At 37.8% G+C, this 144,179-nt stretch overlaps 1 protein-coding gene across 1 annotated transcript; it reads left to right on the top strand.

Annotated features, from left to right (window-relative positions):
* Positions 1-33,307: 33,307 nt before the first annotated feature.
* Positions 33,308-102,786, top strand: ARMC3 (armadillo repeat containing 3; the record flags this gene model as incomplete). The annotated part of the gene is made up of 18 exons (XM_083376778.1): positions 33,308-33,355; positions 38,766-38,883; positions 40,489-40,614; positions 43,087-43,155; positions 44,320-44,495; positions 46,045-46,239; positions 58,696-58,879; positions 67,820-67,972; positions 68,082-68,187; positions 84,056-84,305; positions 87,275-87,411; positions 89,063-89,231; positions 90,305-90,405; positions 92,229-92,333; positions 94,504-94,581; positions 97,799-97,996; positions 100,961-101,123; positions 102,381-102,786. 18 exons carry the CDS (start codon positions 33,308-33,310, stop codon positions 102,588-102,590), a joined length of 2,586 nt encoding a protein of 861 aa, XP_083232904.1. The 3' UTR covers positions 102,591-102,786.
* Positions 102,787-144,179: the final 41,393 nt, after the last annotated feature.

Here is a 144,179-nt window from a genome sequence, read left to right as displayed (position 1 = left end):
AAGATCACTTGATGATACTGGATCAGTGGCTGATTGGTTCACAACCAAGCTCAAAGATGGTTTGTTTTGTTTTGGCTTAATATGTTTTGTGACCATATAGGAATGTTACTGTAGGTCTGAAATCACTTGTATGTTAAATAGTATGTTAGTAATGGAATAATTAGGGACACGGTGGCTCAGTGGGTTAGGACGCTGAGCTTGTCGATCAGAAGGTCGGCAGTTTGGCGGGTCGAATCCCGAGTGCCGCGTAGCAGTACTCATCCCAGCTTCTACCAACCTAGCAGTTTGAAAGCACGTAAAAATGCAAGTAGAAAAATAGGGAGCACTACGGTGGGAAGGTAACAGCGTTCCGTGCGCCTCTGGCGTCTAGTCATGCCAGCCACATGACCATGGAGACGTCCTCGGACAAGCGCTGGCTCTTCGGCTTTGAAAAGGAGATGAGCACCGGCTCCTAGAGTTGGAAACGACTAGCACGCATGTGCGGGGGAACCTTTACCTTTAATGGAATAATTATTATTCTGATTAAGTTGTAGAAATTTCTTTCTGTCATTATCAAATGTGCCACAAATAGGGTACTATTTTCAACTTTTTATTTATCATATCATATCATTCTGAATTAGGCCTTTGGCTCACTTCAAGTGAAGCAGTGATCGCCTCATCTTTTGATTACTCTGTTGCATACTTAGTAAAAGAAAAAAGAAAAGGTATTGGCCAATGATATCCTGTATTTAGTCACTCTGGGTCTAAAATCTAGAAGATAGAGAAAACAAAAATATTTCCCTTTGTTTGTGTGAAAGCTTGACAGAAAACTACTCTTGTTGAATCTACTATTAAATTATATTATTTAATTATAATTATATGGTTCCTTGTATAGTCAGCCAGATGTTCGGGCTGGATTTGGCATATTTGTCTACCTATTGAGTCCCTTCAAAGGACCTGGGATAGGCAGAAGTGGATGTTGGATGGTGTTACAGATATTATTGAAGGATGTAGTGAATAAAACCACCTTTTCCAATTGACTGATGGTGAATTTGTCAAGGCCGATGGTGTTTATGTAGTGCTCTGATTGTTTGGGGGTTGTACAAAGTGCGTATTACTATTAGTACTACCTTTGCTTTCTTTCGCCAGGTTGTTCTATTTCTGTTTGCAGATCTTTGTATTTTGTAATCTTCTCCATTTCTTTTTTTTCTATTCTGCTGTCTCCAGATATTGCCACATCCACTATCCGGTCTTCTTTTGTCTTTCTTACCAACAATTGTTAAGTCTGGGGTGTTATTTGGAAGTTATCTGTCTGAATTCTAAAGTCCCAGAGCAATTTAGTTTCTTCTCTATGACTTTCTCTATTTTAAAGTCCCACCAGTTCTTGCTTGTAAGAACATTTCTTGCAGATACACCATTGTTGCTACTTTGTCATCTATTGCTTACAGTCAGTTGGTGGAATCTTCTTGCAGCAGTTAATCAAGTACTCCACTGTTTCTTTAGCTTCTTTACATAGGTGGCACTTGTTGTCTGTTTGACAAGATGAAAACAATAAGGCATGTAGCTGCCAAGTTTACAATTCTGGCTTTGAACGCATTCGTTCTTAATGCTTGATCTTCTGCAGTCAGAATTAGCCCCTTCATCTCTTTCTTCAACTTTCCTACTCTTAGTCATTGCCAGGTCTTGTTATTATCTGCTTTCCCTGCTATGTTTATAATGTACTGGCTATACAATGCTTTGTCTCCAGTCTGTTTTTCATTTGATCTTTTTGTAGGCCAGTTTGGTCTCTTCATTAGTCAGTAAACCTTCTTAATATACTAGCTTCAGCACATCTTCACTGTCTTTCAGATATTTTTCCAATGCCCTTTTTTCATCTTCCACCATCTGATGTATTTGCAACATTCCATGCCCACCTATTTTCCTCGATAGTTAGAGTCTGTCAATGTTGCTGGGATGATGAAGAGCATGGTACTTCGTCATTATTTTTCTGGTCTTCCTATCCACAGCTTTTAGTTCTGCTTGAATCCAGTCCACTATTCCAGCTGTGTATCTAATGACTGGAATTGCCCAGGTATTGATTGCCTTCATGGTATTTCCTCCATTGAGTTTGGACTTTTAAGATCTTCTTCATTCTTTTATATATTCACTTCTAACCCTTTTCTTGACTTCAGTGTACTTGATGTGGTCAACTTGAAAGATGCACAGGTATTTATAGTGAACATTTTCACTCAATGTTATTTTCATAGAGCATCTTGATTTCTTCAATTTTCACTATATTTCCCTGTTTGATGGTGAGCATGGCACATTTGTCCAATCCAAACTTCATTGTAATATCTTCGCTATATATACAGACATTGTTGAGCAGCAATTCTATTTCAGAGAGTGTTTTTTCATACAGCTTCAGATCATCCATATAAAGGAGATGGGATAGTCTGGTAGATGTTTTTGATGTTTGATAGCCATGGCCTGAGTTATCTTTGTAACACCTTATTTTTTTCACAGGCTGCAAGGAAGGGGTAGAAAGCTGTTACCCAGTGGCGTAGCGTGGGTTGTCAGCACCCGGGGCAAGGCAAGTAATTTGCACCCCCCCCCCTCCACAGTGGGCGGCGACCCGGCGGCTCGGATCGGATTCGCACAGCCAGCACTGCAGTGAGAGAGAGTAAGTGAGCCAGGCAGGGGCAGAGAGCTGCGAGTGCGAGCGCGCCCCCCAGATGTTGCGCCCGGTGCGGCCGGCCCCCCCTGCACCCCCCACGCTATGCCACTGCTGTTACCAAATGTCTGAAAATCTTGCTCAAAATTGTCCTTGAGCCACAGCTTACAAAGGTTTTTCATTTTTCTCTGTATGATCTTGCCGCTGATCCATTTTGATGCTTTGCATTTAGTTTTTGCATGCTTCTTTCCTCTGGATTCTTTAGACTCCAAAATGAAAAGTCATTTCTTCCTTTATGAACCTCTTCCATGAGATCAGAAGCTCAGCTCTCAGCCATCAGAAGTGCAGTGGGTGAGACAGAAACTTTTATTTTGAGTACCAACTCTGTTTCCATAATTTCTTGATTCTAAGGAAGTAGTAATCTCTTATTTCAAATGGAACATGTTTCTTTTAATTATGTGCTTTCAATACTATGCTCTTTTCTTGGTGTCTTCTAATTTGGGTGGGGGGGCTGTTTTGATTAATATGTTGCCAACTGGCAAGTGCCTTTGGAATAGCTTAAAACAGGGGAAAAACAGAACAAAATATTTCTTTACTGGAAGAGCAGGGAATAAGTAGTGGAAATGAATATACTGAAATAGGTTCTGCTCTCTGTGAATCATATATAAGACATTTTCTCTGTCATGAGCAAATGCCAAAGACAAATTTATCAACAGCATTTAGATATATTTATATTTTAGCAACTACTCTGGAATGAAATGAGATACTTTTATTCATTTATTCAATATATTTCTTTTGGCTTATTTTTTATTTTATTTTATTTTTATTTATTTTATTATATGTGTGTGTGTGTTTTTGTGTGCATATATATATGCAAAAAGGAAATACAGTGATGAACAACAGGTGTACAATTACATTAGAATAGAATAGATTAGAATAGAATAGAATAGAATAGAATAGAATAGAATAGAATAGAATAGAATAGAATAGAATAGAATAGAATAGAATAGAATAGAATAGGAAGGGACCTTGGAGGTCTTCTAGTCCAGCCCCCTGCTCAAGCAGGAGGACCTATACCATTTCAGGCAAGTCATTGTTTAGTCTCTTCTTTAAAATCTCCAGTGAGATCTTTGGAGGCAAGATGTTCCACTGGTTAATTGTCTTCACTGTTAGGAAGTTTCTCCTTAATTCTCTTTGGTCAGTTTCCAATATTGTTTCTTGTCCTTCCCTCTGGTGCTTCGGAAAATAATTTGACCCCCTTTTCTTTGTGGCAGCCTTTCAAATACTGGAATACCGCTAACATGTTTTCCCTCTTCCTTTTTTTCTTTAGACTAGCCAAACCCAAGTCCCACAGCTGTTCTTCATATGTTTTAGTCTCCAGGCCTTTGGTCATCTTAGTTGCTTTTCTTTGAATTTTTTCCAAACTCTCAACATCTTTTTTGTGATATGGTGACCAAACATGGTTGCAGTATTCCAGGTGTGGTCTTACTAGGGTTTTATAAAGTGGTACTAATGCTGCGTGTGATCTTGATTCTATGCCTCTGTTTATAAAACCCAGGATTGTATTAGCTTTTTTGTTTGCTGCTACACACTGCTGGCTCATAGTCAAGTGATCGTCCACTAGGACTCCAAGGTCCCTCCCACAGTTACTGTTTTGAGCCAGGTCTCGCCCAATCTGTATTTGTACCTTTGATTTTTCCTGCCTAAATGTAAAACTTTGCTTTTCTCCACATTGAAACTCATTTTGTTGGATAGAGCCCATTGTTCAAGTATGTCAAGATCTTTTTGGATCCTGAGTTTGTCTTCTGGGGTGTTGGCTTCCTGTTAGTTTGCTATCATCTGGAAATTTGATGAGTTCTCTTCAATTCGCTCATCTAAGTCCTCTATGAAGATATTGAAGAGTACTGGGCCTGATGGAACCTTGTGGTACCCCGCTTCTTACTTCTCTCCATGTGGATGTGATGCTGTTGAGGACTACTTGTTGAATACAGTTTGCCAGCCAGCTATAGATCTATCTGGTGGTGGTCATGTTGTCTATTTCACCTTTTTCTAGCTTACCAAGGAGTAGGTTGTAATCTGAAATCTAAGTATACTATGTCTGTAGCATTTTTCTGGTCTACTAGTTTAGTCACTTTATTGAAGAATGAAATAAGATTGGTTTGGCATAATCTATTTTTAACAAACCCGTGCTGGCTACTAGATATAAATTTGTATGCTTCTAGTTGTTTGCAGATGTTTTTTGATTATCTTTTCTAGGATCTTCCCATGTTCATAGAGATTTGGACTTTTTCTCCTTGCTTTTTCTGGCAATTGTTCATTCTTTAGATCAAAAACTATTACTTGATACTTTCCACACAAAGGTGTCCTCAATATTATATAGTTTAATATTGCCCTGTTTATCCCTTTGTAGTCTGGTACATTGGCACCATGTCAAGAAATAAGTGAGATGATGTATTTTATTTGCCAATCAATATTTGCTGAACTCCTGTTGTTTTAAAATAATGGCCCACCGGTTTAGAACTGTGTGGCCCATTTATAACAACTTCATTGATTGATTATGAATCATCAAGTCATTACTGACTAGCAATATAGATAGATTTTGTCCATGTTGTTTGTCCCAAACTGTTCTATCAGCTCTCTTCCAAGAGTACCCCATCAACACTGTATTAAGAATAGATGCATGGAGATATATTTTTTAAAGTGTCCAGTTACCATGCAATTTTCTGCTTTGTTGAGTAGACCATTAACATCAGAAACTGAGAGTACCATATTATAGCGGGAAAAACAGTTTCTATTAACAGGTTAGCACTCTGGTGATCCCTGTAATCAGTTACATGTACCATAAGTAAATTTAAAACACAGAAAAGGCATTAACTTGTTCACAAACCTCTCTCCAGATTCCTAGTTGATTTTTTACCTTTTGATCTAAATAGGATACAAAAGCAGGTTCAGTTATATCCATTTATAGGTGGTCCTCAAGATATGATTGTAATGGAACCTGCCCATTATGCGTGTATGTTGTAACAGTTGGAAAATGGGTCACATGACTGACCCAATTATGACAGTTTTTGCAATGGTCATTAAATGGTTTTAAGTGCAAACACCACAATAGTTAAGGGAACACCACAGTGGTATGTGAACCCATTTATGATGTGGTTTTGCTTGAAACCGGAAATAAATGCTGGTTTTCAGCCAAATCATTATTAAATGTGGTCACATGACTATGGGATACTGCAAACAATTGTAAATGTGTCCATGTTATCAAATGTCTTAAATGTGGGCATGTGACTATTGGGAAGGCATTGCTGGAATCTTGGATCCAAGTTGTAGATAGATTGTAATTTCAAATAGTTGCTAAGCTACCAGTCATATATCATGGACTGCCTCTATAAGATTATTCACATTTGAATACAAATAGCTTGCCAGGTTCCTTATTGGATTCAAGTTGTACATTCTTTTTTCAGGTAGGTTGTAACTTCAAACAGTTGCTAGGCGACCAGTCATAAATCAAAGACTATCTGTATTAGATTACATTTGAGTACAAATAGCTTGCCTGGTTCCTTATCCTGGGAGTTTTATAAACATGATCAACCAAATGTACTGATTTTTTTTTAGATTTCATACAAATCCAGGTGGAGGAAGTTAGGTGACTTTTATATGTTGCTCATTTTCTCTTCCTACTGTGATGTATCAATATTGCAAATAAATACCTCTTAGTTTTTATCTTCCTAAAAACTTCAAATCAGGAAGTCAGGGACAATTTCTCTTTCAAATCCTTCTTCCATCAGAATCTGCACATATGCCTTGAAACACAAAATTAATCTCCAGTGGATAATATATATATATATAGGTTAATTTTATTTGAGGTTCAATGTGATTGCTCTTTCTTTGTCCTTATTTTTTCCCCTCCCTTTTCCAACTCTCACCCTGAGAGTCTGTACAGTATGGTTCAACTATTTAATATGGCTGAAGTGCTGAACAGGAGGAGCAAAGATACCACATTCCAGTCCATCTTCATCCATCAAGTCAGTGGATGATTTTGGACCAGTCACTTTCTTTCAGCCCTATCTACCTTGTTCTGGTGGGGAACAATAAGAAGACAAGCAGCAGTTTGAATGCTGCTTTGAGTTGGTGAATAAAAGTGAGAAATATTGTATAGTGGAATTGTATATGTGCATATTTAAAATCCAAATTCAGCTTTTTCTTCAGTCTTCTGGAAGTAGTTTGAAAAAAAATTGTACTGTACTTGCTTTGGATAGAACACCAGTATGGCTCTACGTGTGTTCCTGGCCTGGATTATGCTGTTAGCTGCACTTATTCAAATGAGCCCAAATACAGTTCCCTTCAGACCTTCTGCTTGAATACATGAACGTTGGAGAAAGACATAAGAGATTGTTTCTGTGTATGCTTTCATTCTCTCCCTGGTCAAGTTTTCCAATTGTTTTGGCAGCTCAAGTTGCATTGTTACAGAAAAATTCTTCATACAGTTTTCCCATATGCAGGACTACAATGTCACTTTTAGGATTTTTACACATTTTGTGTATTTGGAACAGCATCCCCAGTACTACTTTCTTCAAATACGACGGGTGGAAGTAATGGTCATAGTAGTCTAATACATCTACAATATGTCAGATTGAGAAACATTCTTGCTCAATGGATCTTCCTCCCTCCCTCCCTCTCCTCCTTAGAATGGAATAGAAGCTGGAAGGGACCTTGGAGGTCTTCTAGTCCAGCCCCCTGCTCAAGCAGAACCTATACCATTTCAGACAATTGACCGTTTAGTCTCTTCTTAAGAACCTCCAGTGATGGACCGCCCATGATTCCCGAAGGCAAGCTATTCCACTGGTTAATTGTCCTCACTGTTAGGAAGCTTCTCCTTAATTCCAGGTTGCTTCTCTCTTTGGTCAGTTTCCAATATTTTTTCTCATCCTGCCCTCTGGAGCTTTCGAGAATAATTTGACCCCCTCTTCTTTGTGGCAGCCCCGCTGGAATACTGCTATCATGTCATTCCCATTTCTTCTTTTCTTTAGACTAGCCAAACCCAATTCCTGCAGCCGTTCTTCATTATGCTTTAGTCTCCAGGCCTTTGATCATTTACTTGCTCTTCTCTGAATTTTTTCCAAAGTCTCAACATCTTTTTTATAATATGGTGACCAAAATTGGTTGCAATATTCCAGGTGTGGTCTGACTCAGGTTTTATAAACTGGCACTAATACTTCGCCTAATCTTGAATCTATGCCTGTTTATACAACCCAGGATTGTATTAGCTTTTTTGGCTGCTGCTACAGACTGCTTCCTTTTACCTTTTCTCTTCCCTTCCTTCTTCACTCTCTTCCTTTTTCTCCCCTCCCTCCCTCTCTTCTCTCTTCCTCCCCTTCCTTCCTTCTTTCCTTTCTGCATTTTGCTAAGGAAAGAGTATCACTTCACTGTTGCATCTCATTTCTTGGTATTTACATACTGCCTTGTGAGTTATAATATTGCATGTTATGGAGTTATAGCATTAACTATCCCTTACTCCACGTTCCATTCTTCTGGCTTTCTTTAGCAGTAATAATAAGCTTGACGTCAGCTTGCTAATATTGAGAATGCAGGGGGAAGAGATATACCGTTTCATTGTTTTCCTGTTTTCCTACAGTATTATTCCCTCCTCTCCCCGCCCTTCTCCTCGGGTGGCTAACAGTCAAGCTGTGTGAATGTGTTTCAGAATGGGAAGGAAGAAATAATTCTTCCAGTAAACTGAGAATGCATTGGGAAATAACACTGGATCGTGTTTCTAATTCACAATAGCCAAGCTGTGGCACAGGCGGCGGGGGGGGGGGGGGGGGGGGACGGCAGATTCTCCAGAAAAGGCACAGCAACATGAACAACATCAACCAATTCAGCCCCCCCTACGCATGCGCTAGCAATTACACAATGAAAGCATAGACATACATAAAAAATTAGCGAGCACCGCCTGGAACTCGAGCACTCTTGGCGATTTGAGGGACTCTTCTTTGTAGTTCTTTTGGCAGCAGATAAGCCTCGATCTTTCCTATCCAAGCATGTCAGATGTACCTATTTTTCCGGCTCAGACAAGATCTATGAAATAGAGCGATTATATTTAGTGAATATGAGATAGATTCCGAAGCAACTTCTCTCATATTAAGAATTTTGGGCTTGATCCATTGAAGCGCAATATAATCAGTTCAGACCTCTCCAAGCTTAACTTAGTGCACTTATTTAATTACCCATATTTGGAAACTAATTACTGATTACAATCCTGTGAACTTTTTAAATAAGAAAGCTTTGGATATGAACGGTTCTGCCTCTATGTTTTCCCACTTGCCACTTTAAGATGTCCACCCATCTTAATTCTGCCAAATTGAAAAATCACCTCTTTTGTGTATAAAATGTAACCATAGTATATAGTTGGTTGAATTGAGCAATACATAACCAAATAATATAATTCCATTCCTCAGAAAAAGAATGGTGTCTAATATGAACTTGGAAACTCTGACTTTATATGACTCTAATGAATAAAAGTCTATGATCTATGACGAGAAAGTTGTGCCCCCTGGCGAAACTCGGTTCTGCCGTCCAGCGCTTTAGAACTGCTGTTACGCATGCGCTTTAAGTTGGCGTAACCTAGCAACAAGCAAAGCGGGACGCGTTCTTAAGAGTACGAGACCAGTATTGTGAAGACCTGGGAACGTGTGTAACGGCCTAGACTCTCAGATACAGATCTTCCTGTGTGAAACTTTCTGGGGACGGTCTGAATTGAAAAGTCACCTGAAGAAAGGAAAGACCTTCGGTAATGCGAAAAATGTGCGCGGTGTCAGCATTAGCTTTAGTTAAGATTTCTTCGTTTTGTTATAGTCTGTTAAATACATTTTAGAGAATACTTTGTATTTCATTATACGACTAATAAAGTAAGCACTTCAACAAATTGTAAGTAAAAGAAAATCCTTCGACTGCATTTTGTCTCCCAATTTTGTCTGTTCTCAGAAAATAATTATTTTGCTATATGCGGTCTTTGCTGTCACGTTTTGCAAAACAAACGAAAAATAATTGCCCTAAAACACTGAAAAACAATAAATACTGAAAGTATATTGAAAGGCTATATGTGGGGAAAAGAACGTCCTCTTCTAAAAATACATATATCATTAAGGTCTTTTATTTTTTTATTAAGCTCAACTTTAACAATGCAATTAAATTCTGAAGTTCTGATGACTAAATTTTATTTAATATTTTTACAGTGTGTTTATGTTTTTATGGATTAATGTGAGCAATCATGAGATAGGAAGCTTTGTAAGTCTTGTAAATAAGTGAGTAAGTAAGCAAACAATTTAATTATAAATAACAAGGATTACATATTTAATACAAGCATTTTATTGCTGCAGTGGTGATAGTGTTTTGTGCCAGTGTTTTAGGGAATGCCATATAAGCAATCCAGTTTGAGATATTTAAATATACAACTTAAAATGGTACCATTTGTATTCTCTTGTTAAAAAAGTTTATGATGATTTCTCCAATCCTTGCTAAATCTGTATTCTAAATCTTGGACAAATTCTCATTTCCTACCTTTGGGGTCCACTTTTTCAGAATCACTGTGGGTTAATTTCTTGCAAAAGCAATTGTGTATACAATATGTGCAGTACTTCTCTGTGAATGCTATACTCCATGCATTGGATAAAGTGATGGGTGACTCATCCATAGAAATGAAAAGAAAAAGAAAAGCCCATAAAACAGCTGTGCAGTAATAAATATGGTAATGTGTTCTCTTTTAAGATGCTGAAAAACACTTTAACGTTTTGTTTTATGCGGTCCAATTTTAGCATTACAATAAGTATATTACAATGACCAATCCTATTCATATCTAATTAGGCCCATAACTGTGGAATAATCATTTTTAATTTGTAAAACCAGTGCTTTTTTGTAAAAGAAAAAGGTGCCGGAACTCACACATGTCATACAAACCACCTTGCCTACCCTACAAGGTTCCATCCAAAAAAGGTGCCGGAACTCCGTTCTGAGCGTTCTATGAGAAAAAAAGCCCTGTGTAAAACTGATAATTTAAGCATAAGGGAGCCGTGAACCCAAGATTCTAATGTTTAATTTCAAAAGTGTTACATATTCTGATGTCGGCATATCCAAAATTTCTGTATTGTCAGATAATCTCTGAAGGCTGATTCTTACAGGAAGAATAGTGGTATGTTTATACAGAAAGAGGGGTTTGTTCCACATTTTACACCCATTCCCGCCATCCTATCGCAGGTAGACCTTGACTTATGACCACAATTGAGCCCAACATTTTTCTTGCTAAGCAAAGCAGTTAAGTGAGCTGTGCCTCATTTATGACCTTTTGGCCACAATTATTAAGCAAATCACTGCAGTTGTTAAGTGAATCATGTGGTTGTTAAGCAAATCTTTCTTTCTCCATTTGCTTGTCAGAAGCTGCCTGGGAAGGTTACATGACCCCACAACAATGCAACTGTTATAAATACATGGCGGTTGCCAAGAACCTGAATTTCGATCACCTGATCATGGTCGCTAAATTTTCTTGAGATTCTTCTTGCTGTTTCTGAAATGGCTATAATTTTTACAGGGACAGGTTGCTAGCCTGATGCCTAACCTTCCCCCTTTTGCATCCAGGCTTGGGACCATCACATAGGAAGTTGCTGAAGTATTTGCCCAAAATCAAAAATATGGAGAACCCTTGCTGCCTAATGTACTACATAGGTGGGAGGATCTAATGTAATGCTAATAATCATGGGGATTCTGCAATGGTCATAAGTATGAAATAAGGCATAAATTATTTTTTTTAGTGCTGTTGTAACTTTCAGCACACTAAATGAATGGTTGCAAGTCAAGGACTACCTGTAAAAGCATTTCATATTCACTCTTGCTTCTAAGATGTTTTTCAACTTCTCAAACTAGTTTATGCCCTAGTATTCTCTTCTGGCTGTCCATCTAAATACAAAGTAGGCTGGACTTTTCTTATTTTCTAAGCCCAAGTGAGATTTGTCATGTGCTACTTTTATAGATAGTGCTCAACCAATGGCCAGTCTCTTTATAACCTTTTGAAGTCTTTCATAACTTATTTAAAAACCTAGTTCTGAGGTTCTGATGGCTACACCCTGGTCAGCATCTGGCCTACATTTACACCTCTTTGCAGTATCCCACAGTCACACAACCATATTTTACAATGTATTTATTGAAAACTGGCATTTACTTACAATTGGTTTGCTTAACAATGGTGTTGTTTGCTTAATGACCAACACAGAAAAGGTCATAAAATCAGGACAGTTATGCGGGTGACCCACTTTGCAGAGCTGTTAGAACTTAAAACCATAATGAGAAGGCTTCATTATTATTGTAAGTCAAAGATTATCTATAATAGAATAAAGTAAAATATCAAAGTTACTTTCAAGTTTTTTTGGCATATTTACACAATGGTGCTTATAGGTTTTTGAATTTTCAATATTTTGAAAATGGTCAATGTGACCCAAAATTGCTTCTTTTGCTTTAACCATTATTTTGGTCATATGATTTATGTCACTTTCTCTTGAGCTTCAGTTCATGGAGAGATGCCCTAACATTTTTCTGTAGAATTTGCTTGCAAAGTTAAGCATCTTTACTTCCAACAATATTGGTAAGCCTTCCTGATCCAGAAACAACAGGCCTAAACTATGATGTTTCCACCACCATGTTTCACAGGTGGGATAAAATTCTTATGGTGGAATGTAGTGTTTGCCTTTAAGCAAATATAACACTTTTCATTCAAACCACAAAATTCTGTTTTGGTCTCATCCGTCCATAGAACATTTTTCCAAGAACTTTTTGGCTTATTTGCGTAATTGTTTTGCAAACTATAGATGGGCAGCAACATTCTTTTGGAGTGTAGCAGCTTTTTCTTTTTATCCTGCAGTGTTCACTATTGTGCAAGAGAGACCTTTAGTTCCTAAAATGTTACCCTCAGGTTCTTTGAGACTTCCTGAAGTATTATATGCTTTGCTGTTGATATGATCTTGGTTGGTCAACCACTCTTGGAAAGGGTAACAGTGGTGTTAAATTGTCTCCATTTGTACCCCATCTGCCTGACAGTGGACCAGTAGAGTCTAAATTATTTAGAATTGGTTTTGTCACCTTCTCCATCCATTGAGGTCCTCAGAAATCTCCTTTGTACAAGCCATGATACATTTCCACATTCTTGTGTTGTGAAGATTGGAGTTTGAGATTAAATACCCAGAATTCTGTTCTTCCCACACTCAGAACTAATTATTGTCCCATTGATTGAAATACCTGATTCTAATTCCTTGTTTAAATGAACTGATAATCTTAGACTTACTTTTGTTACACAGAAGCATGTAGCTTTGGATTATTTTATCAATAAATCAATGAACAAATATTACATTTTTGAATAGAATAAGGCTCCTCCCCAAGATGGCTGCTGAACAGTAAGGAGTTTTTTTCTCTCATGCTGACATTCTGCTGATTTTGCTATCAAAGCGGGCTCTCTGGCAGTGTTGTTCCCTGGATTTGAATGGGAGCACTTAGAAATGACCAAGATAGCTTTTGGATGGTCATGAACCCATCTGGGAAGGGGACTCTTGAAGATTCCAATTCCCTGTGAGAGTGGTTGGAAAGTCACTGGACATCTATCTTCCTTTTGGCCATTCATTTTCTTAAGCATTTCTGGGTTTTAACTTAACTTTTTAAATATTTTGTTTTTTATCTTTAAAAGTTGACTGGATGGTTGAATACTGATTTATTTTAACCCCCTGGTGGACTCTGTTTTTCCCCCTTTGATTTATGTTGTTGTTTTGAATAACTTTCACCTTTCCATAAGGAAACATGTGTTCTTGGGTGGTGAAAGTGTTTTCGTTTGATTTACATTAATATTGGACTCTCACCACAGTGTTTTTGCATTTTATTGTTTTGCAAAATATTTGGAGCTTTTTTTAATCTTTGTTTTAATCTTGGATTGAAATATTCAGAAAATGTCTTCCCTATTTTTTATTTTTTTCTATTTTGCTTCAGTGTTTTTTGTTTCCTGGCTAAGCTATGCAGGGCAACTCTGCATCAGATTACAGACAAGCAAGAAAAAGACTATTTAATAAGATACAATTTTTAGTTAAAAGCTTTTTTTAAACAAAGTTGATGAAATAATAATGACTGTGGAAAATATTAAGATGCAGGTAGCTCTGGATAAATTAGATTCACAAAAGAAATGTGATTTGAAAGTTGCAGACCCGTTGAAAAGAGCTATAGACTGAGGCTTCTGGTTTGCGTGCGTGGCAACAGTTGCTTCCTGCCGTCCATTTCTTTCTTTTTTGGAGAACCCTGAAAAGGGTCAAAAATCGCCCTGGAGGGGCAATTACCACAAGGAGGCCTTCCTTACGATCGCGGGAAGTTGGTAGCCCTCTGTTTGAATGCAGGACAATCTCCTTTGGCCCGAAGAAGAAGAGACTGGCCATAAAGATGGCCGTTCACTAAGCCGCTCCCTGCCGAAAGCCAAGAGCACTACCTAGCACCAAGAAGCAATCTGGAGGACCTGGGTGAGCCTTTACCTTTCCTATTCCCTTAACCATCTTCCTGTGGGACTTTCCTGAAAATCTCTTTCCCCATTTTTTGAAAAAACGGTGAATATTTACTCTGGGAACAAATCTTAAAGCCTTAAAGCTTTAAAAGAAACTCAAGTAATTTAGCAAAGAAATTAAACAATCTCATCTGTATTTACTAAAAAGCTGTATTTTTTGCTGGAGATCCACTATCCTATTTTCTCTCTAAGCAGTGAATTAAGGGGGGAAAATGGACTAATGCTACAAAGTTCTATGTTAATTTGGAAAAAAAAGAAAGTTTTTACATTGCATTTTATATGCTATTGATGACATCTTGTGGTGAAACTTGGTACAGCAAGTAAATTTCTTTTTTCTTTTGTGAGAGCTGACTGAATAACAGAGCTGTCCTTGACATTATTTTTAAAGATTAGTGTGGGAATACCTGGCAGTGAAAACAACTCTTTCGGAGGTGGACAATCTTTGATTTTTATTAAAATAGCCTCCATGGAAGATTTAGCTGCAAACAATAATGAAATGGATGAATATATCCCACCACTTGACTATAAACTGATACTGGACACGATTTTGGCAATGACAGAGCAAATTAAAGCCAAACTGCAAGAAAAATCTGACAACTTAAAGCCACCAAATCAAATTTTGACTTTAAATGAGGAAAAGATAATCTGAAACTAACATTAAAATGGGAGATTTCAAAGAACAACAAATGTAACCTACAGAAAACCTTAAAGTCCAAACTTCAGTGGCAACTACAAAACTTAAGCTCAAAAAGCAACAGCACCTGAAGAAAGCAATACTTAAAGTGAAGACACTAATGGCCTTCAAATACACTATACTGAGAATTCAACTAATCAAATGACAACCATAACATTAGCTACTACTCTCTACCTAACCCAGATAGAATTGGAAGAAGAAAAAGACTTGACTAATCTAATGACAACTATATTACATCAATCATCAAAAACTGAATTACCAAAGCAAAACTACAATGGTTACAAAGGGGACACTTTCCTTGCAAAATTGACATTTGGATATGCTCTCTGCCGACCTTCTGATCGACAAGCTCAGCGTCCTAACCCACTGAGCCACCGCGTCCCTTTTGAATATAGTAAGAGGGGGGTAAAATAGAAAGTCTCCTCCTAAAATCCACTATTACTATATTGTAATATCTATAGTACTGTGACATTTGCTAATAGCCCTGCCTTCGCTGTTTGTAATACATAATATATTTTTCCTCCAATGAAATACTTATCTCTTTCATCTTACATAATTTCACATTTAAGACAATAAAATGAAGATTTCTTGCATTCATATATCATGCAAATAAACCATAACAAATTGTACTGTATGAATCCAGCATTCCTATTTTGTGATTTACAATTTATAATTATATACAAACCATGCCATTATATTTTATTTAACACACAGGCTTACAGCAATATGTGATCCTATCCAATAAATGGTTATACAAACTCTGGTCAATTTTGCTTACGTTATAACTGAAATGGAGTTGTTTTATTGTTGTTTTGGTTGGCATCTTAGATTGATCTTTTTTTTAAAAAAAGTTACATGTATGTTTACCTCTCCCTGCCAAAATAATAGTCAGCAAGCAATAGCTAAGGCTTTTGTCTCTCTAAGAACATTTAGCAGCAATGAGTTTGGGTTTAAAGAACAGCAACTTAGCCAATACTGTGTGGTGAAAGAAGCAGGGGGATACTGACTTATGTAGGAGGATTTCAAGGGATTAAGAAAGTAATGCCTTTCTGAAGTGTACATTTTCCCAGTTCATAATAAATCAGTTGAGGTCAGCATAGCTAGAGTTTCATGCTGTCAACGTTATCCCCTGAAACTTTGAAAGGGATCCCCAAGGACATTTTTTAAAAGGTTAGAATTGGATGCATATATTAGCAGTGCAGATTAAAGCACAAAAATCTGCTCTACTAATATAGAGATTCCATATTTGTTAGAATGCTATTTTTGAATGCTAGTTAATTTATGTGGGTAATAAATACGGAACTGGAATGCAAATAACAAAACTATCAGATAAAGCATATATAGCTGTTTTATGCTAAACTCATTATGGGCTGACTCAGCAACATTCATGTTTTTGAAACATCAGATCATGAAGAGATTTTTCTGAACCTTATCATCAGAAATACTAAGAAAGGTATAACCTGGAATATGTGCAACAATTGCTCCATGGTCTAAAATAAGGATACAAATTGTTTTGTTCACTTGTCAAAATATTCTATTTCTTAGGAAGAACTTTGATTTGATAGTTTTGTCTGAATATGTGCTTGTGCATTAGATATATAAATATATTTGTTATGGGAGTATTCATAAGGATATGTATGTCTATAAAATGTCATTAATATTTTAGCATTTTATACAACAGTTATATGTAATCTGAGATTCCAAGGCTGCATACACTTGTCAGAAGTTTTAGATGTAGTCCCCAGGTCACAACAAAAGAGACAAATTATTAAATGCAAAAATAAGCCAACACTATTTTTTCTCAGACCACATCTACTTTTGCCGTGCAACCCCTGACATGCCATTAAATGACCAAGCACAAGTTTTCTTTTGTATCTCTTTTACAGAACAATATCAAATTGTATTCTTTAATGGATTATCATCAAAGTTAGATCATGGGGTGAAAATAGAGAAGAAAAGGAAGGGTAGCTGGAATAACTAATTAATTTTTTGTGTAATGATTCTGATTAGGTCATTGCCAATGTCTAATCAGTTAGGTTAACAACTTTTCTACATATCAAGATTCCGAACTATTCCCTTTAATATGTTTCACTATTTCTCATACTCTCTGTCACTTCAGTAATGAATAGTGAGTGAAGAGTAGGATAATTGGTCTCCGATCTTTGTTAATTAGCAGGTACCTTCATAGTTCTAAAGGTATGTGGTCCTTTTACAAAATGATGGTTCTTAAGACTGAAGATACATGTTATCATAAAGCATTTTATTTATCAGAAGGCGAAAAAGAACTCCTGCAAAAATCCTGGATTGCCCAAAGTTTGTTCACCAAAGGTTTAAAGGCCTTTTTGGAAATAGAGGCTATGATTGGGGTTGGGCTTCTGGTTTATTGTATGTTTCTTTTTTGTTTTAATTTAATTAAGTAGTTAAATAATATTTTAAAAGTTGGGCATGCTTTGCAGAAGCTAAAGAACGTGTGAATACCCTACATTTTGATACCAATTCCTTTTCATGCTTTTTGTAGAAATTTGATGGGCTTATATTCTTTTCCATGACTGATTTCTTCATATTTATTTTCTTGATTTCTTCTTGTTTTCTTCTCTATTTTATAAACCTTTCATATTCAGCTAACTCTTTAGGAGATACACTTTTATTGTTTTAAGAACAGGGTCCACTAAATTCCTCCTGTAATAAGTAGGACAAACAGGAGAGCTACCTAGAGTCACTTTGGATAGTGAGATTGGCAGCATATAAATTTAATAAATAAATAAAAGCTTGCAAGAGAGATCTATAATAAAATGTTTGCATGTCTTAAGTGATTTATTAGTATTAAATTTATAACAGCAAGTTGTTTGACATCGTACTTGTGTAAAAAAGAAATTCTTAGTATAATAGTCTTAGTTTTTGAACCAGATAAGTTGGCAGTTGAACAGTCTGCTTGGTACAAGGAACTCCCAGCTTCCTTTTGCTCCACTAGAAGTTTCATTCCATCAGAATTCCACTGTAAATGTTGAACACAAGTGTCCACACAAACAAGCAGAGCCCCATCTGCAAGATGCAGGCAGAACACAAAACCACACCCTCTCCGGTCCACGGAAAAACCTCTCTCCACGGAACCGGTCCCTGGTGCCCAAAAGGTTGGAGACCTCTGTGCCAAGGTATACGTTGACAGCAAAGCTATGTTTATGTTTAAGGGAATTCTAGACTTGGAACTACTGAAGGAATGTTGTAATAGATATTGAGGATTAGCGTTAATTACTTCTAAGGATTTTTTCCTATTCTATAATTTTTGAGACCATTAATAGCTGTGATTATGTTTCAGTGATTCAAGTATGGCTTGCAACATTCTGGTTGTGTTTTCGCAATAGGAGTGGGGATGGGATTTTTTTCTTCCTGAGAGAAGTTAACAGGAAGGGACAAGTGAGATGGATATACTTAAGAGTAAGTGTTCTCTGGGATGAGAAAGAAGCAGAGACTTATTTTGGTTTTTGAAAGAAACTTCTTGGTAGTTGATTTTCTATTTTTAATTCTATATAATCTAAAAGATTATATATTAATGTATAATCATAATCATAATTGTAAAGTTGGAAGGGACCTTGGAGGTCATCTCGTCCAACCCCCTGCTCAGGCAGGAAAACCCTATATCATTTCAGACAAATCGCTGTCCAGTCTTTTCTTAAAAACTTCCAGTGTTGGAGCATTCACAGCTTTTGGAGACAGGTTATTCCATTGGTTAATTGTTCTGTCAGTATACAAATACAAGCATACAAACCTTAAACCAAGATATAAATTCTTCACTGAAACAAGTTTAATAATATAGATTTGAGCAGTTCCTACAATTCAAATTTAGCTGAGAAATAAGATAAACCATTTAGTCAATGACACTTATTATTGGGGCTTCCGGTGGTGACGCGACGCTGAAGACAGCCATTTCCGGGCTGTCCCTCCGCAGCTTTGTTGAATTGCTGAAAACAGCGTCGATCAGCTGTTTTGGTGATTCGGAAGCCCCCTCCCCGGGAGAAGAGGAGGGGGTGAGGCCCCAGGTAGGGGTTGAGCTCTCCGGGGCCGCCTGAGCTTTAAGTTTGGGCGGCTGAAGGATCGAGCCCCCCCCGAAGCCTGGGTTTGCTCTGGGCTGCGCAGCGCCTCTGCTCAGTGATTTTTGGAGCAGAGCCAAGCGTTAGCAACCACCCCTGCCAGAAGGAAAGACTCTTGAGTGTGAAGACGCAGGCAGAGCGGTACAGGAGGTCAAGGTGAAGTGGACTTTTACTTTTACTCTCTAGTTCAATGGACTTTATGGCTTTAAAGTGAAAGTGCGCAGCAAGTGAAAGTGGGGGAAGATGGCGACTAAAACTTCCAAAGTTCTCCGGAGTGCGGGGGCTTCCCCGGTGCAACAGACCTCGTTGCAAGCTTTGCTTCCTCCTGCACCTGCTCCGGCATTGACGCTTAAGGATTTACAGGATGCCTTCGAAAAGCATTCACAATTAATGTCAGATATGATGGATGAAAAGATGGAAAAGCTGGAGGAGAAACGAGGAGAAGATGGAAGAGAAGTTTAGAGCAATGAGGGCAGACATCTTGCCTGCAATTGAAGGTGTGGCTGTATGTGTGCAATGTTTGGATGAAAAATGGAGGATCTTAGTCAAAAGAATTCTATATTAGAAGCAAAAGTATTAGAGAATGAAAATATAAGGGATAAAATGGATGGAGACTTGACCCTCGTCCAGTACCATCAGATGGAGTTTGCTATCAGAATCAGAGGCTTAGAATCCTAAAGAAGATTTAAAGCAGCTGGTCTCTGAGGCTTTGGAAGCGGTATTGGGTCACTCAGCAGCTGAAATTGAGGGAAGTACAGACAAAATCTTTCGTGTGAACTCATGGATTGCAAGGCAGAGGAAGCTACCTAGAGATGTGGTGGTTTACTTTACAAAGAGAGCAATTAGGGATGAAGTTATCCAAGTTGCTTATGATACTAAGCTTGTGGTTGCTGAGCAAGAAGTTTTGGTCTTAAAAGAGATTCCTCCAAAGATCTTAAGGAGAAGGAAAGATTTTGCCTTTTTGGCACAGGAACTTAAGAAATGTGACATCAAGTTTAGATGGGAGATTCCAGTGGGCATGGTGGTGATGCATGAAGGCAAGAGACATCGTTTGGTCACAGTGACTCAGGCACGTGATTTTTACAGTAAAGTTTTAAAAGCAACCCCTCTACCACTTTTGGAATCTGTAAAGGGAAATGGCGAGGGAAAGCCTCAAGATGCTGAAGGAATACAGACAGAGGAGAATGGTGCTGGAGGGGATCAAATTACAGTTTCATCGGCAGCTGCTGGAGAGCAGAGGATGACGCGTGCCGCCTTAAGACAAGTGAGGCAAGAGCAAGAGCAAGATCAGCAGAAAGTTATGGAACCTCCAAAACGTACTTACAGTGAAGCTGTGGGAGGGGCGTGGCCTAAGGAAGTTAAAGGGGTCCTGGCAGACGTGCTCCAGAAGCTTCGGGATGCCAAGAATGGCGACTAAGTTCCTAACCTGGAATGTTAATGGATTAAATTCATCACAGAAGAGAAAGAAAGTTTTTCAATATTTAAAACAATTTAAGACTGATCTTATCTGCTTGCAAGAAACGCATATTAGGGTTATGGAGCAAAAGTACTTGTTGAACTCAAGGTTGGGCACGCAATTTATTGCTTCTGCAATGAATAAGAAAAATGGAGTGGTTATTTATGTTAAGAATACTCTGACAGCGGAACTAATTGAAGTAGATAAACAAGGAAGATATGTTATGATAGATTTGCTGTTAGAAGGCAAAAAAAACGCTCTTAGTTGGACTGTATGCTCCTAATCAACAACAGACTGACTTTTTTAGTTCACTACATACAAAGATTACCCAGTTGGATTATAAATCTTTTATTTTTATGGGAGATTGGAATGGTGTCCTGGATGTACAGCTGGACAAATCTGGTTTTTTTAAGTGTGCCCCGAGTCATGCTAGATTGCCTAAATCTTTTTTTGAAATGAAGGATGATCTGGAATTGCGAGACATTTGGCGAGAAACACATCTACATGAAAAGGATTATACTTTTTTTTCTGACAGACACCAATCTTTTTCTAGGATTGATTTTATATTACTGACTAATGATTTTTTTTCTAGGATTAAGAAGATAAAGATTTGTGCAAGAACTATATCTGACCATAGTCCAGTCTGGTTAGAGATCAACAAGGACAATAGAGATAGGCACTCCTGGCGCGTAAATGAGAATTTGTTTAGAAATCAGAGAAATGTGGAAGAATGCAAAAAGCAGATGAAGGATTTTTTTGAAATTAATATGAATAAGGATACTTCTATGGACATGGTTTGGGATGCTAGCAAAGCCTATATGAGAGGGGTGTTAATATACATGAATAATAAATACAGACGTAATTTGGAAGTTAGGAGGAAAGAACTGGAGAATGAAATTAGGGAAAAAGAAAAGGCCCTAATTTTGAATCCATCGGATGTGAAGATTAAAGAGGTTATTAACTTGCTAAGAGGACAATTTGATAAGTTGATGGCTGATCAGGTGGCAACTAACTTACGGTTTGCTAGGCATAATACTTTTTGTAATGCCAATAAACCAGGTAGGTGGTTAGCCTACAGGTTAAGGAAAAAACAAAGGGCTTCTAATATAGATAAAATTGAATATAAAGGCAAGGTTGTGTTTCAACAGGATCTTATTAAGGAAGCCGTTGTGGACTTTTATTCCAAATTATATGTTAAGGATAAGATCAATGAAACGGATATTGATGTATATTTGAAGAATGCTAGCATCCCGGTTCTTACACAAGAACAAAAGGAAGAGATTAATCAATTGATAACAGAAGAAGAAATTCTTTTAGCAATTAAGCAATTGAAGGTGGACAAAGCGCCAGGCACGGACGGACTGACTGCGGTCTATTACAAAAATTTACAATTGGAGCTGATAAAGCCATTAAGGGAATTGTTTCAGACAATTCAGAGGGGAGGAAGGGTGCCTCCGTCTTGGAGAACTGCTTTTATTTCCTTGATTCCGAAGCAAGATCAGGATGTCACCCAAGTAAGAAACTACAGACCAATATCACTTTTAAATACAGACTACAAGATATTTGCTAAGGTTTTAGCTAATAGATTGATGAGGGTTTTGCAACAGATGATCCATGGGGATCAAACTGGGTTTATTAGTGGTAGACAAATGAAAAATAATGTGAGGCATATAGTTGATGTGGTGGAGTTTTTGGAAAGGAACAACCAGATCCCTGTGGTGTTAATTTTTCTAGATGCTGAAAAAGCTTTTGATCAATTGGATTGGCAATTTCTGATGAAAGTTCTAGATAAAATGAATTTTGGGGATAAATTTTTACAACCAATTAGGGCATTATATCAAAAACAAACTGCCCGAATAATAGTTAATAATAGCCTGACTGAAGTATGCAATATTGAGAAGGGCACAAGACAAGGGTGTCCGTTATCACCTCTATTATTTGTTTTAACATTGGAGATATTATTGATAAAAATACGGAACTCGGAAAAAATTAAGGGTATTCAAATTAGAGATCAGGATTATAGATTGAGGGCGTTTACAGACGATCTGGTTGTTACGGTGACCCAGCCAGAAAACACTGTTGTGGACCTGATGGAGATAATAATGCAATATGGGAAGGTTTCTGGATTTAAGGTTAATGTACAAAAAACAAAAAAAATTAGCCAAAAACATGACAGCATCGCAAAAGGCCCTTTTAGAAGGATTAACTGGATTTGAGATTGTTAAAAGGGTTAAATATTTGGGGGTGTATTTGTCACCCTCAAATGCAAAGTTATATAAAAATAATTATGAAAAGTTATGGGGAAAAATTCAAAAAGAATTGGAGAGCTGGGAAAAATTGCAATTGTCTTTACTGGGAAGAATTGCAGCAGTGAAAATGAATGTCCTGCCTAAATTTTTATTTTTATTCCAAATGATACCGATTCTTAAAAAAGACTCTAATCTGGAAGAATGGCAACGGGGTGTCAATAAATTTGTGTGGGAAGGGAAAAGGCCACGAGTTAAACTTAAGATTATGCAGGATACTCATGAAAGAGGTGGTCTTAAAATGCCTAATCTTAAATTATATTATGAAGCTGCTGCGTTGTCAGGAATAAGTGATTGGATTAATTTGACACAAGGGAGATTATTAAATCTTGAGGGCCATGACTTGTTATTTGGCTGGCATGCATATTTGTTGTATGATAAGAAGGTAGATAATGTGTTTAAAGTGCATATTTTAAGACAGGCATTGTTGAGAGTTTGGAAGAAGTATAGACATAAGTTAGACTACAAGATGCCGTTGTGGGCAATCCCGAAACATGCAATAGAAAACATAAATGTTGGCTTCAAACATGATGTGACTACGTACAAGGAGATCTTAAGCTTGGAGAGGAACGTCTGGTGTTTGAAGCCGTACAACCTTTTGCGGGATGAGAAGATCGTTCAAACTTGGTTTCAATATATTCAGTTACGTGCCAGGTGGAAAGAAGACCAGAAAATTGGTTTCTCAATGACTGATGAAAATTTGGTAAAGCAAATTAGAAACCAGGGTCCAGCACATATCAAACGAATTTATCTTGCATTGATAGATATTGACTCAGAAACAACTTGTTAAAGACTGTATGATAAAATGGGCTCAGAATATTCAAGAAGTTATTACAATGGACACGTGGGAAAAGATCTGGGTGAGGAACGTAAAATTTACGCAAGCCCAAAACCTAAGAGAGAACTTTTATAAAATGTTTTATAGATGGCATTTAGATCCTAAAAAGCTTGCAAGAATGTATCCGAACTATCAACCTAAATGTTGGAGATGTGGTGGCGAAGATGCAACGTATTTTCATATATGGTGGACCTGCAAAAAGGTTAAGGCTTTTTGGATAAAAATTTGGTGGAATATGCAGAAGATCTTCAAGCAAAGGATAAAGTTTTGTCCGCAATTGTTTTTATTGGCCATAATTATAGATGCTACTGTTGTGGACATTAGGTTGATGTTGAACTTAATCACAGCAGCAAGACTCTTAATAGGTCAATATTGGAAAAAGGAGGAACTGCCGACTATAGAAGAATGGACTCTAAAAGTTTCTGACCTGGCGGAAATGGTAAAGATTTCGGCTTACTTGAAAGATCATTCGCAAGAACGTTATATTATGGAGTGGAAAAAGTGGATTGATTATATCCAAAACAAATATGGGACTAAAAAGTTTCACTTAGCATTTGAATAAGTTTTTTTCTCTTTTTTTTCTTTTTCCTTTTATATGTAATATTAGTATTGCTTGTAGTCATCTCATATGAGCTAGAGTGCGATAGACTTAATAGTTTATTGTTGTTAGCATATGGATGTTTATGATTGTTCTTTGTTTTTATACCTTGTACTTAGCTCTGGGAAGTGGGGAGGAGGGGGGAATGGGGGGAGGGATAGGGAGGGTTAGGTAGGGGTGGGTGGAGGGAGGGGGGATTGTTAAAGATAAAATGTATTGTAAAACTTTTCAATAAAAAATGACACTTGTTATTACTTTGCCAAATAATTTTTCATATTTCTGAAAAGGATTGAAAGAAATCAAAGATCCTAAAAGCAGAACTGTAATCTATCCTGGAGAAAAGTGATGTTAGCTTTCTAAGTGAACAGAGAAATATATAACAGCCCAGTAGCTCATGTTACATCCTTTTTTTTACTATTTGTTCTCCTGAGAAGGTAATTGCCCTCAGAACTGACCTCTGATTCCTTAAGTTACACATCTCGTATTGCTTTCACTTTTAAGTTTGCTTTAGTATTTTTTTCCTTCTATCATATGTATTTTCAGAAATTGATGAAATATAAGGAAAGTAGTGTATTTCAGTTGGTCATCCACGTAAGGTTAACAGCTACTGTTTTTCTTACTTTGGGCACTTCCCTCTTAGGCTGCCTCTGATTAAATCAAGTAGTCACTAGTTCTTTTAGATTCTATGATTTAAGTAAATAGTTAGCAGGTACATCATATTTTAGTTTAGAGTTATCCCATCTGGTTGCAAAACAAAAACAAAAACAATCCAGGTGTCTGCTAGTTGTTAATAAGGAGTTAAGAATTTTCTGTATTGTTTTGCTGCCAACTCGTGGTAAAAAAAGGCTGGAAAACATTAGACTGCATCGAGGGATGGCTCTAATGGGTGAAGAGTGGTACTTTTTTCTTGGTAGTTGCGAGTTGTTGGTTTTATTGAATCAATATATACATAAAGACATTAAATGGCAACAAAAAGTTACAAGGTTTTGAATTTCTTTATTTCCATCTAGTGGTCACATGAATTTCTGCAGCTCTGATATAGTAAATCTAGCTCCAAAAATAAGATTTAAGTTTTGGCATTCATTCATTTTTTTTCCTGTTTGTAGTAGTACCAAACAAATTGGGAATTTGGGACAGGCACAGGAGGGCAGTTGGTTTTGAATGCTATATAGACTTGATGGATAGTATTGACGCTGACAGAGGGTTTTCTGCAGTGGTGGGATTCAAAAATGTGAACAACAGGCTCTCTGTGTGGATGCCGCTTCCAGAAGTCCCACCACTGGTTTTCTGGCATTGTTCTGTCGGCAGTTTTTGAGAACCTTGGAAGCCAGGCCCTTAGAGGCAGGCAAATTCAGGAAACAAGAACTAGTTGCCTTTCTGAAAAGATATTTACGGCTAGTAGAGTAAAATACAGAACATTGAAAGTTTGCTAAAGCTAGATCAATTTATACCTACTGTAATTAAGTTAGAGTTGCTCAGAATCACTTTCTCATGCTTCCCCCATCCTCTAGGCTGAGGCATCCCTTTTGCAAAAATCTGGTTTCTTCTCTGTGTTCCCAGGGCCTTTTAGACATTCCTTTCAGCAGCAGCAGTAGATGCCATTATGATTGGTGTGTTTGGAATGATTGGTTTAGAACTGTCCTGTGGAAAACTCTTATCAGATTTGAAGAAGGTGGCAGAGTTCAGTTCAGAATGGCAGTTGAGCTTTTAAGTTCAGTGGCAGGAAAAACAATAATCTTTTTAAGAGTTGGCATGTACTTGTCTGACATCACCAATCAGCTGCTTGGTATTGAGTTGCAGAACAGTGGTAATGGTGGCAAATACTACTCTATGGTTGGCAGCAGTTTCTTCTCATGGCTCTGATGGCATTGATCAGGAATGATAAGCTTCAATATGCTAGCATGCTGGAGCAAATGGGTACTATGAGGAAACAGCAATGGGAACAGGATCAATACCAGTGGTCAAGTTGGATGCTAGCTACTGCAGACTTCATCAGCTTGGACAGTGGCCATCTTGCTTTCTTCATGTTGTACCATTAGAAATGAACTTTCAGCTGCCTACTCCCACTACTGTCAGTGCTTTCTATAATTTATGTGTATAGTACCAGATGAAGTTGGGTCCACAAGATGTACGTTTAATGGTTTTAAAGGAGAGTGGTTGGTTCTCTTGGACTGGAGATGACAAGAGTATTTATTTATTTTTCATTTGGGTGTGAGGCATTGGGGGCCAGCAAAAGAAATGCCTGGAATGAAGTTGAAGGAAGATGAAAAGCAAATCTAATCAAATATAGGTGAGGGCCTTTATTAAGAATTACAGCATGGTAATAAGAGCTGCAAAATAATAATAAAAAACACCAACCACCACCAAACCCAGAGGTATTGTTTCCACTATTATTTAATGGACAAATTGCATTTTACAGTCTACCAACCACATCTGACCCTTTAACTGTCCCTGTTTGGCCTGCTGCCATTGGGCAGGGAGGGTGACAGTGGAGGGAGTGGCAACCCTCAACAACAGTCCCAGTTTCTCATGTGGCCACTTGGAAAAATTAATTGCCCATTCCTGATTTAAGATAAGCCATATCTCCTATGGACATTTGGGCCAGAAGATCATTTGAAGGATTATTGTGAGGATATTTTGAAGTATCTGTTGAATAAAACCTCTTGCATTCACTCAGAGCTGGGACTGTAGCTGTACAGTTCCTGTTGAATTAGCTAAGTTATGGCTTTCCCATGGAACTCTGGAAAGAGTTTGAGTCAATTGGTCCTAGAAAGTGGAGAGGATTATTGTTATACCCATTGTTATGAATGGAAATACTTTGGTGGTTGGTCAAGAGGTGATGTGTGATGGGATTCAGGTGATGGTGTATTCATCCTTGAGAGAGGATTGATTTCATTTCTGCTTAAAGAGGCTGTGGTTTGAATTCTTCTTAAGAAGCCATTCCTGGATCCAATGATTTGGACAAGTTCCAATCCAATCCAATTACAACCTTCTCTATTTTTTGGAGAAGGTTGTGAATAAAATACTCAGACAGTTTTAGACAGTTTGGTGGGAAACCCAGTTAATTGAATTGTCTGGTTTTTAGGCCTGGGCACAGTATTGAGAAGATATTCATCCTGGTTGTGGATAATCCATGGGAGGAAAGAAATTAGAATGGTATATTTCTTATTTTCCTCCTACTGTTTAATATCTGTTTAGTGAAGCTACTGGGTTATCCATTAGCATGTTAAGACATGCGTAGAGACAAAACTAAACAATATCAACCCTGAGTGGGTATGAATTTTGAAGCTTTGTGGATTTGGAGATTTTCCATCTGTTGTTCTATATGGAATTCGCTCACTTCCCTAACAAACTTAGTCAACAATCTGGTGTATTTGTAGGCTGACAACTATTGCTTGAAGAATAAGTGAAACCCATGGCCTGAACAGCTTTCACACAAATCTTGTACACCAATTTCACCCATTGCTGGATTGGGAGGTCATACTCATAGTCACGCATACCTCTGGATTGTTACAATATATTGTACATGGAATTGTCTTTGAAGACTTCAGAAAACAGCAGCAGAAGAAATTATTTTTATACTTTGGTATGCCCAGGCAACACTGCTACATCATGAATTACAGTGGTTGCCAGTAGGCTTCTGGATGCAATTCAACATTATGGTTATTATCTTCAAAGCACTTCTTGATAAAGAACCTCTTTCAATATTTGCAGGACCATTTATTTCCTGCCTATCTGATAAAAACTGACAGGACTGTCTTTCAAACAATGTTGTCTTATGAGATCCAGGAGATTTGTATTCTGTATTTATTTATTAAATTTATATGCTGCCCCTCTCAATCATTGCAATGACTCTTGAGAGCTTATACAATGATAAAAAGAACAAAGATAATACACAATAATTAAAATTAAGATTAAAAAGGATTAGAAACCAAGAGGACAGGTGATGTGGAGGGGAGCACTTTTTCTTGAGCTCGTGGGCTAGCCCCAGCACAGAGTGCTCCTACTCCTGTGCCTGCCCTATGCAATAGTATTTGCTCTGAGATCTGGATGGCCCCAACTTTGCCTGGTTTTCATAAGGCTTTGTACACCTGTGGATTCCCCCCACCCCAAGCATTGGTCAGGAGAATCTGAACTGATTTTTCCTGAGTTGTTTGTCAAGAAGGTAACAAATGAAATTACTTATAAATTAGCATAACTAAGGGTGAGAATGTTGTTACTCTTTAATTTTTCAATTTGTGTGTAAATTTGCATGATTAGGAGAGAAGGTTTTACTCTAGTATAAAATATCCAAGTTTAATTTACCAGTAAGTGAAACATTTCCACGTTATATCAGATTTTGGAAGAGAACATAAATATTATAAAGTAGGGAAAATTGTGTGAATAGGAGGAGGGGGGCAAGGAAATTTATTTGGATCATCAGTTAAGGGCACCGCAGTTATAAGTAAAATCAAAAGCTTATTAGTCTCATTGCGATGATTTAATTTAATATATTAATAGTTGCTCTACAGATATTAATGCATTTAATAATTATTACATTTGAAACAGTTTTGAGGAAATCCTTTGACTATGATTTAGCTGTGGAGCATACTTAGAAAAGATATGATTCAATCTAAACAAAATTACAAAGTAAAAATTTGATTTTCTAGCACTACCAACTTACATATTATCTTATATAAGCAAAATGTCTAATCAGTTCCTGTTGATGTGTTAGATGCTTATTAAATGTATATATATAAAAGGGAGCAAAAGATTGGCAGTTTGGAGACTCAGTTGGATAATTTTAAACTAAGTGTTTTTACATAATTGCTATTTTAATTTCTTACTCTGAGTTACATAAATCCATATTTTTCAGAAGCAGAATATTCATTTTGTTCATATCTAGTTGATAATTTATGAGAGAGCAAACTCAGGAGATTATAGTTACCTAACTTGGGCAAATGGAAAGTGAAAATTATTGTTATTTTAATCAACGCTATGTCAAAACACCATGAAAAGTCAGTCAGTCTATCTTTATTTTAGCCAGTGACCTGCATAGATGTCCTGAAGTAGCACACCAAACTTCTAAGTCAGTGATGGTGAACCTATGGCACGTGTGCCAGAGGTGGCACTCAGAACCCTCTCTGTGGGCATGCCTGCCACCACCACTAGCAGCTTGCACAGGTCCATTAGGCTACCACCGGTGCCAAGAGCAGCAGCCCTGCCCAGCACAAAGGAAGCAAAGCAGCCGGCTAGCAAGCTCGAGTACAGGTGGTAAAGCATGCCCCTATGCACTCAGCCGCTCCTGCCTCGCCTTGCCTTGCCCCACAGCAATGGCACCTGCACCCTACCCCCTGCTTCACCCTGCAGGACGAGCCTCCTGCCCACTGCCCCACCCACCAGAGACCCGCTGGATCTCCCCCAATCCTGCCCAGCTCCCACAGGCAACCCCCCATGAGCAACATCAAGGTGGCCACGGCTAGCCTGGCCAAGCCCACCAAATCTGCCATGACCACGGCAGCCATGCCCACCCAGTGGGCCATGCCCCCCACCCCTCCTGAGGGCACCACAATGCTGATGGTGCCCTGGCACTTTGCTATAAATAAGTGGGTTTTGGGTTGCGGTTTGGGCACTCGGTCTCTAAAAGGTTCTCCAACACTGTTCTGAGTGATAGCTTTGTAATTGTAACAAACAAGACTCAGAGGGCCACGTTAAATGATTTGCAGAATTCTGTGTATCATAATTTTTCAGGATGTTTGCCTTTTTAGCTTTGACTTAGGCTGTGATTTCCAAATATTAATTAATATTAATGAGCTATGTTGATGCTAAAATGGCAAGTAGGTTTCAGTGAGTTCACATAGGCCTGAAAATAAACTTGAACATATTTACTGAAATAAATCTAATAATGAAAGTAATATTAGAAAAAATATAATAAGCCAATACATACACACACAACCTGTTTAGACATAATCAGAGGAAGTAGTATTTCTGGCTTCTCTTTAAAGCTAAATAGGATCAGACCTGATTATTATTTGAAATTGAGATCACTAGAAAATTGCTGGACTGTAGATTAGATTGGAAAGTGGTCTTTTTTTTAAACATCCTGGAAGAGAGCAATAGCAAACTTTTCCATAATACTCTGTATTCACCAGGAATTGAGCTCACTAAAGAGACAAGGATATTCTAGTGTTTAGTTAGTGGAGTTAGAAAAGGTACACTTTGAGTTTTAAAAAATGTGTATAAAATGCCTACTGCTATTTCCTAACTTGAATGAACAGATTTTGTTAATTTAGGAATTTTTCACCTCTTTATAGCAATGTTTTTATATATAATAATGATTTTATTTCTATACCGCCCTTCTCCCAAAGGACTCAGGGCAGTGAACAGGGCAATACATGTTAAAAGACAAGAGTACAAAAATTAAAAGAGATTAAACAAGATGCCCAAAAACTATAACAAGTTAAAATACATAAAAAGCAATAAAACCCAAACCCATCACCCATCAGGCCAGGCCGACTTGTTCGAACAGGTAGGTCTTTAGATTGCGCCGGAAGGAGCGAAGGTCGGGCGCCATCCAGAGCTCAACCGGAAGATGGTCCCATAAATCTGGCGCACCCACAGAGAACGCCCTCTCCCTGGGGGCCACCAGTCGACATTCTTTGACCGGTGGCACCCTGAGGAGGCCCTCTCTGTGGGAGCGCACTGGGCGGAGGGAAGTTGATGCCGGCTGCAGGTGCTCCCTGAGGTATTCCGGACCCATGCCATGAAGAGCTTTGTAGGTCATTACCAGCACCTTGAATCTCACACGGAAGACAACTGGAAGCCAATGCAGCTCGCGGAGCAGGGGTGTAACATGGGAGTATCAGGAAACTCCCAACACAACTCTCGCGGCTGCATTCTGTACCAGTTGGAGCCTCCGAGTGGTCCTCAAGGGCAGCCCCATGTAGAGAGCGTTGCAGTAGTCCAAACGAGAGGTTACAAGTGCATGAGTGACCGTACGCAAGGCATCCCGGTCTAAATAGGGCCGCAACTAGCGCACCAGGCGAACCTGGGCGAAGGCCCCCCTAGTCACATTTACTATATGGTCTTCTAAAGAAAGCTGTGAATCTAGGAGGACTCCCAAGTTGCGAGCCCTATCTATGGGGGGTAATAACTCACCCCCCATAGAAAGACATGGAATATTCTGAATATCTCAAGATGCCGGTACGCACAGCCACTCAGTCTTGTCAGGGTTGAGTCAAAGCCTGTTCCTCCCCATCCAGACCCGAACCGCCTCCAGGCAACGGGACATCACGTTGAGGGCATCACTGGGGTGGTTTGGGGTCGAAATGAAAAGCTACTATACTGATGATACCCAACTCCAAAACCACGAATGATCTCACCCAGCGGCTTCATATAGATGTTGAACAGGAGAGGCGAGAGGACCGACCCCTGAGGAACTCCACAAGTGAGAGGCCTCGAGGTCGACCTCTGTCCCCCTGCCAACACCGACTGCGAACATCCCAGGAGATAGGAGGAGAACCACTGAAGAACCGTGCCTCGCACTCCCAATCCCCTGAGACGCCGCAGCAGGATACCATGGTCGATGGTATCGGAAGCCGCTGAGAGGTCTAATAGGACTAGGACAGAGGAATATCCCCTGTCCCGAGCCCTCCAGAGATCATTCACCAGAGCGACCAATGCCGTCTCCATGCTGTACCCAGGCCTGAAGCCCGATTGGTACGGGTCTAGATAATCCGCTTCATCCAGAACCAGAGGAAGCTGATGCGCCACCACGCTCTCAATAACCTTCGCAAGAAAGAGAAGGTTGGAGACCGGACGAAAGTTATTTAACACAGCTGGGTCCAAGGCAGGCTTCTTGAGGAGAGGTCTCACCACCGCCTCCTTCAAGACGGCGAGAAAACTACCCTCACTCAAAGATGCAGATATAACCATCTGGAACCAGCCTTGTGTCCCCTCCCGGGCCGCATAAACCAGCCAGGAAGGGCACGGGTCCAATAAACACGTGGTGGAGCTCAGCCTCCCCATAATCCTGTCCACTTCCTCTGGAGTCACAGGATCGAACTCCTCCCAGATAACATTGACAAGACCACCCATGTCCTGATCGTCAGACTCTGCCCAGTTGGAGTCCAAACCGGTCCGAATCCGAACGATTTTGTCCGACAGATGTTGACTGAACTCCTTGGCACATCCCTGCAAGGGTTCCTCCCTCACCTCCTGATTAAGGAGGGAGCGGGTCACCCTAAACAGGGCGGTCGGGCGATTATCTGCGGATGCAATAAGGGTAGTGAAGTGATTAGACCTCGCCACCCTTATTGCCGCGAGATAAGACCTAATATAGGTTCTTAGACGCAATCAGTCGGATTCACATCGGCTGGATCTCCAACAGCTCTCTAGGCCCCGTCTCCGACGCTTCATCTCCCGGAGCTCCACAGAAAACCATGGAGCCCACTGGGATATGCACCGGGTCAGGGGCCACAAGGGTACAACTCGGTCAAGTGCCTCCGCTCCAGAGCTCCGGAGGCAGCTAATCCCGGCTCCCCCCCTACGCGATCAATCCCGGACCTGGCCTGGACAACAGTTGGTGGATTACCCCCCATTTCCAACCAACCATGACCCTCCCCCTCCCTAACCCCACAAAAAATTTAACTAGAAAAGTAACCAGGGGCCTCTTATTAAATTTATACCTGAGGCCCCTGTTCCTGCCCAGCCATCTCTCAGGGTCCCAACAATCAGGCCCTTCATCAAGAGGCAGAGTGGAAAATGAGGCAGGTCGCACCCAGGATGGGGGGGCACCCCTGAGGGCGAACAGAACCGTGCTAGGATAACTAAGGCGCGTAATGATAATTAAATAAATCCAGCAAAAAAGCAGACCCAGAGTCCGCAATAGAATAGTGTAAGCGGGCCATATGCCAGAATGTCCACATTGGGCTATTTGTAGGCAGCTAGATAGTTAGAATAATGTTAGAATAAAGATGTTAAAGAATATTGTTGACCTTGTCAAGTCAGGGCGGCAAAACATAAAAAACGATTAAGCCAAGCCCGTCCAAGCCAAGCCAAGCTAAGCCAAGATGTAAATTAGATTAAAAATATAAAATGTACTATTCACTGACTATTCCTGCTGTTCTGTTTGTTTTTAGAATGGGTAAAAAGGTAAAAAAAGAAGTTGAACCTCCTCCAAAGGATGTGGTAAGTTTATAAAGCAATACTCATAAAAATGTTTCACAATTACATTCTCCAGTTTTCTCTTCTTCAGTCTTTTACTCCTACTTACTTCCCTTTGGTTTCTAAAAATATCATATAAACTTAATCATATTCATGGTCTTTGTGTTTAAAGAGCAGGGGAAATATCACATTGATTTCATGAAGATTATTGGATTCTATCTGTAAGGTAGGGCATCAAGTTGTAGAAGGCCAGTCTTCCATATTGTTTTGTCTTTTAAAATAAATAATTGTCCTTAAAAGACTTCTTTTTATGTTATCATAATCTATATTTTTACCATCCATTGCCCAGTTGCTAATTTATGAGAGGTATGTTTTTTAATCTGTAAAAAAAATCATTGTAAATTTGATATGTTCCAGAAGAGGATCTCAACAGAGTTGTTGTCTGTGTAAGTTTTGTAAGGATGTTGTGTTGATAGCTTTGCTAAACTGCTAGGATTAACAGTAGAAGATACTGTTTCTTTGAGGGGTCCTTGGTGCTCTCTGTGCCTGCTTGTTTTCTTGAAGATGTTTCATTACACAAACTAGGTAACATCATCAGTGCACTGATGATGTTACCTAGTTTGGGTAATGAAATGTCTGCAAGAAAATAAGCAGGCTCAGAGAGCACCAAGGACCCTCATTTCATACCTGGGCTACAAATATTCTCCTTTATTGATACTATTTCTTTATAGACCTCCCTTCTAATATTAATTGAAAAAATAAGCAAGATTTAAATATTCTCGCTTTATCTGTAGATATTTATTAGGAATTTCCTCACTTAGCTGATCCTTTGTCTGTAAGTCTATCTAGTATTGTGTCTTGCAATAAAAGGACTTCCTTGGTTTTTCTCTTTAAAGAATAGTGACTGATCATTCATCCCTTTTGTCTGAACAGAAGGCTAGCTGTTCAGTTCCATTCAGCTCTGTGTTTCATGGACAAAACCTGAACATGGCCAAATTGGACTATTAATTGGCACCCAGGAAGAAAAAAAAAGGAAGAAGTATGGATACAAGAAAAATTCTTAAGTAGAGACAGAGTTCTACTCAAAATATATCTGGGGCTTTTAATATTTCCCTACTTAAGAATTTCCCTACTCAAGAATTTCAGATGTTGTCTTCCCTTTTTAGATTTCCTTTGTTTTCCCATTGCTGTTTCATCAAAAACCTATTAACGAAGAAAATATGGACTAGAATTAATTGATAGCAATAAGACTGTTAGTTTACATCAGTCAACAGTACAACAGTACAACAGTTTTCATCTTGTCCTAAGCCTTTATTATATTAATAAATTTGTTGAATAAACCCAAACTGGCTAGTTCACATATCATGCTGAGATACAAATAACTTTAAAGTCTTTATATGAAATCAGTATAGTCTTAAATTTCAGTGACAAATCACCTGATATTGTCTCTTTTTCATTGTTAACCTGCCCGCCCCCCATGGAATCCCAGGGCTTTTTTTCTCATAGAACGCTCAGAACGGAGTTCCGGCACCTTTTTCGGATGGAACCTTGTAGGGTAGGCAAGGCGGGTTGTATGACATGTGTGAGTTCCGGCACCTTTTTCTTTTACAAAAAAAGCACTGTGGAATCCTACTATGAGCTTCACAACACTGTCTTGTTTATTATTCATATTATTCTTTCCACCTCTCAACTGTATTTAAATATTCAGTTTTTTCAAACATGCAGTTGTGCTAAGCTATCTTGGAAATCAAATGCTTGTAATATGAATGATTACAGTATACATATTAATAAATACATTTTATCCTGTAGCTTTTATGCTACTGCTCAATTGCATACATTATTTTAATTGATTACTCAAATCGGGTACTCAGAAGAATAATATCTGTAACTTGGACATTGAAATGTTCTATCTTATTTATATTATTTCTAAGTATCTTCCAGCTTTTTAAATGCTTATTATGTAAAACTTGTTTTAAAATTTTGCATTGTATCAGGTGCATTTGAATCTATTATCTGTTGAATCAGAAGGTTTCATCAAAATGATAAAATATATGGTATGCCATTGTGATATAAATTCCATCCTTCAAGTCATAGTTACAGCTTATGTAAAATTCTGTCCATTATCTGGATTTAATTGGTGCATTAATCCAATCATAATATGGTCTAGTGCAGGGATAGGCAACCTTGGCTCTTTTATGACTCATGGACTTCAACTCCCAGAATTCCATGAGTCATAAAAGAGCCGAGGTTGCCTACCCCTGGTCTAGTGTATCATGCAGACAGATCTAGTTTATTGGAAAGCTAATAATGTTAAAATCTCTAGCAGGAGAACTTTCCAGAAGGCTGACCTGATTATGGAAAATCTACATTCCAAGCTTCAGCACTCCAGACATTTATAACCTTCAGATAGTGAGACAAGATTTTGGTACCATGTCCAGTGAGGCCGAGGATTGGGTAGAGTTGGGTATTATCAGTATATTGATACTGGACCCTGAACTGCTGGATGATCTTCCCCATCAGCTTCACATAGATTAAAATACTAATGTTTTTGGCATCCCATAGAGGAGCATCATTGGGTCAATTCCTCCTCCACAGTTACCACAGAGTGGAACCAGCTGTTGAGAAAGGAATTAAACTAGTATAAAACAGTGCGTCTGATCTTTAGGCTCAGAAAATACTTTCATTTTGGTTCTGGCAAAGGTTGTTAATGAGATTTTTTTTCTTTTTACGATTCTATAGTCCTTTAATTTGGGTGGGACTGGGTGAAACTGAGTGTTTACTGGCCAGAAGGCCATCCTGATGCCCATATGGAGTTAGCAGCAGATATTTTTTTCTTTGGATCCTAAAAAAGAAACATCTGCTGCTACCTAGGATTTAACTCTCAACCTTCCGAGTCATAGGCGAGTCTTCATCACTAGGCCACCATGCTGCTTGTTGTTGGCAAAAATGACCCATGCTATTATGGAATTCTGTTTCATTGTGGGTTGGTAGATGTTTGTCAGCTTCATAGACTGAGAAGGATTGGCTGTTGCAGGTTCTTTTCTGTATACAAATAATCAGATTGACATAAAGCATTGGAAACTAGGACAGTTGATTTTTTTTAAATCTCTCTTCAATACTTGACAAGACTAAAACATTACAAAAGAAAGCTTACAAAGAAAAAGGAATTGTACATTATAAATGCTTTCAATTATTTTCGAAGTTAATACCTTACAACTAACTCTCTAATTTATTTTATCTATTTTCTATAAGCATTCTATATTCTTTAAAATCCAGTTTTGCGGTATTCTCATAATTTCTATATCTCTAATATATTTGTTTATTGTGGCTTCTATATTTCTTTTGTCTTCATTCCTATACATATCTAGTGAGAAGTGATTTGACTATTGCAAAGTGCCTCAAGACCCAAATCAAAATCACCGGCTGTGAGATGAACACAAGGTGTACCATTAGTTGGGATCAAGATAAATGCAATTACAGGCTAAAATCAAAATAAATCTAGTCGCTGGATTGTGAGATATAATAGGTCTACTATATTCTGTATCCATCAGATCCTTGAATTTTGTATCCAATTCTGGGCACACTGCATACAAATTGAAACAGGTCTAGAGAAAGGCACTGACAATAATCGAGGGACTAAAGCTAATTCTAACAAGGACATAGCAAGAAAATTAGGGAGGTTTTGCCCTGAGATAAGACAACTGAAGGTACCGTACGTAACACAGAATTAGGTCAAATTCTATTTTCTGTTGTCTCGTTGTACAGAATAATGGTCATAGATGCACAAAGGCAGTACTTCCTATCAGTAAGAGCGGTTCAACAAAAGAGTCAAGTACCAAAGGAGGTTGTGAGCTTTCCTTTCCTAGATATAGTTGAGTGGTAGTTCCACAGCCATTTGTTGGGGTTGCTTAATTTGGATTTCTGCACTGAACAGAGGGCTGGACCTGGTGGCCTAAATAGCTCTTCAGCTCTATGACACTATGATTCACTTATGTAGCATATCTGAACTTTATATCATTAAAAAAAGAAAAGAACATTTGTATAGCCTGTTCAGCCTATCCATCTGATTCCATTATTTCTTAAGTTGCCTTTGAGGCTATTATTACAGGTACAAATAGGAGTTTTCAAATGAAAACTTCTGAGAATTTCTGTCATCTCAGTTGTCATGCTTGATATCCTTTTCCCCACTTGATAGGAATGTTCTTTTTGAGTTGATCTGATCAGTGTGGTCCATGGATTCCACATGAAAGTGCACTGCAGGGTTTTGTAATACAATTGCATTTCTTCCGTACTATTTCTCTTCCTTTCTTCTTCAGACTTTTTGCATCCCTAGTAACCTGTTTTTAGTACACTGAGCAGGAGCTCTTCATTGAATCATGTACAATGCTGTTATCTTTAGCTTTTCTGACCCTTTTATGTAGGATGCAGAGAATTGCTTGAGTAAAATATAATGTATTTCAGTCTAAAGTGTACATCATATTTTATAATTAAATTTTTGATGTTTGATCAAATCTGTAAGTGCTCTTGCTAGGTTTGTTGCTTATAGCCAGATCAGCAACAAATATTGCTTCTTTTAAAAACTCACTGATCTCAAAATCTTAGAATTAATATGTCATAGAGATCATTTCATTGCCATCTCTTTTTCAGAATTACTGATTGATGTATATCATTACAATTTCAAAAACTCTATTATATGTGCTCAGTAGATTTCCTATGAGTAGGGAAAGAGGCAGTTTGCTGGAAATTTTTAAACCAAATGCTGAATTAGTGGAATTTGAATTTTCAGTATAATTATTGTTCATCTCCTATTCGTCCATGTTTTAGAGGTAGGCTATCTGTGGCCATATGGATCATCAACCAAATTTCAATAGCCCTCTGCAAACATGCATTTCAGACTTCTACTTTCAAAATCTCCTTGCACAGAAAATAAGGGAAAGGAAAATGTAATCTTCTTGTAAGCCATTATATTGCCATTAAAGTTACAAACAATTGAATCCTTCCTGTAAGATATATATATATACTGTATATATATATATATATATATATATATATATATATATATATATACTGTGTATATATATATATATACTGTGTATATATATATATATATATACTGTGTATATATATATATATATACAACAAACAACAAACATGCTTCTCCCAGAAGAAGGAAGCTGAAGCCACCAGCCTGAGGATGACGGATGGGATTCCGTCAAAACGTTGCTCCTACACCTTCAATTCTACGCAGGAAAAAACCCGAATGACCAAAGATGCACATACAAACACCCGCGAAAACCTCAGAAAACATATATTATTATATACTGTAATTTCAAAAGATATGTTCAATGGTTGCCTTATATTTATCAGTAAATACCTATGGCACTGAACTTTATAACACTGACTTATATTAATATCCTTACTATTGGTTTTCTAGTTTGATCCTTTGTCAGTTGAAAGCAAAAAAGCTGCAACAGTGGTACTGATGCTCAATTCCCCTGAAGAGGAAGTGCTATATAAAGCATGTGAAGCTCTGTATAAATTTGCATTAAAAGGTTTGTTCTTTTATCATGTTCTACTTGTTTATTATTAAATTCTTATATGAATGATTTCTATTTCTGTTTAATATTTAAGTGCCAACACTGTGCGAGACATTACATAGTTACGTAGAGTAATACAGAACTATAAGTTATGCAAGCTTCTCTTATAAGCGATCTCTTCCATATAAAGAACAGCAAGGAAAATTGAATCAGATTATTGTGGTTGATCTCATGGTCAGCCAGATGTTTAGACTGAATTTGGCATTTTTATCCACTTATTGAGTCCTGAAAGATCTGGGATAGGCCGATGTTTGTTAGTTTATATCCCACATTATTTTTATAAATATAACATTTCTAGTGATGAATATAATTAGACTATATCTAATACTCCTTCCTTATTTCCCCACAAAAAAGAACCCTGTGGGGTACATTGGGCTGAGAGAGAGTGACTGACTCACTAGCAGCTTAATCACTAAACCAAATTGACCCTCTATATTGTTGTTTGATGGCGTTAAAGCTGTCATTGCAAGATATAAGCTATTGCAAGTAAAGTGTATTATAGTTTGTCATGCAGCCAGCCGGATGTTTAGACTGGATTTGGCATTTTTGTCCACCTATTGACCTAGACCAGAGAGATGCTGTTGTATGATGGTGTTAAACATAACATTGCATGGTGTAAGCTGTTCCAGGTACTGTAAAAGCGCCTTTTGCAATTGACTAGGTTTTTTTTTACACCCAAGGCACCTATCATTATTGGTATTATCTTTGCTTTCTTTTGTTCTACTTATTTTTGCAGATCTTTGCATTTTATATTTTGTTATTTTCTCCAGTTCTTTCTCTATTATTTTTTTATTCTGCTGTCTCTAGGTACTGAACATCCACTCTCCAGACTATTTTCTCTTTTTTATTGACAGTTGTTAAATCTGGAGTGTTATGTGGCAGATACTCTGTTTGAATTTGAAAATCCCAGAGCACTTTAGCTTCTTCATTTTCTATTACTTTGTCTATTTTGTGGTCCCACTAGTTTTTGCTTGCAGGCAAATGATATTTCTTGCAGATATTTCAATGCACCATTGTTGCTACTTTGTCATGCTAATGTTTGTAATCAAGTCTATGTAATCTTGCAACAACTAAGGTATCCACTGTTTCTTCAGCTTATTATTAATTATTATTATTCATGCATATTATTATCATCTACATGCCTTAGCTAGGTTACTGCTGAATCATTGCAGAGAAAAATGTGACCTTGACAGATAGATATATTTTTCTATTTCAAGGTAGTTCATCCTTTGATATTGTGATTTTTTTCTTCTTCAATCACTACTATTGGTACAGTAAATCTTCATTTTAAGGGAGTTTACTGGACAAACTGAGTTGCCATTGACAAAACCTGTCTATACTAGTATTCTGTGCATATATAAAATCCCATATGCCTCTTTATACTGACATAAAATGCATAAAATATCTAAAAGACGTGTAAAATATATTCAGGTTTAATAGATTTTTCCCCTTTATGGACACTTTTCCCCCCATTGGTCTGTTAAATTGAAAGCTTACTATGTTAGTATAATAATTATTAGGGATATTTGAAATTAAATGTAATTAACAATTGCTTTTTAGGTGAAGAAAATAAGCTGACACTTCTTGAACTTGGAGCATTAGAACCTTTATTTAAGTTAGTTATACATGAAGATCCCACTGTTCGCAGAAATGCTACCATGGTAGTTGGAATCATGGCATCTCATAGTAAGCGTTCCTTTTAGAAACATGGCCAGTATTATGCATTGTGAAACTGTTAACACATATTAAACTTATGTAAACTATGAAATTGTTGTATGTCTGATGTTTCTACTAAGCAACACTAAAAATAGCTCACTGAGTTTAACAAAGTTAACTTTGAACTGTTCTTATCTAAATGTTTATGGAGTTTCTCAGTCATCAAGGTCATGGTTGTCCCAAAGGTGCTTTTTCAAGAGGCCACTGGACTTCATTGTTTTTCATTGAAGATGTTTCGCTTCTCATTGAAAAGCTTCTTCACCTCTGACTGGATGGTGGGAAATGGAAGGATTTATATTCCTTGTAGAAAGCTAGTTATTTGCATTTTTTAGAGTCGTTGAGGCCACTTGGAGGTTTATCTGTGTCCACAGAGTCACCCGAGTAGTGCAAATGGATGTGGAGCCTTCTTGGAACTGCTGAAAGGACTGTGACATAGATGTCCTCTTTCACCCCTTCCCAGCCAGTAGTCCTCTGTCCAAAATGTCCTTTGTTTTTTAAATACAAATGGACTGCTGAATCTTGTCTTGATGGGTGTGTTCTCCTGTGTTGTGCCATGCATTTATGAAGTGGTTTTGTTTCCCCAATGTACAGATCTATGGGTTTTCATCTGTGTCAAAATTAAACAGCCCTCTCTCAATAGTGAGGGAGAGCTATGATATCATATATCTCCAGTCTACAATACAGTCCTTTCAGCAGTTCCAATAAGGCTCCACAGCCATTTGTACTACCTAGGTGACAAATAGCCTCAACAACTCTCTAAAAGAAAGCAAATGACCAGCTGTCTGCAAGGAATATAAATCCTTCCATTTCCCACCCTCCTGTCAGAGATGAAGAAGCTTCTTGGATGAGAAGTGAAATGTCTTCGAAGAAAAACAATAAAGTCCAGTTGCCTCTTGAAAAAGCACCATCGGATTTGAACTATTGAAATAGTGACGTCTACGCTGGCTTGGGCATGTCGTGAGAATGGCTGATGGTCAGATTCCGAAAGATCTCCTATATGGAGAACTAGTGCAGGGAAAGCGCCCACAGAGGGAGACCAGAGCTGCGATATAAGGATATCTGCAAGAGGGATCTAAAGGCCTTGGGAATGGACATTAACAGCGGGGAAACCTTGACCTCTGATCGCTCAGCTTGGAGGCTAAAGACGCAGCATGGCCTTCTCCAATTCGAAGAGACACTTGTGCGGCAGGCTGAGGCAAAGAGGCAGTCCCGGAACCAGCAAAATCTGGGGGCTGGACAGGGGACAGACTATCTGCCCTCAGCGCAGAACGGACTGTCACTTTCGAATTGGCCTTTTTAGCCACACCAGATGCTGCTTTAGGACCCCTTTCCAGAGCATGATACCATAGTCTCTCGAGACTGAAGGATGCCAATGATGAATGATGATGGGTTTGAACTGTTCTATTATAATAACCTTGGTTCTGAAACAGAACAAAATGTAAAAAAGGTCTATGAAGAGAGACAAAATGTACAAGACCTGAGTAATGTCAAGTAAGTTAAGTATGCAACTTCTTTAGCATAAGCAACACTGGCCTTTAAGAGCCCTATTAGAAGCTTCACTCCAGGAAGTGGGCCTAACCAAGTAGAGAAAGTCGGTGATAGCAGGGTGAAAACTGAACTTTATTTGGTGCAAGCTTTAATTTAATTAAAATTAAAAGTAATAAGTTGCATACTTCCTTGTTTTTATTAATGTTGTAAAAGGTTAGCAACAGTATTTGACAGGCTGGCAAAAGAATCAAGCTGCCAAGTCATAAGTGGCACTAAATTGTAATCAGACAAAGGTGTTTGCTTATCAGGAGTAGATCTTCCTTTGGCAGAATAAGACCCCAAGCTGAGATTTACCAGCATTGGATTTTACATATTTATGTCCATGTACAAATATGTAGCATAGCCAGGAGAACAGAAGGAAGTGTACACATAGTGAAAATTTATAGAAAAGTGTTATATTGGCTTTATGATTTGATGAAAAATATGGATTTTCAATATAGTATATTGAATTTTTAACATATTTCATAGCTTATGAAATCATTACTGAAACCAAAGCACTGTAAGATTAAGAGTGCTGTCATAAATAGGATGATATCTGCTGAAGAAAAACTACATTATTTTTAAATAAGTTCGTAAGCCATTCAAAAACTGCTGTTTATAGGGGCATTAGTAATTTTGCCAAAATCAGTAATTGTCCTTCATTCTTTGATGGAATATTATTGTGTGTGTGATGCTTAGCAAACAAAAGATACATAATTCAATTTTGGAAATTGTTTGCTCTTTAGTTTTACTGATTTCATGAAATATATTTTTCCCTGTCCACAGTGAGTGAAACATAGTCTATTTCTGTGTTCTTCCAGGCCAGTCCTTTAATACCACATCTCTTATTAGTCATGACAGCATATTTTATCCCTTCAATTAACATAATATATTGCTTTATGTCATTCATTATAGATGATGTGAAGAAATCACTACGGCAGCTTGATGTCACAAGTGCATTCATAGCTCGTCTGGCACCAGAAGGTAACTTGCAGCATCTTTTTGGTAAATACTCTTATTTGCTGGGGAAGTAAAAATAAAAGTAGCAGCTGCAGCTGTATGATTGATGCCCCTCTTATATGCTAAAGCAAATATTAAAAAGGTGGGGCTTTAATCACATGATGTTTCAAGAAGCACCATCTCAAGAAGCACCAACCATCTACTGTAAACTAAACTAAAATTCTTGTGTCTGTAACCTTTAACTGGGCAAAACAGTGTATCATATAGCAGTGATTTTTGAATCAAGATACCTCAAATGGGCTAATTTACAGAATACATCCAAAACTGGGATCCATGACACCTGTGGGATTGAAATTCAGCAAATCTGTGGACACTTCTGTGTTACCACACTGTTGTGCCACCATCCAGATTTTAAGTAGCCCTCTGAAGGCTGGGTAGACTGCCCATCCTCCTTGCTTCTGGAGATCAAGTAGATCAGGTAAATCAAGTAGATCAGTCCTGTGTCATGGTTGCATCCACTCCCATACTTTTTTTTGCTCTTGGCCCTTGGCCATTCTGTTTCTCTGTTTAAATAAATATCTCTGAAACAATGACCCAGTAAGTTGTCTAGTGAGTACTAACATTACATTTACTTTAAGGTTGCAGTAACAAAACTTTGCAAATCTGAAAGTACTTCTCCCCTTCTTTATTTTTAATTTCCATAAAATTAGGGATGATCTTTTTTGAGATGATTCCCATGTCTCTTTTCCTTCTGTGGACTGAGATACCTTTTGCATGATGGTTGTCTTTCCTCCTGTCGCCCAAGCCATTTCCACCTACTCATGGTCATGGCTTTACTTTTTAAGTTATTTTTTTAGTTTTTTTCTCAGTTTCTATCCCTGCAGTTGAAAGACTGTCAGCAGCTTACCTAAAATATAAAATCAACATAACATACATAAAAACAATAACCACTGTGCATAAAAATAGAAAAATGAAAATAGAACTTTTCCATTCCCATTTGGCAACGTATTTTTGTAGGACTGTAATCCTTTGGATAATTTTAAATAAATATATGTTCCCATTTATTTTTAAAATCTTGAAAATAATTAGAGTTTGGTTTTAATTGAGTATGTCAACACTTTGATTATAAAATGTGCATTTTTGTTACTGGATAATGTTTGATCACAGTCATTTTTAAATATTTTGTAGAAGAGGTTGTCATCCATGAGTTTGCTAGCCTTTGTCTCGTACATATGTCAGTTGATTATAATAGTAAAATACAAATATTTGAGCAAGGTGGACTAGAGCCTCTTATCCGACTGCTAGGAAGTCCTGATCCTGATGTTAAGAAGAATTGTGTGGAATGCATCTATAATCTAGTGCAGGTGATGTTTTCCCTTCATTTTTCATTAGAAAATAATGTCTTCTGTAAATGAATCTGATATTAGATGCTGATTTGTGTTTGATCTGCATTTTATTTATCCAACTTTTCCTGCCATCTCATTTTCAAACATATCCTACTCCTCATATCCCCTCAAACTGGCATGGGCTGGTTTGCTTGATGAATTCCCCCCTTCCACTTAACACAACTGGGATCATTATTTTAATCCATAAGACTGCTGATTGTAAGTTAGTTAGGAGGAAAATAAGAGTGCTTATAAGAAACATGGAGAAACATTCAAGTTTCTGTTTTCTATCCTTGGTAAAATATGATTAATGCTATCGCTATGCCCACAGATCTGAATCTGCTCACAAAAGTTTTACTGCTTTCAAATGGCAAGGGCTGGATGTCAGATGTCTCTTGAATGAATTAGGGTGATTTACTAAATGGCAAGTCTCATTGATTCTGATTAAATTTGTTAATTAAATCTGTGTAGCATAGGTCAGAGCATGCTCCATTTAAATGTCTATAAAGGAAATAATTTTCAGTAGAAGAATGCATAAAATCTTTTCTCTTCATCTGGAAAAATGTTGAAGTTCTATGAAAGGCTATAAAAATGTCCATTTTTGAGGGTTTGGAATAAGAAGTATTATTTTTGCCTTATTCTTGCCTAACACATAATGATTTTGTACTTTTTAAACTCTTAGTAAATGATTTTGACAGCTTCTTTTCAGAAGGGGGGAAGGTTATTGTAATTGGTTACTTTCACAATCAGTGTTAATGTCACCATAGACTGGTTAGCAAAAGAATAGTAAATTGGTAGGAGAGCTCTTTTCAAAGTCTAATAGCTCAATCTACAATCCAGTGAAGCTGAAACAGTGGGACTTACCGGTAAGTTACTTTAGCTCTCCTGATTTAAATGGTAACAAATTGGCTTAAATCCAAGTGCTCCAACTGAACAGGGTTGTGGACCAAGTTATAAGTGAATCAAGTCTGTAATGAATTCAATTCACAGTTCAATCTTTTCTAGGTCACCAGAGCATGTCTTTATTCTGAATCACATTTTGCTGTATCCATTCTTTGGCTATCTATCCTTATTGTTAGGTATATCAGGACAACTGCACCTGGTGCTTATTTAAAGTGATAAGTGAAACTGTATAGAAAACTGCACAGAAAAAATGTCTTTTTTAAACTTAAAACTAGTAACTTTTACTATTTTAATGTTGCACAGTCAGAAATTTTTTTTAACAAGGCAAGAAAGTAGAGATATGAGGATGTATACAAATATGAAATGGTAAAACTGCATTTCTTTTATTCCTCTTGTATCAATATACTGGAAATTTTCTCTGGTAAAGTTTATCATGTATAAATATTTGTGAGCTTAAAATATTCTGACTTTTGCTCTGTTTAATATATAATTTATGACAAAAGGAACTCAATGTTGAAGAAATATCTTTAAACTGTATTTGAGCTAACTTGTTCATTTTTAACAGTCACAATTGTACTGTGCTTTATATTGTTTCCCAATCACATTTTTTTATATTTAAATATAGGATTTTCAGAGTCGTGCTGCAATACGTGAATTAAATGTAATTCCTCCTTTGTTGGAACTTCTGAAGTCTGACTACCCAGTTATTCAGTTGTTAGCACTCAAAACTTTAGGTATCATTACCATTGACAGAGAAACAAGAGTGATGCTAAGAGAAAATCAAGGATTAGATCATCTTTTCAAGATACTGGAAACGAAGGTATCCTTTAAAACATCAAAGATATGAATTTTAGTTAGTTAACCAATTCAAACTGAAGAAATTGCATGTGAAAAAAATGCATTAGTTAATATGAAAGTTAGAAAAATCATACTCGTACACATGAGGAACTATGTCTTTAATGACAATACTTCTGTTAAAAGGGCAGTTTGGGGTTTTTCTTGGTTAATTAAGAAGACTTTTGAGTTTGATCAGATATTTTATTTAATTGATTAAAGTAATATTGTCAACTAAACTAATTATAAATTGAATGGAATAGAGGTAATCAGATTTTCTTGAGATAAAGTGAATGCTTTCTAATTATATGGAATAATGTTCTCTTGGTTTCATCAGACTAGAGGGGACTCTAACAGTATTTGCAGACATCAATATTAGATCCATACATTTGAGATATCTTCTCAATGTGAGGATCATTTAGCTTAATATTTTATAACATTTTATTTGATTGATTTACATATTATACAAAATCACCATATAATTTATTTCAGAGTATATGTGATTCATTAGAATTGTACAGGAATTTTATTGGCAAACCATGATGTGGCCTAATGTTATGTGCGGATATTTGTTTATTCATGTCAGAATTATCACAATTAAAATAAGGCATACTATATAACATAACATTTAAAGTGTAAAATACAAGATTAAAATATGCACAGATCTTGCCCAGAAACTAGCAACATTGTGTTCTGTCGTGCTGCCATGAGGTCCTCAAGTATACACTGATTGGGGCACAAAGGGCAGGTATACATATGTGTTGTTGTCTGCATGTCACCACTATTGCAAAGAGCAGTAGCAACCGGATAGCCCCATTTGTTCAGAGTGTCTCTGGATCTTGTACCCATGTGCAGTCTATTCAATGATTTCCATACTTCCCAGCTTTCGTCAGACCCAAGTGCCAGATCCTCCACTGGTTCCATCCAGTGTTGGTTCTTTGTAGCTTTCCATAGATCCATTCTGCTTTCAAATTCTTCATAGTCTTCGGTCAACCTAAGGAAGCTTTTCTTGGATTTTAGTCTCTGCTGAACAGGTTGTAGGCCATAGAGAGGATATGGTCTAGAGATAGACGATTTAAGCCTCTCTGTATGGTGCTTCTTCTCTGCAAACAGCAGGCGGGGCAATGCCGGCTAGGTGGTAGATCTTATCTAGAGGGGTAGGTTTAAGGCATCCGGTAATAATTCTGCAGCTTCATTCAGAGCAACATCAACTTTGTTTAATCTTTTTAAATATTTGTAGTCTTGTATTTTTATATGTTTGCCCTGTTCACCGCCCTGAGTCCTTCGGGAGAAGGGCGGTATACAAATATAATAATAATAATAATAATTAATAATAATAATAATAATAATAATAATAATAATAATAATAATAATAATAATCATCATCATCATCATCATCATCATCATCATCATCATCATCATCATCTTTTCCAGCATGTATTGATTTTTACCAGACTGGGTAAGCATATTCACCTGCTGAGTAGTAAAGAGTAGGATCTGTTGTCTGAAGGACCCTTGGTTTGGCAGATCAGATAGAGCTCATTAATTTCCTGAGGATGTTATTTTGTCCACTAACCTTCAGTTTAGTGTTGGTACAGTGGTGTTTAAATATTAGGCATGTTTAGAGTGGTTCCTAAATATTTAGGGCAGTGGCAATGCTCCAGTAATGTCCCCTTCTATATAATGTGCAGCTTCCTAGTAGACTGCTTATTGGGAAGATAAAAAAATACCTGACTTTTTGCTGGATTTGAGTTTTACTGGTTATCACAATAGTATCAATCCACTGCTACTAGGGCTTCAATGAAACATTTTTCAACCTCCTCAAATGTTTTTCCCTGTATAGCCATTGCTCGATCGTCAGCATACATATGGTTGTTAGTATCTTCAGGGAGTGGTTGATCATTGGTGTAAAGATTAAAAAGAGTTGGAGCCAATATACTACCCTGTTATAAGCCATTCCTTTGATTCCTCCTTCTACTTCATTCTCTTTGGAACTTTATAAAAATATATGGTTCTGAAGCAAATTTCTGATGATATTCATAAATTTAAAATCTTTAGTCGTATCATAAACTTTGTGCTTCAGTCTCTTAAATACAGCCTGCTGTGGAGTGAAAAGGGGTTCTACAGTTATAGTGAAGTGATTTTGTATAATTCTTTCAAAGATTTTATAGATATAGCACAAGAGAGAAATTGGATGGTAGTTCTTAGGATTATTGGCCTTTACCTGGTTTTAAAACGGCTATAACCTTAGCCTTTCCTTGTTCCAAGCATTCATTAAACATTTCTAGTAGCAACTGTCTTGCTTTCAGTCCATATTGCTCTACCTGTTCAATAAGGATGTCATCTAAATCAGCAGCTTTCCGTGGCCTTCCCTTCCTTATAGTTTCTCTCAGTACTTCCATAATAAAGAGAGATGACAAGTTGGTTGTTTCATCTTCCTTATTTCTATTTGTTAATCTTGTGTTTTGATGGCCTTTGATCTGGGTTGCCATTCTTAAGATGACTGACTGGTCTGCAGTCATGTTGACATGATCTCTAGGGCAAATTGAATTATTATTCAGGTGCTCAAGAATCTCCATGCTTTGTGGCTACTTGTGCTCAAGTCCAGTTCCTCTATTGTTTTAATCCAGCTTTCTTTGTAGTTTAATGTTTTATTAATTTTTAAGAATTACAATCTTTAGTGCTTAGTAAACAACATGTTGTCTGGGTTCACATATTTAACATTAACATTAAGTGGGTGGAGGGGCACAGTAGCTAAGTCCTTGATTGGATCCTCTTTGCTTTTAAAATGCTAGAGGCTGCTGGGAAAAGCTACAAAACTGCAAGTTAAGGAGATGTGGGTGGAGGGGCACAGTAGCTAAGTCTTGCTGATTGGACCCTCTTTGCTTTTAAACTGCCAGAGGCTGCTGGGAAAAGCTACAAAACTGTGAGAAGGAGAAGTGGGTGGAGGGGCACAATAGCGGCCTGCGTGCTTAACGGCGTGCGAATCATATAACAAAATAAAAAATAGTGGTGGTATATTCAGGGCAAGTGCATCTGAGATTCCTTAAATCTCAGCATGTCTGGTGTAGTTCAGTGCAACACTTGTTTTGCAGCTGTCTTTCGCAGCACTCTTTTCAACTGGGAAACTGTCCTATATGTACACAAATTACTAGTCTACAAGGACAGATTATTCATCTAGGGTCTGTAATCTGCGCTCTTCAGGCAGAAATTAGGTGTTCAGTTCAGCCCTCCTACTCTACTGAGCCTCCAGGCTATCGGCCCCCTCTACCGCAAAGATCCTGCAGGAGAAGGGCAGTGTGGACAACTGTGGGATCTGGCAGGGTGAGAGCTGTGAACCATAAGCCCAAAGCTTTAGCTGTGTCCCTGCATAACAGATACAGTGCCCTTGCTGACCTTAACAGGGACATTAAGGAAACAGGTCAAGGTAATTGTGATAACTCAAATAAGCAGGGGACCATGGTCTGAGATGAACTTGTTTCTCAAAGGGAGAAGTGCGAATCAGGTATTACACATCAGTCATGCAAGAAAAGAAAGGTACCCAAAAAGAGAAGCCACCTTCTGGTTGGTGACTCAATTATAAGGGATGTAAATTTAGGAAAGGATACAGAGGTTTCAAAAGAGGTCAGGTGTCTTCCAGGTGCTACTGCCAGTAGGGACAAGAAGCGTATTTTCAAAATAGTCAACCATGCCAGCAAAGATTGTGATGTGGATGCCATTGTACATCTTGGCACTAACGATCTGTCCCAAAATGATGTACTCTCTGTGCAGAATGATTTCCAGAGCTTGGGGCAGGAACTCAGCAGAACAGGCTGTAGGCTCACTTTTTCAGAGGTCTTACCAGTGTATAAGGAGCAAAATGGAAAAGGCCAGCATATAGCAGAATTTTATATGTGGCTAAAGGAGTGGTGTAAAGGAGAAGGCTTTGGTTATATTAGTCATGATGTCTGTAGCTGGTCCAATGAAAAAATGTACAAAAGAGATGGTCTGCATCCATCCAAGAAAGGGACTGAGTTACTTGGCAATAAATTCACAGCTTTTCTGAAGGAATATTTAAACTAAACAATGGGGACAGTGAGTTAATTGATACAGAACATCACTGTCCCCGGCAATCTAAGAAAATAGGGGAACTTAGGCACCACACAAGTTATGTAGCAAGTAAAGACAGGGTGAGCCATAAAGGACTCAAATGTCTGTACACCAATGCGCAGAGTATGAACAGTAAGCAGGGTGAACTAGAAATTCAGGTAAATGAGGGCGGATATGATATTGTTAGGGACGCGGTGGCTCAGTGGGTTAGGACGCTGAGCTTGTCGATCGGAAGGTCGGCAGTTTGGCGGGTCAAATCCCGAGTGCCACGTAACAGAGTGAGCGCCTGTTACTTGTCCCAGCTTCTGCCAACCTAGCAGTTCGAAAGCACGTAAAAATGCAAGTAGAAAAATAGGGACCACTCAGGTGGGAAGGTAACAGCGTTCCGTGCGCCTTTGGCGTCTAGTCATGCCGGCCACATGACCACGGAGATGTCCTCGGACAAGCGCTGGCTCTTTGGCTTTGAAACGGAGATGAGCACCGGCCCCTAGAGTCGGAAACGACTAGCACACATGTGCGGGGGAACCTTTACCTTTACTATGATATTGTTGCCATTACAGAAACATGGTGGGATGAAACCCACAAATGGAACACACAGCTAGAGGGATTTAAATTATTTAAAAGAAATAGACTAAACAAAAGAGGAGGTGTAGTTGCTCTATATATAAGAAATAATTTTATCTCTACAGAAATAGAGCACAACAATGATGAAAACTGTAAACTTGAATGTATTTGGGTCAATATAAAAGGGGAAAAAATGACATTGCCATAGGTGTATACTATAGGCCGCCCAACCAAACAGAGGAAATAGATGAACTTTTTGCTAGTTAGTTAACTAAGGTATGTAGGAAGCGCATCACAATAGTAATGGGGGACTTTAATTACCCTGATATCAACTGGGAGACAAATTCTGCACCAAGTGGAAGATCTAACAGATTCCTGACAAACCTAGCAGACAACTTTCTCTCCCAAAAAGTAGAGAAGGGAACTAGGGGATTAGCCATATTGGATTTAATTCTCAGTAACAGAGATGAAATGATAGAAAGTGTCAAAGCCACAGGAACCTTGGGGGGAAGTGATCATGCAATATTGGAATTCAACATTATGGAAGCACAAGCAATAGAATACAGCCAAACTAGAGTCTTGGATTTTAAAAGAGCTAATTTCAATAAACTTAGAGAGACCTTGGGAAGAATTCCATGGATGAGAATCCTAAAGGGGAAAACAACTCAAGAAGCTTGGGAAATTTTGAAAAGTGAGATAATAAAGGCCCAGTCTAGCACAATACCAACAAAGAAGAACAACAACAGCTTTCAAAAGAAACCAGCATGGCTGCATAAAGAACTCTCTGATAAACTGAAAGATAAAAAGGACAAGTATAAGAAGTGGAAAGAGGGGCACATAACTAAGGCAGAATATCAGCAACAGTCTGTGCCTGCAAAGATGAAGTGAGGGAAGCTAAGGCTCAAAATGAACGAAGGCTTGCGACCAAAGTCAAAAATAACAAAAAAAAGCTTCTTTCAACATATAAAAAACAAGAAAAAAGTTAAGGAAATGATTGGTCCATTAGTGGGGGAAAGTGGCAAGAAGGTGACAAGCAACAGGGAGAAAGCAGAACTATTTAACTCATTTTTTGCATCTGTCTTTACACAAAGGGAAAAAACAGTCCAACCTACCCCCGACCTTCGCTCATTTTGCAGGGACTTGAAAACTTGGTTTTTTGAGCTGTCTGGCCCAGACTGAGGGGTTTTAATTATTTATTAATGGGGTTTTAGTTTAAATTCAGGGACTTAATTTAATCTTAGTTTTAATCGATTTTAATCTTTGTATGTTATGTATTTTTAATTTCCCTGTAAACCGCCCCGAGTCCTACGGGAATAGGGTGGTATACAAGTTTAAATAATAAATAGATAAATAGATAAAACCAGTGCCATAAAAAACAGAATAGAAACGCAAATTAAGATAGGCAAGAAAATGGTAAGTGACCACCTGCCCAGCCTAGACGAGTTCAAACCACCAGGACCAGATGGATTACACCCCAAGGTTCTCAAGGAACTGGTAGATGTGATCTCAGAACCACTGAACTATATTTTTCAAAGATCCTGGAGCACTGGGGAACTACCAGAGGAATGGAAAAGAGCTGGTGTAGTTCCCATCTTCAAAAAAGGGAAAAAAATAGATCCAGGAAACTACAGACCTATCAGCCTGACCTCAATACCTGGGAAGATTCTGGAAAAGATAATCAAACAACAAATCAGTGAACACCTTGATGCAAACAAAGTTATCACTAAAAGCCAACATGGGTTTATCAAAAACAGATCGTGCCAGACAAACCTTATTGCATTCTTTGACCAAGTGACAAAACTACTGGACCAGAGGAATGCTGTAGATATAATTTACTTGGATTTCAGTAAGGCATTTGATAAAGTAGATCACAACCTACTACTTGATAAGATAGAAAAATGTAGGTTAGATAGCATCACCACCAGATGGATTCGTAGCTGGTTGACAGGCCGTACTCAGCATGTGGTCCTCAATAGAATTGCATCTACATGGAAGGAAGTGTGTAGTGGGGTGCCCCAGGGCTCTGTTCTGGGCCCAGTACTCTTCAACATCTTCATCAACGATTTGGATGAGGGGATAGATAGGGAACTCATCAAATTTGCAGATGACACCAAGCTGGCAGGAATAGCCAATACTCCAGAAGATAGGCTTAAGATACAGGAGGATCTGGACAGACTCGAACACTGGGCACTATCTAACAAAATGAAATTCAATTGTGAAAAAAGTAAGGTTCTGCATTTAGGCAGGAAAAATCAAATGCACAGGTATAGTATAGGTGGTACCTTGCTCCATTGTAGTAACTGTGAGAGGGATCTCGGAGTCCTAGTGGACAATCACTTAAATATGAGCCAGCAGTGTGCTACAGCTGCCAAAAAAGCCAACACAGTGCTAGGCTGCATTAACAGAGGGATAGAATCAAGATCACGTGAAGTACTAATACCACTTTACAATGCCTTGGTAAGGCCACACCTGGAATACTGCATCCAGTTTTGGTCACCACGATGTAAAAAAGATGTCGAGACTCTAGAAAGAGTACAGAGAAGAGCAACAAAGATGATTGGGGGACTGGAGGCTAAAACATGTAGGGAACGGTTGCTGGAATTGGGTATGTGTAGTTTAATGAAGAGAAGGGTGAGGGGTGACATGATAGCAGTGTTCCAATATCTCAGGGGCTGCCACAAAGGAGTCAAGCTATTCTCCAAAGCACCTGAAAGCAGGACAAGAAGCAATGGATGGAAACTAGCCAAAGAGAGAAGCAACCTAGATCTAAGGAGAAATTTCCTGTCAGAACAATTAATCAGTGGAACAACCTGCCTCCAGAAGTGGTGAATGCTCCAACACTGGAAGTTTTTAAGAAGAGACTGGCCAGCCATTTGTCTGAAATGGTATAGGGTTTCCTGCCTTAGCAGGGGGTTGGACTAGATGACCTCCAAGGTCCCTTCCAACTACTACTTCTTCTTCTTCTTCTTCTTCTTCTTCTTCTTATTATTATTATTATTATTATTATTATTATTATTATTATTATTATTATTATTATAAATCTGTTCAGTATTGCACAATCCAGTATTTTTTCCCTGATCCTCCTTTCTTACCCATATTTTTTCCATTTCCCCCTCATTACACAGTTACAATTTTTGGTACTATTGATGTATACAAAGTTAGATATAAACATCTTCATGATATTTTACTACTATTATTATTATTATTATTATTATTATTATTATTATTATTATTATTATTATTATACAAATAATAATAAATTATCAATACTGTTTTTCATACTCTTGTTACAAGTTTGATTTCCCATCAATATTTGAAATATCTTTGTCAGTTATGATTTTGTCAATATTAATTACATCCATATAGCTAAAAGTTTTATTCATACCAATCATCCTCTTATTTTCATATTTCCCATATCAAAAAAGAAAAATAATAATAATGCTATTTTAATTCTAAATTATATCCTTCATTATAAAAGTCTAATTATATCTAAGGGTCATCCATTCTTTTAACCATATTCAAATAAGTATTTAAACATATAATGCCCCCTCTAATAGATCAAATGTTTAGTTTTTTAAATCTAACTCTCACTTTCTTTCTTTGCCAAGTAGCTTTCCAAGCCAAGGCAATTAAATCACCCAGGAATTTTCTTTTTATTTTTGTGAAAGTTGCTTGGCATGAGGAAGACAATTTAGGTAGGATATTTTTGGGGAGGAATTCCTCCCATTTATATTCCTTAAGCAAGTCCCACTTTCCTTCTCTCTCGGTTTCTCTTCATTTTTTGTCTCCCAAATTGTGACATTTCCCCTGACAGCTCTATATTCCGTTTTTAAAAATCTTACTTGTCATCAGGTGTATTTTGCATACCTAACAGGTAAAAAGGGTCTTTTGCATTTTCATTGTTACGGGTGTCTTGCAGTATTTTATTTGTATATGGTAGTTTATATTTCCCTTCTTTTATCTCTTCTGTCTCTAGGTCCATTTCCTCTGCTTCATCTTCTGATTTCTGGTTTATTTGTTCATACTTTGTAGTCGTTGTCTGGGAACATTCTAGTTGTAGATTTAATTTGGAGATTTGCTCATTTATATTATCTATATTATTTATAGTCTCATTATGGTTTCTTTTTATGTCCACTTTGTGTGTAACAATTGTTTTGTGAATTAGTTGTAGCATAGAGTATATTTCCTTCTGAAAGGTATTTGTTTTTTCTTGAGGCATTATTCCTGGAAATACTCTAGTATCACCAGTCTCAGTAAGAGTATAACGAAGTTTCCTCTAGTTTTCTGGTCTTTATATGTAGCCTTTATAATCCAATAGGTTCCAGAATATAGGTCCAGTCCTACAAGCAATATTTTATAGTGATCCTTTGTCTCAGGTATCCAAAAATTGTCAGTTGGCAAGGTTGTAATCTACAATGTTTAAAGAGTTCAAAATGTTCAGCCTTCCTGAAAACAGCTCAAAAGTCTCTCCCAGCCAGAAGTAGTCAAAAGTCATTTTTTTTCTTTTTCTTCCACTAGCTCTTGAGATTAAAAGTCCAAGCTCTGTAGGTGTTTATAGTCCAAGAAGGTCAGGGTGATAAGTATGCCCTAATCATAGAAACATTTATCACCAGCTGTTGTCCCTTAAGCTAGGAATCACCAAGCAGTCAGGAAGTTAGCCAGTCTTTCCCCTGCTGGTTTGGAGGGCTTTCCTCAGATTGAACGGAAAGACTGCCATCTCTCTGTGATCGACGAGGCACCTCTCCTTCTTCATTGCCTCTTCAGGGCAACTTTCGGCCCTTTTTAGGGCCCCCAGCAGGGCAAAATCGGGTGTGGAAGGCAGACCCCTGTCTTTGTGCGTCCATCTTGCCATGGCGCAAAACCGGAAGTCTTAATCCAGCTTTCTTCCTTAGCTTCAGCTATAGAAGTATTTAACTGCTGTCCTGCATTCACTATGTCTTCTGCCATAGGACTAGCCTCAAAAAGAGTGAGATAGTTCTGCAAATGGTCCTTTTTATTATCATATATCATATTAATCTCCCTTTCTCCAAACTAATCATAGTAACTTTCAATTAGTCCTCATAGAATTTATTTCATGGTTCTTCTCTTTTCTAGTTGCCCTTTTTTCTAATGTACTCCATTTAATGTCTTCCTTAAATCATGACATCCAAAATAGGCATACTATTATAATTGTGCCCTGACTAGTGCAGAATTATTGCTTCCTATGATTTGTATACCTTACATTTGCCTTTTTAACAACTCTTTAGTACAGCTGGCTTCAAATCTGTTTGTACTGTAATTCGGAAAGAGATCCTTTTAAGAAATAAGTGTCAAGATATATCTCTCCCACCTTCTGAAATTCGGAATGAGGGGAAGGTGTAAATGTAATATATTATTTTGAAATTCATCTTACTGGATTTACACTACAATTCTAGGCCTTCCAGATCTTTCAAATTTTCATTCAGTTTTTTATTCTTTTTACAGGTATTCCTTGACTTACAACAGTTCATTTAGCGATTGTTCAAAGTTACAACAGCACTGAAAAAGTGACTTATGACCATTTTTCACACTTATGACCATTGTACCATCCCCATGGCCATGTGATTTACATTCAGATACTTGACAACTTAGTCACATTTATGACATTTGCAGTGTACCGGAGTCATGTGATCTCCTTTTGTGACAAGCAAAGTCAATGGGGAAACCAGATTCACTTAACAACCATGTTACTAATTTTACAACTGAAATGATTCACATAACAAATCTGGCAAAAAAAGTTGTTAAATAGGACAAAACTCACTTAACAAATTTCTCAATTTAACAGTATAAATTTTGGGCTCAATTGTGGTTGTAAGTTGAGGACTACTTATATTTTCCATCTTTGTGTCATCTACAAATTTGACATACAACATTCAGATTATTTGTAAAATAATTCATCAATAAAAAACTAAAAAAAAGTTTTCTGGCCTTCCACTAAATAGTTCCCTCCAGACTAACAGTGAAACATTAATAAGCAGCTTTTGATTCCTCTCTTGGCAACTAGCATGCAACATTTTACTTTGCCATCAGCAAAATTTATTTATTTATTTGCTTCCTTATTTATTTATAAAATTTATTTGCAGTGCATCTTATATCTAACAATGCTGGGTGGCTTACAACATAAGAATATGGAAAAACATTAAAATCATCCATTCTAAAAACACAACAGAGGCTAGGATAGTAGTAGTAGGATAGGATAGGTTAGGATAGGATAGAATAGGTTAGAATAGGTTAGGACAGGACAGGACAGAATAGAATAGAATATTTGGCCAAGTATGATTAGACACACAAGGAATTTATCTCCTATGCAGAAGCTCTCACCGCCCTGTACACCACCCTGAGTCCTTCGGGAAAAGGGCGGTATAAAAATTTAATAAATATAAATATAAATATTATACGTGCAAAGCAACAGAATAATCATATCACCATAAAAATACAAATCAGAGAGGGTAGTAAAGGAGATAATAAGAAAAATAATAATGCTATATCTATACTACATTGGTAAATATACAGACATTAGACAGCACTGTAATAATTAGGTGTGCAGCAGAGTGATTTTCATGAGGGAAAAAAACTGTCCCTATAACAGTGTCCCAAGTTAAAAGTTTATATCCAGGATGTGAGGGGTCTGTAGATACTTTCTCAGCCCTCTTTCTGACCCTCACAATATACAGGTCTATGGGAGGCGGGCTGATCTCAGTTGTTTCTTCTGCAGTCCTAACTATTTGCTGGAATCTGTACCTGTTCTGTTTGGTTGCTATACCAAACCAGACAGTTATAGAAGTTCAAATGACAATAATTCCTCTATAAAATTGTATCAACAGCTCTTGGGGCAGTCTGAATTTCCTGAGTTGAGGCAGGAAGAACATTCTTTGTTGTGCCTTTTTAATGGTGGTTCTAATGTTGGTGACCATCTCAAGTCTTGGGAGATTATAGAACCCAAAAACATGAAAGACTCTACTGCAGCTACAGTGCTGTCAAATATAATAAAATCCACTCTCATTTCTACAGTTTAAGCATGTTCAGCTCCAGATTGTTTTGGCTGCAATAAAATCATGGAAAGAAGACGGCAAAGAAGGGAGCTGGACATATGGGGGAGGGGATTTGAATTTTTATTGGTCAGCCAGTACGAATTTCCCCCATTGGGTCTCCAAGCCATCTGGCAGAGCCAGGTCTTAAGGCTCTTTTGAAATATCAGGAGGGTGGAAACCAATCTCACCTCAGGGGGTAAGATGTTCCATTGGGTAGGAGCCATGGCACAAAAGGCTCTTCTGGATCCTGCCAACCAAAATTCCTTTGCTGATCCTCAGTATGTCCTCTCTGTCGGTGCAGGTGGGTGGGCCAGTCTCATCCGGGTAAAATATTAGTTCCTCAAGTAGATTGGATCCATGCCATGCAGGGCTTTAAGGGTAATGACCAACATCTTCAATTGCACGTGGAAGCAGATCAACGCAACTTGCAAAGCAGTGATATAGCATGGACCACTCAAGGGGCCCTAAGAACTGCCTGTGATGCCACACACTGGGCCAGCTGTAGCTTCTGAACACTTTTCAAATTATGAGAGAACTTGCCAAATGTTTTGCTGCAATTAAGGTAACCTGTCATGGCATATTAGTTTTCTAGACTAGTGTTTTTATATATTGTACGTAAATAATAATAACTGCATTATGGGAATATGGTAAACCATAATATGTGGTCAGAAAACAGTAAAATCATAGTTTTAAACCATCATACAATATTGATTTAATATCTGCATCTTTTTAACTTAAAGGAATTTAATGACCTACATGTAGAAGCTCTTGGAGTTGTGGCAAATTGTCTTGAGGATGTGGATACTATGCAACTGATCCAGGAGACAGGGGGTCTCAGAAAGCTACTGGCCTTTACTGAAGTTTCCACTCTAACTGATTTTCAGAGGAATGCCGCAAGAGCTATTGCTAAAGCAGCCGCTGATCGTACGTCATTACTGAAATTCCTATGTCTTGAGAAAAGCCTTTAAAGTATATGAATGTCCAGTTAATGGTTCCTTTTTATGATTAGATGCCATTATTAAATCTTAAGAGTTTGGCTGAGGTCTAAAATAAGGAGTCAGTGATGCCATATCCTACATCTTATTAGCAATACAATGCAGTGTTATACATTTAGATAAGACTGCAAGCATATTCTGTCATCCCCAGTGCTTTTTTTCTAAAAAAAAAAAAAGTGCCGGAACTCTCATCTTGGCGGCCATAGGAGGCAGGAGGGCAGGGGGAGCGTTGCTGCAGTCACGGGTGCGAGGGGTGTTGGTGGTGGGCTGCCCCCAGGGCTGGAGCTGGCACGGCTGGTGCTGTGGGAGCAGCGGGGCCTGCTCTATATGACGAAGCTGTGCGGGGTGGGCGGCGGAGGCGGTGTGGGCCAGGCGATGCAGGGCAGCCACTTAGGCACGCAGGGCGAGGTGACGGTGGCACAGGTCCAGCACCAGGTAGGCCACCAGCCTGGATGACCCAGGGGAGCACAAGGAAGGAGTGCACATGGACTCTGCAGAATCCACCTCCCACTCCTTGTCCTCTTTTACTTACCTAGTTGAGATAGTGTAGTTGGGCAGCAGGGAGGGATGCAAAGTTCCTGCCAAATCGCCTTCGCTGCAGACAACTTGCCGGTGCAACATTTGCCGGCCTGGTCTTTTGGCACACTCAGCAGCAATTCCTATTGGCTTTCAAAAGTTTATAGAACCCAAAAACCTGAAAGACTCTACTGCAGCTACAGTGCTGTCAAATATAATAAAATCCACTCTCATTTCTACAGTTTAAGCATGTTCAGCTCCAGATTGTTTTGTTTGAGGCAACTTATTATAAAAAAATTGCCATTAATTTGTTTTAATAAAATAATTTAAATTTTTCACTTGATTTCAAATTAAATGAATTATATTGGTTGACAACAAGATTTTAGTACAATTGCCAAATGCAATAAACTGGTTTTAGGTATATGTGTGCACTAATTATTTCAACACCAATACATTTTAACAACATATTCCATTTGTAAATAATGCAAATGCAAATTATACAATTTTTTGTGCAAAAATAAAACAAAATAACAGATTTAAGAGCTGTTATCATTAGTTATCCTTAGATAAAAAATAATTCCATCATCCAAAACTTTGTTATACTGTATTTATTTTATTTATATTATTTATTTTATTAGACTTATGTACCGCCCTTCTCCCATAGGACTCAGGGTGGTTCACAAGGTTTTTTAAAAACAATACAACAAGTTACAAAATTAAAAACAATTAAAATGATTACACTAACCTTGAACTAAAACCCCCAATTACAATTAAAATACAATTAAAACCCCAGTTAATACTCTCAGTCCAGGCCAGAAAGCTCGAAGAGCCAGGTCTTCAGGTCCCGGCAGAATAAGCGAAGGTCAGGGGCAGTCCTAAGCTCTACAGGCAACTGGTTCCAAAGGGCCGGCGCACCAACAGAGAAGGCCCTCCCCCTGGGTATTGTCTGCTGGCAATCTTTTACTGGCGGTACCCTGAGAAGACCCTCCCTGTGGGAGCGCACAGGACGAAGGGAGCTTGATGCCGGCAGCAGGTGTTCCCTCAGATATCCCGGACCCAAGCCATTAAGGGCTTTATAGGTCATCACCAGCACCTTGAATCTCACCCGGAAGATGCTTTGGGAACAGATGCTTTGGGATTAAAAAAAAAGACTGATTACATTTGATTGTGTATCACCATGGCATTAAAACAAAATTTGAACAGTGTATGAAAAATAAAGGTTCCCTAAACATCTGCTGGCTATATCTATACATTTTCCTTGATAGCATATCACATATAATTGAAGATTATAATTAGTTGTGTGTGCACGTTCAGCAAGTGTGATGTATTTGTGCTGGCATTTCTAGGCCTCTTTCCAACCACATCCAGAAAATTTTGTAACAAACATTGGAATTCTTAAGGCCATGTTTTGTATTTCCCAGCAATCTGTTACTGGAAGGAAAAAGCAACCCCTGCTGTGTTACTGATCCCAGAGAAGCATTTGCATGTATGCAGGTATCCTTAGGGTGCCATAGTTATGGATGAGAAATATTTGTTGCAAAGTTGGCATTTCTGGATGTAATACAGATATTTTGGACTTATTTTTGTTTCTTTGCATGTTTGATATTTTTAAAATGGCTTATGCTACTGACTACACTTATGCACATATGTAACATCTTTTGCTAGGATACATGTCCACTGCTTTTCCAGAATGTGAAAAGTGAAAGATTGTGACTAAACAAAATTTTAATGTACAGATAATACCACCATAAATTATTTTAGCCTTTTTAATAAATGTTGTTATTGATGTTAACCTCACCATGGAAAACATCATATATTGTTATGTATATACTAGATTAATTATTTAAAGACTGAAGTGCAACATAACTATATTCTAAATAATCTATTTTTAAAAACACACAACAGTCCAAACAGTAAAAGTAAAGTCCAAATTAAGAACATTTGATTCTTAAGAATTGTTTAATTTAAAGTGGTTTAGTTGTAATAGAAGGTTAGATTCAAAATAGTTTTCAAGAGTCTGTACAAAAGATATTATTTTCTTCTAGCATCAGCTAAATTAGACATATTACATTGAGAAAAATGTTTGATTTCATTGCAGAGATGTTAACAGAGGAAATAATTATTTTGTTATCTAATTTTACCTTCCAAAAGACTGAAGCAGATGAAAAATGTGAGGTTCTTTCCTCTTGGCTTTTCTTAATTAGCTGTTTTAGATTCTAAAAGTTTAGTTCCCAAAGAAGTAACCCTATAAATAACTTTAATGTCCTCCTGTAGGGCAGGCTCTTTTATGACTCAAGGACTTCAACTCCCAGAATTCCTGAGCCAGCATGGCTCAGCTTGAAAACCTCTCCCTTTCTCCTCAGCATGGCTGGCTCAAGATTTCTGGGAGTTGAAGTCCATGAGTCATAAAAAAGGGCCAAGATTGCCTAGCCCTGCAATAGGCTTTCAGACAGAGCTTTTTCTTTTTGCGAAAAAAGATGCCGGAACGCCGTTCTGAGCGTTCTATGAGAAAAAAAGCCCTGGTCATCCCTCTTTAGCAAGAAAACTTTGCTGCCTGAAATTACCATTCTGTAAAGTCAGGGAGAAATGCTAGATCAGTTATTCTGGTACCTGCTAAGGAAGATTCTTTCAAAGTTCATAAGGCACAAAACCAGTTGTCTTGCTAATAGTAAGGTGGGCGCTCTCTTCTGTTAAAGATCCAGTGTCTTTATTTCTTGGAAGCAAGTTAATTAAGTAGGTTTTATATTTGAATATTATGGAGTAAACCACAGAGCAACCATGTCAAATGTTATATATGCCCTGCATTTAGATAAAATATATGTAAATAGGTTGATATAAAAAGCATGGAGAAACACTCCACACAATGACCTTCCCCATCATTCTCATCCTTTTCCCTCTCTGCTTTTTTACAGCATATTCACATAATGGGCTTACTTCAGAACGGACAAAGTTAGAATGATATGTCCCATCTTGAATATATCTTAAATCAAGCCACTGAGTTTTCTTGCAAATCTATCTCTCTGTACTTGTCGGTGCACAAACACACAGACTTCATATAAAATACTGTAACATCCACTTATTTTTTAGAATGTACATTCATTTATTTGTAAAGAGGACATGTGGGTAAAAAAGTTCTCACAAATGAATAGTTTGTTATTGAATTAAACAACTCATCCCAAGATACAGAATTTCTTTCTGAATTTTCTCTTTAAAATATTTTTCCTTCACAAGACTGATTTTTTGTCATCTTTATCTAATCTGAATAAATTAAGACCCAGACATTTTCTTTCTAAAATATGACTTGCCTCAACATATCTTATAAATTAATGTCCCCAGGGAATTAACCTCTTCATTTTATCCTTTTGTAATGATCCATTTTGTAATTCTTTATTTATATGACCAGTTCACTGCTCCCGAATTCACCATGGAATTCTGAAGCATGCAGACTGGATGGAAGTATCTTGCAGTCAGCATGACAATGCTGTTTAAATATGTCTCAGAGTGGCATCTATATTGTGATTTGTCAAGCTGCAGTTGAAGCACAGCAGTGCCATATAGCAAAATGTAATAATACAGAGAATAATGTACTTCTTATTGTCTGTAATAAGATTCTTAGTCTCTCAAGGGATTCTGATGACACAAGCTGTGACAGACTTAGACAGTTCTTATTTCAACCATCTCTTGGTTATTAGTTATTTCTAGCACCTCTCACATTCTTATTTTAATTTATGTATATTTGTTGTACACAATTTCTAATGCAGGAAACCTTTTTGTCCTCTATTTTATTTCTTTTTCTCTGCTGCCTCCTCTGTTGGGTAACCAAGTTGAATTGTAAATTTATATTTAAGAACTAATCATAGGCTAGTTAAAGCCGATATTAATGGACCGATATATGTTTATTATTATTTTATTCTACTACTTTATTTCTGGGAAATACCACTATCCACATAGATCTTCAAGCTAATAAATATTTTAGTCTCAGTTTTTAAATCACAAAATTGGGGAATAAAGAAGCTAATTACATAAAGTATTTTTTGAAGAATATTCCCTGGACTTATTATATAATAAATGAATTTAAGATTTCAGTTTCTATACCGTAGTTTCCGGCATATAAGATGACTTTTTAACCCATGAAAATCTTCTCAAAAGTCAGGGGTCGTCTTATACGCCGGGTGCTGAAACTTTAGGGACAGGGCTGGCTGGAAAACCTGGAGCGGATCTCCCATTTAGTCTGCGCAGGGAAAGCGGGACCAATTGGAGAAGAAGCTGCAGTCTGTGACTTTTTACAGGCTGGAGTCTGGGCGTCTTTCCTTCTAAAGTTGAAGAGCAGCTGTCTGCTCTATCCCAACTTGAAAGGCAGGTGGGGAATGCCGCAGTCAGAGCAGCTGCTTAGCTCTAAGGACACATTTGACTCAGAAACTGGGCGGGCTGGCTGGAAAACCTGGAGCGGATCTCCCATTTGGTCTTTTTTTTTAATCCCATTTATATCCCGCCCTTCTCCGAAGACTCAGGGCGACTTACAATTTAAAGCACAAATCAATGTGCTTAGCAATAGCCTTTATTCTATGTATATGCCTGCTTATTAGAGCTTTCACCCCCCACCCCCAAGCAGCATTATTACAAAGTCAGCTTATACCTGGGAAGGATGGAAGCCTGAGTCAACCTTGAGCCTGGTGGGATGCGAACCTGCACTAATTGCAGGCAGCTGGTGTTACTTAAGGCTCTGCGCAGGGAAAGCTTTAGAGTGAATTAGGAAAAGTGAAAAAGTGAATTAGGAAAATAGGAAACGGTTGCTGGAATTGGGTATGTGTAGTTTAACGAAGAGAAGGGTGAGGGGTGACATGATAGCAGTGATCCAATATCTCAGGGGCTGCCACAAAGGAGTCAAGCTATTCTCCAAAGCACCTGAAAGCAGGACAAGAAGCAATGGATGGAAACTAGCCAAGGAGAGAAGCAACGTAGAACTAAGGAAAAACTTCCTGAGAGTTAGAACAATTAAGCAGTGGAACAACCTGCCTCCAGAAGTGGTGAATGCTCCAACACTGGAAGTTTTTAAGAAGAGACTGGCCAGCCATTTGTCTGAAATGGTATAGGGTTTCCTGCCTGAGCAGGGGGTTGGACTAGATGACCTCCAAGGTCCCTTCCAACTTTATTATTATTATTATTATTATTATTATTATTATTATTATTATTATTATTATTATTATTAAGTTTAACCCACTTGCACTGTTTTATGTTTACATGTTTGATGACAAACAGCCTTATGTTTATAAGTGACAGTTTTCCTACTAAGTACCTGCATGTCATAAGCATTTGAATTAAAATTACTATATTAAAATCAAATCTGATGTTTTTTAATTTTTATTTGGTGTGCGTTGGAAAAGGGGTAGTCTTATACGGCGAGTATAGCCCAAACCCTATAATTTAACAGGAAATGTAGGGGGTCGTCTTATACGCCCAGTTGTCTTATACGCCAGAAAATACGGTATTTTTGCTATATATAAAATGGCTAAGCCCAACAGAAAGTTCAAGACTTTAATGCTCTTTTGCCAGTGTATTTTCCAAGGAAAGCCATCTTGACTATAATTCTTTTAATTTGATGATGTTGATTGAGAAACATGGTCAAACAGTATTTCACTAGGCTTTCAGTTATACTGTCTGTCTGAGACCATGTACTATTTTTATAAAATCGGAGGGAGGGAGACTGAGTGAATGAGTCTTGCTATCTGATTTTTAAAAATGCCTGTTGGTTTTAGTTTTAATACACATAGAATTGTTTTTAACCATGTTTACTTGTTTGCTTTGATGTGAGGCTGTAGTGTTGCAAATACCTTTATAGTATTTGTTCTATCTTCCCAGTGACAAATTTGTTTGAATAGTAAGCCATTAAAAGTTGATTATAATTAAATGGATAGGTTAGCTGTGGAAGTGACGATTCATTATGATCATTCATGCCCCACCTTTCTGCTCATAGGAAAATTTTATGTTGCAATCCTAAGGAAGCTTATTTGAAAATAAGTACAATTGGAATCCATGTAGCTTACTTCCAGATAATACTATCATACTATAGCAATTGTTAGTATTTGTATTATTTTTACGAAGTGGTATCCAGCCAAGTTTTACTAATTTACAGTCCATTCTATATTCAACTGGATGTAATCTTTGGGGGAATTTCAGTCTCATTCCATTGAAACAATGTGCTATCACCTTAACATCACTAAAAATCTTAGTTTTTCTGTGGTGTTAATTTTCTTTTAATCCTATTAGTTATTTTATTAAACTTGGAAAAAAGTTCACCTTATTTCCTTCTGTTCACATTTTAGAATCAAAGCAATGGATATTTCAAATATCTTTTTATCATGACTGTTCTGTACAAGAAAAATGAGAATGTAATATGTACTTTTGTTCCAGATACTAAAAAACATGTAGTATAACTTGCTATATTAAAATCAAATGATTGAAGAATGGAGAACTCTCTAGAGACCACTTCCAGGGATTACACACAAGTTTGGCAAGCATCAAGCCAGAGGCAAAGTCTATTATGAGTCAAGCCAATCTATAATCCCAATTAATGCCCTCTCTAGAGTACTTGCTGTTAAATATGGCTGCTGTGGCAAACCTTATTTCTGCTTTCATCAGTAATCTTATGTAAAACAAACACCCAGTAAAATTCCCTATTAAGCTGCATAGAAGGTAAAATTATCTGAGCAGATGAAGTAGATAGGCATCTAATTAAAAATATATTGATTTATTATAATGTATGAAATAAATATTTTAAACTAAAGATAATTTCCTGATAAGAGCCATTTTTTCCAGTTGTAGAATTAATCTATTGGTTCATATTGCCAAACTGTCGAGTTAGTGTGTCCCTGCAAGCATCCATTAAAGACTGCCCAGGGGAGGGACAGAAAAATTTGAGATATGCCATCAAAGGTTAATTAATAAAGGAACAAATGAGAACAAAACCATTGAGATGTCCTGAGAATTCAATTGAACTATAAATTAAAACAATGCATCAATAATTTAAAAGACCCTAAAGTGTATTTGCCACCAATAATGGCCTATTTTGTGTCTTTTTCACCAATATAACATTTCGGTCATGATGGAAAGATTTTAAGAACTACTTGTCCTTACTATATCTTGAGAATGGAATAATGCTATCAGAATCAATTTGATAATTATTTTACACAAAAAGTATCCTTCTTATAGTTTAAATATATTAAGTGCAATAATTAATAATTTAATTTAGCAATTATGGTTTTATATTTTGATATAGCAATGAATTAGAATGAATAAAATTAATAACATATAAAATTTAAATTTTTTATTTAAAATGTTAAAGCTAAACTTTAATTTTCAGTAACATCTTAGAAGAAAAGTAAATGTGCTTCAGGATATTTGTATGCTTAAATTAAATGAAGCAGTACTGATATAGAAATATCTGCATTTCTCATAATATCTTGCATTCTAGAATATTTTTAGGTTATGTTTCCTGTTCTTCACAAACTAAGCTAAAAGCAATAATGCCTTTCTAGGCATTAGCTAGGATATGTACCATTAACAGTAGGACTGAATTATCCACATTCTAATATTGTGTGATATGGGACGGATAGGAGCAGGCAATCACTGCAATTTATTCATTACATTAGAAAGAATTGTGGATGGGAAACCCACTTGTTCTGATCCTGAATGAGTACAGAATTGAATCTGACTTCATTAAACATATCAAGTAGAATATACCAGTATAGTATGTTAAAGTACACTATATTCGCATAAATGCTTATCATCAGGTGATGGAATTGAACATATTAGCAATCTTTTTATTTATTTCTGTTAGTCTGGACTTGCAGGGAGAATAAAGAAATTTGAGAAAGAGGTATAAAACACTTTTTTAACCACTCATCCATTGTGTCTAGCCTGTGCATTAATTTGATTAGCACTGCAACTGTCAAATAAGCAGTATCTCTACTGTAAGAATGACCTTTTAATTTCTGTACACATGGCTCCTATTAACACTAATTGAGTGGAAGCATTGTAACCTAGTGAGAATACATCTGAGGGGTACAGATGCATGTTTTGTTTAAAGTGGACATAATATTTAATATTATAAACCCACTTACTTAGAGCTCCTGATTAGAAATATATCTTTGGTAAGATTATTTCTGCAGACTTCACCATGCTTGAAGCTGTTTAAAAGCTGATACTTCAGTCTACATTAATATAGTAATGTTAATATTTCTTGGCAACGATATCTGCACAGAAATGAATATTTTGCTTTCTTTCTACAAAAGTACAATCTTATTTAACTGAAGGTTGGTACCTATGATGACTTGTTCTTCTTCTTTGTAAACAGCTGAAAACAGAAAAATCCTGAATGAACAAGAAGTTGAAAAATGTCTTGTCACTCTTTTGGGAACGGATAACGAAGGAACAAAAATAGCTGCTTCTCAAGCCATCTCTGCTATGTGTGAGAATTTAGCTAGTAAACAAACCATTGGAGCTCTAGGTAAATAGTTATGGTGACAATGGAATTATGACCAGAAGAAAATATTGACCAATTTACAATGTTTCCATAGTTAATTTAAAACTGCCTCTATACATTTTTCCTCTGTTAGGAATTCCCCAGCTTGTTCAGTTGCTAAGCAGCGAAAATGAAGAGGTAAAAGAAGCTGCTGCTACAGCTCTGGTTAATCTAACAACTGCCCATCTTGCCAATATAAGGTAAGCTCAAGATGAATAGAGGATTGTTAGATACTTTAATCAGGAAATATATTTTTCTATTTATCTACTTTACCCAATTGCTAGGGAATTTGGGACAGTGCTTTGTTACTTTTATTTCATTTCACACGTTATCTCTGTGCCATTTAATTAACTAAGCATGACTGCAAGCTTGTTTTTATTAATGTATTAATAAAATATAACTTTATTATTAATTGTATTATGATTTTAGTTAGGGTAAGGGTGTGCTTTTCTCGTGAAAATTTGCAGTCTTGCATATTTGGAAAGTTTGAAAAGCTAAGCACAAAAAGTAAAACAGGGGTCCCTAGAAATGTTTACATTTTGCTAAGGTGGGTTACTTTGGAATTTCCCTTTTCTGTAACAGCCATGAATAAGTGAAGATATTGTTTGAATGCTAACCAAATTTTAAATATCAACAATCTAATACAGCCTACTAGAGTTTAGACTCACCAAAGGGCATTAAAGAGCATATGGTTAAAAATATTTACTAAATAGAAGTAAATGGATGGATCCACCTAATTGAAAACAAAATATCTAAATATTATGTTTGCTCAAGGAAAAAAAGGATGTTATTAGTATTTCTATCATCAAGGAAGTTTGGCTGTAGTGCAGATATTTATTCAATTTAATTTTATTAGGTACCCATCTGTGTTGTATATGCTGAATATACTTCTGTAAATTTATCTTTGTAAAATGCACTTAAGAAATTAAGTTCAATCCCAGCTTAGTTGCTTTTTCAAAAGTTTGAAACTTCTCTAATTACACTCTGTGACGTATTTCACTATTCTATATGAAATGAAAGTAGGGGAAATTTTAAAATTCTTTTGTTTGATGAAATGTAATCAGAATTTTTGACTGCCAATTGGGCAATGTTATAAGAAAACTAATAACTATAGTTTGGATAATCAGGATTTATGTCTGGTATTTCTCTTAGATACATTGCTTTCTCTTGCTGTAATTGGCATATGTTTGTGGGCTGAAGCAGAAAACATCATGAAAACAAGTCAGCATGCAGATTCACATATGCAGATATTTTTCTCTTCCATTTACAATATTTCCTTCCATACCAAATTTGGAAGGGCTGTTTTCACTCAGTAAGAAAACCACATTTAACTTAAATAAACATTCAAATGAGCAAGTAATCAAACTTTTAAAGGATATAAGGTAATCAAATTTGCAAAAGGCTTCTTAGATTTTTGCAAATAATAAATAAAATGGAAAAAGCTACTGGCTCATAATATTCCATGAAATATTATGTATTCAGTACATTTTATGTTACAAATTATTCATTCAATTCTAACAGCCACTGACATTAATTTAACATCTCTAGTTGAAATATCATTCATTTTGTGTAGACATTGTCTACTCATCCATTTTCTGGAAAAATGAAATAGATATTCTCTGATAATCCTTTCTTATAATGTCAGTTGTGGCCAGCTTTTCAACCAGCCTTATGCCTCTAGGGCCTTTCTAGAATTGCTCTTCTCTTCCTTACAGTTAGAAATTATTGCAAACTTGATTGATACAACCTTTTGAGGATTCACCCATCAAAGCAATTCTATAGACAGTGAATACATGTAGTTTCTTTTTCTTTTGTAATCACATTTGAGAAAGAAAGAAATTTGGTGCTTAGCTCCAGCGATTGCTAATTAGTAAAATCTTTTTATATAGTAATTTTATTAAAGGTTAGAATTATAACAGTAAAAACTAATACAAACTAAAGGAATAAAATTATAAAGAGTAAAAGATGCAGAATAAAAACAAAAAATGGAAAAATAAAGTGGAAAAATAAAGTAAATACTGTACAGTAAAAGAAAAGAAAGAAGTAACTTTCCACCTATATCACAATTTAGTAAGTTACTGTATCATCTTCTCTTAAATAACAAATTATCTTCCCATATCCTATCTTTATCTATAAATAATCAAAACAGTCCTGATGTCAGCACCTTAATCAAATAAGCTAATGTTATATCCCTTCCTTTTACTTCTAACATTCTTAGTCTTTAATCCCTTCAAATATCAATCTTGAACTTGATTTCTTTTCATTTTTTTCTTTCTTCTTACAAAACTATTGAAAACACACCTCAAAAACAAAAGCATTTTTCCATGGGAAGGATTATTTGTAATTAATTCCAAAATCTTATTTCAAATTTATTTGGACCATTAGTTGTTTATAATTTTCCAAAATCAAGGTTTTAATCAACCTTTTGATTTGACAAAAAAGTTCTTAAATTTGTTAAAATTTATTACACTAAGAATTGAAGAAAATTCAACTGGAACTATCAAACTTTCAATGCAATGACTTGTACAGCTGTAGAACAGTTAGCAGAGCAATTTCCAAAAATAATAATAAGAAACTTACTATTCTTTCAAAGGTATTAATATGTTTTGAGCAAGATGGTCATTTCCTCTAAGCTGCTGGAGATTTCTGTCTCCTTTTGAGGAGTAGCCATCTGGAGCACTTGTTGATAATCTTGAATCCTCTCCATGTGTGGAAAGGAATTATTGAAGAGTTGGTGTACTTGTTGGCCCTACATTCCACCGCATTTGTCAGCTCCACTTTCCACAGAACCACCGTCAGTCTGCCATTTCTTTCCTGAAAGATGCTAATTACTAGAACGTCGATGTCAGGAATCATTTTAAATCTAGGAACTTTCTATACATATGAGCTCCATGATCTAAAAGGGTATGAAATTGTGATAAAGCCATTTTTCTTTCCATATCTAGCATAATTTGTATATGCCAATTTTTAATTCTTGCTCTACCACAGAGGCAAAAGCAAGTTAATGTGATTAGCTTCTTTTATTTGTCAGCTAACATGCTGACAGTAAGTATAAGAATGAGCAAAGTTATAAAAGCACTCCAAATAAATAAATAAATAAATAAATCCATTATTTACTTTAAACATTTTGATTTCTGAGTTGCACCCAACTTCTAGTGTTGTTATAAACCTATTTATATAGTTTTTATGGCAGCAGAATGGAAGTGGCTTGCCATTGCTGTCTTCTGATTTTTTCTTTGGCTTTCCAGAATAGAATACAGACCTGGAATCCCCTGGTGGCCACCTCCAGGCATTAACCAGGCTCAGCCTTGCTTATTACCAACATATTACCCAGCTAAGTAAAATGTAATTTTCTTATTAATCTTATTTATAGATCTTTAATAATTGAACCTAATGTTTACATACACTATTATAAATTAGCATCAAGTGATCTAAACCTGTACCCAGGTATACGTGTGTATGTATGTACACACACACACACACACACACACACACACACACTAAATTTTTAGATTGCTAACAAAGAGTTAAAAGGGGACTGGGATAGCTATTTTGAGCTTATTATCTCTCATCAGCCAGCCATACCCTTCTGAGATTCGAACCTGGGCTCCTTGCACATTAGATCTAGCTGCCTAATGTGCAAGCAGCCCAGGTTCGAATCTCAGAAGGGTATGGCTGGCTGATGAGAGATAATAAGCTCAAAATAGCTATCCCAGTCCCCCTTTAACTCTTTGTTAGCAATCCAAAAATTTAGCACACAAAATGATGTCACAGTAGCGACTGCCGCCTGTGGATGGCCCTAGATTGGGCTGATAAAGGCAAAAGATTTCTTCTTCCCATATTTGGGCCTACAGGTGTAGCAAACACACACACAAATGTGTGTGTGTGTATGTGTATGTGTATGTGTATCTGCTTATGTACACACAAGATACACACTCCCAACTACTACAGACATAAACAAAACACTTGAAAACTGAAAGATTGTGAAAGCCCAATTCATGATTTCATCTCCTACTTTTTGGTAAATTTTCCTGGCCAGTGCAGGAATACTGCCTATTGATATTGCAGCAATATTGTTTATTTATATAGCCTAAATTTCTCTTAAGAGTTTCCATTTCCAAAATGTAAGACAGATTTTCTGAAAGATAGGGAGGTAAATGAGGAGCTCAGCTGTTAGGCATCATGCATTCCAATTTCACTGGTAATTCTTGTGACCTGTTCAACAAGCCTGATAGAGGTGGGGGGATGGGAAGAATTGAAGTTTATTCTATTTGATAACATATTTATTGTTAACTCCATCCAAATATTCTGTGTAACTCACAGAAAAAATCAAAGCAGCCAGTAAAATAAAGCAAGAACAATAAAAACAGCAGTCCGTCAGAACAGCTAAAAAGTAAAGCAAACCAACCAACCTAAAACCAGATGTAAAATTAACAATAAAAATAGAAGTAAAAATAAACATACCAAAGATAATAATAGCCCAGCAAATGTTATTTTCAATGCATTGCCTTAGCTGTACTTCTGAATGCTAACCGAGAGAGAAAGCCAGTGATAGGCCATTTCCTATCAATCTAATTAGGAAATAATCAAAATCATGTCTGGTGTTCAAAGTAGGTTCTGATTAAGTGGGCAACATTCTCTTCCTTGCTTGGTATCTAATTTATAGCTTTACTGCCATCTATTGGCCATTGTACAATTCCATCCTGAAAACATGTTATTTGAGATAATTGATGTATTTGTTTCTTCAGCTATAGAATACACATCAGACTTATGCTGCTATATATAAGATGTAGTTGCCTTATCTATCTTATATTAGTCAAAGCTTCTCAAGATCATCAGCATAAACTGCTGTTATACAAAGATTAGAGGAACATATAACAATCTATGAAACATTTGGAAACTTCATATTTGCTATAATTTCTTGGAAATGTAGTTGTTTGCAAATATAATATTACTAAAAACAATTGATTTATGATTCAGATTATCAAAAGAACAAAAATAATCTGACAATTTGTTATAAGACAGTTGTGCTGATATTCCTCATGAGGAACGAAGTTTATAAGGTTTATGTCCTCCTCCTCCTCCTCCTTCTCCTCCTCAATTTAATTTTCTTGAATCAATAAAAATGACTCACCAAGTGACACTGAATTCAAGAAACAGGTATTTCTGTTTATTGGAAAGATCATAAATATAACTGGAAGTGTTAGGTCACAAATATAACTGACAGTTTGTAGAAATGTTAGTATAGTTCCCAAATGCAATTTCCAAAGAACAATTTCAGATCTTCTTTCTAAGCCACAAATAAGTGTTGGTAATGTAAAGTTGGTATGTGTGTAAGAAGGTGTATTGGATATGTTCACCAACTTAATTATTTGATAAAAAAAATAAAACTAAGATTCAAATAAATAAACACATTATGGATATCCTGATTGTTGAAACACACTAATATTAAATATTACTAGACTTTTAAGAATAACACTTAAGAATTTACATGGAACAATATTTATGCAAATATCTTGACATTTTTCTTTATATTTGCCTAACTGATAAATGTTTCATTGGAACCTCTTCTCATAATTATTCTTAAATACAGTAATACTTAGATTCTTTGTTGTGTTAATATGACATAACAGTGACCCCTAGTGACAATTTATAGAATTTATTAATACCTGTTAGGTAGTATAAATAGCAAGAAACATTTCTTTGTGCAAGAAGCAAGCTCCTGCTGAGCTCAACAGAATACAGTAAATCCCATGTGGGAAATTACAGAAGGGTCACATGGAAGAAAAAGTCTTAAATCCTAACCCTAAACTATATTTCCAGGTAATTGATTTGGTTCTTAAGTCTTTAAATTAGGAAATTTCATTACATGGGACACAGATATTGGCAGCTTAATAGGAAGATCTGAACTTTGTTAGGATATTAAAAGTTATCAGTTCGTTGGATTTTTTTAAACAATTCTTATATTCATAATAGTATTTTCTTCTATGCTTTAATTAACTCTTTCTAAGTAAATTTGTTATTCTTCCTTGAGATTTTAGTACTCTCACTAGATTGTAGATCTGGCTGCATTCATTTCAGTTTATTGTACAGAAAATATAATCCCATCAAATTCTGTGAAACGAATTCTGAGACTACATCGTATAAAATATATGCAAATAAATAGATTTTGGAATGGAATATACTTTATTGCATGTATTGTGGCTAACAACTATAAAATGAAACACTGAATCAAATAATTAGATTGGAATGCAAAAAGAAAGAAATGTTAGTGAATAGAAAGTTTTAAAGTTTTTTCCTGCAACTTACACTCTTCCAGAAAAGTCTGAGTAAAATATGAATGCATATACAGCTGTTAGTATTAGTACAATACAGTAGCATTTTTTAATTATTTAGTATGGACAATTTCATTGTCTTTTTGAGAACAAACAGAACAATTTCTTCTACTGTGCAGAAGAAAGTGTTTCACCACACAATATAATGTGGACATTAAAATAGAACACTAGCTATTAAATAATGACAATCTTTATGTTCAATATGAACAATATGAAAACATGGATGTCATAAAGAACTTTTCTGAAAATAAATGTATGAAGATGAACATACCTTTCTGTGCTTTTTGTTTTGCCAAATTCTGTATAATTTTTCAGAAATGGGGTACTTTTTCCAAAGGTGGAGGAAGGATTCCCACAATTCATTTGCTGCTTCCCAACATCACATTTTCATCCCTTGGAATGATGGAGCTTTATAACTAACAATAGCTCTGTGATTGGTTTAAAAGATATGGAGTACTGTTCTGTGACTGAAGCTTATTGGCAAGAGTTAGACTCGATAAACTGGATGAAAAACCCTTGGGAAGAAATTGAGTTGGATAAGAACACTAATAAAAGAAATGTAATAAATTGCTTAGAACCATGAACAGTAAACATCAATTGCTATTTTGTCTCATTTTGTATTTTGGGTACAAGAGATTAAAGTTATATCCCCCAACTGAGGAACAAACTCCATTTTGCTCAGGGAGACTTCTGAACAAGACTGTATTGAAGGACTGTATGTCTAAACGTATCCAGCTAGGAAGTATTTTGAACACTATGAGAGATAAAGGATGGTGATATAAATGGGAGAGTCTATGAATAATTGAGATTCCCATCTGCTTATATCCTTATGTTAGCATCTATGATAAGTTTTGTTCAACAAGCAGATGAGTGCTAAAAAATGATGCGATGATGGTTGAACACATGCCTTACATTGTTTACAAAATAGTTTATGAAGTCTGCTCAGAATAAAGAAGCTCAAGGCTTATTCAAGGGAATAAAAATAGAATTCTGTCCATAATCTAGATATAGCCAAATTGTGATGAGAGCAGAAGAGGGAAAGAAGAAAGAGTTTAGACATTTTGAAGGACACATAGTCTTTTCTCCAAAACTTCATGGAAAGTTCTCCATTAAAAATAACAAATGAGTAAAACTTTATTTCCTCACCAGGGTCACACAGTATAGCATTTAAGTATCTTCAGAGACGATCCATGTTCAAGTCCAATGTCAGCCATAGAAGTTCAGTGAATGAGTTTAAGCCTCTCATTCTCTTTTAGCCCAGCCTATTCCATAGAGTTGTGGTGGGAGGGGTAAATTGAAGAAGGAATGTGAGAGCTTTTGGTTTTGCATCACAGCGAGATGGGTATAGGGAAGCAAGGCTCTGCCTCCCACGACCGATTTTGCCCTGCTGGGAATCTGAAAAGGACCTAAAGCTGCCCTGGCAAGGGGACAAAGAAGGAGGGGACCCTCATCGATCATGATGAGGTGGCAGCGAAACCACTGGATCTGAAGAAGCCCTCTAAACCAAGAGGCGAAAGACTGCCTGCAAGCAAGCAGACAGTCAGAAGCTGCTGACAGCCAGAAAAAAAGCATGACCAAGCAGAAAAGCATCGCATCTGGAACTGGGTGAGACTCACCCTCCTGCTCTATAACTGTAAAAAACTTCTCTTTAATACCCCAAAAGCAAGACTCCCAGAAGCAAGAAGGGGGGATTTTTCTTTCCAACACCCCTCCCACTAGAAGTAGTGGTGGCTCAAAACTTTTGGCAGAAAGGAAGACAGCACAAAACTAACTTGGAGACAATTTAAAGTTTTTAAGACTGGAAAACTTGGTGATTTAAAAGAATTTTGAAAACTTTATGTGTGTGTGTATGTGTATGTGTATGTATATGTATGTATATGTATATGTATAAATATAAATACAAAATAGAGCTTTTAAGAAACAAGTCCTGGTCAAAGATAGACCTTTCATGACATCTAGTTGTGGAATAAAGGTGTAGTACCAAGATTTTGTTTTTTACCCAGCCTGGAAGAAATGACCTTGGCTTGAAGCCCAGACAGAGATAGCATACTAGACTAGCATACTAGCATACTAGACTCTTTGATATTTCTGAGCTTCCCAACCTCCCTGGAAAAGGGAGAAAAAACTCTTTGGGCTGTTTTTGTCTGTATGATGGATTATAACTATAAACTACTTTAAAGCCACCCGGTCTTTCTGGATTATAAATACTATTGGTGCTGCAGTGTTAAGAATTACCTAGAGACCAAGGAAACTGGATTTCTGTATTTTCCTAGGAAGAGGCCTTGTGGATTATCAACTTGGAATAGCAAGACCTTGAGGAGTACAAACTTGAGCTGTTTTCTTTTTGGATCTTTGGTTTTTTGGATGATTGGTGTTGAAAGACAAAGCTAAAAGTGGATTATAAATTTTTGTTTTCTGCTACTGCCTCCCTTTTTGGGGGGGGGAGTGAACTGGAGAAGAAACCCCCTATGTTCAAGAACTATTTAGAGACAATAGAAATCTGACTTGTGGTGATTCCATTTGGGGGAAGTCCTTGTGGATTACTAACCCTATATTCAGAACCTTTTGGATTACAAATTTGGGTAGAGTAAAAACTTTGGACCTTTGGACATTTTTTTGAAACTGGGACTGAAAGATAGAAGCGGACTAGAAGGTTTTCCGGCTTCCCCCTATATGGGGAAGCAACTGGATTATAAGAGACTACAGACAATATAAGACTTATTGAAGGCGAATTTAAAGAACATATGGGAACATTGCTTGTAAGATTGGAGGGTTTATACAAAATTGATAATAACGGTATATACTAGAATTGAGAAAGCTTGTGAGGGTGGGAGTAAAAAAAATGAGTGTCCCAAATTTAGCTAAAGCGAGAAAAAAAACCACCCTCAGCTACATCTTCTACTACCCCCAGCCCTATCAGAGATCAATTGATGTAATGCTACAGCAAGAAAAAACCAATACCTTTCAGAAGGATATGCAAACCACAGTACAATGCATTCAGGAGGCAATTACATCACTTAAAGAAAATACAAAGAGAAACCATGTAGAAACAAAAGATAACTTTGACAGTGTGAAGGAAAAAATACACAATTTGAAATCCCAAATGGAAAACTTCCAACAGAAGATCGCAAAGAATGAACAAAGGATCCAGACAACTGAAGACAAATTACAGACCTATCAGCCTGACCTCAATACCTGGGAATTGTCTGGAAAAGATAATCAAACAACAAATCAGCGAACACCTTGATGCGAACAAAGTTATCACTAAAAGCCAACATGAGTTTGTCAAAAACAGATCATGCCAGACAAATCTTATTGCATTCTTTAACCAAGTGACAAAACTAGTGGACCAGAGGAATGCTATGGATATAATTTACTTGGACTTCAGTAAGGCATTTGATAAAGTAGATCACAACCTACTACTTGATAAGATAGAAAAATGTGGGTTAGATAGCATCACCACCAGATGGATTCGTAGCTGGCTGACAGGCCGTACTCAGCGTGTGGTTCTCAATGGAACTGCATCTACATGGAAGGAAGTGTGTAGTGGGGTGCCCCAGGGCTCTGTTCTGGGCCCAGTGCTCTTCAACATCTTCATCAACGATTTGGATGAGGGGATAGATGGGGAACTCATCAAATTTGCAGACAACACCAAGCTGGCAGGAATAGCCAATACTCCAGAAGATAGGCTTAAGATGCAGGAGGATCTGGACAGACTCAAACACTGGGCACTATCTAACAAAATGAAATTCAATTGTGAAAAAATTAAGGTTCTACATTTAGGCAGGAAAAATTAAATGCACAGGTATAGTATAGAGGGTACCTTGCTCGACAGTAGTAACTGTGAGAGAGATCTCGGAGTCCTAGTGGACAATCACTTAAATATGAGCCAGCAGTGTGCTGCAGCTGCCAAAAAAGCCAACACAGTGCTAGGCTACATTAACAGAGGGATAGAATCAAGATCACATGAAGTACTAATACCACTTTACAATGCCTTGGTAAGGCCACACCTGGAATACTGCATCCAGTTTTGGTCACCACGATGTAAAAAAGATGTTGAGACTCTAGAAAGAGTACAGAGGAGCAACAAAGATGATTGGGGGACTGGAGGCTAAAACATATAGGGAACGGTTGCTGGAATTGGGTATGTGTAGTTTAATGGTGAGGGGTGACATGATAGTAGTGTTCCAATATCTCAGGGGCTGCCACAAAGAAGAGGGAGTCAATCTATTCTCCAAAGCACTTGAAAGCAGGACAAGAAGCAACAGATGGAAACTAGTCAAGGAGAGAAGCAACCTAGAACTAAGGAGAAACTTCCTGACAGTTAGAACAACTAACCACTAACAACCTGCCTCCAGAAGTGGTGAATGCTCCAACACTGGAAGTTTTTAAGAAGAGACTGGCCAGCCATTTGTCTGAAATAGTATAGGGTTTCCTGCCTGAGCAGGTGGTTGGACTAGATGACCTCCAAGGTCCCTTCCAACTTATTATTATTATAAATCAGCAGAAACCAATCAAAAGATGGAAGAAATAAAAGATGAAAACCAAAGACTGATGCAGACAAATAGAGAACCAGACAATTCACTAGCGGTTCTAGAAATGGAAAAGGTATCCTATTTCTTAAGATTCCAGAATATAATGAAAGACAAGGAGGAGGACCTTGTTTATCTGATGACAGAACTACTGGTTGGTGCGTTGGAAGTGGGTAAGCAGGAAATGGAACGAGAAATAGATCAAATATTTAGAGTTAACTCAAGCTATGCAAGAAAAAACAAAGTTTCCAGACAGATCCATGTCAGATTTGTCAAAAAATCAATAAGATGAAATATTGAGAAGAGTGAGAGATGATCCATTGCAATATAAGGGAAAAGAAATTGTGACACTGAAGCAGATACCCAGGAGGATAAGGGTCTCACAAAGATACAAGATATAGATTGGATTCTATCTTCAAAGCAAGGGAATTTTATGACAGATTCAGAGATTTCTCGAAGAAGGAAACTCAGAACTTCAACCAGAAGGGGAATTTACAAAACAGGAAGAGACAGCATTAGAAGAAGCGGCCAAACAAAGAGAAGTGGAAGAAACAGAAACTATAAATCTAGAAGAAGGGGCTAAAGGGAATGATCAGAGACAAACTAGAACAACTAGGAGAATAAACCCTAAATATAATTGAAGAGGACGGAAAATGACAATGGGATACTCTCAACAAATATAAACGGATTAAATTCCTCCGTAAAGAGGAAAAAAACTCTTTACATGATTACAAAAATTAAAAATGGATATAGTTTGCTTACAAGAAACATACTAAAAGACAATATTATAAATCTCTGGAATGACCGAAAATTAGGAACTTTATTTTTCATTAGCACAACAAAAGAAAAGAGGAGTAGCTCTATATATCAAAGAAACAATGAATCCTAAACAAATCTACTTGGATGAAGAAGGAAGAATACTAATGGTAGAAATAACAGTAAATCAAAAACAGACATTGATGGTAGCAATTTACACACCGAATAACAAACAAGAAGAATTCTACCAAAGATTACACAAGAAAATACTGGAAATGGATTACCAAAATATTTGTCTAGTAAGAGATTTTAACACAATTGTATGGAAAGCTAGATTACAGGAGTAGTAAAATAGGGGGAAAAGGAAGGAATATTTTGCTTAAGGCTTTTTTCATAATGGCAGAAGAAATTTGTATACAGAATATATGGAGAGAAATGAATCCTAAGAAATCCCAATATACATTTTATTCAAACAGCCACAAATCATGGTCCAGAATTGATATGATATGGATATCCCTTGAATTAAGAAGGGATATACAAGAAATTGAGATAGAAACTAACATATGGGTGGATCACAATCCGATAAAGATGACTTAGAGAGGAACAAAGAAAAAAGCAAAATGGACTTTAAAACAATTCTTACTGAACGAGAAAGAATTTATTTAAAAAAGCCATAAAGGAAATGGAATTTTTATTCAAAGAAAATAAGAAAGAAGATACATCACTCCAAAATGTCTAGGATACAGCAAAAGCATATTTTAGAGGAATAGCCATAACCTATATGGTGAAAAAGATGAAAGACAAAAAACAACAACAAACTAATCTCAAAGAAGAACTTAGAAAATCAGAATTAGAACTACAAAGAGACCCACAAAAGAAAACTCTTAAAAAACAAATGGAGATAATAAAACACAAATTAAATCTAATAGAAGCTGAAGAAATGGCTCAACAAATCAAAAGAGCAAAACAAAACTTTTTTGAAAATGTCAATAAGCTGGGGAGATGGTTGGCTTATAAACTGAAAAAAGAAAGAGAGAAGAAATTGATAAACAAACTACAAGATGTGAGAGGCGATTTACAATGTCAAAATGATGCAATAAAAAAATAATTAAAGAATTTTATGAAACACTTTATAATATAGAAGAAATTCCTCAGGAAAAAATAAGGCAATACTTAGAAAATGTTAAGTTACCAAAAATCTCAGAGAATTTCAAAAATATGCTAAATGGGAAAATAACAGTGATGGAGTTGACAGACGCTATAAAAAGACAAAAAAAAAATGACAAGACACCAGGCCCAGAATTTTACAAATGTTTACAAGATACATTAATTTTACCAATGCAAGAAGTGTGTAATGAGGTATTACTAAAAGCCAAATTACCAAATACAAGGATAGATGCTAATATTACACTAATACCAGAGGAGACACAGACTTGACCCTGATAAAGAACTACAGACCAATATCTCTACTAAATGTGGACTATAAAATTTACGCTTCAATAATAGCAGAAAGACTAAAGAGATTCTTGATTGAATTTATACATTCAGGCCAAAATGGATTTTTACCAAAGAGACAAATAAAGAACAATTTAAGAATAATTTTAGACACATTGGAGTATTACGAAATCCACCCAGGGAAACAAATGGCTTTGATTTTTTTAGATGCACAGAAATTTGGAGAAGCAGCAGGACTGAAAATTAATAGAGAAAAAACTAGAGTTATATTTAAAAATCTCACAGATAAATAAAAACCCAACTATCAGTAAAAACAGACCTGCAAGTAGTTAAGAAATTTAAATACTTTGAGATATATCTAACAGCAAGATGTGCAACAATAAAAGAAGACAGTTATGTAAAATTATTAAAACAAATAAAACTAGGTTTGGAAAAACGGGAAAATCTACAACTATAAGTCCTGGGAAGAATAGCGACAGTGAAAATGAACATTTTACCAAAACCACTCTTTTTATTTCAAACAATACCGATAAAAATTAACAATATTTTTTCCAATGAATTAAATACATCGATATTTAAATTTATCTGGCAAGGGAAAAAAGCTAGAATCAGACTGAAAATGTTACAATAAGCAAAAGAAAATGGAGGCTTTGGCCCACCAGTACAATCAAGCAGCCACACTAACATAGTTAAAAGAATGGATAACTCTTAGAAATAAAAGACTATTATACCTAGAAGGGCATGACCTACAACATGGATGACTTGCTTTCCTGTGATATGGGAACAACAAAATTCAGAAATACTTTCAAAACCACTATGTAAGAAATGCATTGCTCTTGACATGGGAAAAGGTAAAATCAAGAACTTACATGAAAATACCACGATGGATCTCAACAATGGAGGCATTTGTACACCCAAACTTAATCAATTATGAGAAACTTGTGACTTATAAAGGTATTTTGAATACTGATGGGAAACTACAAACTAAACAAGAATTGGAAGAACAAGACATTGAGCTATCATGGTGGCCACACCTGCAAATGTAAATGAGATATGAGAAAGATGAAAAAATATATGGTTTTTACAAAGACCAGACAATGTTAGACCAGATACTATTGTCATCAGATGACAAACTGATTAAGAAACTGTAAAGCTTTCTGTTAAATTTAAAGATGGAAGATGAACAAGTTAAAGAAACTGATAACTTGGACAAAAAACTTTGGGCACAAAGTAAAAAATGGCAAATCCTTTTGGAAAGAAATTACAAAATAACGAGGAATGGAAAGTGTTGCTTATTAAATTCTAAGATTGATACTGTAAAAAATTAATAAAATATACATTAAAAAAGAAGGAATGTAATTAACCCTATTTAACTTCCTGGACACTGTGGCTCAGTGGGTTAGGATGCTGAGCTTGTCAATCAGAAGGTCGGCAGTTTGGCGGGTCGAATCCCGAGTGCCACATAACAGAGTGAGCGCCTGTTACTCGTCCCAGCTTCTGCCAACCTAGCAGTTCGAAAGCATGTAAAAATGCAAGTAGAAAAATAGGGACCGCTACGGTGGGAAGGTAGCAGCGCTCCGTGCGCCTTTGGCGTCTAGTCATGCCGGCCACATGACCACGGAGACGTCCTCAGACAAGCGCTGGCTCTTCGGCTTTGAAATGGAGATGAGCACTGGCCCCTAGAGTCGGAAACGACTAGCACGCATGTGGGGGGAACCTTTACCTTTACCTTTACTAACTTCCTGGAAGAAAGATGAAATATTAATACAATGAATAAATGAATGAGTCCAATGAATGATCTGAATTTTCTCTATAAGCTATTTATATATTTAAAGCACTTCTAGTTAAATAAAAATACTTATATAATATATACTCTAATATAAGGTTGGACTATTATAAATACTTATCTATGGAAAAACAATGAATCCTGGTAGTTATTTTTAAGTGAATATGTATAAGAATATGATTATTTTGTAAATCTATAATCCTGCACATACCTATTTAATAGTGACATTAAATTCAGTGGCCCTTAAACATAATAAAATTTTAAGTCTTTCATGTTTATTATCATTTCTAATCACTTCTAGGTGAGATAGGTGGCATGCAAATCAAATAAATAATAAACAAACAAACAAACAAATAAAGCATCATATTAGAGCTTATTTGTTTAATTTCTGATTTGTATTGCCTTACTTTCTTGCTACTTAGACTCTACATCTTGACAATCCGGTCAGAACATTGAGCAAAACGTAGAATCACGCATTAATAGTTAGACAGTAAATACTGCAATTTTGTTGCAATTGCAATTGGTAAATGAAAATAATAAATCATGGATATGTGCAGTTTACTGCTTTTCCGGAAGGCCTCTGCAGCCACGAGCCGAGCTATGGATTCAATCCATAGTTTGGTTCTCAGCTGCATAGGCCTTCTGGGAAGGCCTCTGACTGCGAAATGCAGGCGGAACTCCATTCTCAGCTGCAGAATGAAGATGCCCCATCGGCTGCAGAAGTGGGGCAGCCGGATGGGGCTGCCGGTGCTGTTGCCGTGAGGTGAGTGGAAAAGACACCCCCAGGAAATAAGACTTGGTGCCTCTTTGGGAGGCAAAAAATAAAAATAAAAAATAACACCAGGTCTTATTTCCGGGAAACACAATAGTTGAGCTTATAGGAAAGGGGCTGCCATCAGGTCCCACCATGTCAGATTTGAAGAACATCCTCAAGACATATTCATATTCTCAAGCCTTCCCCTGAGATATTATCATTCAAGTCTGAATTTAATTGTAATTAAATCAGATTTTAATATTACTGGGTCTGGTTTTTTTAACTGATGGAGTTTGGAAATTTCATTATTTTTCTTATATTTTCATCAAAAATATTTTGGTTTTACTGACCTTTTATAGTTGCACTTTCAGTATGCATGATTTAATTACCACAAGCAGGCTGGGGAAGAGTAATACGTCTTGGTGGTTATTTCCTTTTCCCACTTTCTAGTGCTGTTGCTGAAGCTGAAGCCATTGAACCGCTCATTAGTGTTCTGAGCTGCAAAAGAGAAGGTGCTGTGGCTAGTGCTGCCTCTGTTCTCACCAACTTAGCCATGCAGGAGCCCTTACGTCTCACCATCCAAAGCCATGGTTTTATGACCGCCATTGTAGAACCACTGAATTCCACTAACAGCATTGTGCAGAGCAGAGCAGCTCTTGCTGTGGCTGCTATGGGATGTGATGCTGAGGCCAGAACTGAGGTAAGGGACATGTCTGTCCTCTATATTGGGAAAAACAAAACCTGGCATTTTTCATATCACACGGCTTTCTTGGATCAGCATATTTTGCTGTATTCCCAGGTAAAGGTTTTAGTTCTCTGATATTCTCACTCATGCGCTCGTGACCTCTCGCCTAGACTATTGTAATGCTCTCTACATGGGGCTTCCCTTGAAGACTACTTGGAGGCTCCAACTGGTACAGAATGCGGCCGCGAGAGTTGTCTTGGGAGTTTCCCGGTACTCCCATGTTACACCTTTGCTCCGCGAGCTGCATTGGTTACCAGTTGTCTTCCGGGTGAGGTTCAAGGTCTTGGTTATGATCTTTAAGTCCTTACATGGCATGGGTCCGAGATACCTCGAGGACCACCCGCTGCCAGCGTCAACTCCCCTCCGCCCTGTGCGTGCCCACAGAGAGGGCCTCCTCAGGGTGCCTCCGGTGAGGGAATGTCGACTGGTGGCCCCCAGGGGGAGGGCCTTCTCTGTGGGTGCTCCGGCATTATGGAACCAACTGCCGGTTGAGCTCCGGATGGCATCGGACCTTCGATCCTTCTGTCGCGGGTTGAAGACCCACTTATTTGAATTAGCTGGTCTGGCCTGATGGGGGAATATGGGTTTTAATTGGTTTTTATTATTTTATCATTGTTGTATTTTAATTGGGCATTGGTTTAATTTTCTTTTAATTTTTGTATAGTTATTTATATATGCCCTGTGAACCGCCCTGAGTCCCCAGGGAGAAGGGCGGTATAGAAATCAAATAAATGAAATGAAATGAAATGAAATATTGGATCTCTAATACTTGGTTGTGTAAAATTGTCAGTTTCAATAAATAATCTTCAGTGCTTGTATTCGTGCTGGCTACCTTGTGGTTTCTCAGCCAAATCTGAAAAATTTCAAAGGACAAGCCATTTAAAAATTGAGCTGTGAATCAGAAAAAAGTATCTTAAGTGAGGTCAGCTTTAGTTTAGCTGTAGTATATGTAAACCCTGAAGAGAAATTTTATCCTTGTTACAGTGTGCACGGGGAAAAACGTTGGGTGTAATCAACAGAAACAGACAATTATTTTGTTACAAAGTTCATGTTTTCCATGGAATAAAATGCCTAGCCCTAGACACCCGCCTTCCATTTACAATTGTGATAAAATCACAGGACAGCAAAAAGCATTTTGAAGGTGCACTTTGTAAAGCTTGTTGTACAACACATTTTTGTGCTTGGCTGCTTCAAGTCTGAGGGCTGCTTCAAAGCTATTCTCCAGCTGTCTACTCATGAGTGTGGATGCAGATAGTACTTCTACTGGGATTGCCAGCAATGTAAAGCAGCTACAGACATGGCTACTTTAAAATTTTGAGGAGGGATGCTTTCCCACACACGACCTCCTTTGCAAAACACCCTCTTTGAATGCTTTGCACACCCTATCAAATATTTCAAGGAGAAACCTTACTCTGAAATTCAGTGCTACTAACTAGTCAGTTTAAGGCTATTTCCATATATTTAGGTTCAGGGATTGGCAACATGGCAACTTTGTTAGCTCTCCAAAAACAATTTTAAATGTTTAAATTTAAGTTTTAAATTAGTCAACATCTGATGCAATCACTATGTTCTAGTTGAGATGCATTTATTCACAGATCTATCTGCTTATAAATAAGCATGCAATTTTGTTATTACAAATTAGTGTCTAAATAATTTGAAAAAGCTGCAATAACATTTCTCATTGGTGGATAGACCGGGTTTCAGATTTTAGGGAAGGCACAATCTTACTGCAATATATTCTTGCTAGATTTCCTTCCACAGTATAGCCAGTTACCTCTTTCTTTCTGAGGTTACCCATTCACATGCTTCTCCCTCAGCGAAAAGTGTTTCTGCATCACTTTGTAGAAAGTTAACAGCTGTCCCTCATCAGTTCCTTTGTTGCTTGTTCAGAAATAAAAAGTAAATAGGAGCCAGTAAAGGAGAGCAATACAGTAGCAGGAGGTAGGAAAGACCAATAATTAGCAGCTTCAGCAGTTGCCAGCATTCCAGCTATTTTGCTGATTTACAGGTAGTTTAATGGCTACCTTCGGCAGTGACCATTCATAGATACCATGGTGATAAAAAGTAACATTTAACATTTAACCTTTGCGGGTTAAAAAAGGGAAAGCTAAATCAAGATTATAAACACAGTCACAGTTTCATTTAGTGACTGCTTTGCTTAATAAAATAAAATTGCCAATTTCAATTGCGGGTTAGACCAAATAATTTTATAACGTTCAGTCTCACTAGTGGATACTTCAAACCTCCCATCTTAGCCCTTGTGGAAAAAGCCAACTCCTTCTATTTCTCTTTGCAGGATTTACCTTACCTTGGCTAGAAAGGAAATCTCTAGTGCTATTTCACTATAAGCATAGCCTTAACTATTCAGTCCTAATTGGGTAAGCATTCTTGGCAGCAATCTTGCTCCTTAGGTTGAGTGCAGCCCTTGCCAACCTATTTAATATGACAAGCCTGTCCTATCATGCCAGCAGGAGGCGGCCTACTGAGGATCCTGTCTGTCAAGGAAATCTGACAGGATCCAGAAGAGCCTTTTCTGCTGTAGCACCAACCCTCTGGAACATCCTGTTCCCCCAGGGTGAAGTTTGCCTCTTTTCCTTCCTTCCTTCAAAAGGGCCTGAAGACCAACTCTGCCAGTTGGCTTGGCTTGGAGACCCAATAAGGGAGTATATCAATGAAGGTGGCTGCAGGACTAATTAGCTGATTCCATCTCCCCCCTGCAGTTCCTGCTCCCCATCTGCCCATCTTCTAATTTCATATTATTGCACCTCCATTGTTTGTTTTTGTTGCTATTGTTATGCTTAATTTTTTCTTTTTACCCCATTTTATTGTTGTAAGCCACCCAGTGTAGCCCCACAACAAGATGGACAGCAAGTAAATTTAACAAACAAACAAATACATAAATAAATATAAATGTTGTCTTTCAGTTACGAAATTCTGGTGGTCTTGAACCTCTTGTTAAGCTTCTGCATTCTAAGAATGATGAAGTCCGAAGAAATGCTTGTTGGGCTGTTATGGTTTGTGCAAGTGATGAGTTAACAGCAGCTGAAATGACCAGGCTGGGGTGAGTTGAGATGCCAAAGTGGTAGTGTTGTTGGTGGTGGTATCAGATCATTGTTTTAATACTGACTTATATCTTATATCCATCTTGTCTTCATGTTGTATTATACTGCAGTGTATCCATATTTAGGGACTAACCAGGCACATGTTGCATTAGATATTCCATTTCATCACCCATCCCACAACACTTCTTCATTTTTGCCAGTCCCTTTTCTGATAGAAGCCTGATAAAAGTTTTGGTCTGAGAGTATGCTTTTCATAATATAAAGAATATTTTTTTATTTTAAAAGATTATTAGTTTATTAATTATTGTAATTTTTATGCTGTCTCTTTTTTGCATCTTTACACCAGCCGAGTTGGCCTTTGAATTTTTGTATTTTTAGATATTGTGTTTCATCTGTTTTATTATGGGATAATTGGAACACACTAATACATGCTCTTTTGTAGGTATCCTATAAATTATAATAAATAATGAATCCTCTTGGCACATGATTATGCTTGGCTATGTTCAGTAAAATGATAAGAATTAGTTTAGTTTAGTTTATTGAATTTATATACCGCCCTTTTCCCATAGGACTCAGGGCGGTTTACAAAGTATTTAAAAACGTCAATACAATACAAAAGTTAAAGACAGTTAAAATAATTAAATTTAATCCCTGAACAAATATAAAACCCCATTTAAAAACTCTCAGCCTGGGCCGGAAAGCTTGTGGACCAACACATCAGAATGGCATCAGATTAAGAGAAGGTGATGTAAGATGGAAATGAAGGTTAAATTGCTTAAATGCAAGTAAATATTGTCAAACAGAAATAGATAATGGCAAAAAGTGATTAGTCATGCATAGGCTTACACATAGATCAGAAACAGCACTGACAGAACCAGGGAGCTTGCCTTATTTCCAGTTGGTACCCCCAATAAAATATTTACAAAATTTCTGAGATTTCACGCGTCTAATGAGAATTTATAGGCTATCAGAAACATTTCGATATTTTACACAAGATACATATGTCTAAATAAAAAACAGTATAAAAATACAATATTTATTACCTCTATTTCTTCTCATATAACAACTAACAATATACAATATATTTCAAATGCACCATTATCCCTTCCAAAACAGCATATATTCTTGAGCAGGTTTACTCCTTTTGCGTTCCACCAAGACTGTTTTTATAAAATCATCTCATAGTTCATTATAATTATTTACTTTAATCATCCCTTTTTAAAATTTAATTTCTGTTGTTAATTTATCATTTATTGCCATATTCCATATTTCATTATACCACTCATTTCTTTGAATAAGCCAATTCTGTCTACAATATTTAACCATCACTAATCTAGCTGCCATTATCAAATTTACAATCAATTCCTTTTTTGCTTCATTTATATCTTGTTTTTTCACCGGTAACAGTAACAGTGGGCATGGTCTTCAGAGAACTAGAAAAGACTGATAGATACATATCTGAAGTCAGTACTGTATAAATTGTTTGTAAAAGATTATAGTATGATAGATATTCTTGCCCTGTACACCGCCCTGAGTCCTTCGGGAGAAGGGCGGTATAGAAATATTAATAAATTAAAATTAAATTAAAAAATACTGTAATGAATTGGAAAAATATTTTTGGTAATTCTCTCCTTTGTTTTTTTGCTACAGTGCTTTAGATATTCTTGATGAAATTAACCTCTCTATTGGTCGCAAAAATAACTTCAGTGAAGCAGCATTGGAAAAGATACTTGATCACAATCTTCCACAAAAATACAGTCAAATGGGGTTTTTAGCATCTACTAACATAATTTTGGATGGATTCTATGACTATGGGCAGGTAAACTTGCTTTAAGTAAACATTAAGTTAGTCTTTAGAGAACTGCATATCAAACAAAGATGTGGAATCCTATCATTAGTTAGTATCACATACATAGGAGATCATAGCAAGAAAAGATTTCACGTTTATGAGATAGCTTATTGCATTTTACTTCCCATTATCTGAATTATGTAAGGATAAATGATAAACTGTCATTTATTATCACGTATAAATAGGTCTATCTGCTCTTGTTTTACTGTTAAGTATAGGTACAAAGCAGCTTTTTAATACTTTATTTGTTACACTTTTCTCAGTTGGATTTTTTAAAATATTAATGTACATGTTACTTTATTTTTAAAATATATAACTTCAAAAATAATTGTAATAAGTTTATTTAATAAATAAATAATTTATTACTGGTTCCACGATTTGATCATATAATATGGCTTTTTTTTGCTGAAAGATGAACATGAGTTTGAATCCTTACAATCATTAATGTATACTTTATTGCTGATGTTTATAAAAATACTAATTTTGTAACATATCCAGAAGAACAAAAGATCATTCAAAACATGAACAACAGTAAAATATTTTAACAGTTTTTTAATAGTTTAATGCTATTCACACAGTAAAATATAATTCAAATTCAAAAAATCAAAAACAGTTTAATATCTGTTTTATTATGACGCACAATAATAAAACATTGTCATTTAAAAGAAACAAAAACTGGCTTCAATAGATATTTTTTTATTAAGTAAAACACATTGTGATTTAAAACAACCTCTTGTCAGATTTAAATAAACCAATAATAAACTCTTGGGAGTTTTGTTTGCTTTTTTATTAATAATAAACTAGAGTTTACTTTAAATCAAAATTCTTAGTTTGTATATAACTCTAAATCTTCATATGCTAAAATGAAGCCGAATTTTGTTTTAGGCATTTTATTCATGAACATTCTTCCTATGTGCTTAACACTAAGTTAGTATTAATACTACTAATATAATATTATTAGCAAGAGTTCCCAATAACTTTTGTAAACTTCCTAGAGATGGCAGACAATTTATATCATGCACCTTACTGAACTTTTTTTATAGGTGAAACCTGGTGAAAAACTATTGTCATTGGAGGAACTCTGTGCTCAGGAGCTTAATGATCATCGTGCTATAATTTTAATAAATGCTAAACTATCAGAACTGTGAGTCTACTAATAAGATTATTATAGAGGCTTTAATAATTGACTTTGTCTGAAGCCAGCCAATTCAATTCTGCAAGGTCTCAGGGAAAGGTTTTTCATTGTTCATGAAATATCCTAGAATGTCTTGCTCCAAAGAACCTTCTCTTTCCGCTAAGAGGTTTACAGGTCTGCATTTATTCCTTACTCTAAAGGCAGTGTTTACAGATAATCCTTGAGGTATGACAGATCATTTAGCAAGAGTTCAAAGTTACAAAAGACCTCCTAAAAGCCATGTATGACCATGATTTGAAGATAAGAATTTTATAAAAATTATCCGGTCATTTGCACATGAATGACCGGGGGCTTCCTAACTTTGCAGAGATGCTGAAGCGTGCCCACCTATCTCTTCCCACCTTCCATTCTTTGGGGACCCATTCTGCTGGGTCCCCAAAGGCACTGGACCTGCTTTGTCCTCCTGTCCACCCTTCACTATGCCTTGTTCACCTTCCAGAGATCTGCAGAATTCATTATTGTGGGCCGTTCTTACTGGGCCATGTGGAGCAGCCGTTGACTTCGGCAAAGCAGCATTTCCCCCACCTTCTGCCTGGCAGTGAGACAGAGAACAGACAATAAAGGGTTAAGTGTTGAAAGGGCGATACAGAGGGAGCAGGAAGAGCAGCTTTGCTTTCCAGGTCAGGTTTCAAACAAGGCAAAGCAGCTGTATTGCCTTTTGGGGTGATCCAGGATGAGGGTTCTTACACTTAACAAGTTTCAATTAACGTCCTCCCACCTTATGACCGAAATGGGCAGGCTCCATTACCTGTATAGCAAGTCATGTTAATCTTACAACATCTCTTTCAGGTGATTTGTAGACAGCTGATGATAGTTCACATGGGAAACTTTATAGCTGATCAGCTATTTAAACCCTGATCATTCCAGCAGACCATTAAAGAGCATAGTTACATTAAGACTGAATTTTTAATATTTCTTTTCATAAACGTAAAGCTTTGAGATTCAGCTTTTTAAAATATGTGTTAATATTAATCTAACCATGGTGAGCAGTGGTTAGAATGCAGTATTGCAGGCTAATTCTGCTGTTCAGTTTTGCAGTTCAGTTCTGACTGACTCAAGGTTGACTCTGCTTTCCACCCTTTTGAGGTCGGTAAAATGAGGAGCCAGATTGCTAGGGGCAATTTGTGGACTCTGCAAACTGCTTAGAGAAGGCTGTAAAGCACTGTGAAGTGGTATATAAGTCTAAGTGCTATTTAAAACAATCTTATCTTGTGGTGGGGAAAAGGACACACAAACTGGAATAAATTAAATCTTCAGTATTCACATTTCCTGCTCTCTACACTGCTCATTAATTAATCTTTTAGTTTCAGTCAACACCAGTCTGTAAGCAGAATCATTTGTGTGATTGCCTTAGGAAATATTCATTTTCTCAAATTACATAATTTAGGTTGAAGCATTCACCCATATCAACAGCAGGGAATATCCATATCAAAACAGGATTTAAGTACGGTATACAAAAAAAATAGAAGTGATAGGAGGAAACTGAACTTATACCACAGAAATATACATATATAGAGAAAAATTGTGTCTATGTACATAAAATGAAATTAGAATATTTCTTAATTTCATATAAATTTTCCACTCTAAAATCTCATTGTTACTAATTGCTCTGTTCCAGTTTCCATAACTTACTATATTTAATATCTATAGAAACAACCTGTTTGAATTTTCTTAGGCTAAACTCAGCAGCACTGAAAAAGAATGTTCAGATGTTTTATTCTGAGCAATAAGCAGAATAAATGTCTGATATGATAACATCCTTTCTACTTCAGTGAACACCAAGCAATTTCCATAACAATCGAGGAAAAGCCACAAGAGACCACAGCCTCTCGAATTGGGGTGTCTGCCAGCAGTATCAGGAGAACTAGCAGAAATAAGTAAGTATCTAAATTTTTGTAACTGCTCTTTTTTTCTTTGATGAATTGTCAATTTAAAAATGTATAAATTAGATTTCTTTTTAGAAAAATCAAACCACTTTATCAGAGTTTGAAATAAGAATGATGATCTAAAATAAGAAAGCTATTCAAGTTTCTGTGAAATACAGATTCTTCTCAAATTTAAAAATCTCATAGCATCATTTGGACACCAATCTAACTTTATGTAATCCCATTCACTTTAACAATCATATTGGCATAATAATAAGCAGCTGATTAGGATAGATTCCACTATAATGCTAAGTTCCTGCATCAAACTCCTTTTGAGGTTTTAAGGAATTGGTAAACAAGAGTTTATGGAATATTTTCTATTTTTCTGACTCTAGCAGGATGGTGATTTCTAGTAAAAGCTACATCTAGGTAGTCCTGACTTACAACCACAATTGAACCCCAAATTTCCATTGCTAAGCAAGACAGTTGTTAAGTGAGTTTTCCCCCATTTTACAATCTTTCTCGCCACAGTTGTTAAGTGAATCACTGTCATTGTTAAATTAATAACATGTTCTTTAATCTGGCTTACCCATTGATTTTGTCAGAAGGTTGCAAAAGGTGATCACATGATGCCAGGACATTGCAACTGTCATAAATACATGCTTGTTGCCAATCATCTAAATTTTGATCATGTGACCATGGGGATGCTTCAATGGTTATAAGTTTGGAAAATGGTCATAAGTGTCATTATGATTTTGAATAGTCACAAAATGAATGATTGTAAGCCGAGGACTACCTATACTATATATTGTATTCTGTGTCCAGAAAATAACTGAAAATATTAATAACTAGTACATTTTCCAGACTTAGAAAATTACCCAGAGTGTTATCATCTACATATAAAAGCTGTAAAATGCATTTATTCATAAGTGATACTAAGCAAAGCTTTAGTGGTAACCAAAGCATACATGGAATCTATCAATTCACATCATGTTATATGTATTTTTATTTAGTAATTAGGGTCAATATCACACAGCATTAGCATCAACACCAATGGATACTTAATACCTGCAGCTCCCCCTACGCTGACTTCAACTACAATTGAGATCGTCTTTTGTACTATATAATCATTTAAGACACTTACAAAACATGATTTAAATGCAATAATATAAATATGCTAAAAGGATATGATATTATCAGTAGTCACATATATTTCCTGATTCAAACATGGAGTGAAATGCATTTGTCATTGTTAAATATGTGTGTGTGTGTGTATCATTTTATTACTGTATCTCTATTGAATGGCTGCTGTTTTGCCTTTATAAGGCTAGCTTGTTATTGCATAGTAGATGGCTTTTTAATAATTGCCCAAAAGATTAAATGGATTGGATCCAAACTAGATTGCTATACTTCTAGTCCTCTGCAAATGCTCTGGGAATTCAATGGGTCTTTATGGATATTTACTGTAGAGGAATAAAAAAAATAACATGTCACACTTGTTTTAATGTGATCAAAAGTCAACTAATTTTAATACAATTGGTATAATTAAGGATATATTTTTGCTACTGCAAAAAAGGAAACAACGGCTGTTGTGGACACAAAGAGGACAAAGTAGTACCTATTTATTACTGTATATTCCAAGTAAAATAGAAACCTGCCTTTCTGTCCCTGCACTGTTTCTCTGAAAGCATCTTTCTGTATCTCATACATAGCAGTTTATGTGACACAATTGTCTGGATAAGATGATTGGGAAAGATCTACCCCCAGACACAAACAAATTGGAGAAGAATTTGTGTTCTATCAAAGCACTGTTGTGGGACTATATCCCACCTCTCACAAGGGTAGTTCCACCATGGATCCTTTGGGGGTGATGTATTTTTAAGGTGCCTACTGATTGCAAATATGACTGAACTGATTTAAATAATTTTAAAATTAATTACTTAGCCAAATAGTTATAAAACATGGAAGAATTAAATTAATATGGAATATAAATTTTTAGTATTGTATTCGCTTGCAGAGCAAGGAAAGGATTCTTCCCCAGAGAATTATTTTGCCTATTGATTTTGCTTGGAAGGCCCCCAAAGGTTCTTAATAATGCTTCCCTTCTCCTCTCAGTTCCTTAAGAATTCCTATGCCTTACAGAAATCAAGAGATATTGGCAATTATTTTGTAATTTTGATAGTTCATTGGAGGAAAAACCAGACTCACCAGGACGGTCTTCTTCAATCAGTAAAGGAAGCTCTAGAGAGAAAGGATCAAGGTATTGGTATTCTTATTTAAAGCTTGAGGGTAAAGAGGGTAAAGAGGGCCCACGTTCTAAAAACAAACTCTTGGGAGCAAAAAAAGGAGAGAGAAAAGAAGCAGGGCTAAATATGGATACAGTAAAATATTATTTCAATTACATGGGCTGCATGTAATTGACAATTTTGAGACCATGGTAGAAACTTAGCAAAGATATGGATAATGCACTAAAGTAATTGTATGGTCAGGAAAGTTGATCAGCATAAGATTGCTTTCCACTACCATATAAAACATAGTTCAAACAGTCTCTGTAATCTGGCAGAGTTATCTTTTGCAGATTGTCACAACTCTACCTTTTCTTGCTCATATCAACATGAAGCCCTTTTCTACTTAAATAAATGAACTTAGCGAACAGTATTAATTGTAGCAAACAGCCCATCCATGTTAGGCAGAATAATAAATAATAATAATAATAATAATAATAATAATAATAATAATAATAATAATAATAATAATAAAAGGTGGCAGGGACCTTGGAGGTCTTCTAGTCCAACCCCCTGCTCAACCAGGAAACCTTACTTCTAGGTTGTTTTTCTTTTTGGTTAGTTTCCATATTTTGCTTCAGCCAATACTTTTTCCTTAGTGCATTTCCCTGCACAATCATCATGTCACAGGATGTAATTGAAATGTTCCACTTCTGAATATTCCCAGACCATTTTTTTCAGTATCCAATTTTACTAAATTACATGTGACCAAAACAATCTAGCATGGGAAAATAGCATTCATCTGGGTCCATCCTCTTTATATTATTCTTATACTGTTTTTTCTTTAGATCATATAAAAATCTTTCTTATATTACTCTTTTTTTCAGGTCTCAGATTGTTTAGAAATAGTGCTGAGAATTTAGACCCTTTGTTAAAAGTTTAACATTTTAGAAGGTACTGCAAGGCACCTAAATGAAACCAAAGTCATGATAATTTGTGCGTGGCAATCTCATGATTCAATTCAGTTAAACCCAGTAATTCCAAACCACTCAGAAAAATGTGCAGCTATTAATTGTTTCAAACTGTTTTAAGTGGGTAACTGTAACATACCGTATTTTCCGGCGTATAAGACGACTGGGCGTATAAGACAACCCCCCAACTTTTGAGATGATTTTCAAGATTTTTCGTCTTATATGCTGAAAAATCAGCGAGCCCGGGAAGGCACGCCCTCCCCTCTCACTGTGGAGGAAGCAGGGCAGGCTGGCGTCTGGTGGGAGCCGGCAGGGCAGTCCTGCGCACGCGTGCGCTCCCCGGCTCCTAAGGAGTCCTCGGGGAGCCATGGCAGGCACCTCATGCTTTTCCCTCTTGAGGCAGCATCGGCAGAGCCGTCCGGCGTCGGGCGGGAGCTGGCAGGGCAGTCCTGCACACGCGTGCACTCCCCGGCAGCTGGGGAGTGCGCGTGTGCAGGACTGCCCTGCCGGCTCCCACCCGACGCCGGACGGCTCCGCCAATGCTGCTTCAAGAGGGAAGAGCATGAGGCGCCTGCCATGGCTCCCCGACGACTCCTTAGGAGCCGGGGAGCGTGCGCGTGTGCAGGACTGCCCTGCCGTCTCCCACCAGAAGCCAGCCTGCCCTGCTTCCTCCACAGTGAGAGGGGAGGGTATGCCTTCCCGGGCTCGCTGACTTGCAGCCAAGCCGGAGCCGAAAGGGGCTTTTCCTTCCACCCACCCTTTGGAATAGACGCAAGAGCTCCCGGGGTCTGGCGTTTGCAAGGGGGAGGGGAAGGGGCTGAGAGGCTCTTGGGGGTGGGAAGGGAGAGTCACGTTGGAGGGGGGACTGGACTAAGGAGGCTTGAAGTTGCTTTGCAAGAATGGGGGCGCTCGATTGATTTATTTACTATTTTCCGGCGTATAAGACGACTGGGCGTAGAAGACGACCCCCCAACTTTTGAGATGATTTTCATGGGTTAAAAAGTCGTCTTATACGCCGGAAAATACGGTATTTGTACGATACCAACCTACTTCATTCACCATATAGTAGATTAGTGGTCTTGTATTTCCAGAAGTTTGTTAGTGGCTGTGCAGGTAAAAGCCCTCTGGATAACACTAAGAAAATTACAAATAAAATATAATAAAATAACTGGTACTTGAAATTCAGTGACTAAAACATCATAGGGATAATGCTGTTTAAAAACACAAACAGTTTAGCAACAGAAGGAAATTAAAAGGTCTAAATTAATGTTAAAAAATCTACTTCTGTCAGTGAGAAGGTAATAAAATAAAAATTAGGCAGACTTTTCTAGAAAGGTATTTTGTAGCTATAAGGTTACTGCTGAAAAGACCCATTTCTGAGTTGCCATTAGTCATTATTTCAGAATAAGGTTGCAAATTATGACCTTAGGCCTTAGGTAATATATGGGAAGAAGTACTTTTTTAGCGTTCTTCAGAGCTATATTGCATATCTAGGACGGCCATAGATATAAATTGATCATGCACTTTAACAGTTTTATAGCAACTTGGTTTCCTTTGATTCATTGAATAAGCTTTACTGATTCTCTCATTGCTGCATTTATATTTTTATTCTCTACTTTTTTGAGCGTGTGCTTGCTTGCTTCTTCCTCTTTTCAGACTTTTAAAGAAAAAGTTTTTTCTTTTCACTAGAGCTTTAATATCCTTAAATGACTGAATTTATGCAAGTTCCAGTTCCACCATTACCATAAAGACCACTTAAGGACTGCCAGAACCAAATAAACCATTACCAGTGGGCATGATTTCTTTAAATATTATATGTCTGTGGAATTTTTTCAATCTGAATTTTCTCACAAAATGTGCATATACTAATACATACATTGAGAGCTTGCCAGATGGGGATCATAAGAAACTCCTGGGTCATAATCTCGGAGTTAACTGAAAAAGACTTGTCTCATGTTAGTGACACCTGCACTATTGCTGGTAGGAAATATAAATATTTTATGGCCGTTTGCTAAAATCTTTGGAACTTTTGAGCTGCTTCTTTATGAAAGAGTATGTAGGAAGAAACCCCAAAATACTCATCTGAACATGAAGTTAGGAGAGAGATCATTAAAAAGTGCTGGAAAATTCTAAGATGACAGAAATATTTCTTGTGTTATGTACCTTGGAAAAGAATCCCATGTTTTTTTCTGAATGAGCTTCTGTCCTTTCTATGCTGATTAAAATAAAAGTTTTGGAAACAAAGGTGTTTCTAATCATCAGTCTTGCCCTTTTACAAAAGGAAGGGAAAAGGGAAAAAAGAAGAAGAAAAACCAAAAGATGAGGACTTGGAACCTTCCATACCTAAAATAGTTGAAACCCCAGGAAAAGCTTTATGGATCCCCCCTTTTGACCCCATCTTGTATGATTATATTACTGAGATTTCCAGAACTATTCTGCCACTACCAACCAGCAAAGAGCAAGTGGTAGCTCTTGCACAGTGAGTATCTCAAATGCATATGCTAGCAATGCAAAAGGTTGGAATCTCCATTGTGTTCTACTTTGCACACTTTCCACAAATATGATATGGCTGTTAATCTGAGATGATTTAGGGTACATTTGTAGTAGTTATAGAGACCATATTGAGATAGAACATTATTTTAATTGATTTTCAAAGTGGCTTACTTGTATAAAAGGAGTAAAACAAATAAAAACTGTTTAAAGGGTTTCATGGAAAAAGGTTTTTATAGAATCATGACTGAGGAATTAAAATAATAAAGCTGCAAATTCTTCTCCAAAGTCTCTTTGCCTCTTTTTTCTGTCTGCTGCTTTCTGCTACCACTCCTAATGCAAACTTTTCCCCCATTTCCCTCTGCAGTCTCTGCCCCCCAATTGCATACATAAATTAGGCCAGCCCCAGACTAATACATAACTCAAACATGATTATATTTGTGCTGCCAAGATAACCTTTAATTCTATCCCCTAAAAGTTTATCTAGGAAGCAAGAGGTGAGAAATCAGATGTTTCATCCTAATCAAGTGTGCATGCTTGATGATCTCAACATTCCATTCTCTCCACAATGGAATTCTTAGCAGCTTTGCTTTACAATTGAAAAATACATTTCCCTATTTAAATATCTGTCTCACTTGCTTAAATTGTGTCCATGAGTTAACTTACTTAGATTTTCCACCTCTCAACCCTCAAAAATATCAAAATCTCTTATCTTTCTATTATTTCAGAGTTCTTTCTTGCAAAGCAGGCACCGAAGGATCATTGAATAGTTTCGCCGCTTTTCTTGTGTTCCTTTCTTTGGCAAAAAATTCCATCAGAATATTAGGCTCAAAGTGCAGAATTTCCATCCTCAAGGGCCATTCCAGATTTAGCATAATATGTTGAGAGTTGCTCTCGAGCAGTAAGTGGGCAATGCTCAAAGGGCCAAGGGCATTCATAGGGACAGGGCAGCCTTCAATCATGACCATGCAGTTGAAGTCTAGCCCACTTTTTATATGCACTCCACACAGGACACAGGTAAAAAGAATGGCCAGGCTTTCAATTAGGTAGCTAGAACTGCCATCTTGGGGTCCATGTGCAGCTTCCGTAGTTTAAACGAGGCTTAAGGCATTCTTTTTGTCCTTTGAACATCTTGTTCCAAATATGCAAAAAAAGGAAGTTCAAAATGTTTGGCTCTGAATATGAGACCTGCAGAAGAGATGCTGACAGACTACATGGAGCCTCTGGATTCCAGTTTGTTCTTCATTTTCCTTATTATACTCCATTCTGCTTCTGCCATGTATTCACTTGTGGAATAGGCTTGCTATGCCAAACTAGGCTTGCTAATTATTAAAAATGCCCATTGCCAACCTATCTTGGAATACCAATTTGACCACTCTGATAAGTTTCTGCTGTCTACTCTGAGCCAAAAGCTGCATGTCTCACTTTACTGCAGCAAACTGTATATATTGTGACTGAGTAAATTTAGGGTAACAAAGGGATCTAAAATAGCTTTTTTTCTCATAGGGGGCTCAATAAGGAATGTTTGAACATTCTTTATTGAGCCCCCAATGAGAAAAAAGCTGTTTAGATGCCTTTGTTGTCCTAAATTGTCCTCAATCACAATTTGTTCAAAGAGTGCTACTTGCCAACCAACCTAATAAACCGATATTTTATGAATCTTGATATTAAACAAAGGAATATTTCTAAAAAAAATAACCTGTACTGGTTGGTGTGCAGGATCTATCAGACAATTAATATTTTCATCTATCACCAAATCTTTAGCATACACCTACAATAGCCTATAATGAATGTAATATACTTGTATTTGCCAGACAGACTATTGTCATTTGTGTCTTGAGAATCCAGAATAGCACGGAAATTACTTCTATGTGGCTAAATTTGCATAGCTGAAACAAAGAAGTGTATGTTTAAATTGCACAGTTTTCTTCTTAGACAATCAAGATGAGGAAGGTGACAAATAGCCAAACAGAACTGAGAGCCAGTGAAACATATGGCAAACTTAAAGAGATAATTCCCATCCTTAGGCTGCTGAATGGTAGCATTTAATTCCTCATGCCCCCAATCCTTAAACATGCTACATGGAGATGATGGAAGAAGTGATCTGTAACATCTGGAATTTACAGTACGTGCGGAAGCTGTAGATTAATAGTCCTGAGATTTTAAATACTAATTTAATCATTAGTGGATTTCAGGAAATCATTCTTTCAATCCTGATCAACCTCATATGATTGTTATATTTAAAATAAGAAAGAAAATTATATTAGCAATCTGACATCTTCGAGAGGATTAAAAAATGTAATATTAAATGAAAACATCTCAAAGCCTGCTATTTTAGCTCCTTAGAAACAGTTCCTGGAAATGTGTGTTACAGATTAGAACACAAAAACATTCTTAGGTAGCCTGCAAACAAAAGTCTCATGTCTCCCATTAGTTATTACTCTTATCCTTTCACTTTATTACAATCTGGACAAATAAGAGTATTGTTCCAAAGTTGTGGAAACCACAACCCACCCTCACATATCCAAAGAATGGAATCCTTTAGAACAGGCATGTCCAACCTATGACTCACAGGCTGCATAGACCCTAGATAGCTAGTAATGCGGCTCCACAGGACCATAAATTTTTAATATGTGATTTATATACATTTATTTTTTATATACAGCCCAAGACATTCCTTTTCACTCAGTGCAACCCAGGCAAGCCAAAAGGTTGGACACCCATGCTTTAGAACATCAAATTGTCTTGCTAGATCAGATCAATATCTATGTAATCCTGGAATCTATTGCCACCAAATAATTCCCCCAGGGGCAAACAAATCAATTATGACCTGTGAAAGGATCCAGTATGAACTCAATGCAAATATTTTTTAAGAAGCAGAATTATTGCTTAGCCCAGTTAATTAGTATGACAAGAAAGTAGATTTAATTTACCTTGTTTGATTTGAAAACAGGTTTGTTGCAGATAGGTTGGGTGGTACCATTGAAAGAGACAATCTACATGAATTCAGCTGGGAGCTTCATATAAGTGAAATTGAATATGAGCTTAAATGCAATGTGGTACCTATTGGGAAGATCAGCAAAGGGACCTTCTACCACAGAGCTTTGCTTTTCAAGGTAAAACAAATTTACTAAGTAGCTAATCAAAAATGCTATTCTAAGTTGCATTCTTTTAGTTGTAATGAATATGCAGTATATGCTACTATTCCATCATAGTCAATGTAAGTACTGTATTGTAGTATTCAAATTGTAGTATTCACTTTTTTCCATGTGTACAATATTTTTGCTCATACTTGGTATTGATTTCCAATCAATAGGGATGCATTTTTCTACTGTACATTGCTTTATAAGCTCCATTTAAAATCTTCAATGGACATATAGGCAAAGCAAATACGTGACACTGAAAATAAACAGAAAAAGCCCTATGTATGAAACGACAAGCACTGCTATGACTCAAACCAAGAGCACATTTTATATCAGAAAAAAATCACGGGAAGACTAGACATACTTTCTTAATCACATTTTCTTTTCTGTAATATGAAAATAACAATATTGACCAAATCTATAGAGTAAGGCTTGACAGTAGATTGATAAAGATATCTAAATGTCAAAGAATAGCACTGAATAAATGTTATACATGTTTGATGAAAAGGAAGTAATAAATACTATCAGAATTTTGAAAAATAGTAGGCCATACCAAAAAGCTTTTCTTACAGCAATTGCCTGCTGAAGTAAAAGAACAGCTGTCAGAACTTATAGTGCATCAGTACTATTATCTGTTGGCAAGTTGTAACATTAGAGGCATTGCTTTTAAATTAATCCTTCTGTTTATTGATAAATGCATAAGAAATACTCACCATTATTACAAGTGTTTGGAGATTTAAATATATATGTACTTTGTATGCAGTTGATTCCAAATTGTTGACTAAGAAGCCAAATAATTTTCACTGTATGATACAGTGAGGAATATAATATGAAAAATAACATGTCAAAGACCAGCACATTGTGTTTGGCAGGGATAATAAGCTCAATAATCTTTCTATCTGCAGTCATTCTTCCAGTGAATTCTCAGAAGGAGGGATGAAAATGTGTCTTCTCTGTGGACTGAAACCAACTGCTCTTTGGCTCCTTACTGACCCCAATATTTCTTCATTAAATAGTATTCAATTGACTTGTTCTTTTTCTCTTTTAACCATTAGCATACCAAATTATAAAGCATTATTATCAATGTGTTTCTGACTACACTGTAATGAGAAATTTAGTGCTGCAGTAATCTTGAGCATATCTAAATGGCAGCAAAGTAGATTTAACTCAGAATGGCAATCCACAAATATAAAAGAAAATAAAGTGTATTCTTATTCTTTCCTTTCATAGGTTCTGGCAGACAGAATTGCTATTAATTGCAGCCTATACCGTGGTGAATATAATAGAGGGTGGAATGAGGTGAATTTGGTTGATGATTCCCCTTTGGGAATACCTGGACTTCTGCTTCCTCCTCAAATATTTATTGTGGATCTCATGTATCAGCCAGGCTGTCTCATGAAAAAAGGAAGTCCAGAGGCAGATCGTTATCGACGGATTTGATTATTTTTTCTTAACCTTCTCTGTGTATGTATTTACTTGCTTATTAGCATTTCAGTTTGTTTATTAAAATCCTACATATAGGGCTTATTTTCAAAGTTGGGAGTCTAGATGGGACTTTTAAAATGCATTCCTAGTAGTTGGGAGTTTATTTGTATTTTACATTTTTAAAAAGACATGTTGAATAAATAAATAAATAAAGTTACACCTGCAAAATCAAAACTACAGAAAAGCAAATGATTGTTCAAATTTACAAAGTACAATGAGTGATAGTTACTGCAAAATGCTGCAGTGTATCTTCATTTTCTTAAAACAAACGAAAAAAACTATTCCTGAAAGGGTTCTTAATGTTATATAACGTTGGTCAGGCTTTAGACCATACTAGATTTTCCTTGCTATGGTGCTCTTGGTTTTCCACCTCAGGATTTGGACTTCTAGTGGAGATGGGCAACATTTTGATAGCTATAGATAACACTGAATAATTTTGGAGAGATGATGATGATGCAAATAATATTTTCTTTCAAGAGGAGGGGCTTTTTGATGGAATTTTGGATTTTTTTCTTCTGTCTTGTGTTAAACCTATTTTATTTAGAGTGTATAGCTTTTAAATATTTTTCAACTCAAAATGACAGGAAACTGGATCACTATCTTCAGATTTTAAATGTAGGAGCAATAACAAAAGAAAGATGGGATTGCCCCATCCCATTTTATAGCTGCATAGAATTGGGAAGTAGAACTATATGGCCTGCAGTGCCTTATCCAAAGGCAGGCATGTCAAACTGCTGGCCCATGGGCTGGATGCGTCACACCGAAACCGCGCCCACCCCATTGCTGGCAATGGGAAAAAAGTTGTGATACATTGTGCAACATCACGTGACGTTGTGAGTTTGACATGCCTGTCCTAAGGGATTCAGAGTGTCCTTGGACTCCATGCTAAAGGCTATGTAAAAAAAGTTCTGCCCAAATTAAACCAAAAGAACTCAGAAAATGAAATTAATAATTTTGATTTTTCCTTTTTCAGAACTAGAAAATGAATTATATGACATCAACAATTAGACTAACAAATGTTCCTACCCAGCCCAAGTGGTGGCAATCAGTACTGTTCTCCCATGAGTCTTCCAGCTACTTTGCAATACCCTGCCTGCAAGCAGGGACAATCATGGTACCCACAGTCCTGTTACTTACAATTCCATGCTGTTTATGGCAGCCTGTTTCCATCAAATCATCCGATAAAAATGAGTGCAGAAGCAGAGAGAATAAATGAAATGCTTTCTGAATGTACTTTCTTATTAGCTTGTCAATTACTGACACTGCTTTTTCATGTTTTTGTTTTGCCAAGTGTTGGTACAGGAGAGGATGATTTGTGTTTGGATCGAACAAGAGGTGAATACTGAGCCCAAATAAAAATGCAGAGGCTATTGGGAAATAACATAGTCTGTGCACATGTGAGAGTCTCTGATAATGGGAATCTGACCAGAACAATGATTGATGGAACAGGTTTTATAAGTATATTAAAAATAAGGTTTAGTTACAGGTAATATATTATGGAGTTGGCAAAACTTAGCAGATAGCTGAGTCAAAGTGCACGTGTTCTATATGTCTGAGCCTAAGAAGAAAGGCAGAAGGAAGTGACTTCAGATTTGTAGTTTCTTAGACAAACAGCAAGACAGTTTCTGAGCCCTTTTAGACACTCAATGAGTGCTACATAGGCAGGTGAGAACATGCCAAGGTGTCCTTTACTAGGTTTTTGCTCATGTATCTGTGAGAGTCTTCCCAGAATGAGAAGTTGGCAGCAACGACCCACACAATATCAGCATCCTATTATAAAGGGGGATGTTAATAAATTAGGGTCACATTTATTTAGTGGAAGTTGCATCAGTTGCCCAAAAGTCCTCAGCTGCAACTTAAAAGTACTTATAAAACCTCACATGGCCTCGGGGCAATAAATAATATTTTAAAAAAAGAAATGTCATTGATCCATTTGGTAAGATCACCATATCAAAATTGTATGATGAATCCCAGGTCCCTTAAGGTTAAGGTGTGGGGATCACAGATAATATGTTCAACTGCATGTCCTTTAGTTTGGAAAGTCAGGTGTGCATCCTTACTGCTAGCCTTCCAGAAACTTGTTTAGGGCATCAGAGGATTGAGGAATGGTCCTGTTTGCACATAATTTATGATATTATAATGCATATATTAGAGGGACGCAGTGGCTCAGTGGGTTAGGACGCTGAGCTTGTCGATCAGAAGGTCGGCAGTTTGGTGGGTCGAATCCCGAGTGCCGCGTAACAGAGTGAGCACCTGTTACTCGTCCCAGCTTCTGCCAACCTAGCAGTTCAAAAGCACGTAAAAATGCAAGTAGAAAAATAGGGACCACTACGGTGGGAAGGTAGCAGCGCTCCGTGCGCCTTTGGCGTCTAGTCATGCCGGCCACATGACCACGGAGACGTCCTCAGACAAGCGCTGGCTCTTCGGCTTTGAAACGGAGATGAGCACCGGCCCCTAGAGTTGGAAATGACTAGCACGCATGTGTGGGGGAACCTTTGCCTTTAATGCATATATTATGTTTTTAACAAAGATTATGTAATGGAAAAATACACTGATGCAATAAAAAATGTTAGCTATAGTGCAAGGCACTAACTTATCACACATAAATACTGTTCAACGGTAGCTCTTGAAATCCAGGAATCCAGATTACATTTTAATATGATTGCATGTTATCTTTTGCCCATCTGATGGGCAATATAATTATGCAAGGCGATGAAATCCAATATTCCTAAGACGTAAGTTTATTTATTTAGCATATGATAAGAATATGACAAAGAAAACATGTACAATCCACGTAATTACATACAAAACTTCTACAGGAGTACAGCAGTGGCCTCATAACTGGATATCCAATTCAACTATCCAGGTGATCACTCTGATGTTGCTTCATGCAGATGTTCTAGGGCTTTTCAACCAGTGGTACAGATACCACCTGTGGTACATTGGCACCCAGCAGGTGGTACACAACCATCCTAGAAAAGTGGTAGCGGCGGAGGGGAATGAGCTGAACTGGTGGTAGCACCGCACAAGCCTGAGCTAGAGATGGCTGGAGCTGCAGGGCTGTCAGAGCTCAGCAGAAGCGCCAGGATCAACACTTCTTTGGGGCTGTCAGGGCTCAGTGGAAGTGCCAGGATCAGTGCCAGGCTCCAGCTGGAGCTCAGGGCTGATCCTGGCACTTCTGCTGAGCCCAGAAGAAGCACCAATCAGCTGGAATGTTGCAGCATCTCCAGGGTCTTGTGATTTACATTCAGATGCTTGGCAACTGATTCATATTTATGATGGTCACAGTGTCCCAGGGTCACGTGAAGGCACCAAAACCTGCTGCAACCACCCAGCAGATGGGGGGAATAAAAACCAAACACCCCCACCCCTGCTGTCAATCCTCAACAGAAATGCTCACAACAATGAAAACTTCGGACAGGAGAAAGAGTGCCGCCAGGTGGGCAGGCAGGTGTCTTGCTCGGCTGTGGCTTGGGGGACAGTTTTTTCAGTGCCATTGTAACTTCGAACAGTCACTAAACGAACTGTTGTAAGTTGAGGAGTACCTGTACTTCATCACTTTTTTATTTTTTTGATCATCAAGTTTTTGACCCCTGCTAGGCGACTGGTGGTACTTGGATGTTGCCATATCCTAAAAGTGGTATAATGGGTGAAAAAAGCCCTGTTCTAGGGAACCAGAGAATGTATGTCATGGGCAAGCTTGCACAATATGTTTAAAAGTTTGCATATCAGCACAATTGCAACAAAGGAAATCTTTCCATATGCACTGATACAGGATAGAGGCACTTCTTCTAGTATCATACCTAATTCGATTCAATTTTGTTGAGACAGAGCAAGCCAGGTCAAAACCAGGTGGTTTGGTAGAGGGATCGCTAATGGCCAGGCCACAAAGAGGTACCTTGGACCATTCCTCTCTCTCCAGGCATTCTCAGGGTTAAATTGGGTAGATGTTAAGCGAATAGCTATCTTCCATGCTGGTCAATGGGGGTTTCAGTCTTGTGATGGCTGTGCATTGTCCTGGTGAATAGGGAGGGCCTTGTTCTTCAGCATCCTTGACCAAAGCCAAGCCAGAGTTTGTTGTCTTCTAAAGGGGGGCTAAGCACTGCTAACCAGTGCACAGGAGTGCAATACCATGTGCCAGAGATGTGGAACATGCAAAAAATATTCAAGAAAAGGATAAAGTTTTGTCCGCAACTGTTTTTACTGGGCATTACTACTGATACTACTGTTGTGGACACTAAGCTGATGTTGAACTTAATTACGGCAGCGAGACTTTTAGTAGCGCAATATTGGAAGAAGGAAGAACTGCCAACTATAGAAGAATGGACTTTAAAAGTCTCCAATCTGGCGGAAATGGCAAAGATTTCAGCGTACTTGAAAGATCAATCGCAACAGAGATATATTGTGGAGTGGAGAAGATGGATTGATTATATCCAGAATAAATATGGGACTAAAAAGTTTCATCTAGCATTTGAATAAGTACTGATGTGATATTTATATTGCTTGTAGTTATTTTATAAGAGTTAAAGTGTGATAGATTTAATATTTTATTGTTGTTTGCATAAGGTAGACTATGATTGCTTGTATTTTTATACCCTGTATTGAGCTCTGGGAAGTCGGGGAGGGGGGAGGGGGAAGGGAGGGAGGTGTTGGGGAGGGTTGGGGAGAGGGGGGGTTGGGAGGGGTTTTATCTTTTTAAAAAATGTATTGTAAAACTTTTCAATAAAAAAAATGTGCCAGAGATGATACCTATTGTCCGGCAGAGTTGGACATCAACCATTTGGATGTAGATGCTGTTAAGTGTGTTCCAACCACACACTTCTATTAAAACAGAAATGCAATGCTGTAATTAACATCAGCTAATTAGTGGGCTTACTAGGCTATAAGAAGATTTGTGAGGAACTGAGTTACCTATCCCTGAGTATCAGCAAAGTTTGCCATCATGTAGACTGTGTAAGTTTGAAAAAAATACACTGTACTGTACATTATGAATCTACTAAGACTGAATTGAAATTTCAACCTTCAGCAAGTTCACTTGATATGCCTTGGTAATCGCTCTTCATACCTGAAAACATTATGTGCTCTCAGCTTGACTTCTGGGATGGAATCTTCTCAGCCAGGGATGTTCAATTTACTCTGAATGCTTTAGGGAGAGACACTCCGAGATGTATTGATTGACACCAGGATCTGATTCATTTTATATTTAACTAAAATTTAGCACAGATAATATTCACTCTCTTGTGATATACTGACTTATTTTCACTGTTACAATTTAGTACAGGTAGTCCTCGACTTACGACTACAATTGAGTTCAAAATTTCTGTTGCTAAGTGAGACATTTGTTAAGTTTTACAATCTTTCCTGCCACAGTTGTTAAGTGAATCACTGGATTTGTTAAGTTAATAATGCAGTTGTTAAGTGAATCTGCTTCCCCATTTACTTTGCTTGTCAGAAGGTCACAAAAGGTGATCACAACACTCTGAGACGCTGAAAACTGTATAAATATGAGTCAGTTTCCAAACATCTGAATTTTGATCATGGAAGTATGGGGAGGCTACAACGGTTGTAAGTGTGAAAAATGGACATAAGTCACTTTTTTCATTGTTGTAACTTTGAACGGTCACTAAACAAACCGGTGTAAGTTGAGGACTAGCTGTAATACTTTTGGAAGTCTCTGGACATAATAGTCAGCATTTTTGGAATAGGGGAGATTAATGTCACCCCGATGCACCTCCAAATTATGTACCTCTGATTCAATATTTGCTTTATAGATATGCATAAACATAAACATATTTATTATGAATATGCAAAAATTCAAAAGAAGTGCTTTATAACATGTGAGAGTGAAAATGAATTTCTTCACACTGTTAAAGCAGCAAGAGTCAAAACATGCAGAGGCAACTAGAAGCTGTTTCTGAAACAACTATATAAGCCTGCAAAAGATAACAGTTGCTTTAATGATTCAAAAAAGATGCTTCACTCACCTACCTTTCCATTGAAATGTATTTCTTTCAGATGCTTTGCACAGCTCTGATGGTACTCTATATCCAGAGTTTTCTCAAACTGTTCTATCAGTCCCTGAAGCACTATATAAAATATTCTAAAGCATATTCAAAATTAAGTACCAGGGTTTCTTGCCCCCACCCCGCCCGCCAAAAGTAGGACTTGTCATCAATTCTGTGGGATCAAAACTCTGGGAACAAAGAGCAAATAATAATTTAATCACTACTCCATCCTGAGCTCTTATCTCTTAAAATAAGAAAACACAGTATGAGATCACATACAGAAAGTGAATTTTGGAGTGGGCTGAAAACTCCAGAAGATGTTCCTTAAGAATATAGATAATTGTTTATCAGTTAAACTTACTGCAAGAATTCATCATGTGTATACTATTTTTATATCTATACATTTTATTAACTTTTATAATCACAAGTGCTTAAAATTTTATCAGCAACATATTGTCTGGGTTCTAACATTTAATTTACTAATACATGTTAAATTCCTCTCTCATTTTTCTAGCCATTGATAAAAAGTGTCCCATGCTCTAAAATAAACTGAATTTTCTCTTTCATTTTCAGTGTCAATCTATCCATTTATGCACAATCTAGAATTTTTTTAATTAACTCTTCCTCCATTGGTAAATCTTCATTTTTCCAGTATTGAGCGAATACAATTCTCACTGCAGTTAATACATGCAAAATTAGATATATACGTATACTCTTTCTCATAATTTCCTACAATTATGCCTAACAGAAATAGTTCTGGCTTAAAATCTACGTTTTCTAGTCGTTTTCTCTAACCATGTGGGTATTGTTAACCAGAATCTTTGGCTTTGGGGCTTAACTACTATTTTGTTTTCCTCAAACTTGTTTCCATACCAATGGGTCATTACTTGAAACCCAAAATCAGCAGAGAAGTGGGACATAAATACACATACTCATATGTTAACTGATGTCCAGTCTTCCCTTATGTCTGATCATCGAAAGCCTTTCAAATAAAATAGACTTAATTGAAAATCATTTAGATTTAAATTTTGGAAATTTTCTAGAAAGGAATTGCCAAATCTAATCTTAAAAGAGATAGCTGTAGGAGAGGACCAGGCTGAGCCCGAGGGCAGGGTCAAACACATCATTAATCTGGAGTCCCTATACTCTCCAGAAGAGACTTAAGTCCAATGCCCCCCTCTGAACTCCATTAACTCTTATCTAATGCAATTTGCCTTGACTGTTAGTTGATCAGATTCTTGTATATAGATTGCATGAAATTAACTTCCAGTGCTTTTGAATTCTATTCTGGCTCCTGATTTCATGCGCCTGACAACACCTAGATTTCCTTTAACCTGCGGCATCACTGTGTGATGTTCAATTTCTTATCATTTTTCACCAATTAACCATGATATCAGGAAACAATCCTACTGGAAACTAAAATGGAAGTGCCTTTGGATGCCAGAGATACTCTAGAAATATTTATATTCCAAGTATTGGAGTTTCCTTTGGGCAGCAAACTTCCTTACTTGGTTCTGATGATTAGCATTTAATATGCATTTTTGATAATGTACATAGAAATGCAAAGGAAACAATGCCTATAATGGAAAGAACTAATCTAAAACATTTGAATATATCATGAAATGTATATTTTCTAAAACTGAGCTCTTTAGATTCATCAATGTTTTAAATAATCTTAGGAGAAAGAAAGAACAGTAACGGGATTATGAATTTCATATGAACCTGAATCAACTCATGCCAAACAGCTATTACTAAATACCAGGAATTGTATTTGATTAAATACAAAGCTTCAAAGCAAATTGGAAAACTCCCTTTTGTAGATAATTTAAAAAAAACATGCCCAAAGGAGAAAAGCATTGTTACAAGAGCTTTAACTTTACTAATAAATTAATTTTTCTAAATTAACATTAGAAAAAATGCAGGACTTCAGACTGCATTTACCATGTATGATATGAAAGCAGATTAACTATGGGAAATATTTCAGGTCAATTTATTGTCTGCAAGAAACTGGATCTTTTAACAAGGAAGTCAAGCTGTCATAGGAGTGAGTCATTTAGCTCTGATTAGTACATGAAACATGGCATAAGCCTATCCTTAAATCATTTATATTTTACTTTTTTATGATGCTGTTGTGAATTACCTCTTTCTGCATCTGTAATTAGAAGACATAACAGATGGCCTGGGCTTAGTTCAGCGTGATAAATCTATTCAAATAATCTACAGAGAAGCTCCTGTGGACAAACAGTTTTCTGTTCACTGCGTGGTTTAAGGTTTGAGCTCAATTTTTTGGGAAAGGATCATTCTACAATAGCCTGGTGAAGTGTTTTGGGAGTTCAAAGAGTCTTAGCAGATTGTTTTTTAAAAAGTGTTCTTTCCAGAATTAATAAAACATCTTGAAGAAAACTGTCCTCTTATTGGAAATGTGCTGTTAATCATGTTTCTTTTCATCTTTTGAAGAACTGCAATTTATTTATTCATTTTAGGAGCAATTAAGCATCTAATAAACTTTCTAATGTGAAAAAATGAAGCAAGATTAGACCCGGTTAATACTTGGATGAGAAATTTAAAAAAATCCTAGGGCTATGGATTATACTGGGAAGGAATTAATAAAAATTAATTAATTAAAATTAATAAAATTCCAGAACAAAGCTTTGGTAAACCACTTCTTACTATTGCCAAGATAACTTAACATATTCATGAAGTCATGAAGAGCTGAACTTGACAAAAAGCAGATATTTATCTTTTTAATATATACACTATATTGGACCAAATCAAGGATTCTGAAACTTTTTCCACTGGGCATCTTGAGGGTACTAGAGACCATTTTCCCACTGACTACTTTTGAGATCTTTTGGGGGGATTTCTTTTGAAATAATAAAGGGCATGGTTCTCTGGATACTCAATTCTCTCTGTATGATAAAACTCCTGACATACACAATTCTGCTTTTATCAGCTTTATTGGATAGTGAAATGATCAGACTTGTTTTGGTGATTGGCAATTCTATGCCACTGCCAATGGACAAAACTGAGCACAAAACACTGAGCAATGAAATGGTTATAACCAGTTGACAACAAACTTCAGCTAATGTTCTGTTCTTCTGGGCTAGTTTATTTCTGACATCTATTCTCTACCATGGTTCTGCCCAGTTTCTGACTATTACTACTTCTCTCCTGACACAAGTAACTGGAAATGTCCACCAGACCTTCCAGGGAAACTGCTATTATATGGTTAAATCAGGAAATATTGTTGTCCATCACTTTTAAACATTCATCCACATAGTAAAAATCCTAAAAAATCAGCTGTTTTTGTCCCACCAAAACAAGATATATTCTTATCACAAAATAAACTATCCTTTCCAAACAATAGATCCATTATATAGTATTTATTGTTACCAAAATTACTTTTGTATTATAAGTAACATGTTTTTAAGAATAAATCCATTATACAGTGTAATATTTATTCTGTTTTGTTACAAAAAAACCCACTTTTGTCCTATAAGTAATGTGCTTTTCAGGTTCCATATGAACCTCCAGTAAAGTTCATAGTTCATAGTTGGAGAGGTTGCACACAATATAGTCCTTATCTACTCTAGCAATTTTTATGAGGCACCTGACAGAGCATATGGCTTAGGTCTTTCCATTCATTTTTCATTTGCAAAGTTCTCCAGACTGCCTTGCTCTACTAAGCCAGTGATTCTAAATCTGAGAAAATTTGATATTTGGGTAGATCTATCAGATGATTCATTGAAACCTCTCCATGTTCACAGCCTGTCAACCAGCCAGAACTCATTTGATACCTCAGCCTCCATCTTCCTATCTTTATTGCCAAACAGATGATTTCTGAAACCAACTAAGTTCTGAATTGGTTTGATGATGCTACAAGTAAGCAAGTAACAACATGAATACTAACATACAGAAATTGACACAAGCAGATCTCAAGTGCCATTATAGACTGTGAATCCATACATGCTAATAAGCTAAGTTGAACAGTGTTCTTGTACAAATAACCCAAACAGAACATCATAAATAGAAAAACATATTTTAAAATATGATTCCATTTACTCACCTCCAACCCCTCAGTTCTCAAATGACTTCTAATGTAAAATATCCTTTATGAACAGTTTTGTGATAAAAGTGATTGTTATTATGACCTTAATTACATAAAAGAGTTTGAATTTTAAATATTTAATTTCAATTTTTTGGTACAAAATGTAATTTAAAATTTTTTTTTAATGAAGAGGGTGGAAAGGAATGAATGTAATTATAGTCATTATTTTACCTGTTCCATATTCTTAAAAATGAAATGAGGCATTTGTTTAATTGTGGTTCACCATTGCACGAAGTTTGAAAAGCAGTACATTAAGCTCTGACTTTCCACTCTCATCTTTTTTATTAATAAGATACTAAAGTACAGTACTTGAGTATTGACCTGTGTTTATAGTAAAATAATGGCTATTTTTATAGGTCTCTTTATTTTGTTTATATTTTTAAGCAGTTATACTTGATCTAAAAATTATGACTAACAAGCAATATCACTCTATCACAGTTAACCCTCCAATTTTTTAAAGATATATTAAAATGACAATAGCTATACAGTTCTTTGACTTTACATTTAACAATTCATACACTTTTCCTATTATTTCATTTATTGCTAAACTGGTGTTTCTGCAGTAGCTGTTGGAAACAATAACAATTCACCTTTCTGCTGTATTATATACTATAAAAATCAGTGCACTATCCATAAATAACAGCATGTTCCTCTGAGTCCTGAAGCTAATGTAATTAATCAAATTTAGTACTGAGCCGTTTCCGGTTGCATAGTTTCCATGAACTTTGATTCAAGAATAGACAGCAATTAATGACTTTTATAATTTGATCTCCAGAATGCCCTCAGCATCCCCTGAACTTAGCACCTATTCTCAGCGCACAAGTAATTTATGTCAAGTGCTAACTGACGTAGCTACACTAAATTTCCTTTTTTTCAAATAGGTTAAAACATTAAATGCAGAAATGTCTGGGTAGAAGCTATGTTCATAATTCACTTCTCATACAATGTACTTCTATACGACACAGTAACTGATGCTTTTATTTTTAAAATATATTAGCACTGATTCCTAATATACTTAATAATATTGAGTAATGCGACATATAGCTGAAAAAAACTCTGACATGCAAATAGGATGTTACAATGCACTTACCTGCTGCAGAACTGTCTGTTTGAAATGATGAATCTGCCATGTGGTCGGCCCACAAAATCACCAAATTCCTCATTTGGGACAAAGCCTAATTCTGAATATTTTTAAGAAAGAAAGCTTTAAGATGTCAACTCTGGTGATCTGGTTTATTTCAAAATACATAGTGCTCAGGAATAAATAATACTGTATGATTAAGACAAAATATTTGTGGGTATTATAAATATACAGGCTGTGGCTCAATATTCAAAGAAATGCTTTGTGTGTCAAATGATTCAGATTGAACCCTGACCTCCTGAAACTAAGATGTTTAGGACCAAATTATCTAAAGCATCAGATCCTTATCACCCGCAGACTCTCAAATGAGTATTTCCCCTTCAAATGAACATACCCATTCCTGAAATGAATATTTCTACAGGTTATTTTAACAAAGGAAGGAATATTTACTCATTTTCCCTTGTAAAAATTTGCAATCCTCTCCCAACTGCTATTTCAAATCAGGGAACCAGGAGAGTCCCTAATCATCATTTTCTTCCCTCTGCACAATAAGATTAGTAGTGTAATAAATTCCCGAGAGGGCCAGATTGCACTAGAGAAAATAAATCCGTTTTGCTTTCAGAAGGCAGACCACCTCGAAAATCCAAGGCAATCCCCGCGGAAAATACCAGCACACGTTCTTTTCCACTAAGAAAAAAACGGATAAAAACACGTTTCGCAGCTCTCCAAAGCGAAGATAAACTAATAACCTATCTATTCTAGAGGAGAGCATCAGGATTAACGAGGTAAGAAAAAGGGGGTGTAATTTCTTCTCAGAGACTCGTGAACGTCTGAAAAGAACGTCCACCCAACATGTGGCGGTGGATGAGGGCTGGCGTAAACCGCAGGCGGAGACCCAAGTCATTCAAACTGGAAGTGGAGGGCGGGAAAGAAGCAGAGACCTTGGCCTGTTGAATATCTTCTTGCCAATCGCTGAAAACGCGGGAAGCCTTGGCTCCCGAGCGGTTGTTCGGCCTCTTGACCTCTACATCCCCTCTTATCTCTCTGAGCCGCTTGGTTGCAAGAGATTAAGGAAGGCGAAACGAGAGAGAGCAGGCAGGGCGGAGCCTGGGGGGCGAGCGGGAGGGTCTCCTCTGCTTCAGCTGCTTGGCTGTCTCAGAGACCTCAACATTCGCGGGGTGGGGAGCCTCTCCGCGCGAGGGTCCGCGGGCTTTCGGCTTCACCTTGACTCCTGCCTGCCGGCGCTGAGGAATCTAGAATGGCTCACACCGACGCCCAGTAGCTGCTCGGAATCGACTGTGTTCTACTACGTCGAGCCAAATGAGGCGGAACGAAGGGACAAGGAAGACGAGTTTAGCAGCCGTAGCGCCTTGCCTTGCCTGGGTCCGAGCTTTCAGCGTTCTTGCCTAGTTCTCCGGCCAGCTTTTGCGACGACCGCAGTAAACGTAGCGAAGGCTGACTCTTTGAGAAGAGCTGCAAGGTGGCTGGGCGCGCGCCTGTCAGAACTCGATCTCTTCGCTCCGAAAACGCTGGCAAATTGACCCCGTGGCAGTTGCGCTGCAGCGTGATAAGCACAGTAAAAATTATTGGTCTCTAGGTGGAAGCACAACCTTAAGCAGAGTCAAAGTTGGTTGGCAATAGTTAATACGTCTTAAAATCCCAGGATTCCCTAGTCAGTCTACAATTCAACTCCTACTGAAGTCCATGCATCTTTAAGTTGCTACGGTAAAGAAAGACCATGGACAGGTAGACCTTGATATAACCATAGTTGGAACCAAAGTTTCTATCACTAAATAAGGGGTCAGTCATTAAATGAGTTGTACCCAGTTTTACAATCTTTTTTGCCATGACTAGTAAGCGAATCCAGCTACTCCTGTGACTTTGCTTGTTAGAAGCCAGCTGGAAGAATCACAAATGGCAATCAAATGGCCCAGAGACATTGCAGTCATTGTAAATATATACCAATAGAAGCCCTGGTGGCAAAGTGATTAAAATGTAGTATTTCAGGCTAACTCTGCCCACTGCCAGGAGATTGTTCGATCCTGACTGGCTCAAGATTGACTCAGTCTTCCATCGTTCTCAGATCGGAATTGTTGGGGTTGATATGCTGATGATATAATCCACCTAGAGCAGGGGTGTCAAACTCAATTTCACTGAGGGCCGCACCAGCATTGCGGTTGCCCTCAGGGGACCGGCGGGTGTGGCCTGGGTGGGCATGGCCTACTGGGTGAGCATGGCTAAAGTGCGTATGTCCTACTGGGTGGGCATGGCCAGCTCTACATCATTCGCATCAAGGGTGCCTATGGGGGCCTGGGCAGGAGTGGGACAGATCTCTGGCAGGAGGAGGGTCTCTGGGCCAGGGCCAAGGCAGTGGGGGCCTTTCCCTCACTGTTTCCAGGATGGCTTCATGGGCCGCATGAAACCACTTCACGGGCCGGATCCGGCCCCCGGGCCTTGTGTTTGACATGTCTGACCTAGAGAGTGCTGTAAAGCACTGTAAGGCAGGAAATAAGTCTAAGGGTTGTTGCTATCTAAGTGCTATTGCAATGCCAAGTGCCTGAATCACAATCATATAACCATGGGGACAGTGCGTCTGTTGGAAGTGCAGGGAGCATCCGAAGACTACCTAGAGCCATGGTGGCGAACCTATGGCATGCAAGCCACAGGTGGCACACAGAGCCCTCTCTGTGGGCACGCGTGCCATCACCCCAGTCCTAGGCCTTCAGCTGGGTTTTATAAAACCTTTTCGCTTTAGGCCTCCACCACCGTGTGCAAAAAAAGGAGAAACAGTTCAATCAATCAATTTCAACTACTCGCGGGGAAAAAAAATCTCGCAAAATTGGAATTGATTGATTGAACTTTTTAGTCCCACCCAGTCTGCCGATACCACTGCAGCCACACCCACCCAATGGGCCACGACCACCCAATGGGCCAAGCCTACCTGGCACTCGAGGATACATAAGTGGGTTTTGGGTTGCAGTTTGGGCACTTGGTCTCTTAAAGTTTCGCCATCACTGACCTATAGCCTACCTTGGGCAGTTAAAAAAGGAACATTTCCAACATAAAGAATTAAAATCATCTTCATGTTGTTTCAGAAAAACATACATGGATGTGTCCCTGAAGTCACCAAGAACTGAGCTTCATATGAACTCCTTTTTTCTTTTTGTAGTACCCATGTAATTGCAGTTTAAATTCCAAATTCTGATGAGGGGAGCATGGGGCCATGACACCATGCTCCCCTCATCAGAATTTGGAATTTAAGACCACAATTACATGGGTCATAACATATGGCTCTGTGTTTCAGTCAATATGAGGGCAAAGCTGAATTCAATTAATGAACACAGAGAATATCATAAATCTAATGTCTGGAATTGCTACTCCAACACAAAGGATGCAACAGTTTTATTGGCAAGTATGGACAATAATACAAATGTAGGTAGTTGCCTTCTACTGTGTTCATACAGTCAGATTCTATCAACACTAACAAGATTTGACTGTCTTGAATTTCAGACTAGGTTCACCCCAATCATAGCTAGACATGCGAAGATTGACCCCAGGAGCTTTGCATGCCATGTTGTTAAATTATGGCCGAGCACTTTCTGGGGCCAGTAGACCAATGCTGGTTCATCCCTTTATAAACCTGCTTCATACATTTACAGTTAGTTCTTGTTTAGCTGCCAGAGTTGGTACCCACAAAGTTGAGGGCTGTTTATGCCCTTTTGTTCAGCCTCTTCCTTCTCCAAAGCTTAAGGATAGGAGTGAAAATGGCAGAAACTTGTGTTACTTGCATCTTCTTTCAATTAGCCAGGGATGTTCTCACATGCAAACTTGATGGGCATTTGGCTTTGCAAAATGTACTGTTTGCTAATGTTCACGTTTGCAGCTTTTTAATGGAACCTTAACAAACATCATGGGAAGTACTGCCATGTGTGCTGCAATACTGTGCCCTTCAAATGGGAATCTAATTGTCACTTCAAATTTATGTGACTTTGGCACTTCTATATTGGGACTTTACATACACCAAGCTGGATTCCCAGGACACATTCAACCACATCAGATAAAAGCCAAGCAATTACATTCACCCAACAAAGTAAGCTTGTCTATCTTTTATACTAGCTATTTTTTATTTGATTTAACATGTTACACAAATTTGGATCATGTGGTTGATTTATAATTCATTTCATTATGCAAACATAGGAAATGGATTTTTTTGTGTGCAGGCAGTGTTTTTTGACCTGTCAGATATGTTAGATTGAAAGATAGCATCTGAGCCATGCTGATGGATAGGTGCCCTTAGATATGGGGGAGGCTTTTTAAAATTTGATTTTCCAATTTTAAAGAATGCAGAAAGAGCCTGCATTAAAATGAAGCTACAGCAGTCTGTGAAGGTGATTTAACTTGTCTTTGCCTGAATTTATGAAGTCATAATTTGGTTGATGCATAAAGATGGACAATCAATGTACACTATTTGTCTAGTACAGGAACTTTAATATTTGAAGGGAAAAACTAATATTTTCTAGTTTTGTCATTGATATCAGATCTCTCTACATGGCCTGATAACATCCAGGTAGATTATTATACTCTGCTGTCTATAATACATGCTTTGAAATAGATCAGTGTTTCTCAACCTTGGCCACTTTAAGATGGGTGGACTTCAGCTCCCAGAATTCCCCAGCCAGCAAGGTACCTGGCAAATTCTGAGATTTGAAGTCCACACATCTTACAGTTGTCAAGGTTGGGAAAAATTAAAGTACAGTACTCCTCCTCTTATGGCCACAGTTGGGACCAGGATTTCTACTGCTATGCAAGTCAGTCGCTAAATGAGTCATGCCTGATTTTACAACCCTTTTGCCACAGTTGTTAAGTGAATCACAGGTTAAGTGAATCATGCAATCTTTAAGTGAATCTAGCTTCCCTAATTAACTTTGCTTGTCGAAACCTGCTGGAAAAGATGCAAGTAGAGATCACATGATCATAGGACACTGCAACAGTTGTACTGGTTGCCAAGCACCCAAATTTTGATCAGATGACATTAGGAATGCTGTGACAGTCATAAGTGCAAGGACCGGTCGTGTTTCAATTTTTCAGTGCCATTGTAACTAAATGAATGGTTGTAAATTGAGGAACATGGTGGATCTAGGCCAGTACTCTCCTGTATGGTATACCCCGATCTACTGTACTACAATTCCTGTTACTTCCAGCTGATACATATCATACTAGGCATAAGTGATGAAAGTTATTGTCTAATTTTTCTGAAAGGAGGAAAGCTGATTTAGAATTTAGGCAAATCAGAATTCTATCAAGATTAACTTACTAATGTGCTTCTGGACTGGAATCAAGCCCCTGAGTCATGATAAGGACCCACATTCAGAATATTTACGATATTTCCTTTCTTCACAAAAAAGTTGATGTACTTCAGTCAACAATGATTTTATTGCTAAACTAAATTAATGGAACACTTTCTGAAAGTTGAAGTGGTTCCTATATCTATAATTTATTGCACGTTGCTGCAATCATAACTGAGGATTGTGGATGTATGAAATATGCCCTATTTTTTTACTGATAGCAAATATTATATTTTTAATGGAACGTTCATACTAAAACATTTTTTATCAAATTGTCCCTGCTGTGCATAACATAATATACAAAAAGAGATAAAAGCAAATAACATATTGGAACAATAATAGGTATTAAAGCATTAACTAATGCGGGGAATGGCCGGACACTGTGGAAGTTCTGGTAAACTGTTTCAAAGAAAACAGAAATATGAACAGCACCATTTTGGTGACAGTGAACATTTTCCTCTGAGAAAACCTAAGCAGTTTGACATAAATCATACGGACACTTTTTGTGTAGAATCAGGCAAAAATTGACAAGGGATTTTAATTGTAGGTGTAAAAGGGAGCTCATCAAATTTGCAGATAATACCAAACCAGGGGAAATTTTAACACATTGGAAGAGACTGAAGATTCCACTTGAGCACTGGGCCTTAGCTAACAAGGGTTGCCTTGGGGTAAGATAGGCAGTTAATTATTTTACAAATAAATAAACTAGTGGTGAGCAAAATAAGATCCTGCACTTAGGCAGGAAAAATAAAATGCATAGGTACATAATCAGTGCTTTTTTTGTAAAAGAAAAAGGTGCCGGAACTCACACATGTCATACAACCCGCCTTGCCTACCCTACAAGGTTCCATCCAAAAAAGGTGCTGGAACTCCATTCTGAGCATTCTATGAGAAAAAAAGCCCTGTACATAATAGACAATACCTGGCTCAGGAGTAGTAACTGTGAGAGAGATCTAGGTACTCTCATGGACTACCATTTGAATATCTGCCATTAGGGTGCTGCAGCTGCCAAAAAACCAATGCAGTTCTAGGCTGTATCAATTGAGCGACACCATTACGGTCCTGAGAAACACCATTTTATACTGCATTCATGAGACTCCTTTGGAATACTGCATCCAATTCTGATTACCAAGATAAAAAAAGATTCTGAGACTCTAGAAAGAGTGCGGAGAAGAACAATAAAAATGATAAGAGGTCTAGAGGCTAAATTGTATGAGGAATGGTTAAGGGAACTAGGTATGTCTAGCCTAATGAAGAGAAGGTTTAGAAATATGATAGCTGTCTTCTTGTTCTTGAGGAGCTGTCATAGAGAAGAGGTGACTGACTTATTCTCTAAAGCACCAATAAGAAGCAATAAGAAGTTTCCACTAACTCTGTTTAAAAGATGAGAATTAGAGGGAAATGAATGTGTCTGCCCCATTCATAAATAAAAGATATGAAGGATTGTGTCCCTGCTATTTGCTTTAAATGCCTTTCGAGCTACGAGGGCAATTCAGAAATAAACCTCCATTTGGTTATCAATGACAGACACTCGCAGATACAGAACTTTTATTATACACATTAGAAAACTACAAGATTACATTACCTTTCAACATAATTGCCATTCAAATTGAGGCACTTGTCATAACATTTTACAAGGATTGAAATTCCTTAGTAGTAGTCGCTCTGTGCTAAATCTGGGCTATGAAGGGGGTGATCAAAAACATTCCAATGGAACTGCTTCAAAAAATTTTGGGTGCATCTAGCAGTGCATGGGCAAGAATTATCATGAGCCAATACACCAGAAGTCAGCATGCCCTGGTGCTTGTTATGGATGGCTCGTCTGAGTTTTTGTAACATTTCACAGCAGACCTCTAAATTGTTGGCTGGACCACATTCTATGAACTTCACTCTCAGTATTCCTTTGGCATCTTCACATGTGGCAGGATTTTCTATGGCACCACTTCCTGTGCGGTGTTGATTCAGATAATGCTCGTCCGCACATTGCTGGACACACCCAAGAACTTTTGAAGCAGTTCCGTTGGGATATTTTTGATCACCGCCTCCCATAGCCCACATTTGGTACACAGCGACTACTACTAAGGAATTTCAATCCTTGTCAGACATTATGACAAGTGCCTCAATTTGAATGGCGATTATGTTGAAAAGTAATGGAATGTTGTAGTTTTCTAATGTGTATAATAAAGGTTCTATATCTGCAAGTGTCTGTCATTGATAACCAAATGGAGGTTTATTTCCAAATTGCCCTTGTATGTTTCACTGCTCTGAATAGGTTTTTTTTTTAAATCACTCTCCCAATACTGGAACTGAAGAGGCTTGGAGAGAACAACCATGGAACAATATTTTGTTAATTTATAGTTACTAAAAAGCATGCCCATTTTTGTTTTTAAGTGAGAAACACATATATCCACTGCTGCTGCTGGTGGTATTTTTATTTGTAGTTCGTTCTTTGACATAAGGGCACCAGTTCAGCATGTAATCTAATTAAAGTTGCGATGGTACTGTGCTTATTCACCAGGAGAAATCCAATTGATTTCTGTAGCATTTTCTTCTGAATAATCATTATTATTATTACTATTGCTATTACTATTACTGCTGCTACTACTATTATTATTATAATTATATTATAATTATATTATTATTTATTATTATTATTATTATTATTATTATTATTATTATTATTATTATTATTATTATGTTTTAAATTTTAAATTTTAAACTGTTCTGGGGCTATTAATTTAATTTTATTTTAATTTGTACATTGCACTGTTTTAATTTGCCCTGTAAACCGCCCTGAGTCCTTCGGGAAAAGGGTGGTATATAAATCGAAACAAATAAATAAATAAATAAATTATTATTCAGGCTCAGTGGGGTATTGAAGAGTAGACTAAATCTTTCCCTGTTAAGTAAATGGGATTTCCCAAAACTTTTTATTTTAAAATTTGGAAATAGAAATGAATTGTTAATTGATTGGAAAACATTTGCACACTTCTATCTGTTTGAAAGAAAAGCCTTTATTACTTTCAGTGTAAGAATAAACTACCGTAGTCAGTTTTTAATAGTGTAATCACAATTGTCACTTACCACTAGGTGACACTGTAGAGCAGTGATTCCACAATGCTTTCAAAAAAGCTTTGCAAAATTCTTGTGTAAAATACATTAAAAGTATTCATCCATTAGACCACAATAGATACAGGTGAAACTCGAAAAATTAGAATATTTATTTTATTTTATTTTATTTTAATTCGATTTATATCCCGCCCTTCTCCGAAGACTCAGGGCGGCTTTACAAACTTAGCAGTAGCCTTCATTCTATGTATATGCCTGCTTATTAGGGCTTTCACACACCCCAAGCGGCATTATTACAAAGTCAGCTTATTGCCCCCAACAATCTGGGTCCTCATTTTACCTACCTCGGAAGGATGGAAGGCTGAGTCAACCTTGAGCCTGGTGGGATGCGAACCTGCACTAATTGCAGGCAGCTGGTGTTACTTAAGGAGGCATTAGCCCACTGCTCCACCAAGGCTCTTGCAAAAGTTCATTTATTTCAGTAACGCAACTTAAAAGGGGAAACTAATATATGAGATAGACTCATTACATGCAAAGCAAGATAGTTCAAACCGTGATTTGTCATAATTGTGATGATTATGGCGTACAGCTCATGAAAACCCCAAATCCACAATCTCAGAAAATTAGAATAATTCATGCAATCAATAAAACAAGGAGTGTACATAGAACAATATTGGACCTCTGAAAAGTATAAGCATGCATATGTACTCAGTACTTGGTTTGGGCCCCTTTTGCAGCAATTACTGCCTCAATGTGGCGTGGCATGGAAGCTATCAGCCTGTGGCACTGCTTAGGTGTTGTGGAAGACCAGGATGCTTCAATAGCGGCCTTCAGCTCTTCTGCATCGTTCGGTCTCATGTCTCTCATCTTTCTCTTGGCAATGCCCCATAGATTCTCTATGGCAGACATGTCAAACACAAGGCCCGGGGGCCGGATCCGGCCCGCGAAGTTGTTTCATGTGGCCCGCGAAACCATCCTGGAAACAGTGAAGGAATGGCCCCCACTGCCTTGGCTCTGGCCCAGAGACCCTCCTTCTACCAGAGACCCTCAGATCTGTCCCACTCCTGCCCAGGCCCCCATAGGCACCCTTGATGCGTAGTCCATACGCACTCTAGCCACGCCCACCCAGTAGGCCACGCCCACCCTGGCCATACCCACCCGGCCCCTTGAGGGCAACTGCAATGCTGATGCGGCCCTCAATGAAATTGAGTTTGACACCCCTGCTCTATGGGGTTCAGGTCAGGCGGGTTTGCTGGCCAATCAAGCACAGTAATCCCACGGTCATTGAACCAGGTTTTGGTGCTTTTGGCAGTGTGGGCAGGTGCCAAGTCCTGCTGGAAAATGAAGTCAGCATCCCCATAAAGCTCATCTGCGGAAGGAAGCATGAAGTGCTCCAAAATCTCCTGGTAGACGGCTGCGTTGACCCTGGACTTAATGAAGCACAGTGGACCAACACCAGCAGATGACATGGCTCCCCATGGAAACTTCTCACTGGATTTCAAGCATCTCGCAGTGTGTGCCTCTCCATTCTTCCTCCAGACTCTGGGTCCTTGGTTTCCAAATGAGATGCAAAATTTGCTCTCATCAGAAAAGAGGACTTTGGACCACTGAGCAACAGACCAGGTCTGTTTTTCTTTAGCCCAGGTAAGACGCTTCTGACGTTGTTTGTTGTTCAGGAGTGGCTTGACAAGAGGAATACAACATTTGAAGCCCATGTCCAAGATCTGTCTGTGTGTGGTGGCTCTTGATGCACTGACTCCAGCCTCAGTCCACTCCTTGTGAAAGTCCCCAACACCTTTGAATGGCCTTTTCCTGACAATCCTCTCCAGGCTGCGGTCATCCCTGCTGCTTGTGCACCTTTTTCTTCCACATAACGTTATATTAATGTGCTTTGATACAGCACTTTGGGAACATCCAACTTCTTTTGCAATTACCTTTTGAGGCTTTCCCACCTTATGGAGGGTGTCAATGATGGTTTTCTGCACAACTGTCAGGTCAGCAGTCTTCCCCATGATTGTGATTCCTACTGAACCAGACTGAGAGACCATTTAAAGGCTCAGGAACCCTTTGCAGGTGTTATGGCTTAATTAGCTGATTAGAGTGGGACACTGAGCCTAGAATATTGCACCTTTTCACAATATTCTAATTTTTTGAGATTGTGGATTTTGGGGTTTTCATGAGCTGTACGCCATAATCATCACAATTATGACAAATCACGGCTTGAACTATCTTGCTTTGCATGTAATGAGTCTATCTCATATATTAGTTTCCCCTTTTAAGTTGCGTTACTGAAATAAATGAACTTTTGCACAATATTCTAATTTTTCGAGTTTCACCTGTACATTTGAACAATCCAGAATAAAAACTTTAATTTGCCACTATAAGTTATGAGAAAGGATTGTTTGCTTAAATCTTTCATTTGAAGTAAACAGAAAACTATTGTTTATCTTTTAGTCAACCTGGTGCAAGTACTTAATATCTTTTTATGGGTATCCTAAAGCAGGGCTTTTCAACCTTTTCACCCATTGTACCACTTTTAGGATATGGCAACATCCGAGTACCACCAGTCGCCTAGCAAGGTCTCAAAAACTTGATGACCAAAAAAAAAAAAGGAAAAAAGTGATGAAGTACAGGTAGTCCTCAACTTACAACAGTTCATTTAGTGACTGTTTGCACTTATAATAGCACTGAAAAAAGTGCCCCCCCAAGCCACAGCTGAGCAAGAGACCTGCCTGACCATCCGGTGACGCTCTTCCTCCTCTTCGAGGTTTTCATTGCTGTGAGCATTTCTGTTGAGGATTGGCAGTGGGGGCGGGGTGGGAGGTTGTGTTTGGTTTTTATTCCCCCCGTCTGCTGGGTGGCTGCAGCAGGTTTTGGTCACTTCACATGACCCTGTGACCCTGTGACCGTCATAAATATGAATCAGTTGCCAAGCATCTGAATGTAAATCACAAGACCCTGGAGATGCTGCAACATTCCAGCTGATTGGCACTTCTTCTGGCTCAGCAGAAGCGCCAGGATCAGCACCGAGCTCCAGCTGGAGCCTTGCACTGATCCTGGCACTTCCACTGAGCCCTGATAGCCCTGAAGAAGTGCTGATCCTGGCGCTTCTGCTGCGCCCTGACAGCCCTGCAGCTCCAGCCATCTCTCGCTCAGGCTTGTGTGGTGCTGCCACCAGTTCAGCTCATTCCCCTCCCCCGCTACCACTTTTCTAAGATGGTCGTGTACCACCTGCCATGTGCCAATGTACCACAGGTGGTACCCGTACCACTGGTTGAAAAGCCCTGTCCTAAAGTACAGTCAGCTAAGCTAATGTTTCCCAATGCCAGCAACTTTAATTGGTGGGACTATAAAAATAGAGAAAGTGATAAAAATGAAGAAGCTAAAGTGTGCTGGGACTTTAGAATTCAAACAGATAGACACCTGCCACATAATACCCCAGATTTAACAATTGTCGATAAGAAAGACAAAATATTTGGATCATGGATATGGCATTGCTAAGCACATTGGTTTGTGCTTAAATTGTAAGCCGCCCTGAGTCTTCGGAGAAGGGCGGGATATAAATGAGATTAAAATAAATAAATAAATTATCTAGAGACAGCAGAATAGAAGAGAAAGAACTGGAGAAGATAACAAAATACAAAGACCTACAAGCAGAAATAGAATGACTATGGCAAAAGAAAGCAAAGGTAGCATCAATAGTAATAGGCACAAAAACAACTGGAGCACCACTTGAACACCCTTGGCATTGACAAAATCACCATCAGGCAATTACAAAAACCAGCTTTACTTGGAAAAGCTTAAATTCTGCGATAATACCTTTAACACCATCAAAGATCATCATTTGCCTCTCCTACGTCTTGAGGAAGGACCTGATAAGTGAACATATTATATGCCAAATCCAAACTGAAAATTTGGCTGACCATGCAATGAACTAAAATAATACATGAAGGCTATATATATTTTATTTCTAAATTCCTGTTAATTGAATAAGATTGCTTTCAGATATGAAATAGCATTGATCCACATTATTCTGCATACTTAGGTAGTAGTTCCATAAATTCAGTGGGATTTAATCCAAGTTAATATGCCTGTAGTCTAATTAAAAATGGAAAGAGTAATATCAATATTACAAAAATGAATGGTAAATTTAGCAATCTTCCCTATGGGTTTACCAGAATCAACGGAAACATATTTCCAAATGCTGTTAATTTAACAATGAGATTCAAAGATGGAACATGATTTTCTAGTTGGCTTCATATTTAGAATTTATTATAAAGTGGTTTCCTTAAGCAAAATAATTTTTGCTAAAGAAAGCTCCCTTTTTTCAAACAAAAATCGCTCCATAGAATATAAGGAATGTTCCCATTTCATTCCTGATACATTTAGAGGCTCAGAAATATTGAGACCTCAAGGAGTTGATAGTGTTAGTGGAAAATACTATTAGTTATTTACCAATTGCTTGCTTAATTGGCCCCATTGGCTATGAAATAAGTTCGTATAATTTATGCAGATATGTTTTAATTCAGGAAGCTAAAGCTGCAGTAAAATCTCTTCTTTTGCACTGTGTTGCCCATCTGGGCCATGTGTTCAGCGATGGTCTCAAGCCATCTGGGCAGAAATTCTGCATCAAAAGTGTTTCATTAACATTTAAACCAATCTCCAGCCAGTCAGGATTATATCTTATGAATTGATAGTGCTCTAATGCTCAAATCTCTTTTACTCCATAGGCCTACCTTGAAAATAAATTGAGAACCTGGTGCCAGCTTTTAATGTGTCTGCTTCTTGCACATATACTGCATCTAATGAATTAGCATGTATACAGCCAATGCCAAGCTATTGATGCAAATTATGTTGTGTTTAATCCATGCTGGAATACATCCTTTCATGTAGCTGGTGTCCTGTAGAATGGTGGGAGCCCTTTTATACGCACAGAGAGGTCCTTCACCTAGGCATGCTTCAGTTGAATCCAATGGAAATGCAGATTATTATTTGCAAAAGAGTTGCTTTTGTTGATAATTACCTTCTCATCATTAGGTACAATAATTCATTGCATGAAAATAAAATGCAAAAATCCAAAATTTAAATGCAGTTGTCTTTTTTATGCATCTTAACTTTGCTTCAAAAAGATGTAAATAGGATTTTAGAAGAATAACTCCTTGTTAGGAGAAACACCACTTTATATAGTATACAAAAAGTGTATGTTTGGTGTGGTGGCGAGTTTAACCAGTAAAGTCATGAGTGGCTTGGAAGAAGTCACAGCCGTTGAAATTTCAGCTGGAAGCTGAGATTGAAGTATGATCCCTCTGTATATTTAATGAGGGGATATTGCTGAGGAACAGCATTTGTTATGGCACCTCAGCTTTGAATCTCCCTTGTCCTTATATAATTGATACCAGATTTAACTGATATCAGCTTCAACATCAAATATAAACTTTTTTTTGTTAATGCCATTTGTTTTTCTGTTCATTCATATGATAAAAGTACCTTCCATCTCATAAAATAGATTAAATTCTAAGAGTCCTGCAAATACAGCATAGGGTGGAAGGCTGACCTAAAAAACATCTGTTCTTATGGCATGATATAATACAATGCTTGACTTTAATTGCAGTCATAAAAATTGTTTTAATAATCAAAAGTAAAAACTGGAATTATATGTTTTTACAACAATACAGTTTTGCAGCAGATATATTTGCTTTAATTTTATCTACATATTTGCTGTAATTTTACCTACAAGGTTCCCATAAAGATAAATTATTACAAGATGTTTGAAAGAATTGAAAAGATTATATGTTGGTATTAATATACATCAGTTCATATATACTGTACAGATTTATACCTTAGATATTTTCCAAAGTATAAATCAACCTTCACAAAATATATCAAATGTAAATCAGCAACATGGGAGCTTTGCAGGCAGGCTGGAACCAAACTAGGGCATTTGTTAAGAATTTCTACCAGGTTCTCCAAGTTGTGTGCAAATTTACAGTGTTGCCATAGGAAATCTGAAGTACGGCAGGGTAGCTGAGGTTTTACATAAGGCTCAACAGGAAGAATATTGAAGAATTAACACAAGATGGCGCCAGAGAATAGGTTTAGGGTTAGACAACTTTGTTGCCTTTTTATAGTACAGTAATGGAATACCTACATAGTAGGGCCAGTGCTTTTTTTGTCATAGAACACACCGGAACAGAGTTCTGGCACATTTTTTGACAGATTTTCTAAGTTTTAAAAGTAACTTTTGAAAAATTGATGTTTAGTCCACATGGACTTGAATCACCCTGTCAAGCATAGCAGGTCGGTGGCAAAATCATTGAAACGGTGCATGCGGGCTGCTTGTGTGTCGAGTCCAATGCATGCATACTTCATCCACGCTGATTGTGATGGCACTGCTCGGCTTGTGGCACTGCTTGGCTTGTGATTGTGTGGTCGTGTGGTTGTGTGCTGAGTGCTGAGTGCTTACTGCGGGCGGCGAATGTTATATTTCATTACACAACTGACATGTGTGGGTATGTGTACAGTAATTGACTACATGCAAAAGGTAAATATTTTTTTATTTTAAAAAATCGGTGAATTGAAAATCTTTTTAAAATGTTTAGTGTAAAAGTGTGACCCCAAATTTAAAAATGAAAAAAAAATTACTAATTACTTCTCAACCACTGGTCCTGCTAAGAAATATATATATATATATATATATATATATATATATATATATATATATATATATATATATATATATATATACATATATATATATATATATATATATATATATATATATATATATATACACATATATGCAAATTATTCAAATTGCTAATAAAGAATTTGGGAGGCTAAGATGATCATTTCGAACTCTTTATGTTCTCATCAGTTAGTCATACCCTTTATCTGAGATTCGAACCCGGGCTGATTATATATCAGGCAGTGTTTTAACCTCCTGAGCCACGGGTTCCTTCTCTCTTATATTAGCTGGAAGGCAAGGCAAATGTATGTTTAAGTATTTGTCAAGGCTTTTTGAATGGACCTTGCTAATTAACTCTTTCATTCCTGTTTTGGCCCGGCTCAGGGCTTATCCATAGGAACTAGTCAACTTATGACAGCTCATTATTTGTGCAAATTATTCAAATTGCTAATAAAGAATTTGGGAGGCTAAGATGATCATTTCGAACTCTTTATGTTCTCATCAGTTAGTCATACCCTTTATCTGAGATTCGAACCCGGGCTGATTATATATCAGGCAGTGTTTTAACCTCCTGAGCCACGGGTTCCTTCTCTCTTATATTAGCTGGAAGGCAAGGCAAATGTATGTTTAAGTATTTGTCAAGGCTTTTTGAATGGACCTTGCTAATTAACTCTTTCATTCCTGTTTTGGCCCGGCTCAGGGCTTATCCATAGGAACTAGTCAACTTATGACAGCTCATTATTTGTGCAAATTATTCAAATTGCTAATAAAGAATTTGGGAGGCTAAGATGATCATTTCGAACTCTTTATGTTCTCATCAGTTAGTCATACCCTTTATCTGAGATTCGAACCCGGGCTGATTATATATCAGGCAGTGTTTTAACCTCCTGAGCCACGGGTTCCTTCTCTCTTATATTAGCTGGAAGGCAAGGCAAATGTATGTTTAAGTATTTGTCAAGGCTTTTTGAATGGACCTTGCTAATTAACTCTTTCATTCCTGTTTTGGCCCGGCTCAGGGCTTATCCATAGGAACTAGTCAACTTATGACAGCTCATTATTTGTGCAAATTATTCAAATTGCTAATAAAGAATTTGGGAGGCTAAGATGATCATTTCGAACTCTTTATGTTCTCATCAGTTAGTCATACCCTTTATCTGAGATTCGAACCCGGGCTGATTATATATCAGGCAGTGTTTTAACCTCCTGAGCCACGGGTTCCTTCTCTCTTATATTAGCTGGAAGGCAAGGCAAATGTATGTTTAAGTATTTGTCAAGGCTTTTTGAATGGACCTTGCTAATTAACTCTTTCATTCCTGTTTTGGCCCGGCTCAGGGCTTATCCACAGGAACTAGTCAACTTATGACAGCTCATTATTTGTGCAAATTATTCAAATTGCTAATAAAGAATTTGGGAGGCTAAGATGATCATTTCGAACTCTTTATGTTCTCATCAGTTAGTCATACCCTTTATCTGAGATTCGAACCCGGGCTGATTATATATCAGGCAGTGTTTTAACCTCCTGAGCCAATAAAAGATTAACAAGAGGTGAGTTCTGGCACCATTTTTCTCACCCAAAAAACACTGAGTAGGACTATACAAATATATCACAGTCCCAATTTATTGGAACAAATTTTAAATTAAAATCAATTTAATAAATCAAATTCACAGATCAATTTGATTCAGAAAATAATCCAAGGCAACTTGGATGATATATACTATGAATGTTTGTATTTTAGGTATGCAAATTGATCCAGCTGAAATTGGGTCCTCCCAAAAATTTGATCTGAAGAAGACTGATTTTTTTTAATTGATACAACATTTGAGTCAAACAGACCTAATTTAGATAGTCTACAATAGATTGTTCCGAATCTTAGCTTTGATTTTAGAAACTGGGTAAAGATACTGTCTGTTGTACAAATTGTCCAATAGATAATCTTCTGAGGAGAAAGGAATCAAGCTATCCAAGTTCCTCCAAAGAAAAAAAATAGAATTATATGATTCTAGTTCTTGTCTCTTAAATCTCTGCATAAATTTCAATTAATGACAAACTCACACGGCAGTGGAACAGAAAATTACAAAATATGTTTGATTTTCTCTGTTAGATTTGCATGATGCCAAACTATCATGGCAGCATTCCAAGAGGGAAGGGAGACTCAATGTGAGAAATACACAGCAGAAGGATAATAAATTAGGACACAAGCTGTACAGCCCTGTGCAGCATCCACAGTGCACTAGCAGCATACAAAGAGGACTAGATTCACACCCTTTCCTGCAGCTTCATATGCCATTTCAGAAAGCTCACTCCAGTATCTGAGGCCTGTTGCTACATGAGCAGGTGCAGCCACACCCAAACAACAGCATGAAAGGACAAAAGAGAACCAATCAGCATTAAATCCACCATAGTGCTAATCATCCTAGCAATCGGAGACATGTGGCATTGGGTAATTCCTATCCTCCTGAAAGCCCTTGATAAGCGTATTGATAGAGCCTGGAAATGACAGTTAGTATGTTATAGCAAGATGACATAGACCAAAGAGCAAATCACCTACCTGTGGCATGGGAAACCCACTTGCCCTGGAAAATAGCTTATCATTCCACCCACCCATAACATAACCTCCATACTCTGTTCTCACATGCTCACCCATATGTTGCATTGAAGATTAGCTTTGGACTGGGAAAAATTCCAGCTTTCATGGTATTCTAACTGAATATGCTGTTTATGAAAAGGAAGGGCTGTATTATATGCAGTATAACTGACTTTGGACATACACTACATTTATTCCATTAATTCAGTATTTTCCTAGGCTGCTCTAGGAAGTTTACCGTGTAATGAATGATAGGCAAACTGTACATTCTTTTGTGCGATCTGCCCTAAGTCACATTGCAGCAAAGATAGCAGCCAATCTTCAGTATCCATGTGCATCCCTGAACTATACAGCACTTTTAAATGTTCAAGGTAAATAACATGATTTGCATTTGCTCACTAGAGGCAAATTGCTGCAAAGGAGAGTGATGCATATTTGGAGTTATTTTCTATATTCAGTACTGGAAAGGTATTGTCCTAGAATAAAAACATTAAGCTATCAGAACTCTGCTCTGGATATTCAAATGGATGATTGAAGAATTGCCGATTAGTGATATGTGCTAACAAATTAGTGCAGATTTGTGATATGTGCTAACAAATCTCTCTCATACCTCTTACATGGCATTTGAATTAACTGCATTCCTCACAGACCAGGTTTATGTTTATGAAGTGGTCAGTAACCTATAACGTTGCTACAAATTTTGCTTCATCTCCTATGGTTGATCTTCCTTGTTCCAGCAATCAAAAAAGGTTGGTGTGATTCACAGCTCTGACTAATTCATCCTGTTACATACATTGTTGCTTAATGCAGTATAATATTATTATACAATATCCAGCCTAGCATAATCTATGAACCCTGGCAATTGTAGCTTGTTTAACAAACCATCATTCAGGTGATTATTGTAATACAGTATGTCTCCTCAGCCACTCTGTCCCTTTTGCCAAATGATATCTTGGCCATCCCAACTACTGGGAGTCCTCAACTTATAGCCATTCATTTAGCAAGCATTCAAAATTACAGTGTCACTGAAAAAAGTGACTTTTGAGTGGTCCTCACATTTACAACCATCAGAGCATCCCTACAGTCACATGATCAAGATTCAGCTGCTTGGCAACTGGCATGTGTGTGTGTGTGTGTGATGTGATTGCCATTTGCAACCTTCCCAACCAGCTTCCAGCAAGCAAAGTCATGGGGAAAGCTGGATTTGCTTAATAACTGCATAATCCACTTAACAACTCCAGTGATTCTCAACAACTGTGACATAAAAAAATCATAAAATCAGGCAAGCCTCCCTTAACAATTACCTTGCATAGCAATGAAAGTTCTGGTCCCAACTGTGGTTGTAAGTCGAGGACCACCTGCATATACTATATAGTCTTGTCTTGTCTTGTCTTTTTTTTTAGCAGTCTCAATAAATGCTCAGTTCCATTCCATCCAATCATCCTACTCTACTCCGAATTGAGGGATTACAAGGTCATAAAAGGGTTTTTTTTAGTGATTTGATTGATAGTTGTTATCAACCTGATATCAACTCTCAACTTCATAGGCATCTATTACCTATTTATGTGATTTTCTTGATAAAAGACAGGAATGGTTCTGCACAATGCAAAAATGATGCCCTTTGACAGTGGATTTATCCTCTTTCCCCAGCATCTTCCTACTGTATATCTCTGCTGCCCAAAATAAAGGCTGTTGCTTTAGCTGAGAATCTGGGATGACCTTCAAGTCTTGGATAACCCCATTGGGAACAGATATTCCTGGTATACATTCCCAATGCTTTTTGCTCACTCCTCCCAGGATGAGGCAGCACAGAGACTTGGGGTAGTGTGACTCATTGGTTTAAATGCTGTTATTTCTAATTAGGTGTACATAAGGTTCAAAAAATAATGACTCAGATGTTTATACTCGAGCTATTTAGAAGATCATCGAGACCCTCTTTTTACAAGTGTGCCGATGGCTACAATAATTATAGACTTAAACTTTATTTAGGCACATATAATATTCGACATCTTACGCACTTCTACTAGCTACCACAGCACCCTGTAGCAATGAGTTCCGTGGGCTGATTTCCTGAGGGATGGTCTAATTTTTGTTTAAGGATGCCAGCATTGGGCTTGAAAGGGCAGCTGTCCTACTGGGGTTCTTTAAACCTGCTCGCTTTCTCGCCTGTGGGAATTCTGCCCTCCTGCCGGAGCGCTCAAGATCTCAGACGTTCTTTGTAGTTTCAGAGATTTTGTGCATTAGCTTTGGAGTTTGGACTTCTTCCCTTGCTGCTGCTGCTTCTGCTGCTGCTGAACGATGGCATCTGAAGCCGAGGCTGAGAAACAGCCCGCTCCGCTTTCCCATGGCCCGAGACGCCGGGCTGAGTGTCCCCTCGGTCTGCTGTGCCGGGAGCTTTGGCGCGGTTCTCCGAGCGCAGGTTGTTTCCCAAGCAGACTCAGCCAAGCCCCTCTCTCTCTCTTTACAGTCTGCCTCTCCCCCCCCCCACCCGCGCCACCCCCAAAATACACTCACACAGGTTTTGTTTGATTTTGTTGACTCGCCATTGATCTTCGACGCCTTTCTGGGCTCCATTGAAAGTGCCTCTTTTTTTTTGCAGCTCATTGTGCGCTCAAATTTAGCACCATCCCTCTTTATGGAAATCCAGGCGAGCCCTTTGGTCTTGGGGAGCAGGTGCCTACGGGTTTGCGGAGCCAACTCTTGGTCCAATTTACAAGAAAACAGTGTAAAAGTGTCGCCTTCCCCCCATTGCTCCCCTTTACCTCCCGGGCTCGTGTGAAATCCAGTAGCTAACAAAAGTGGGACTGAGCGGCGGGCGGCGGGGGGAGCTTCTGAATAGCTAAAGACCTGCTTTCAAGCCCCTTTGCCCGTCTGGGGTGACTTTGTCTTCTTTCTTAAAAGCCGAGTTTGGGTGGTGCGACGCGCGAGGGGTGGGGGTGGGGGCTGAGCGAGAGAAGATGGCGAAAAGGCAAACGTACAAAAAGATACCTGTTTGCCTTGTAAAGCGCCTGGAAATCACCCGTGAGCAACCATATATAATTTGATTTGCTAGGCAATCTGCAGAGCGATTGCCCATCATTTATAATGTTCATTGAGCATTTTGCTTAATTGTGTCTCTTTTTGTAAAGGAAGCGCAGCCCCCCTCCCGGCTGCAAAGCGCGCAAGTGGCCAGATTCCCATGGACTAGCCCGGTCTGCAGCTTTGCAGGCTTTCCCAAGCGCTCTGGGCGGGAGGGAAGCCTTAATAGCCCTAGGCCGGTTGGAGGAAGCAGGCGAGGCGAGAAGGGGCGGGGCGAAGCAGCACGGGGGACGCAGCAAGTCAGCGAGAGAGCCAGGCGGACGGGGGTGGAGGGGGAGGGGGCGAAAAAAGGCTCCCAAAGGTACGAGCTTTGCTCTCTCGCCGTTGCCTGCCCTGCCTTGCCACCCGCAGTTTTTGCAGGCGCTCTTTAACACCCCTTGAAGTTACAAGCCTCTTACAGATCCTCTGAGCAGCGTGCCCACTCGTTTTCCTACCGCACAGAGAAAACGACCGGAGGATTCATCTTTGCGGGCGAGCGGAGAAGCCCCTTTTGGCGGAGGCGAGGCAGAGTTAATGCTCAGGTCCAGGGCGAGCGAGATGCCCGTCCCGTCTTGTCCTGGCCCAAGTGAGAGACGCCTCGCCTGATCCGACAGGTGGCGCGTGTGCCGGGATGCGCAGTTGGATGAAACACCAGTTGCCGCGGCTCTGAGAAGCGAATCCACCTGCGCACTCCGCCGCTGCAAGAGACAAACCTCGGTCGCGGCATTCACCCCCCTCCCCCAAAGGAGACCTTTCCCCGATTACCCTCCAGGAAGAATGATTCTGCCTGTGGGGCAAGGGAAACCAAAGGGCGCTCCGTTGTTGCTCCGCTGTTTAATCTTTGCTGCTGGAGGCAAAGCGGGATCTCTTGGGGGAATTGGCTGCCTCTCGCCACCTATCGTCACGCAAGAAGCTGTTATTTTGGGGAACAGAAGAGGTTCTACTCCCTCCCCTCAGCCACTGAAATGGGAAAAAAGTACTGCGGTTGGGTTAAACACCTGGGGTTCACACTAGTTGTGCCAGCTGCTAAGACAAGACTCAGCAGGTGGCTATAATCATCGTCTTGGCATAAACCCCCAAGCTAAATAGGTATTAGCCCTGGTTGGAATTTGGCGAAGACTCGGGCCGGAAGAAACTCAGGGCGAGCTTCTGGTGTATTGCTGTCTTTGCGGGGTAGAGCTTCATTGGAAACTGTCTTGACATTTTTATCCAACTCCGTTTATGGTAAAACAAATAAACGATACAAGGAACTTTCTAAATGTAGTATTTTTTCCAATGCTAGCAATTTTAAGAAATCTGGACTTCAGCTCCCAGAATTCCTCGGGGACATGCTAGATGGAGTATTTGGGAGTTGAAATCTACACCCGTTAAAATTGCCAAGATTGAAAAACACTCCTTTATTAAACCCCAGCTGTGGGGAAAGGAGCACCCGCAGGTTATGGTAAAAAAAAAATCGTCAATATGGCGGAGGGCAGTATGGTCGATGCACCGCCTGTTTTCCCCTGAGCTTAATCAGTCTGAGCTTATCATGCCTTCGTAACCGCCATATTGACTTTTTTGACCACAACACGCCTCTAGGGGAAACATGCTTCTCTTTCCCGGGTAATCCTGCTCCATTGTTTCTCCACCGATTCAAGCTCCCCCCCTTACCCCTGAGGCCTTCTTACCCAGATCTGCGCTCTGGAAGCGGCTCATGGACCTTTGAGGCGAAGGACGCCTCGGACTCTCAATAAGCTCTCCCGGTTCCTTTCTTGGGGACAGGCGGGGGGGGGGGGGAAGGGCTGCATTGCAGCGCTTCCTCCGGGCAGCAAGAAAGAGCCAAAGTTATACTGCCATTCTGACTATTCTTACTGAGGATTCAGCGGGATATTTTCGTTGCTAAACTCGCTTCTCACCTCGCGTTCACGCTTTCAGCAAAACCCCCAACGAGTGGCTAGAGAGGTGAACGGACAGAAGTGCCAGCGCCTCCGTAGCCAGAGGGGGGGGGGAGAAGGTCAGCTGAATGGTTGGTTTTGTTAATTCTCACTCCCCACCCGTCTACCTCATCTTTCTCTCTCTCCCTCCCCTTATTTGATTTGCCTCTGCGTCCTCGCCGGGAAATCGATGGCGATCCATTTGTTATAATCTTCCACCGGTTCTGTGACGAGCGGGGGAGGTCCCTCCGCCCTCGGGCTGCCTTCGCCTCCAAGCGCACAAGTGGCGGGATTCCCATGGATTCGGCCTGTTCTGCAGCTTGGCGTAGGGGCGGGGCGGTAGCGGGGACAGGAGACACCCTGACCCCAACTTGAAAGACCTTCAAAGGAGGTGCATTATGGCGCATTACCAGCCGGGCCGTGCTCAGGTACCAGCAACTCGCTGCGCCGGGTTGCAGGTGCGCCGTCGCGCTTTCGCATCCGCGACGGGCTTTTTTGTTCTTCAGATGCGAGGCGGTTGGATTCGTGATTCCATTAAGCGCCGCTGGCCTGGGGCGCCGTTCTGCTTTGGAGAGAGTCTGACGCAGAAGGGTAGCTGTTTAGTCAGGGTCCCCTTTCCTCAGCCCCGTCCGCTCACAAAAAAGCTTCAAGGTTGTGCTCCGGGGACGCGCTTCCCGGCTCTTTCAGAGGATGTACAAGTTCCCCAAAAGGCCGAGCAGTAGGGCGGAGAGGTCGTTTCTCCATGGAAGAATTCAGCAAAACAAAAGCATGACAAGTTTTATATTGATTGACTCCAGTAAATGTCCCCGTTCATCAGCCGCGTGAATATTTCTCGAGAAGAAGCACTGCAGCCTTTCAGACTGTCTCACTCAGTCATCCAAAATCGGCCAGGATGATTTTACTTAGGGGGTCTTTAGAAAGTGGAGGCAGAATGGAAAAATCATATCAATGTGCCATTATATCACACTTGCCCCCTTCGTGGTACCCCAGCACATCTACCCACAACCAAACAACACTTGCGAGGACCTGAATGATTTTTTTGCTTCTAAAGATTGTTTTTGCTTCTAAGAAAAACAAAAACAATCATATGTCCTCTCCCATGCTAGGCCTTTGATGGGAACTGGTGTTTGTAAGCAATACACACCCAAAACACTGACAAATGCTTTATCACAAGTTTACATAGATCATACTCACTTCATTGGATACTGTTCCATTTTTCTGCAGCATTATAGTTAGGAGCACTTTAGCATCATAGACAGGAAAATTCTTTTTAAATGTATATTATTCCATTGATTTAGAAGGCAGCCTGTTTGTATCTGGAGGTCATTTTGCTCTTTTATATTGATCAGACCCTGAATTTGCTGTTTTCTCCCTGTTAGCACCACTGCCTCCTCCTTCATTTATAGAAACTAAACATTGTTTTCATACCAACACCACCCTTTTTATTTTTACTTTTAGGAACACTTGGGAGGCTATTAGTGGCATCAGAAGCAGGATGGACTAAATCTTGTCTTGAATTAGAAAATATAAAAGTATATTTGGTTGGGATTATATAAAAATAAAAAAGAGGCTTCTGAGAAGCAGCACTTAGCTGCAAAGCTGATAGATTTTTTTTTCCATTGCAAAGGATTGTTCCCAAAACTTAATAATTGAGAGATTGGCTTTAAGTATGAAGGTCCAACTTAGCTATCACTGGCTAATCACTGTAAGAATCTGTCCAATCTGCATTAATTTAAAAGCCACCTAAAATAAGTAAATTTTGCAACTTATGTATTATGTTAGAAACATTTTCATCTAGCCATCTAAAGGATACTGAATTGAGGTTTAGATATTTTGTTTTATGAATTTCATTATGGGTTCTTTTATGTATGCCCAAGTCATTGGGCTTCAAAATTCAAGAGACCACACAGATCTCTAGGCAACACACAGAGCAAGCATTCAAAAGCTAGTATTCACTGCTCCCTACTCCATCTTTTCTACTTCTACTACTGCTCCTACTGCTCCTCCATCTACTGCATTACTTCTTATGAATCCTACTGCTGGAGAACAGTATCTCTTTCTATCTGCTTTAATTTGCTTCAGGTACCTCCTTCCCCATCCCCCACACGGAAGCAACACCGCACCCAGCTGTTTCTAGTCTCAGATGTTGCAGCCAATAGTTGCTGTGCTGGCTAGGGAGAGGGAGGGGACAACAGCAACACAGGTGCTGCTCATTTTGTAGGCAGCCTATCCTCTCACAATTTCTTTACCAATAGCTATTATCTGCAGAGATGAAGAAGAAATAGTCATCTTATTATTATAAATCCTCTGTGCAGCAGCCTAGAAGAAAGAGTCAAGGGTACTCTCTTTAAGAGAGGAAGAATGGAAGAGAAAAAAGAAAGAAAGAAAAAAGAAAGAAAAACCCAATATCCAGTATTTTTTTTTTTACCAGTCAACAGTAAATTCTCAAAGATCTGTACTGTAATACCTAAGGATATTTGCAAGATCAGTATTTTTTATAAAGAAGTAGTAGTAGCCAGGTACCTCAAATCAAAGTAAACTAAGACAAAATTATACCTTAGTTTAATTCAATTTTGGATTATTTTCCTTCTAAATTAATGTAGTAGCAGCCAACTCAAATCTTTAGCTAAATGGATATTTCCAAATAGAATCCAACAGATTTTTCTCTAGATATTAAGCTTTATGAAGCATTGCATAAGCTATGCACACTTGCAACATTCTACCATTTTTAGTTGAGAGTAAATCCCTAGAATGGTAGGGATTTAAATATAGCATTTTAATCATAGACATCTTTAACTTAGAGTCAGTTTCACCATGGAGATTGCACCTTGAAACCTTAAGACCCTTATAGGACTAGTGATTATTTGATTGCACCTACTACTCTAGATCAAATAAGCATTGAACAATCCTGTTATTCAATTCTAAAAGCATGAAAGAGTCATTATGTTTGGAAAAGAGCAAAAGGAAAGAGAATATTTACAGTTCTTCTAACAAAATTTAAGATTAATTCTACATGATGTAATAGGCAAGAATCAGTTGCAGATAGAAACTCAAATACTGAGATAGCTGTGTGGCTCTAATAGTTTTCTATTGGTTAATATTGGCAACATTTAAGGCACTTCTAAAATCATTCCAGCATTTCAGTTTATGCATGTTCATTAAGCTGGAAATAAATTCTGCTTCGTTGAGAACTTTCAAATTGTATGGATAGGATTGCATGCAGTCCAAGTCTGCCCAAAGGAGTTAGAAGCATTTGGTTTAACACACTTTATTCTTAAAGTTATTTGTACCTTCAGGTCAGTGTTGACTTCTGATAATTGCTTGGACTACTCCCTGTCATTCTGGGAAGATTCTTTTTAGCAATAAGTCCCTTTGCAAACTTCTTCCTGGGCTTGAGAGGTTGACTGGCCCAGATGACAATTGGTTTTATGCCTATAGCAAGACTAGAACTCTTGGTCGCCTAGGTTCAGCCTGGTGTTGGTCTTATGAGAATCCCATATGTACACAAGATGTATGCAGTCCTACTCATTATCCTTTGTATGCTGGCTGGAAACTGAGGCTGACCTCTGGCATATGGCCAGTGAGGCCACTATTCAGTAATATTTAGTTTTGTATCTTTCCTTTAGATCAGAGGATTTATACTGATGTTTCTACAGCAGGCTGAAAGTTTATGAAGTATGTTAAAAGCTACTCACATTTACTTCCAGGTCTCATTTAGAAGCATCACTTTAATCCATATGTAAAGGTATCTAAATGGATAATCCTCAACAAATCTTGAAGTACTTTAATGAATTACATAATTTAAAGATACATGGGGTCTTTCTTGATTCATCTTAGTGGAATATAATGAGAGAGTATAAAGCAAACTGATTATTCCATTCATCAGTGGAATTGAGCTATTTTTTTCTTATGGTGTGGCTTATAGAATTTAAGTACAATGTGCGAATTCATTCAATCAACTTATGTTGGCTTTAAACTTGTAGCAATGATTGCTGCAGAGTAGGAAATGAGAAAAGTTTTTATCCTCCATTTTTTATGAAATGTGAATGGGCAACTCCAAGCAAAATCTCCCACTAACCAACTTTTCTCCATTACTGGTTCCCGTCAGACCCTATTTTCTATAATACCCATTACTGTCTGTTTAGTATATTCAAAACCCTAATTAACATCCTGCAGTTACAATTTATTGCTACAACTTACAGTAGAAATCTTAATTCTATCAGCTTTATAAATGAAAAGAACTGATTCTGAAAATGAGCATGCAGCAAGTCCAAAGTGGCCACGATGGTGGGCCATTTAGATCTCATCTGTACCCAAGTTCTGGTATAATAATAATAATAATAATAATAATAATAATAATAATAATAATAATAATATAATAATAATATAATAATAATAATAATAATAATAATAATAATAATAATAATAATAATAATAATAATAATAATAATAATAATAATAATAAAAAGTTGGAAGGGACCTTGGAGGTCATCTAGTCCAACCCCCTGCTCAGGCAGGAAACCTTATACCATTTCAGGCAAATGGCTGTCCAGTCTCTTCTTAAAAACCTCCAGTGTTGGAGCATTCACCACCTCTGGAGGCAGGTTGTTCCACTGGTTAATTGTTCTAACTGTCAGGAAGTTTCTCCTTAGTTCTAGGTTGCTTCTCTCCTTGACTAGTTTCCATCCGTTGCTTCTTGTCCTGCTTTCAGGTGCTTTGGAGAATAGCTTGGCTCCCTCTTCTTTGTGGCAGCCCCTGAGATATTGGAACACTGCTATCATGTCATCCCTCACCCTTCTCTTCATTAAACCAGACATACCCAATTCCAGCAACCGTTCCCTATATGTTTTAGCCTCCAGTCCCCCAATCATCTTTGTTGCTCTTCTCTGTACCCTTTCTAGAGTCTCGACATTTTTTTTACATCATGGTGACCAAAACTGGATGCAGTATTCCAGGTGTGGCCTTACCAAGGCATTGTAAAGTGGTATTAGTACTTCACTTGAAAACATAGTTGAAAACATCCAGTGTTGTCTGCCTTCAGGAGAGTGACCACAGTGCTTCTCTATCTTCACACTAGGGGAAAAAAAACCAATTTCAAAATATGATGAATGACCAAGCTTCAAAGACCTCCACAAGCTGAGATAACTGGAAAACAAAATCCAGAAAAGCAGCCTGGTGCTTAACAAAGGTTTAATTCTCAGAATGTCTCAGGGCTGGACCCATTCCATTCCCAAACAAAGAAGGAATCAAAATCACGACGAAGTGAAAGTGTTGGTAGGTGGCAAAGATCCATTCATTGTTCTACAATTATTATCAGTGGACACTAACTGGGGTTGCTGCTGGGGCTCCATCTGCTCATGGAAGGCTTGAAGATCTCTGCATCCTCTGAGAGAGGTGACATTAACACAATACACAAGATTGCATTACTTTTCCAGCATGTAATATGTTGTTTCTTCTACTTGATCAAACTACCTGCCTTGCCCATGTCGCCTGGCTTGCATGAAACAGGTGTAATCTAATTAAACATAATTAATTTGTGAAGGAGCTGCACAATGTCTAGAGCACTCCATCCATGCCTTGCTTGCTTTTGCAATTAAACCTTTTTGGGGGCTTCTAGGAAGGTGGGTGAAACTCTTCAGTGTTTTAAACCTAAAACCTGCTGTTTCAGGTGTGGAATGGTATTAAATGTTGCAGGGCTGAAAAACTATCCATATTTGCCTAAGTGAATTTCATATCCGTAAGGAGGATTATGTAGAAGTAGGTAGTGTTGGTGGTGATGGTAGCCAGAAGCTCTTGAATCATGAGATTTTCTAACTTGAATTAATCAGTCATTAATACTCTTCAATTCTTCCATCTCAGGCACATGGTTTGGTGGATCTGTATTTTTAATTGTAGCAATACAATTCAGAGTAAAGAGCATAAGCATGCAGTAGAAAAAAGCCATGCTCCTGAGCAAATACATTTTGAAAGTAAACATATTTTGCCAGTAAAGAAAAGCAGAACCAACCTTATTTACTTCCATTTATTTCATTCTTTGTTAGATATATAGTTCTTCAAAAGAAACCTCCTTTCATGAAAAGATCCTTTCATCCCCCCCCCCCCCACACACACAAGGATCCTTTGCCACAGAGGTTTAGGCTGAGAGATGTGGCTTGCCAAAAGTCTTCCAGGGAGTTTCTGTGGTTGAGGGTGGACATGAATTGTGATCTCCCAGAAGTTATCGCAACATCTGACCTAGCACTGGGCAGGCAAAATGAGGCATCCATCTTTGTCTTTGTAAGGAAGTCATATCAATTTTAGGAATTTGTCCTAGGCATAACAGCAGGTCTTTACCAAAGCCAGTCTTGATCTTGGCCTTAGGTATTTATTTATTAATTTAATTTCTATACCGCCCTTCTCCTGAAGGACTCAGGGCATGTCTTTTGGCAACATTATGAGAAGAAGAGAAAGGAAAAGTGACAGACCTTCAAGTTAGAAAGGTGAGTCATGATTTGTTGCTGGTGCCATTAGTATGGGACACCTTAATGGTCACCAGAGCATCTCTCTCACTTGAGAATTCACAACATCGCAAATCAGAAATGCTGAATCATGGCTTGCTTTCTATGACAAAATGGAGATACAGAAAACAACATATTAAAATAATTGACTCTGGTTCATATAGCAAGGGAGAACAATTTATCAACATTTTGGTTTAATGAGCTGTACAAATATCCCGGGAATGTGTTTTGTCTGAGTTTTACAAAACTTGTAACTGGAAAACACTGGCTTCAACTGACACATGTGCAATGCACCTGCTTTTTAGTTAGCACACCATTTGCCTTTGCTACACACTTAGGACTGAGTCTCCGTATTCCATGTTTGTGGCTCTTCAAGGCAGCTATCTGCTCTCACCATCACACCAAGTGTCAAAACTCAAGGATATGGCCTTGACTTTGTTCCCTGTGGAGGGAATGGCAAACTTTTGAAGTCAATGATCAGGACCTTCCGGCATCCAAGATAGCAAGGGTGGGAGGGGACAAGTGTTTTATCTAGAGAAAGTGTTTTGGACAAGTATCTCTATCTAGCAAGTGCCAACAATCTAGAATATGCTTTCCGATTAATCCTCTATGTTTCTCCCTTTTGACCATCTATCTAATACCCTATTTAAAGAGGAAGTAATGAGTCTTAGCCAGGCAATGGTTGGGCAGGAAAAAGCAAGATAATTAATACTAAAAGTTCGTGAAAACGGGAATTTGGATAGGGCATAATTTTAGACTAGAATTATTAAGTCTTCCCCTCTCCCCAGGCCGATTCTAGTTACACTGAGGCAGGTAGATCCGACAGGGACCAACCAGAACTGGATTTCCCTTCCTCTCTCCTCCGCACATATGGAGCGAGGGTGGTAGACGTTTGCACAGGGCAGAATGAGATTGGGACAGTGGAAAAGCCTGAAGACAGGTTGCTTACACCAACTTCGCCAAGAGTAGCTTCGTGACACTCCAAGGATCCCTCCAGAGCGCAATGGAGGTAACTGTACCAACGCGTTAAACTGTCTACTGACAGGTAGAAGGAAATCAGCGAACGAGGACACCAAAAGAGAGCATAGTTTGCTCTCGCTCCCCTTCAGAAGCAGCCTAGGTGTATGCTCCCCTCCCGCTCCCCCTTGACCATGGGAGGTCCTCCACTGAGCCCTGATTGGCTGGCGATGTTGGTTAAT

The sequence above is a fragment of the Vipera ursinii genome, assembly GCF_947247035.1.
Source record: "Vipera ursinii genome assembly, chromosome: Z".
In the NCBI taxonomy this organism is placed as follows: Eukaryota; Metazoa; Chordata; class Lepidosauria; order Squamata; family Viperidae; genus Vipera; species Vipera ursinii.
Note: the sequence above shows the minus strand (reverse complement) of the source record. Positions and strands in the feature narration are given on the sequence as shown.